The sequence below is a fragment of the Rutilus rutilus genome, assembly GCF_951802725.1.
Source record: "Rutilus rutilus genome assembly, chromosome: 1".
NCBI lineage: Eukaryota > Metazoa > Chordata > Actinopteri > Cypriniformes > Leuciscidae > Rutilus > Rutilus rutilus.
This window is the reverse complement of record NC_140209.1, coordinates 30,142,062-30,286,240: the sequence shown is the minus strand read 5'-3', so window position 1 is coordinate 30,286,240 and position 144,179 is coordinate 30,142,062. Positions and strand designations below refer to the sequence as shown.

General features: G+C 37.8%; 7 protein-coding genes across 18 annotated transcripts in view; 3 read left to right on the top strand and 4 right to left on the bottom strand.

Moving 5' to 3' along the window:
* Positions 1–11,359: 11,359 nt before the first annotated feature.
* Positions 11,360–17,446, top strand: LOC311285785 (butyrophilin subfamily 1 member A1-like). Of its 2 annotated transcripts, XM_084401575.1 has the most exons (10): positions 11,360–11,472; positions 11,760–11,805; positions 11,889–11,962; positions 12,086–12,439; positions 12,535–12,807; positions 13,055–13,162; positions 15,390–15,536; positions 15,919–15,963; positions 16,221–16,247; positions 16,850–17,446. In XM_084401575.1, the coding sequence occupies exons 3-10, from the start codon at positions 11,905–11,907 to the stop codon at positions 17,377–17,379; spliced, it is 1,542 nt and encodes a 513-aa protein (XP_084257701.1). In that variant the 5' UTR covers positions 11,360–11,472; positions 11,760–11,805; positions 11,889–11,904; the 3' UTR covers positions 17,380–17,446. The 2 variants fall into 2 exon arrangements, with proteins under 2 accessions (XP_084257701.1, XP_084257700.1); XM_084401574.1 differs by lacking the exon at positions 11,760–11,805.
* Positions 17,447–48,308: 30,862 nt separating this feature from the next.
* LOC311285812 (nucleoside diphosphate kinase A-like) lies at positions 48,309–76,305 on the bottom strand. Of its 9 annotated transcripts, none has more exons than XR_014626436.1 (9): positions 75,951–76,169; positions 73,924–74,054; positions 73,747–73,848; positions 73,337–73,449; positions 71,596–71,777; positions 70,876–70,917; positions 69,124–69,236; positions 49,606–49,865; positions 48,310–48,726 (listed from the first exon to the last, which is right to left on the bottom strand). XR_014626436.1 is itself a non-coding variant. In XM_084401613.1 (5 exons), exons 1-5 carry the CDS (start codon positions 76,063–76,065, stop codon positions 71,657–71,659), a joined length of 582 nt encoding a protein of 193 aa, XP_084257739.1. In that variant the 5' UTR covers positions 76,066–76,305; the 3' UTR covers positions 71,157–71,656. The 9 variants fall into 9 exon arrangements, 1 of the variants encoding a protein (XP_084257739.1); XR_014626437.1 differs by having other exon boundaries at positions 48,409–48,726; positions 49,606–49,920; XR_014626435.1 differs by lacking the exon at positions 49,606–49,865 and having other exon boundaries at positions 48,309–48,736.
* Positions 76,306–78,492: 2,187 nt separating this feature from the next.
* Positions 78,493–86,527, top strand: LOC311285799 (butyrophilin subfamily 1 member A1-like). 2 transcript variants are annotated; one of them, XM_084401593.1, is made up of 9 exons: positions 78,493–78,615; positions 79,341–79,414; positions 79,540–79,887; positions 79,986–80,255; positions 80,409–80,516; positions 83,473–83,523; positions 83,587–83,661; positions 84,041–84,085; positions 85,387–86,527. In XM_084401593.1, the coding sequence occupies exons 2-9, from the start codon at positions 79,357–79,359 to the stop codon at positions 85,914–85,916; spliced, it is 1,485 nt and encodes a 494-aa protein (XP_084257719.1). In that variant the 5' UTR covers positions 78,493–78,615; positions 79,341–79,356; the 3' UTR covers positions 85,917–86,527. The 2 variants fall into 2 exon arrangements, with proteins under 2 accessions (XP_084257719.1, XP_084257718.1); XM_084401592.1 differs by having other exon boundaries at positions 83,473–83,661.
* Positions 86,528–88,897: 2,370 nt separating this feature from the next.
* xpo6 (exportin 6) lies at positions 88,898–113,667 on the bottom strand. The gene is made up of 25 exons (XM_084401547.1): positions 113,207–113,667; positions 111,787–111,877; positions 108,228–108,340; positions 107,017–107,214; positions 106,773–106,932; positions 106,572–106,649; positions 102,336–102,816; positions 102,120–102,246; positions 99,600–99,709; positions 99,351–99,459; positions 99,158–99,250; positions 98,397–98,466; positions 97,144–97,303; positions 96,001–96,093; positions 95,753–95,900; positions 94,897–95,043; positions 94,646–94,817; positions 93,929–94,084; positions 93,687–93,801; positions 93,525–93,603; positions 92,698–92,790; positions 91,883–92,044; positions 91,106–91,204; positions 90,407–90,637; positions 88,898–89,619 (listed from the first exon to the last, which is right to left on the bottom strand). Exons 1-25 carry the CDS (start codon positions 113,207–113,209, stop codon positions 89,518–89,520), a joined length of 3,390 nt encoding a protein of 1,129 aa, XP_084257673.1. The 5' UTR covers positions 113,210–113,667; the 3' UTR covers positions 88,898–89,517.
* Positions 113,668–115,572: 1,905 nt separating this feature from the next.
* On the bottom strand, positions 115,573–120,634 carry antkmt (adenine nucleotide translocase lysine methyltransferase). Of its 2 annotated transcripts, none has more exons than XM_084402408.1 (7): positions 120,509–120,634; positions 119,468–119,524; positions 119,219–119,382; positions 119,027–119,131; positions 118,321–118,461; positions 116,203–116,253; positions 115,573–116,098 (listed from the first exon to the last, which is right to left on the bottom strand). In XM_084402408.1, exons 3-7 carry the CDS (start codon positions 119,378–119,380, stop codon positions 115,910–115,912), a joined length of 648 nt encoding a protein of 215 aa, XP_084258534.1. In that variant the 5' UTR covers positions 119,381–119,382; positions 119,468–119,524; positions 120,509–120,634; the 3' UTR covers positions 115,573–115,909. The 2 variants fall into 2 exon arrangements, with proteins under 2 accessions (XP_084258534.1, XP_084258535.1); XM_084402409.1 differs by having other exon boundaries at positions 119,468–119,550; positions 120,509–120,569.
* Positions 120,635–121,029: 395 nt separating this feature from the next.
* Positions 121,030–126,619, bottom strand: LOC311286287 (uncharacterized protein). Its single transcript, XM_084402419.1, has 4 exons — positions 126,516–126,619; positions 126,090–126,187; positions 124,799–124,925; positions 121,030–122,331 (listed from the first exon to the last, which is right to left on the bottom strand). The coding sequence occupies exons 2-4, from the start codon at positions 126,184–126,186 to the stop codon at positions 122,061–122,063; spliced, it is 495 nt and encodes a 164-aa protein (XP_084258545.1). The 5' UTR covers position 126,187; positions 126,516–126,619; the 3' UTR covers positions 121,030–122,060.
* Positions 126,620–141,925: 15,306 nt separating this feature from the next.
* Positions 141,926–144,179, top strand: part of tspan10 (tetraspanin 10) — a 4,157-nt gene continuing 1,903 nt past the window's right edge. The window contains exons 1-2 of the mRNA XM_084384636.1: positions 141,926–142,041; positions 142,996–143,612. Coding sequence (XP_084240762.1) covers positions 141,949–142,041; positions 142,996–143,612 — 710 coding nt within the window. The 5' untranslated portion in view covers positions 141,926–141,948. The remainder of the gene's footprint in view (positions 142,042–142,995; positions 143,613–144,179) is intronic.

The following is a 144,179-nucleotide window of genomic DNA, read 5'->3' as shown; positions in this document are numbered from 1 at the left end:
GCTCTCTCAAGCCAACTTAACTAGATGCGAAAGTTCGTCGAGACAAACTTTAAGTTGGCTTGAGAAAGTTTGGACCGGAAAGTTTTTTGCTAGGCGGTTGTTAGGATGTTATGGGTGGTCGCTATGGTGTTGCTAGGCGGTTGCTAAGGTATTCTGGGTGGTTGCTAGGCGGTTGCTAGGGTGTTTTGGGTGGTTGCTAGGGTGTTTTGGGTGGTTGCTAGGCGGTTGCCAGGGTCTTTTGTGTGGTTGCTAGGCGGTTGCTAGGGTGTTCTGGGTGGTTGCTAGGATATTTTGGGTGGTTGCTAGGGTCTTTTGGGTGGTTGCTAGGGTATTTTGGGTGGTTGCTAGGCGGTTGCTAGGGTGTTTTGGGTGGTTGCTAGGCGGTTTTGGGTGGTTGCTAGGCGGTTGCTAGGGTATTTTGGGTGGTTGCTAGGGTGTTCTGGGTGGTTGCTAGGCAGTTGCTAGGGTGTTATGGGTGGTTGCTATGGTGTTGCTAGGCGTTGCTAAGGTATTCTGGGTGGTTGCTAGGTGGTGGCCAGGGTGTTCTGGGTGGTTGCTAGGGTCTTTTGGGTGGTTGCTAGGGTCTTTTGGGTGGTTGCTAGGCGGTTGCTAGGGTCTTTTGGGTGGTTGCTAGGGTCTTTTGGGTGGTTGCTAGGCGGTTGCTAGGGTCTTTTGGGTGGTTGCTAGGGTCTTTTGGGTGGTTGCTACGGTGTTCTGGGTGGTTGCTAGGGTCTTTTGGGTGGTTGCTAGGCGGTTGCTAGGGTGTTCTGGGGGGTTGCTATGGTATTCAGGGCGGTTGATATGGTGTTACTAGGTGGTTGGTAGTTATCATAGATGGTTACTATGGAGTTTTTATAGAGTTCTTAGCATGATCTTGGCATGATTTAACACTTAACTAATCGCTATTAGCATGTAGCTATTCACTGCTAGCATATGTAGCATGTTGGAAGTGCTGTTTGCTAGCATGAGTCAAAAGAGCCAAACCTCATCTCTATACGATGTTCTGATACAGAGATATAGGTCTTGCAAAACGGTTGCTAGGGTACTCAAGTTTGGTTGCTATGGAGTTGCTTGGGAGCTGGGAGCTTTAAACTTAAGAAGTTTAAATTGGTTTGAAGTTTAAAGTAGTTTAAAGTAGTTTGAAGTTTATGATAGATATATAAATAAGTTAGATAGATACAAACAAACACACACACACACACACACACACACACTCACACAGACTACCTCGCTCACACACTCACTCAGACACACACACACACACACACACACTCAGAGTTTATGAGTTTAGAGTTTATAAGTGTACAAGTTTTTGAGTTTAGAGTTTATAAGTTTAAATGAGTTTAGAGTTCAGAATTTATTAATTTATGAGTTTAAGAGTTCATAAGTCTATGAATTCATGAGTTTATTAGTTAATTAGTTATTAAATTTAAGTTAATTAGTTTATAAGTGTATGAGATTAGAGTTTATTAGTTTAAATGAGTTTCATTGGCTAATATATATAGAATGGCAGTTTGAATTAGTTTTCAAGGGATTTAGATTTAAATTTTTGTCGGTTGGTGAGTTTGAATTTTTTTAGAATGCCCAATGTTAAGTCAATGGGAGTTTTTCCGAGTTTTGATCGTCATTTTTAGGAAAACCGTAAGTCCGATCAGTCTGAAAATAGATAGCACACTTAGTCAGAAAAGTTTGAGTGTCTGAGCCGAGTTTGGAGTATGTAGAGTTAAAGCTCTAGGACGAGTTTCATATAGAAATTTTAGTCTCAGAATAATAATAATAACTAGATTAAAAAGTTCGTCGAGACAAACTTTAAGTTGGCTTGAGAAAGTTTGGACCGGAAAGTTTGAAGTTTAAAGTAATTAGAAGTTTAATTTAGTTTAAAGTTTAAAGAAGTTTGAAGTTTAATTTAGTTTAAAGTTTAAAGAAGTTTGAAGTTTAAAGTAGTTTAAATTTTAAATTAGTCTAAAGTTTAAATCAGTTTGAAGTTTAAAGTAGTTTAAAGTTTAAAGAAGTTTGAAGTTTAAAGTAGTTTAAATTTTAAATTAGTCTAAAGTTTAAATCAGTTTGAAGTTTAAAGTAGTTTAAAGTTTAAAGTAGTTTACAGTTAAAAAGTTGTTGGGGGTTTTCTAGTGGGTTGCTAGGGTGTTCTGGGTGGTTGCTATGGTGTTCCTAGGCGGTTGCTAGGGTATTCTGGGTGGTTGCTAAGCGGTTGCTAGGGTCTTCTGGGTGGTTGCTATGGTGTTGCTAGGTGGTTGCTAGGGTATTCTGGGTGGTTGCTAGGGTGTTCTCGGTGGTTGCTAGGCGGTTGTTAGGGTGTTCTGGGTGGTTGCTATGGTGTTGCTAGGTGGTTGCTAGGGTATTCTGGGTGGTTGCTAGGCGGTTGCTAGGGTGTTTTGGGTGGTTGCTAGGCGGTTGCTAGGGTGTTCTGGGTGGTTGCTATGATGTTGCTAGGCGGTTGCTAGGGTGTTTTGGTGGTTGCTATGGTGTTGCTAGGGTGTTCTGGGTGGTTGCTATGATGTTGCTAGGTGGTTGCTAGGGTGTTTTGGTGGTTGCTATGGTGTTGCTAGGGTATTCTGGGTGGTCGCTATGATGTTGCTAGGTGGTTGCTAGGGTGTTTTGGTGGTTGCTATGGTGTTGCTAGGGTATTCTGGGTGGTCGCTATGATGTTGCTAGGTGGTTGCTAGGGTGTTTTGGTGGTTGCTATGGTGTTGCTAGGGTATTCTGGGTGGTTACTAGGTGGTTGCTAGGGTGTTCTGGGTGGTTGCTATGGTGTTACTAGGTGGTTGGTAGTTATCACAGATGGTTACTATGGAGTTTTTATAGAGTTCTTAGCATGATCTTGGCATGATTTAACACTTAACTAATCGCTATTAGCATGTAGCTATTTACTGTCGAGACAAACTTTACGTTGGCTTGAGAAAGTTTGGACCGGAAAGTTTTTTGGGTGTTCTGGGTGGTTGCTAGGATATTTTTGGTGGTTGCTAGGGTCTTTTGGGTGGTTGCTAGGCGGTTGCTAGGGTCTTTTGGGTGGTTGCTAGGGTCTTTTGGGTAATTGCTAGGCGGTTGCTAGGGTGTTTTGGGTGGTTGCTAGGGTCTTTTGGGTGGTTGCTAGGGTATTTTGGGTGGTTACTAGGGTGTTCTGGGTGGTTGCTAGGGTATTTTGGGTGGTTGCTAGAGTGTTCTGGGTGGTTGTTAGGCAGTTGCTACGGTGTTCTGAGTGGTTGCTATGGTGTTGCTAGGGTGTCCTAAGGTATGTTGGGTGGTTGCTAGGGTGTTCTGGGTGGTTGCTATGGTGTTGCTAGGGTGTTCTAAGGTATTTTGGGTGGTTGCTAGTGTGTTCTGGGTGGTTGCTATGGTGTAGCTAGGGTGTTCTAAGGTATTTTGGGTGGTTGCTAGGGTGTTCTGAGTGGTTGCTATGGTGTTGCTAGGGTGTTCTAAGGTATTTTGGGTGGTTGCTAGGGTGTTCTGGGTGGTTGTTAGGCAGTTGCTACGGTGTTCTGAGTGGTTGCTATGGTGTTGCTAGGGTGTTCTAAGGTATTTTGGGTGGTTGCTAGGGTGTTCTGGGTGGTTGTTAGGCAGTTGCTAGGGTGTTCTGAGTGGTTGCTATGGTGTTGCTAGGGTGTCCTAAGGTATTTTGGGTGGTTGCTAGGGTGTTCTGAGTGGTTGCTATGGTGTTGCTATGGTGTTCTAAGGTATTTTGGGTGGTTGCTAGGGTGTTCTGGGTGGTTGCTATGGTGTTGCTAGGGTGTTCTAAGGTATTTTGGGTGGTTGCTAGGGTGTTCTGGGTGGTTGTTAGGCAGTTGCTAGGGTGTTCTGAGTGGTTGCTATGGTGTTGCTAGGGTGTTCTAAGGTATTTTGGGTGGTTGCTAGGGTGTTCTGAGTGGTTGCTATGGTGTTGCTAGGGTGTTCTAAGGTATTTTGGGTGGTTGCTAGGGTGTTCTGGGTGGTTGCTAGGCGGTTGCTAGGGTGTTCTGGGTGGTTGCTATGGTATTCAGGGCGGTTGATATGGTGTTACTAGGTGGTTGGTAGTTATCACAGATGGTTACTATGGAGTTTTTATAGAGTTCTTAGCATGATCTTGGCATGATTTAACACTTAACTAATCGCTATTAGCATGTAGCTATTCACTGCTAGCATATGTAGCATGTTGGAAGTGCTGTTTGCTAGCATGAGTCAAAAGAGCCAAACCTCATCTCTATACGATGTTCTGATACAGAGATATAGGTCTTGCAAAACGGTTGCTAGGGTACTCAAGTTTGGTTGCTATGGAGTTGCTTGGGAGCTGGGAGCTTTAAACTTAAGAAGTTTAAATTGGTTTGAAGTTTAAAGTAGTTTAAAGTAGTTTGAAGTTTATGATAGATATATAAATAAGTTAGATAGATACAAACAAACACACACACACACACACACACACACACTCACAGAGACTACCTCGCTCACACACTCACTCAGACACACACACACACACACACACACACACACACACACACTCAGAGTTTATGAGTTTAGAGTTTATAAGTGTACAAGTTTTTGAGTTTAGAGTTTATAAGTTTAAATGAGTTTAGAGTTCAGAATTTATTAATTTATGAGTTTAAGAGTTCATAAGTCTATGAATTCATGAGTTTATTAGTTAATTAGTTATTAAATTTAAGTTAATTAGTTTATAAGTGTATGAGATTAGAGTTTATTAGTTTAAATGAGTTTCATTGGCTAATATATATAGAATGGCAGTTTGAATTAGTTTTCAAGGGATTTAGATTTAAATTTTTGTCGGTTGGTGAGTTTGAATTTTTTTAGAATGCCCAATGTTAAGTCAATGGGAGTTTTTCCGAGTTTTGATCGTCATTTTTAGGAAAACCGTAAGTCCGATCAGTCTGAAAATAGATAGCACACTTAGTCAGAAAAGTTTGAGTGTCTGAGCCGAGTTTGGAGTATGTAGAGTTAAAGCTCTAGGACGAGTTTCATATAGAAATTTTAGTCTCAGAATAATAATAATAACTAGATGCGAAAGTTCGTCGAGACAAACTTTAAGTTGGCTTGAGAAAGTTTGGACCGGAAAGTTTTTTGCTAGGCGGTTGTTAGGATGTTATGGGTGGTCGCTATGGTGTTCCTAGGCGGTTGCTAAGGTATTCTGGGTGGTTGCTAGGCGGTTGCTAGGGTATTTTGGGTGGTTGCTAGGGTGTTTTGGGTGGTTGCTAGGGTGTTTTGTGTGGTTGCTAGGCGGTTGCCAGGGTCTTTTGTGTGGTTGCTAGGCGGTTGCTAGGGTGTTCTGGGTGGTTGCTAGGATATTTTGGGTGGTTGCTAGGGTCTTTTGGGTGGTTGCTAGGGTATTTTGGGTGGTTGCTAGGCGGTTGCTAGGGTGTTTTGGGTGGTTGCTAGGCGGTTTTGGGTGGTTGCTAGGCGGTTGCTAGGGTATTTTGGGTGGTTGCTAGGGTGTTCTGGGTGGTTGCTAGGCAGTTGCTAGGGTGTTATGGGTGGTTGCTATGGTGTTGCTAGGCGTTGCTAAGGTATTCTGGGTGGTTGCTAGGTGGTGGCCAGGGTGTTCTGGGTGGTTGCTAGGCTGTTTTGGGTGGTTGCTAGGGTATTCTGGGTGGTTGCTAGGGTCTTTTGGGTGGTTGCTAGGGTCTTTTGGGTGGTTGCTAGGCGGTTGCTAGGGTCTTTTGGGTGGTTGCTACGGTGTTCTGGGTGGTTGCTAGGGTCTTTTGGGTGGTTGCTAGGCGGTTGCTAGGGTGTTCTGGGGGGTTGCTATGGTATTCAGGGCGGTTGATATGGTGTTACTAGGTGGTTGGTAGTTATCACAGATGGTTACTATGGAGTTTTTATAGAGTTCTTAGCATGATCTTGGCATGATTTAACACTTAACTAATCGCTATTAGCATGTAGCTATTCACTGCTAGCATATGTAGCATGTTGGAAGTGCTGTTTGCTAGCATGAGTCAAAAGAGCCAAACCTCATCTCTATACGATGTTCTGATACAGAGATATAGGTCTTGCAAAACGGTTGCTAGGGTACTCAAGTTTGGTTGCTATGGAGTTGCTTGGGAGCTGGGAGCTTTAAACTTAAGAAGTTTAAATTGGTTTGAAGTTTAAAGTAGTTTAAAGTAGTTTGAAGTTTATGATAGATATATAAATAAGTTAGATAGATACAAACAAACAAACACACACACACACACACACACACACACACACACTCACAGAGACTACCTCGCTCACACACTCACTCAGACACACACACACACACACACACACACACACACTCAGAGTTTATGAGTTTAGAGTTTATAAGTGTACAAGTTTTTGAGTTTAGAGTTTATAAGTTTAAATGAGTTTAGAGTTCAGAATTTATTAATTTATGAGTTTAAGAGTTCATAAGTCTATGAATTCATGAGTTTATTAGTTAATTAGTTATTAAATTTAAGTTAATTAGTTTATAAGTGTATGAGATTAGAGTTTATTAGTTTAAATGAGTTTCATTGGCTAATATATATAGAATGGCAGTTTGAATTAGTTTTCAAGGGATTTAGATTTAAATTTTTGTCGGTTGGTGAGTTTGAATTTTTTTAGAATGCCCAATGTTAAGTCAATGGGAGTTTTTCCGAGTTTTGATCGTCATTTTTAGGAAAACCGTAAGTCCGATCAGTCTGAAAATAGATAGCACACTTAGTCAGAAAAGTTTGAGTGTCTGAGCCGAGTTTGGAGTATGTAGAGTTAAAGCTCTAGGACGAGTTTCATATAGAAATTTTAGTCTCAGAATAATAATAATAATAATAATAATAATAAGTTTAAATAGGATTTCAATATGTTGGCTCTCTCAAGCCAACTTAATAATAATAAGTTTAAATAGGATTTCAATATGTTGGCTCTCTCAAGCCAACTTAACTAGATGCGAAAGTTCGTCGAGACAAACTTTAAGTTGGCTTGATAAAGTCGGACCAGAAAGTTTGAAGAAGTTTGAAGTTTAAATTAGTTTGAAGTTTAAATTAGTTTGAAGTAGTTTGAAGTTTAAAGTAGTTTGAAGTTTAAAGTAGTTTGAAGTTTAAAGTATTTAAAAGTAGTTTAAAGTATTTTGAGTGGTTGGTTAGTTGTCACAGATGGTTACTATGGAGTTTTTATAGAGTTCTTAGCATGATCTTGGCATTATTTAACACAAAGAAAGAAAGAAAGATAGGTTAGAAAGATAAAAAGGTTAGAAAGAAAGATTAGTTCGAAAGAAAGAAAGAAAGAAAGAAAGAAAGAAAGAAAGAAAAAGAGTAGTTAGAAAGAAAGAAAGAAAGAAAGAAAGAAAGAAAGAAAGAAAGAAAGAAAGAAAGAAAGAAAGAAAAAGATTAGTTAGAAAGAATGAAGGAAAGATTAGTTAGTTAGAAAGAAAGAAAGATAGGTTAGAAAGATAAAAAGGTTAGAAAGAAAGATTAGTTAGAAAGAAAGAAAGAAAGAAAGAAAGAAAGAAAGAAAAAGAGTAGTTAGAAAGAAAGAAAGAGATAAAGATTAGTTAGAAAGAATGAAGGAAAGATTAGTTAGTTAGAAAGAAAGTTAGAAAGAAAGAAAGAAAGAAAGAAAGAAAGAAAGAAAGAGAAAGAAAGAAAGAAAAAGAGTAGTTAGAAAGAAAGAAAGAAAGAAAGAAAGAAAGAAAGAAAGAAAGAAAGAAAGAAAGAAAGAAAGAAAGAAAGAAAGAAAGAAAAAGAAAGAAAGAAAGAGAAAGATTAGTTAGAAAGAATGAAGGAAAGATTAGTAAGAAAGATAGGTTAGAAAGATAAAAAGGTTAGAAAGAAAGAAAGAAAGAAAGAAAGAAAGAAAGAACAAAAGAAAGAAAGATGGATTAGTTAGAAAGAAAGATAGATTAATTAGAAAGAAAGAAAGATGGATAAGTTAGAAAGAAAGAAAGAAAGAAAGAAAGAAAGAAAGAAAGAAAGAAAGAAAGAGAAAGAAAAAGAGTAGTAAGAAAGAAAGAAAGAAAGAAAGATCAGTTAGAAAAGAATGAAGGAAAGATTAGTTAGAAAGAAAGAAAGAAAGATAGGTTAGAAAGATAAAAAGGTTAGAAAGAAAGATTAGTTAGAAAGAAAGAAAGAGAGTAGTTAGAAAGAAAGAAAGAAAGAAAGAAAGAAAGAAAGAAAGAAAGATAGATTAGTTAGAAAGAATGAAGGAAATATTAGTTAGTTAGAAAGAAAGAAAGAAAGAAAGAAAGAAAGAAAGAAAGAAAGAAAGAAAGAAAGAAAGAAAGATGGATTAGTTAGAGAGAAAGATAGATTAATTAGAGAGAAAGAAAGATGAATAAGTTAGAAAGAAAGATAGATAGATTAGAAAGAAAGAAAGAAAGAAAGAAAGAAAGATGGATTAGTTAGAAAGAAAGATAGATTAATTAGAAAGAAAGATGGATAAGTTAGAAAGAAAGATGGATTAGTTAAAAAGAGATAGATAGATAGTTTAAAGTTTAAAGTAGTTTGAAGTAGATAGATGGATGAGTTTATTTGTTTAAATGAGTCTCAATGGCTCATATAGTATATAGAACGGCAGTTTGGTTTAGTCTTCAAGGTGTTTAGATTTAAATTTTTGTCGGTTTGAATTTTTTAGAACTCCCCAATGTAAGTCAATGGGAGTTTTTGAATGAGTTTTTTCGAGTTTTGATCGTCATTTTTAGGAAAACCGTAAGTCCGACCAGTCTGAAAATAGATAGCACACTTAGTCAGAAAAGTTTGAGTGTCTGAGCCGAGTTTGGAGTATGTAGAGTTAAAGCTCTAGGAGGAGTTACATATAGAATTTTTTAGTCTCAGAAGAATAATAATAATAATAATAAGTTTAAGTACAATATCAGTAAGTTGGCTTTCTCAAGCCAACTTAATAATAAGTTTAAATAGGATTTCAATATGTTGGCTCTCTCAAGCCAACTTAATAAGTTTAAATAGGATTTCAATATGTTGGCTCTCTCAAGCCAACTTAATAATAATAAGTTTAAGTACAATATCAGTAAGTTGGCTTTCTCAAGCCAACTTAATAATAATAAGTTTAAGTACAATATCAGTAAGTTGGCTTTCTCAAGCCAACTTAATAAGTTTAAATAGGATTTCAATATGTTGGCTCTCTCAAGCCAACTTAATAATAATAATAAGTTTAAATAGGATTTCAATATGTTGGCTCTCTCAAGCCAACTTAATAAGTTTAAATAGGATTTCAATATGTTGGCTTTCTCAAGCCAACTTAATAAGTTTAAATAGGATTTCAATATGTTGGCTCTCTCAAGCCAACTTAATAAGTTTAAATAGGATTTCAGTAAGTTGGCTTTCTCAAGCCAACTTAATTAAATGAATGACTACTAGAAAAAATCTTTAGTCTATGGCAACTCTTATCAATAGCCTACATTTAATAGTTGACATTATTTAATTACTAATTAGTATCCAGCTCTTTACATTGCATTAGTTGAGTTGGCATAGTTAATGAACTAATAAAATAAAGTTTAAAATGCTAACCATATATTTCAACATAGCCTATCATTGCATATTCCACCACACAAAGGACTGTTTATAAGGTGACAATCCGTTATACATTTGAAGATTGTAGGCTATCTTGAAGATTTTTGTATTGTATCTTCTGTTATAAAGACGAAAATTGACATTTCGTTAATTAAAAAAAATAAGAACACAATGTAAAATATAAACATTGTTCTGTTAGATGTGTTTTGACTAGGCTACTTGTTTAATTTAACTTGTTTAATACTTTGTTTAATTATATCTCTGGGTAATGAAGATAGCCTATTAACAAAAAATAAATCTTATATATATATATATATAAAACTTAGTAGGCTACTGCCAGTAGCGGCAGTATAATTAGCATCGGCTAACAAACGTGCGCTTCTAGCGATCTTAAACGTCGGGACTTCTACGTGTCAAATAGCATGCATCCACTTCTTTGTCAGACAGTCATCGCTTGGAAAAGCATTAAAACTCAAATATGGTTGTCACTGATTATTATTTAACCAATGAGGGATGCTACAGTGACACCTCGATGTTGCTTCAGCCATTGCTGTTTCGACCGGAAGTCGCTTTACACAACAAACGCTGAACCGGATGTGCGTTCTAACTTCCGTGAAAAAGGCCTATGGGGAAGCAAACAATTTTTGACCGTGAGGATCATGAATCATGTAAGGACATGCTAACTGTTGATTACAATGTGTTTGAGCATCAGAACTGAACCAAAATAAAGAAGATAAATGCAGTATTGGACTGGAAGTGTATATGTTTGGAACCACGCGTCAGATAACCCTACAAACACCTCTAAGGGACAAGATGGTAAATTGTCGCTACACCAGCGTAATGTCAAAACAATGAAAAATGTGTGAATTTTTTTTTTTTTTTTTTAAACATTCAAGCATGAACACCTATTCTAATTGGCCAACTTTGGAAAAGATGATACTAGGTCTCCTTTAAACATGAATTTGTTAAGATTATGCTTTAAATAAGAAAATAAAACTGTATGTTTTGCCATCATCACATACAACTCACCCATGATATTCCACTGGTTTTTGAAGTATTTGAGGCCAAAAGTTATGATGTGAGAAAGACCAACGAGAAACAGCAAATACCATAATGCTAGTTCTAATAATAATTTTGGAAACTATTGTGCATAAGCCGAGATATTAAAGATGCACACAGTCATTTTTATGTTGTGTTGTAAATGACGCCTAACGGCATGAATCATCGTCAGTGACATCATGCAACAACATTGTAGAAATGCTCTGTTCTAGTCAGTCATGATTTGTTGAAAATATAAACAATTAGTCCACTGATTTGAGTCAATGTGGGAGTGCAAGATTTTAAACCAAATTTTTTCAATGAGAATTAAATGACTTGAGTTTAAGTTTCTTTAATGTGATGAGAAAGAAAGACTGGCTCCAGCGAACTAGTGCAATAAATACACTAAACATGTGACGATTCGCGAACTAATGACTTTAGATCGATTCATTTTGATGAATGTCTAAAACTTTGTGATACTTTGTCTCCTTTTTTTTCTATTATCTAAACTTATTTTATTTTAAATTTACATAACATTTTAGATGAGATTTATATTATAATGATGTTTTTGATGTTTCTATTTTATTTCCAGAATAAATTTTATGTGATAAACTGTCTTTTGACATTTATTTCTGGTATATTGTCAGTAGTGGGGTCACAGTTTCCCCTATATTTGTGGATGCATATATTGTGTCATCATCCACATCTGTGTTCACTTGATTGTGTTTTCTTTTGATTAACATGTCTGCCATATTTCAAATCAGATTAAAGTGAGGAGTGTCAGTGTGTGTGCCAGAAGAAACTACAGCAGGTTTATCAGCCTGAATGATGGGAGGGACTGTGTCTGTTCCGGTGTTACAAGAGAAAGTGGAAATAAACCAGGAAGGATCTCCTTACGATCGTACTAAACTTTCATATGGACACAATGTATTAAGACACTCTTGAGAACACAGTGAATGTTGAGTTGAAGGTAAGTCATGGAAGAATCAGAAACACATTTACCTGAAGTCTGGCATGAGTGTGACTTGAGGACCATGTTTGAGTTCAACAGGTTTAATGCATGTAATAGTTAATCTTTCAAATAAATGAAAGATTTTTGAATCAAGATTATAGATATATTTGCATTTTTGATAATGAAATCATGATTCAACAACCTTCAACGTGTTTATATGTATTTATAAGTGCTACATGTAGATTCACATTGTATATTTATATCCTGGTTTGTCTTGACCCGTTTAACCGGTTTTCTTCCAACAGAAAGTGATTGTAAATGTGTATCTCGCTTTTGGACTGAAGGTTTAGTGTAAGTATTATTCTCAGGCATAAAGCATGTATGCTGACACACTTTTCTGTAATGTTTTCTCTTTTTTCATATTTTATTTTTAGCATCTGTGTCTCAGAGATGAAGTTCATTTGTTTGACTCTCCTGCTTGTTAGTGGAATTACAGATTCAAGATCAGGTAATTTATTCATCATTGTGAATAATACTTTATATTTATTGCACATTACTGTTCGTCTGGAACAACATTAGAGTAAAAACCTTTAGGATGTGTAGCTCAGATCTGCTCTTTCTCTTGTAACAGAGCAGTATATAGTAGTGGGACCTGCAGATCCTGTATTTGCTGTATCTGGTGAAGAAGTGATTCTGCCCTGTTCAGTCAAACCCAGCATCAGTGTTGTGGACATGAGAGTGGAGTGGTTTAGACTTGATCTGAAAGACTCACCACTAGTGCATCTCTATGATGATCATGAAGACAGAAACACAGAGCAGATTCAGTCCTACAGAGGAAGAACAAAACTGAGTCATCAAGAACTACAGAGAGGAAACGCATCACTCAAACTCTCAACAGTCCGAGTCTCTGATGAAGGACTTTATAAGTGTTTTATTCAGTCTAAATCCTGGTCTGATGACGCCACTATTGATGTCAGAGTTGACGGTGAGGAAACCAGTGAGAACTAGCATGCTCTTTTCACTGAACAAACTAACTAAAAAACGCCAGAATAACAACAGAATGTTCTTGTTGATCTGTAGCTGTAGGACGTCCTCCAGTGATCACTGTAGATGGGTTTGATCGTTCAGGAGGGCTTCATCTACAGTGTGAATCTGAAGGTTGGTATCCTGAACCTGATCTTGAGTGGCTGGACAGTGAAGGAGTCAGTTTGAGTTCAGAAACTAATGAGACACACAGAAACTCAGACGGATTCAGTGTCAAACACACCATTACTGTATATGACAGTAACAACAAGATTCACTGCAGAGTCAAACTGAGACATCACATGCTGGAGACACTGATTAACACCACAAGTGAGTAATGATACTTCTGTTACTCTGTCATGTTCTCATGATATTTTTGATGCAGTAAAAATAATTCATGATTATCAGCTTATTATGTGAAGCTATAGGCAATAGCAGAATTATGTTTATAATACAGTTTTGTATCAACATTATTGAAACAAATGTGTATGTGTCATTCAGAACTGAACATTATATAAACACCTGTAAAAATATGTTTGATTTACACAATGTGCTTATTTACTGATTTGTTTTGCAGATAATATGTTTATTTCTTGGAGGACGTCAATCATCCTGACTGCAGTTGCTGTTGTGCTCGTTGTGATTTCTGGAATACTGATAGCTGTGTTCGCTCATAAAAACAGAGGTAAAGTTCTTGTTTTCTTGCTGTTTAATGTAAATAAATGGGGATAATAGACTGGGGATCATTTCTTACATATTTTACTAATTTCTATTTATGAACATCTGCATATCTTAAACACACACACAGACATCAACAATCAGCACATGAATCTCAACAATGGTGACAATCAATAGTTTCATGTCGCAGTGCATGCTGGGTGCCAGCATAGTACAAAACTCCCAGTATGCATTGCAGCATGAATAAATTATACAGCTGAATGGTCTTACCATTTTATGTGTTTGCTTGTTTTTTGGCAATGTTTTTATTTACTTTTTTTGTAGCCTGTTTTGTGATGTTCAGAGTATTATTATTTTTTTGATTGTCACCATTGTTGAGATTCATGGTCTGATGTTTGATGTCTAAGTGATGTTATAACTCTGTATTTGTGCATGATGTGTTTTTAATATCTTCATTATAACTGATTGCTGTTGGAACTCTTGCTGTAGTTTAACACTGGTGGTAATGTAAAGTTTAAGTGTGTCAAAAATCTAACACTTAAAGGATTGAACACTGGATGAGATCAAGAGACTCATCCAACACTCTAATTGTTTTCTTGTTATTTTATATATTTCTATGTAAATAAATATGGCAGCCTGGGGATAGTTTTTTACACATTTTACTCATTTCTATTTATGAACATCTGCATCATAGAGACAGACATCAACAATAAATCAAGAGACCACAAGATGATTATGTCATTATCATTACATAACAATCAGCATTCACTGATCACATTTTCTCTCTTTTCTGCCATAAATGTCCCTCATAAACACACAGTTAAAGCAGCCAGAGAAAAACACGTTAACAGCACTTAATTATCTCATTAACTATTTAAAAGGTTTCTGTTGTCTGAGTTTTGTGTCACTGTGTTTAAGAGTAGAGTGTGTGCTTCAGTCCAGCAGAAGATCATGAAACACTGATGTTATTCTGCCTATTGCTTTATTTAAAACAGTAACTGTGTAGTTGCTGACGCAGTGATAAGCTGTTCGCTAATTATATTAGTTCATGCATGTGTGCTGTTGTTATCTAGCAGTTATCTGAAGAGATTAGAGTTAAATTGATGTTTCTTGTTTTAATGTTATTGTTTAATTTGGTTCACTTTACTGTAAGAATTTTTTTGTGGATAAACGATTTTTTCACGGCATTAATATGTTCACATAACTAGCACACTACAAATTAGTTAAATGGCAATTGGCCAGTTTAAGGCAGTCAGTTTCTGCAAATGATATGAGTTAAATCATGTTTTAATTTTGTGCAATTGTGCTGGCAATATTTTACGCGACAATTTCTTACAGTAAAAACTGCTTTACTTTGCAGGAGAAGCTGCTGCCAGTTAATTACTGCACATTTACAGTGAAAGGTTTTACAGTAATGATGATTTTTTGTTTTGTTTATTGAAAATGTTTCATTTGAAGTCATGATTATGGTGATTATTGTTTGCTGTAGTTGAGCACTTGACCCTTGACTTTTTTATTATTTTTCACCAATTGCAATAGTGTTGAATTGAGAACACATTGATAAAGTACAGTAGATCAGCTCAAGTTTGTCTGCTTTTATACTGGTTAGTAATAAGTGAAGCTTAATCCTAAAATAGTGAGTTTAATCCTCCTCTGCTGAGATCTTCAGATTTCTTTGATTTGATTTGATTTGTAGTTTATATGTTTCATTGGCTGACATCAAATCGCTTATTTGCCATTGAAATGAATTTAAATGGTAATAAGAAAGTTGTCAACTGAAACATTTGAAATAAAAAAATCATTTACAATTTAAATAAAAAACAACTGAAATAAAATAATTATTTATTTGGTTGAACTAAGAAAAGCCAAATAAGGTGAAATGAACATGAACTTTGGTATAGAAAACTTAAAAATTAAGTTCACTTTACTTAGTTATTTACAAATACTTTCATAGTTATTTATAAACAAAAGTTCAAATAACAAAAATTTTCAAGTTGAAAATACTAAGTAAATACAGCTTAACTGAGTCCATGTAAAAAGATAAAAAGTGTTGACAGTAGTGCATGTAAGACAGATATTAGCTCAGGCATCATGTTCACTGATGATGTGAAGAACTGAGGAAAATGTCTTTGTCTCAAACACTATGAAAGTATGTATAATAATACTATAAAATGTATGCATGTATGTCAGCTTTAATGCTGTTTTCTCTTCTTTATATCCTGAATTTTCTTCAGCAATCGATCAACTACAGAATGAGAAGAGGACACTACAGGATAAGAAGAGGACACTACAGGATGAGAAGAGGACACTACAGGCTGGGCACAGGACACTACAGGATGAGCACAGGACACTACAGAATGAGCACAGGAAAATACAACATGGTGAATCTGTCTTTATTAAGTTATTAATTAATTGCTCATTCAAAGTCTGTTTACAGCCATAACATATCTACTTAACAGACTGTGTATTCATTTAGTTTTGTGTAAATCTTGGGTCCTGTAAAAGGTTATCAGTTGTTTATAATGTATAATTATTCAGTCACTGATGTACTTGTGTGATGTTAACAGCCTATAAACACAACTAATGATTGTAACTTGTTTGTAATTTCAATGTCAAGTCATCTTTATTTATATAGTGCTTTATGCATTACAGATTGTTTCACTGCAGCTTTACAGAGATAACAGGAAAATAATGCAGTAAAGTTTGATTCTGCTGTACAGATCTATAATGTTATTTTCTCCTCTATTTCTGAATTTTCTCTAGAACGTGATCAACTTTTACAAATTCAGAAGATTATTCTACCAAAAGGTGAATTTGTTTATATGCCTTTATTAAAATATGAATTACTTTTGAATTATTTTGCAAAACACTATTAATACACTGTGCATTCATATGTCTCTACTATTCATTATATTTTATTATAAGATATACAGTATAAACTGTGTAAAGTCTTCTTGAAGTCTTCCTGCTCTTCAAGCAGTGATTAAAATTGATCTCATTATTGATCTAAAGATGAATTCTGTTATGAACCCTTTATAACTTCATACTTTCTGTTTCATACTTAGCTGTCCCACATTTAAGAACACACAGAGGTGAGTAAAATATTTAAAGTATTAAAAAGTATTTATTTTAAATTCATCATGTCAAACATTTATTCATTTATTATTATTATTGTTAATGTTTTTGGTATAATGCACTGCATAAATGCTATCAAATGATTCATATAAATGATCAAGGATGATATCCCTACTATTCTTGCATAAGAGTTTTGGGTAACACGTTATTTTACAGCGTCCTTGTTATATATGTACTTTCCATAGTAGCAACAACCTAACAACCACCCAGAATGCCCTAGCAACTGCATAGCAACACCCAGGCAAATGCCTAGCAACCATCAGCCAAAATACCCAAATACCCTAGCAACCACCCAGAATACTCTAGCAACTTCATAGCAAAACCCCAGAATACCCTAGCAACTTAAAGCTTTTTAAACTACTTCAGACTTTCTGTTCAGGTTTTCTCAAGCCAACTTCAACGTTTGCTTACAAACTTTTTAATCTAGTTTACAATTAATGCAATATTTTTATTTTTTATTATCTTGTTCTAAAGTTACTATGATTCCTAATTATAAAATATAATTCTTTATTTTATTATATGCTCATCTGTAAAGCAGAATTTTCAATATTTTCTGCAGTGAATGTGATTCTGGATGCTGATACGGCTCATCCACATCTTATCGTGTCTCATGATGGGAAACAAGTGAAATGTGGAAACAAAGAACTGAAAGCAGTGGATGGAGGAAAAGACAGGTTTGATTATTATCTTGGTGTTCTCGGGAAGGACGGATTCTCCTCAGGGAGTTTTTACTATGAGGTGCAGGTGAAGGATCAAACTGAGTGGGATTTAGGAGTGGCCAGAGAATCCAGTAAGAGGAGCGGGTTCAGTCTGAGTCCTGATGAAGGATACTGGACTGTGGGACGGTTTAATGAGAGTTATTGGGCTCATGACTCTTCAACTGTCCCTCTTTCTCTGAGAGTGAAGCCTCAGAGGGTCGGGGTGTTTGTGGATTATGAGGAGGGTCTCGTCTCCTTTTATGATGTGAAGTCCATGTCTCATATCTACACTTACACTGCTCAGTCTTTTAACGAGAAACTCTATCCATTTGTTTGTTTGGGGTATCGGTGGAATCATAACTCCACACCACTGATTATCTGTGATGATTAATAATGACTTCAGTGAATGAATTTACATAATCAAGTGAAATAAAAGGAAATACAATACAATAAGTGTAATAGCCCCAAATATGAACTATTATTCAGAAATGTGGACACAGAAGTGTGTGTGAGGGCTTCATCTGATCACTGTTCTCCATCAGCACCTCCTCATCTCCACTAGATAGTGAATGAAAGTCATCATGAAGTGCTGATCGCACAGTGAACTGTTTCTCCCTCAATAGTGTTTGGTGTTTGTTGATGAATGTCCAGATTGAGTAAAGCTGGAATCAAAGAACAAGCTCAAATATAAGACATTTTCATGTGTGTAACGTTTTGCTCACTACATCATTCCCACAATGCCATTTGTGTTATTCAGTTTTCATGACTTATATGTGGATAGCGTAAAGAATAAGTAGAGAACAAACTTCTGATCCGACAGATGAATAGATGAGTTTAAAGGTCCCATGACATGAAATTTTCACTTTCTGAGGTTTTTTAACATTAATATGAGTTCCCCTAGCCTGTATATGGTCCCCAAGTTTCTAGAAATTTGAATCGGTGTAAATCGAGCTTTTGCTATCTTTCTCTGCCTTTAAGAAAATGGAGGCTCAATCAGGCTGATCTTGAATCTCCTCCTTATGAGGTCATAAGTAGAAATGTTACCTCCCCTTTCTCTGCTTTGCCCGCCCAGAGAATATTTCCCGACCATGAGAAAATGAGCTAGGAAGTAGGAACGCGCGCGCGCGATTTTAGTTTGTCCACGAGAGATATCGTTAGCTGTGTCCCAATGTTGAAGGCTGCATCCTTCGAAGGACGCAGACTTCAAGGATGCAGCCTATGCGTCCTCTGAAGGACGCACCATGTAGCCTTCCTAGGATTTCCTGATTGTGCAACCAGGTGTTCCCGATCACCGCTCCTGGCGCCAAGCAACGGTGCGAGAGGACAGCTGCTATCCTGATCATTCATTTTGATAACTGAGTAAACAGCTATGGAGCCAGAATTGACTATTGTCATTTTTATGTTTTATATTTTACTAGAGGTCATGGTGTGCCCCGGCGCTGCCGGATCATGTATTTTCGGTTTAGCCCTGTTTGAATACAAAACCCAATTGAATATAAAAAGTCCAGTATTTCTCGCGCTCGTCATCTGCAGCTGTATGGAACGCCGTTGGGGACAATACCTATAATATGCAACGCGTGAAATTTGGACGCATTAACACGCACAGTTTGTACGCGTCTTTTTGGTCCGTGTAAACGCGAACGTTTTGTACGTCTAAACGCGAAGTTTTTTGTCATGTTATTTGTTGTGTTTATGTACTTGTCAGGAGATGGCGCTGTAGTTCACATGTTGATACCTATAAAAGGTGTAGAGTAAGAATGGAGGGGTGCACCTGCTGCCTAATCATGTACATGGCTGGCACTGTTATATTGCTTGTGGGTTTGAATAAACCTTGAAGAAATGAGAACTTTCTTGTCTTCCTGATTACTTGGACCTAGACATAACAAATTGGCGACGAGGATTTTGCTGTTCTATATGAAAGATGTCTGCTGTTGCTTCTTTTCCTACGCCATTCTTACCATGTCCGGGTGAGCCGTCTATTCCATTTGGCGTCTGGTTGAAGATGTTTGAGAATTACTTACTTGTCGTAAATGCATCAGGAGATGACTGGCCAGTTGCAAGAAAGCGAGCGTTGTTTCTTCATTGCCTGGGAACAGAAGGGCAGAGACTATTCTATACTTTACCAAACCCAGGAGAAACAATGGAGGATGCTATTGAGACTTTGAAACTACACTTTATTCCTCGACGTAATGTTGTGGCTGAGCGTCATGCATTCAGAAAACGAATTCAAGCACCAGGTGAAACAATCCTGCAGTATGTTGCTTCTCTTCGGGACTTAGCCACCACATGTGAGTTTGCATCTAATAATGATGAAATGTTGCGAGATCAATTAGTGGAGAATGTAAACAGTCATCGTATTAGAGAACGTCTGTTGTTAGAGACTGATTTGACGCTTAACAAGGCTATTACTATTGCTACACAAATGGAGGCTGCTGGTGAACAAGCTAAACTTTTTTCAAATCAGACTTCAGTACCTGTGCAAGCAATACAAGCAACAAGTGTGCCTGCTGTTGATCGTTACAAAAGACAATCACTTTTGAAACCTCTGCCTGTGCCTTCAAAGTCTTTTGCTACTTCCTTGGCTCGTGCATGTTATCGGTGTGGATCTACAAAACATCTTGCAAATGATTCCAGATGTCCTGCAGTTTCTGTAAAGTGCAATAATTGTCAAAAGTTGGGACATTTTTCAAGAGTGTGTCGTTCACAGCAAACACATTCTGTACATGAGATTGAACTTCCTGAGCTTCAGATTCTTTACATGCATGATTCAGTATCTAATAAGATAAAGTGTACTACTACTATCATGACTGCATCAGTCTCTGTACCTGTGGAGTTGATTGTGGATTCTGGATCTTCCGTTTCCATTCTGCCTAAATCTGTGTATGAAAAACACTTTAAACAAGACTCTTTGCTGCCTCCTGCTGTTAAATTGGTGACGTATTCACGAAATCCAATACCAGTGCTTGGTTGTCTACCTGTTACTGTTACCAGAGATAATATGACCTGTAATACTTCAATCTTTATAGTCGAATGTGGCACTGCTCTTCTTGGAATGGATTTAATAAATGGATTGCATCTCAAGTTTGAAGGTTCTTCCATACTTCCAGGACCGACTCCGTCTTCAGCCTCTGTAATGCGACTTTCTGCTTCTGTGCCTGTTACTAAGCTAGGATGTGCAAAAGGATTTGAGCATAAGGTAAAAACTTCTTCAGTGGAGAAACCTGTACGTCAGAAACTCAGACGGTTGCCATTATCTGTTCGAAATGCTGTCAGTGATGAACTTCAACGCCTTCTTGACTTGGGTGTTATTGAACGAGTGGATGCATCACCGTGGATTTCTCCAATTGTAGTTGTTCAGAAGAAGACCGGTGGTATTCGCATGTGTGTAGACCTGCGAGAACCAAATAAAGCTGTTGTTGCGGACAGTTATCCTTTGCCCCATATTGATGAGATGATGTCTATGCTGCGTGGAGCAACTGTCTTTTCTACAATTGATTTAGAGAATGCTTATTTCCAGCTCTTGTTACATGAAGAAAGTCGTGATCTGACTGCATTCATCACCCATGAAGGACTATTTAGATTCTGTCGAGTACCTTATGGCCTTGCTTCAGCTCCATCTGCATTTCAGAAAATGCTAGCAACTGTATTACAAGGATTGCCAAACGTAGCCAATTATTTGGATGATGTCATTGTCTGGGGACGCACAAAAAGTGACCATGACCACATGCTTAAAGTGGTTCTTCAGCGTATACATGATGCAGGCTTACAGTTGAATGATTCAAAATGTCACTTTAATAAAAGCAGTTTGCGCTTCCTTGGTCATACTGTGTCTGCACAGGGTATTCACCCAGATGAGGATCATCTTAGTGCAATGCTTCATGCTCCTGTTCCTAAAGATGTACATCAGCTCCGTTCCCTTCTTGGATTGTTGTCATGGTACAACAAATTCATTCCAAATTTCGCTACAGTTGTAGAACCATTGCGTGCTTGCATCAGACAAGGTTCTGAGTTCAGCTGGTCAGATGAGGCTCAGAAGAGTTTCAGTACTGTAAAGGAGTTGTTACTCCAAAGCCCTGCTTTAGCATTGTTTGACCCTAACTTGCCTATTGTCGTTTCAACGGATGCGTCAGATTATGGACTAGGTGCTGTATTCTCTCAAATTCATGAAAACAACACAGAGCACATTGTTGCATTTGCTTCAAGAACATTGTCTACTGCAGAACGCAAATATTCAACAATTGAAAAGGAAGCTCTAGCATGTGTCTGGGCTGTTGAAAAATGGAGAACTTACCTCTGGGGTCGAAAATTTCTTCTACGTACGGATCATCAGGCCTTGACAGTGCTCCTCTCCTCTAAAGGCACAGATCGCGCTGGAATGAGGATCGCACGTTGGGCAGAGCGACTTTTGTGTTTTAACTATGAGGTGAATTATTATCCTGGCTCTCAAAACCAAGTTGCTGATTATCTTTCACGCCTACCCTTGCCTGCTTCTGATGAGGATCTCTCTGATACTGAGCCGGAGTTTGTTGCATTTTTGTCTTCTGAAATGTCTGCTGTGTCTCCAACTGAATTTGCTCTTGCCTCTGCATCATGCTCAGAAATGACTGCATTACGTGCTCAGATTGTTCGTGGATGGCCCTCTTCATCAGCTGCTGTGGGGGTTGTTCTACGTCCCTATTTTCAAATACGTCATGAACTTGCTGTGCAAAAGGACTATGTGTTTAGAGGGTCACGTCTTGTTGTTCCTGTTGCATTGCGACGTGTTTTGGTGAATCTTGCCCATGAAGGTCATCAAGGAATAGTGCGTACGAAACAGCGCATTCGTGAACTTTACTGGTGGCCTGGTATTGACTGCTTGGTTAAGGAACAGATCAAGAATTGTGAAGTTTGCTTGTCTTCTGATAAGGTTACAACTGTTCGTGCTGCACCTTTACAACCTGTACCTTTTCCAACTATGCCATGGGAAAAAGTGGCTGTTGACATTGTTGGCCCATTTGAAACCGCTACCTGGGATTGTCGGTACATTATGACATTGATTGACTATCATAGTAAGTGGCCAGAAGTGGCATTCACTTCTTCAATCACAAGTAAAAATGTGATCAACTTCTTGACGTCAGTTTTCAGCAGATTTGGAAATCCTCATTACATTGTATCTGACAATGGATGTCAGTTCAAGTCAGTGGAGTTTGCTGCATTTCTGAAAGATCGAGACATTCAACATATATATACGTCAGTGTATCATCCAGCTGCAAATGGAGCTATTGAGCGATTTCATAGAGTACTGAAGAGTTCTATTCAATCTGCTATTCTGTCTGGAAAGCCATGGAAATCAACAGTGACAGACTTTCTTCAAACTTACCGTGCTACTCCCCATGCTGTTACTGGACGGTCTCCTTCTGAGTTACTCTGTGGCAGAAAGTTGCGTACTCGTCTAAATGTTCTCCCTCTTCCTTTAACTTGTAAGGATCCTGCTGTGAGTCAGAAAGTGGCATTGTCTCAAAAGAAGATGAAAACATACACAGACCTCAAACGAAGAGCCTGTACTCCTGAGTTCAAACCTGGAGACTGTGTGCGTATAAAAATTCCAGTTCATGTTCCAAAGGGACATCCTAGATTCTCAAAGCCTTTGAGAATTGTACATCAACTTGGTCCATGCACTTACCAGTTATCAGATGGAAAAAACTGGCATGCATCTCATCTGTCTCCAGCTTGTGCACCTGTGGAAAATGCCATTGATAGTGAACTGGTGTCCTTGCCCCTCCAGTCTGTTCCTTCCTCTACGGTGTTGCCTAAAAATGAACTTGTGAACTTGCCTAATCAAATTGCGTCTCCATCTGTTCCTGTAAGGTCTTCTTCAAGAGTGAAACGCCCTCCGCGTTGGTTGCATGATTATGTTACGTAGTACAAAAGATGGATTATTTTGTGCTAAATGAGAAATTAATTCTAGTTCTAATATGTCTGGTTACAGAATGTAGAATATACTGTTAAACTAATTGAATTGGATGTACATTTTGTATAGATTTTGCCTATTGCACCAACTATGTAATTTGGGTGGAATTTACAGTTTTGAGTAAAGGGGGAATGTTGTGTTTATGTACTTGTCAGGAGATGGCGCTGTAGTTCACATGTTGATACCTATAAAAGGTGTAGAGTAAGAATGGAGGGGTGCACCTGCTGCCTAATCATGTACATGGCTGGCACTGTTATATTGCTTGTGGGTTTGAATAAACCTTGAAGAAATGAGAACTTTCTTGTCTTCCTGATTACTTGGACCTAGACATAACATTATTTAAAGACACGATCGTTTGTATCGCCTTAAAGCAACATTTATGGCCGTGTATTTTTTGTTACGTGTTTCTAGACGAACGTTTTCGTCGTGTAAACATGACATGTTTGAACGTGTAATATTTCTGAGTCTTATTTGATGTGCGACATACACATTTTTCTGTTTTAGTTAAACTGGTGATAATTTATAGTCAATGAATAAATGCATTCAATGACTGCATGAATTGACATTATATTCTTTTGTAACATTAAAGGAATTTGTCCATAGGCGTCGATTTCGGGGGGGACTTTCGTCATGAGTCATTTTGTACCCACCACTTTTAACTTCCGTCCATATTAATTTGACTTTTGGTTCGATTTTTTTTGACCGTTTTCAGTGGTTGTGAGGAGCAATATGAGAGAGAAATTTGGTAATCATTGTCTGACCCAACAAAATTTTTTTAGGATTTAATATAGCTATAAAAAGTAAATATAGCAGAATCATATGGTGACGCATTGCTGCCACATACATATTATTTTTTCACCTCAATTATGTCTCATAACGAGATCTTATGTCGTTTTAAAATAACGATGCATTTTAATTGTTTATTAATGAACTAGTCTTTTTTAAATCAGTGTAGGCTGCCTGCATACATATCTCCACATCTCCGCTGTAATGTAACCTAGATGCGCCTTTCATTCGGACAGGATTACATAATCAGATGGTAGCTACCGTATTTGCTTTCGATTGGATTTTTTTTCGTTGGTGGACATTTTTTTTAGTAACTTTATAGTTATATTTCTCATGTCTGTGAGGCTTGTCTATACACTGTTTGTCAGTTCATTTTTGAGGCGCGCTCCAATTCACAGAGATCATGAAAGCGCGCCCTGTTCGTTTTTTTTTATTTTACAAAGGCACACCGTTTTCTTGTTGTTGTGAGTTTACACAAATAAAAGTAGTTGCGACTGATGTATTATTATATTCTGTATGACCAGAAATTGAGTATTTTAAGTTGTTTCCACTGTTGATAGGAAAATGCGAGTGATGGCACCGGCGCCTCCATGTCATAGTGCGCGCTCCACACTCCGCACAAACACTCGGATATGCGCTTCATATAATAGCAAACATTTATCTAGGTTAACGTTAGAGCGAGCGGCCATGCCAGACGGATAATCCTCTTCACATGTTTAACTAATCAAATTCTGTTGCATTTTATTGCGCCAGTTTGAAAAGGGCGGCTGAAACACTTAGCCTATACAGATAAACGCCCAACGCTGGTGTTTTTCTTTAAACAAATTCGTTTAGGCTTTAAAATAAATATTGTTTATGGGCTAATTAATGCCACAATAATTTATTTATTTTATTTGTTTTGCATTGAATATTTATCATTGAATGCATTGAATATTTGCAATGCACCGCTATGCCATCCTCCCATAGAAAGACACGTTAAGAGCCACCTATTTTCCTTATAATAAAGGGTTTCTATGAAAGGAAAACGCTTAATGTATAATTAAATGCATTGCGTTCATATTCTTTATCACTGAAGCTTTTTCTTTATTATAAGGGTGTATTATTCCATTAAAAAGGGACTGTTTATAAGGTGACAATCCGTTATACATCTTGAAGATTTTTGTATTGTATTGTATCTTCTGTTATAAACACGAAGATTGACATTTCGTTAATTAAACAAAATAAGAACACAAGGTGTAAAAAATAAACAACTTAGGCTATGTTCTGTTAGATGTGTTTTGACTACTTGTTGTTTAATTATATCTCTAGTTAATGAAGATATATAGCCTATTAACAATCATTCATATCATTACTTTTACGAAGTGGACGAGCGGAGCGGAATATTCAGAAATGCGCTCTACACTCACGAGCTCTGATCGGAACAAACCCGAACCTCACTGTCTGCTGAACTTGCACAGAAACATCAAAATATAACCAGCTTTTTAAAATGGTTTTTAAAAACTAAACACTATTTTAGCACAAATTATGAGCTTATTGGCGATTTTTTTTTATAACTATTGACAAAATTAGAATATAGTAAAAGTTTTTTTTTTTTTTTTTTTTACTTTTGGGTGGGCCTGTTGAAAAGTGGGGCCGTGCCTGAGCTACAGGACATCGTCTTCCAAAACATAACCTGCGCGAAAGAGAGAAAAAAAATGAATGCGTCATTGTACCCAGCACTTCTGAAAATGCACTTCCGAATGCGTCTCTGTCCCCAGCACATTTCAAACCAAACTGACGCCCATGAATTTGTCCTGTAGGTAAAGTAAACGACCATATTTCCCCTCTGGTTAATACATTCGAGGTGTCTATTTGGACCACTGCAAATAGCCTACTTGTTGGCAGAACTAATTACACTAGGCCAGTCTACCCTATATGTGGAAAAAGTCACTGTCAGCGGTTTCTGTGGCGTGTAAAGGGAGACCGGGTTTCTATTCCCACTGACAGCGCTTTTTTTATATAACTTTACAGTTATTAAACGCATTTGTTTTCAATAAAAATGATTTGAATTAAAATTCATTTTAATTCATAAAAGTTACATTTAGGTAGGTTCGGGGTAGCTCTAGGTCTTTAATATCTCAATAAGTTGCCATGATTTTAATATTGTTTTATAAATCTAATGATCTACTGTCAGTTATATTGCAGGATGTTTAATGCACAACAATACTGATGAGCAAATAGTAACGTTATCTGTCACTATTTATAAGTAAATAGCATCTAAATGTCTACTGAATCCACAACTGTTGCTATTTACACTTGGACTTGGACTGGCTGCCCCACAGTTTACGTGGTCCGCCTGCTGTAGTGATTCTATAATGTTTATGTGTCGTATGATTGTGTCTGTGTTTAAATGTTGAATAAAGATTTGTAAATTGTCATAGGCTACTGGTGCTTTGTTTTCTGCTTTTGTATTTGCCTTATTGTTATAATATAATTGTTAAATTTGTGATTGTTACAATATATTGTTGTTATTAGATTTTTATCTGACATATACAGTATACATACAGTAGCCTATATGTGTATTAATTATTTCCAGTCAACCTTACATCCCGACTTCAAGGAGCATTCCAGAGTCTCTCATACCAGATTGATGCTGGCCCACTCGGAGATTACTCCAGTCATTTTGAAAAAACAATAGCCACAGTATTTAGTATTTAGCCTTTGCTAACTTTATTATTCATTGTATTTATTAAAGTTGAATGATTTATGGCATTTATTGGCACTATTATGTATAATTATTGACACCCCACCGTGGACCTCACTAATTATTAAACCCTGGCTATGGCCATATCCAGTGTTGTATGTTGTATACATATGTTAACATATGTTATACATGTGTATATATATGGGATTAATATCCTGCCATGATTCAAAACTGAAAATAAAGTTCTGAAAGGTTGAAACTAAGTGTTCGAAAACTCAAAATCTTACAAAAAAAGTTTTGCAAGATCGAAAAATAAGATTTGCAAGTTTGCAAAATGTAAAAAAATAAAAATATCTCTGCAAACATTATGTTGTTTTTGAGATTTCCTTCTTCAGAACTGCAAAAAAAAAAAATTTACGTCTTTGACAAATTTGAAACTCTGAAAAATTGTTTGCGCAGTGTTCTCCCAGTTTGTTTTCCAGGTTTGAAACCTTGTAAATGGTGATCTGAAAACTGGTGTGCGAATGTGTGAAAAAAAGTTTTGAAACTCTGAAAACAGAGTTTTGCAGGCTTCAGAGTGGTAAAAAAAAAAAAAAATCTCTGCAAACATAATTTTGTTTTTGAGTTTTCCTTCTTCAGAAGTGCAACCCTCTTTTTTACGGTGTTGTGCAATCATTTTTTCAGATTTTCGAATTTGTCAGTGTTCTCCCAGTGTATAGTTTGTTTTCCAGATTTGAAACCTTGTAAATGGTGCTCTGAAACCTGGTGTGCGAATAGGTGAAAAAAAGTTTTGAAACTCTGAAAACTGAGGTTCGAAAGGGCGAAACTACGGAGCCCCCCTAGTCCCACTTTGGCAAAAAAAATTTATTATAACTATCTTGTGGCCTCAAGATAGTAACTCGTGGCCTCAAGATAGTAACTCGTGGCCTCAAGATACTAACTCGTGGCCTCAAGATAGTAACTCGTGGCCTCAAGATAGTAACTCGTGGCCTCAAGATACTAACTCGTGGCCTCAAGATAGTAACTCGTGGCCTCAAGATAGTAACTCGTGGCCTCAAGATAGTATATCTCGTGGCCTCAAGATAGTAACTCGTGGCCTCAAGATACTAACTCGTGGCCTCAAGATAGTAACTCGTGGCCTCAAGATACTAACTCGTGGCCACGAGAAAGTGAGTTTTTTCAAGGCGAACGTTTCCATGTTAATGTTTCCATGGCGACGCGTCACGCGATACACTGCAGCCACAATAATACTGTATGACAGATGTGTCGCTTTTATTTCGCTTTTCCTTTTTTATTCAAAATATTCACAAACTTGCTTACCATGTCATCAACTAGCCTATCTGATATTCCGATTCTCACATACGTGTAAGTGAGTGTGTTGTTTAAAAACCTTTATAAATAATCTTGACCTATAATAACGTTATGGGCGCTGCAATGTTGTCCGTCGGATTTACAGCACGTGAATTCATCAGTTTCTCCCGAAATAAATGCAAGAAAGTGGCCGGTGAACTGAGAAGAATAGAGTAAACTTTATAGTTCCTTGTCTTGACTCTTGCACTATGTTTGTCTAATATGAATAACACATGTCGGGAAATTATATTTGAATAGATTGTTATTGCTGCTTCCACAGACATCAGTGTGTTTTACAAACTCCAAATGTATTGTTTTACTCGTGCTTATGTATTTAAATATCTGAAACCAAAAATAAACATTATGAAGTTGAAAAACTGCTTAGTTGTGATGACAGCGCTGAACGCGTCCGACTCTGGGCTCGTTTAAAAACCTTTATAAATAATCTTGATCTATAATAACATGAGATGGGCGCTGCAATGTTGTCCTGTCAGTCGGATTTACAGCACGTAAATTCATCAGTTTCTCCCGAAATAAATGCAAAAAGTGGCCCGTGAACTGAGAAGAATAGAGTAAACTTTATAGTTCCTTGTCTTGCACTATGTTTGTCTAATATGAATAACACATGTCGGCAAATTATATTTGAATAGATTGTTATTGCTGCTTCACAGACATCAGTGTGTTTTACAAACTCCAAATGTATTGTTTTACTCGTGCTTATGTGTATTTAAATATCTGAAACCAAAAATAAACATTATGAAGTTGAAAAAACTGCTTAGTTGTGATGACAGCGCTGAACGCGTCTGACTCTGGCTCAGCGCCAGCCAATGCGCGAAAGCACAGTTTGAATCTGGCAGCACTGAACATTCTAAATGTGGCGCCGTACTCTCAGGGGCTAGTTGATGACATGGTAAGCAAGTTTGTGAATATTTTGAATAAAAAAGGAAAAGCGAAATAAAAGCGACACATCTAATACAGTATTATTGTGGCTGCAGTGTATCGCGTGACGCGTCGCCATGGAAACATTAAAGGGAACGTTCGCCTTGAAAAAACTTACTTTCTCGTGGCCACGAGTTAGTATCTTGAGGCCACGAGTTACTATCTTGAGGCCACGAGTTACTATCTTGAGGCCACGAGATATACTATCTTGAGGCCACGAGTTACTATCTTGAGGCCACGAGTTAGTATCTTGAGGCCACGAGTTACTATCTTGAGGCCACGAGTTAGTATCTTGAGGCCACGAGTTACTATCTTGAGGCCACGAGTTACTATCTTGAGGCCACAAGATAGTTATAATAATTTTTTTTTGCCAAAGTGGGACTAGGGGGGCTCCGTACGAAACTTACTACATTACATTACATTTGCACTCCTATTGCAGACTATTTTTTCAGAGCTGAGTTTACAACACCCACTTTGCGGAGATACGCACACACAGTTGCGAGTTTGCGACTCACGTGATTTGTGGCAGCGTTGTCACCTATTTTTTTACAGTCTATGGTTGTCACGCAGCTCTGCTCTGAAACTCTGAAACTCAGACTGAGCGAAAATGAAGCTTCGCAACTTCGCAACTTAAAAAAAGCCTGGAGGGAGGGCCTTCTGCTCTTGGCCAATGCTTTGCTGTCTGCTGACGTACAGTCCAATCACAAGTCGTATTTACTGGAAAGGTGGGATTGACCGACTGCTCCGCCAATGACGAAAGAGCACAGGATACACAAACAGGATGCACAGCTTTTTTTAAAGTTTATTTTATAAATTATCTTTAAAATAGAATATTCTGAAAATGTGACATTTTTGCTGATTCACATTGGTATCAAAATAGGTAAAACACATTTCAAAGTTACATACACCATTATGTTTTTGTAAAGATCACATTAGTTACCTGTAGGCCTATTTTCAGATTATAACAGATTATTATTTGATAACACCATTCAAAAGAATATTCGACATGAATGCCCCATTATGTTTTATGATTATTTTTTGTTTTTTAACTCCAATTGTATTCATACAACTCCAATTTTATTGGCTTTTTTATTGGCCAGCAGCAGTCATTAAACAAACATAAGATATACATAATATACACAAAATATTTTTTTTAATTTTTGCCTCATGCATTCATGTTGAATATTTGATACCAAAGCAAGGTTTTTTTTAATGCTTGTTTTGCATATTAAACTTTTTATAAATGCCACCTCTGATGCAGTTTTCTCTGCAGTGGGAAAAAACGTTTTTGTTGATACTAGTCAATTTGATTGGTAAAAGCAATATAGTGACTTAAAATGTATAGAATTTGACTTGAAAGATGACAGTTAGGGGGAAATTGCCTTTATAAATAAAAAAAAATAAAAAAATGCAATGCGAATCAATTTAAGATTATTGGTTCAGAATAAATTATTTTTACAACACAAAATTGAACAGTTTACTGAAGTTAGTTATTGCACCAATACAGTACTTGAGATTTTATTATAATATTAGGCCAATGTACATGACTGAGTCGCTCGCTGCCTGAGGAGAATGAGTCGCTCGCTGAGGAAAGTGAGTCGCTCGCTGTGTGAGGAGAGTGAGTCGCCATCTGAGGAGAGTGAGTCGCCAGCTGATGAAAGTGAGTCGCTCGCTATGTGAGAAGAGTGAGTCGCCAGCTGATGAAAGTGAGTTGCTCGCTGTGTGAGGTGAGTGAGAGTGAGTCGCCAGCTTAGGAAAGTGAGTCGCTCGCTGTGTGAGGAGAGCGAGTATGAGAATTTCGAGAGTGAGAATTTCGTCATTGGCGGAGCTGGCGGTCAATCCCACCTTTCCAGTAAATACGACTTGTGATTGGACTGTACGTCAGCAGACAGCAAAGCATTGGCCAAGAGCAGAAGGCCCTCCCTCCAGGCTTTTTTTAAGTTGCGAAGTTGCGAAGCTTCATTTTCGCTCAGTCAGAGTTTCAGAGCAGTTTTCATTCGTGTACGCTGCCACAAATCACGTGAGTCGCAAGCTCGCAACTGTGTGTGCGTATCTCCGCAAAGTGGGTGTTGTAAACTCAGCTCTGAAAAAATAGTCTGCAATAGGAGTGCAAATGCAATGTAATGTAGTAAGTTTCGCCCTTTCGAACCTCAGTTTTCAGAGTTTCAAAACTTTTTTTCACCTATTCGCACACCAGTTTTCAGATCACCATTTACAAGGTTTCAAATCTGGAAAGTAAACTAATACACTGGGAGAACACTGACAAAATCGAAACTCTGAAAAAATGATTGCACAACACCGTAAAAAAGAGGGTTGCACCTCTGAAGAAGGAAAACTCAAAAACAAAATTATGTTTGCAGAGATTTTTTTTTTTTTTACCACTCTGAAGCCTGCAAAACTCTGTTTTCAGAGTTTCAAAACTTTTTTTCACACATTCGCACACCAGTTTTCAGATCACCATTTACAAGGTTTCAAACCTGGAAAACAAACTAATACAGTGGGAGAACACTGACAAATTTGAAACTCTGGAAAATTGTTTCCGCAACATCGTAAAAAAAAGTTGCAGTTCTGAAGAAGGAAATCTCAAAAATAACATAATGTTTGCAGAGATATTTTTATCTTTTTTACATTTTGCAAACTTGCAAATCTTATTTTTCGATCTTGCAAAACTTTTTTTTGTAAGATTTTGAGTTTTCGAACACTTAGTTTCAACCTTTCAGAACTTTATTTTCAGTTTTGAATCATGGCAGGATATTAATCCCATATATATAGCCTGTTATAAGAGGATGCCAACTGAACGCAGTCTGTAAAAGTTCTTTGACAGTTTAATAAAAAATTCTATGAGCCATCGTAGAGAGTCAAGTCAAGTCAAGAATATTTATATACCGCTTTTCACAATACAGATTGCATCAAAGCAGCTTCACAGCATAAACCAAAATAACAAGGTTTGTTTCTAGTGTAAATTTATTGATTGATAAAATTAAATTAAATATTCCCAAAATATCCCCAATTGAGCAAGCCAAAGGCAACAGTGGCAAGAAACCGAAAACTCCATCAGCAATCCACTTTTCCACGTTACTGGAGACAAAAAACCTGCATGAGTACAAACGGGATGAGATGCCACAGCATGACACAGCACTGACATCACAACCAACGTATAAATGCATCATTGACTCTAAAGTTTTACGCTTGCCTATGTACATGCCAACGTAAAATTACGATCTCATTCACGAACAAATGTTACGTGTGACGTTTGCATAGGTATTTGCTTACCTAACAGCACATCATCCCTCACGGAAAGAAATGTCGTCTGATGTTTATATATGTATACAGCAACGTGCCATCGCATCACAAATGCAAATGAAATCCTAAATAGGGCAACGCTATTGGCTGTTGTGCGGTCTGACGCGACACCCGAACATATACTTCGTATTTACGCGTACAAACTGTGCGTGTTAATGCGTCCAAATTTCACGCGTTGCATATAATAAGTATTGTCCCCAACGGCGTTCCATACAGCTGTCACGGTTGCCAGGCGACAAGAACAATCCTTCGTACGCTAGACGGGTCCGAGCGCGTCAGATGCGCCCTTTGATATGGGACGCTGCTGTAGTTAGCAACAATTTCTTAATATTGTGACAATACGCCTACATTTTGTTACTTTAATTTTCGGAACTGCATATTTCGTTAAGTATTCACTTACAAATGTGAAGTTACCTGAAGTACTTTTTTCCCTCACATAACAATATGATTACATTACACTACACAAAAGTATATAATTTAACCACCAGATATTACTGTATGTATATTGAAAATATTTAGAAGTAAAATGCAACATAGCCTACGCAGTAATGCAGTAGTAGCCTAATATAAATGCAGTAGTCATTAAAAGTACTTTTTTCAGAAAGCCGTCGATTGAATCAGCCCTGCAAACCTGTTGGTAGACAACTTAGTGGATTGTGGAAATATGCACTCAAACACTCTGGAGACCATCCCAGATGATGTCCCACCAGCAGGAGGCATTACCAGGGGCAGCCCATCCCGGTCCAGCAGCTCAGCGCAATAGAGTCTACATCATTTTTTTCTTATTTTATGTATTGTAAAATTAAATGTTTATGTTGATTTTGATATGTTTAACGTATTTTGTAAATAGTTGGAAAAAGTACTTTAATGTAGCCTAAAGAACAAATGATTTTCATTTACCAATTTTATTTGAAAAAATAAAAAGGTATAGAATTTGTTTCATGCAGAAAGTATTACTGTCATTACAAAAATAAACAATGTCCAGAACAATTCATTCTCTTTTATTTACACAATTAAAGTTGCATAAAAATAAATGTACATAATTTTTCTTTTAAAAAATAAAAGTGAAAAAAGTTAAACAAGAATATGTAGAAAATATATATATATATTTTTCAATCATTCTCTCAAGAAGAGAAAACAGCCTGTCCATCCTCTCCCTTCTTTCCTGTGCACTCCTCGCCTCTGCCTCCCTCTGTAGTTGCATTTCTTCTCTGATCAAGTCCAAAAACCCGTCCTGTCTCGCCGCCTTCGTGCTGGTGCTGCTGCCCATGGCTCCTCCTCACCGTGGGCACCCACTACTGAACTCGGCCCTGGTGTGTCCTCAGGGATTGAGGCGATGAGGACAGGGGGGTTGGTGCAATGCCTCTGTCCCAACATCTCATCCATGAGGACAAACCAGGGCCAAGTTGCAGCAGTGGGTTTCCCACTCACACCCTCTCCTGTCCCAGGACACTTGCAATCCTAAAGGCAGAGCAAATGAACCATGGCTTGTTAACAACAACAGGACAATACATTTCAGCAAAGATGTGTGTATTACTTTTCTTTATATATATATATAGACCCATTTTTTCCTGAATTGTTCTAAAAAAGCAGAAAAGGGTACTTAACACAGAGAAGCAATCTTAAGTGCATTGTTAACACTGCAAAATATGACACATCAAGACATGCATACAAAATACTTAAGAAATCATATTTATGTATACTAAAATTTGGTTAAAACCACATAGCTTGCATGACAGCACTACAAAAACATATAAAAGTGAAACCCTATTGCCTTATCGACTGCTTTTCTTATTGTTTTGGGCTTTATTGGGTGAGTGATATTTCTTATAATACACAAGTGCAAATATTACAAATAGGTCGTTAAACTAATAACGTTATTACCACAAGTTTTGCCTAAAACTACCTGATAAATGTAGCCACGCAATGGTGACGAAGGAGTTAAGAAGAAGTTTATAAGAAAATTTAACTCTGGTTTCGCTAGCTATTTGAGTAAATGAAAACATAATACTTACATTTAAATGTGAATTTGCTGTCCACCACCGATCTCTAGTCTCGGCCGCCTTTAAAAATAAATAAATAAATGCTGTCGTCAACGGCGCGCAATGACTTATGGGGTAGAATAGGCCGCTAAGTAGGGCTGGGCGATTTAAATCGCGATGTTGTTATGCGCATCTCATCAGTAAAGCCGGTTCCTTGATTAGTAGTAAATCGCCATCACCTGCTTTCAGATGGAGCGGCATTTACTACAAAGAGCCGTAGTTAACTGACAAGCTGAGCCATATCGCATTAATATCGCGGACGTATCGCCAGCAATAATTAATGCGATATGGCTCAGCTTGTCAGTTAACTACGGCTCTTTGTACAGCAAAAACTCCAGTGTTAAATTAACACTCCTGGGAGTGTATGAGTCCACACTCAAGAGTGTTTAAGTTAATGAGATAATTAAGTGATTAATTTAGTGATGATTGAGCATTATTGAAGACACCTGATGTTAACAAGCGGAATCACTGAAGGAGAAAATCACAAATTGTAAGTTACCGTTATGACGATCAATGGTTGCTTTAGTTGGACTCTTGACCCTTATATTATTAACTTTAGATTTTGTTTGTCTGTTGTTTCTGAATTATAATCACCAGTTGAACAAAGAAAAAAGTGATCTGATGGTGTTGGTTATATTATGACAATCATCATATGAACTTGATCACTGAACTCATTAAAATCCTTCTTTCTGACTTTGATTTATGTTGTTGGTTAATGAATCTGCATAAATGCCCAGAATTTTTGATATAATATAAAGGATTTCTTAAAAATTGTTTAAAAGAAAAAGCATTATTTTAGGCACACACAGATGTCAAGATTCAGTCTATGCATCTCAACAATGGTGAGGAGCAGAATATTCAATTAGGAAAAGTAAATTACATAGACAATTCAGATCATAATTTATTCATACCGCAATGCATGATGGGAGTCATTAATGAGTTGTGATTGGTGGCAGGCACTGCAACATGCTTTATTATTGTCACCATTGTTGAGATTCACAGGCTGATTATTGATGTCTGTGTTTTAAATGAACTTATCTGAATGTGTTTTTATCAGAACAATGTTTATTAAATATTTTGAATTATAAGTAAAGTACTGATAATCATAGGCTGAAGAATCACTAAACTGCTGCTAACAAGTTAAACCAAACTATCTCAATATGTTTCATTTTTCAGATCACAGCGTGATTACGTTAAAACATAACCAACACTATAACACTACTTGGCTCATTTAACTGTTTTAAATCAATAAAAGCAGACAAACAACAGTAAATATTAAAGTAAACATATGGTCTAGAGCCCAACTAAAGCAAACACCCATCACCTTAATGGTAACTTACAATTTGTGATTTTCTCCTTCCGTGATTCTGCTTGTTAACATCAGGTGTCCTCAATAATGCTCAATCATCACTAAATTAATCACTTAATTATCTCCTCAGCCCTAAATGCCGCTTCATCTGAAAGCAGGTGATGGTGATGTACTACTAATCAAGGAACCGGCTTTACTGACGAGATGCGCATAACAATATCGCGATTTAAATCGCCCAGCCCTACCGCTAAGTGTCCATTTATGTATCCTTCTTTTCACGGGGAAACGAAGGGTGCATTTGGCGTCGCTTTTGAATCAGGGAAGCCTTCGTCGCGGCGCGATGACGCAACCGGCCTTCGAATACGGCCTTCCAAGGATGCAGCCTTTGAATTGGGACGTCCTTCGTCGCGCCGCGGTGACGCAATCGGCCTTCAAATACGGCCATCCGGCCTTCAAATACGGCCTTCGAAGGATGCAGCCTTCACTTTGGGACACAGCTCATGGCTTTTGAGCGAGCGAATAATTGCTCAATAACTGGACGTACAAATGAACACCGAAGCCTTCATCCAAGCCCCAGAAGAACCAGTGGATTAATTTCATTTTCTCTGGAAATGCACCGACACAACTTCCCAAAGTTTTGCATGTCTGCGGCAAACATTTCACCGACGACTGTTCCCTCAACTTGGGTCAATACAGAGCTGGGCTTGCTGAACGTCTGAAACTAAAGTCTGGATCAGTACCAACTCTCTTTGGCTCAGCTACACACCTCGGACAAGCAAGTCAACTAATGATATATAAGTGTGTTGCTTGTTTACTGTTTATGGTTACCTAGCTTGTTACACGTAGAATGTGGACACACACACTGTAAAGCGAGTGTTGTACACTTCTTTGTTATTTGGATAGCCTAACCGTTTTCCTGTTGGTTATATGGCGCGCGCGATATCCGCATTTCAAGATCGCAGAGCTTGATGTAATTGTAATAAGATAAATTACAGACGTTACAGATCTCTGTACTAGAACATTTAGGCACAATAAACAGTTTTCCCCCCATGCTATATATATATATATATATATATATATATATATATATATATATACTTTTATATATATTACTTTTAATATATATGAAATATAAATTATGTAATATCATTTTGTCGTTTCATAGATCTAATTTTAAGTATTATTGTTATTCACTAAAGTACCGTATCCAGACATAATATTTTAAACTAACCATTCGGAAACGTCCTGCTGGTGCCGCTGAGTTGCAACTTCTTCATCCGTTGCTTCTCCATCTGGATCCGATTCTGGGTCGAACTGAAATGCTTGAACGACTGCGTGTCTTCATGCCATTGCAATACATCCAACGTAAACATGCATGGTACCGTTGCTCAATAGTATGTTCCTGCAAGATGGTCAAGGCCACACCCAGCCTCCACCTTGCGCCGCCTTTCTACTCCTCATTAACATTTAAAGCTACAGACACCGAAACGGCCCGTCTAAAGGAAGCTCATTCTGGGACTGGTGGCTATAATTCTGCACCAAGGATGAATTTTTGGAAAAAGATTTCAGATACAGTACTAGGGACCACTAATGCCTATATTAAAGCCTACAAAAAGTAGCATGTCATTCATGTATTCATATATTCTTAAGTAATCGCTTGTATTCTTCATCTTCATTCTTTTATTATTAGGATGGATATCGTTCACCCAAAAAGAACATTTTCATGTCTTTCCAACCCTGTTTTTATTGTTCTATTAAACAAAATATTGAGATGTTGTCAGTCTGAGCCATTGTATTTACAGTTGATTTTTACTGTCAAGCTCTTAAAGGACTTAAATGAGTCTCATATTAATATGTGTTCTGAGTTAATAATGTCTGTAGTGGACGGATATCGCGGGATTCACACTCATGTACGGTGTTGATGATGCAGTTTAAGTTCTGTTGCTTTTATATGACAATAAATATAATGAACAAGACCCCCAAATAGTCTAGATGGGATGTACCCAAAAAGTGAAAGTGAGGAGCATTTATGGGTACAAGTCGGGAACCGGCCTACCTTACATATTTCAAGGGTGCTGAGTCCAAAAAAACTGGTTCCCAAGCAAAATTTTGAGTTTTTGACCTTCTAATTTGCATATCAAAATGGCCGCCAAATTGCCTTTCTTGCTCAGTTGTTGGACCATTTTCCCCTAGTTTTTTTGTAAGTAGGCAATCAAGATGAGGAAATTAAGTTTCTAGATCGATAGTCAAGGGTCAGAGCAAAGATATAATGGAGGCTCACTGCCTTTTTTATGTATATATTTATGCAAAATACCAACTTTTAAGGTGAAATTAAGCATTGTGTCATTTTTTAAGGCCGACATACATATTCAAACAATATCACTCTTAAATGTTCCCAGTGTATATATGATATGTGATGTATTCCATATTACATAATAACTAAGAAAAACACCATTGCAAGTTGTCTGAGATTTCATTTTTTATGCAAATGAAGGCGAGACACTACAGGTGAATAGGGTAACATTTTTAACTAGCAGATATCACCATGAAAGTTTCACAGTTGATTACCTACATTAAGATGAGAAAAAAAATGTATTACAAGTTTTCTGTAATTTAATGTTTAAATATGCAAATTAGGCAATATCTAATCAAATGTGCACTAATTTGCATATATTTAAAACAATGAAATCTGAGTATTGGATAAAGCCAGGTTAAAAATGATTTTTTCATTGTGTTCACATATTAGATGGGAAAAAAATTGCAGAGGGATTTATGGATCTACTTTTGTTATCCTGTAAATCAGAAAATACTGTCAATAGCCTTAAAAAAATGATTTTCGCCATGTTTTTTGGAATAAAATGTTATATAAATCAGGCTAGGAATAATATATTTACAAATCCCTCTGTAAATGTCTTCATAATATAACTAGGTACAAGACTGGAAAGTTTGGTGTATAGGTGCTACTGAAGTGGAGCGTCATCCATGTGGTTTCCTTAGTCTGCTTCCGAAGCCTTCACCGGCCCCAAGCAGGAGGACGGCACCGCCCGTCTCCGCCCCTTAGCCGGCCAAAACGCCAGGCTAAGCAGCACTCCTGAGATGGGCAGCTTGGAGTTAGGGCTCAGTTCTTCTCAGGAGCTGGTAGCAGGACCACTCCTTCCCCCGGTGGAGGGCCGGGGGAGAATCTTTTTTCTAAGAACTGATGCCCCTTCCTCCGAGTCCCAAGAGGCCATGGATGGCAGTGTGCGACGCTCTGCCTCACCACTCTTGTCCCCCTCTGTCGCCAGACCTCTGTCAGAGCAGGCCCCCCGTGGAACACTGGTCCTTCCCTGGCCTCCTCTGTCAGGATGCAGCAATGACCATGCCCCCACACCGGGTCGCTACGCCCCCCACGTCCGGACCGTTCATTCCACTTCGCTGCCCTACCGAGGGTACGTCTGTGGTTCCCATGAACCCGCTGGTTCAGTTCTTGGGAGCCTGGCTAGAGCTTCCCAACCTGTCCCGCTGGGTTGAGAGAACCACCAGGCTCGGCTATGCGATTCAGTTCGCACGATCTTCTCCCCGCCTCCGGGGAGTCCGTTACACTATGGTGGGTGGACACCCTGTCATGCGTACGGAGGTCGCTACCTTACTGGCGAAAGGTGCAGTCGAGATTGTCCCTCCAGCCGAAATGAAGTCCGGGTTCTACAGCCCTTACTTCATTGTACCGAAGAAAACCGGTGGGTTACGGCCAATCCTGGACCTGCACGTCTTGAACCGATCCCTTCACAGGCTTCCGTTCAAGATGCTCACGTGCTTTCATGGCTTCAGCCTCTCCCTGGAGAATGGAGACTCCATCCAAAGACAGTTCAGCTGATTTGGGATCAGTTCGGGGACGCACAGGTAGACCTGTTTGCCTCCCACGACTCGTCCCATTGCGACCTGTTTTACTCCCTGACCGAGGGCACGCTCGGCACGGACACACTGGTGCACAGCTGGCCGCGGGGCCTTTGCAAGTATGCATTTCCCCCAGTGAGCCTTCTTGCACAGACCCTGTGCAAGCTCAGGGAGGACAGGAAGAAGGTAATTTTGGTTGCCACCCTGAAAGTGTACGTTGCCGCTCCTCGGCGAAGAAACATATCTGCATGGTGCCAGCATACTTCCTTATATACCCATGAGGTAAGGCGGAGTTACGCAATGCAAATTCCGCAGACCCATGGCATTTCTTTGCCATTGGCTCGTTTTATTTCTCGAAGATGAGAGGCTTTCTAAGCGAAACCCCATTCGTCGTCATGATGTAACGTCTCCATTCCCTACTCAGGGAACGAGGGTTACATATGTAACCGAGACGTTTTACACCCCCCTCTCAGAAGCCTTGGACATTTGGGACAATGTGTCAAAAAATATTTTCTCTAACCTCAAACCCTTTCTCCCACATTGTATGTAGTAGCAGCAACCATGTGTGGCCCACTATAGTCTTCTATCAAATAGCAGTATTCATTGGTTCCATGAGAGTGGGGCCAGCCCATAAAAATATCTTACATTTTAACATCTAGTCGGTCCACAGTCTAATTCTGCTCTTTTTGGTTTTCAGCTATTGTTTTTGTCTGACTTTTATTATGAAGTTTTGTCTGTGGGTCATAATTTGCCATTTACTTTGCAGTTTCGTCTGAGATGCATCTGAAATCGGTCACAAGTTCACTTGTTCATTATAGTGAATGGCACATGTACTTTATAGAGAAAAGAGAAATTAAATTGAGTGATCAGCTTAAGATGACGGAATTTGTGTGTGCCAGAGAGTAGAAATAACTATTTTACACCTTAAAAAATAATGACGATAATAACTTTATATGGTAAGTGAGCCTTTGCAAGTATGCATTTCCCCCAGTGAGCCTTCTTGCACAGACCCTGTGCAAGCTCAGGGAGGACAGGAAGAAGGTCATTTTGGTTGCCCCTCATTGACACAACCGGACCTGGTTCTCCAAACTAGTCCTCCTCGCGACAGCACCTCCCTGGCCAATCCCTCTGAGGAACGACCTGCTTTCTCAGGGACGGTGCACCCTATGGTACCCTCATCCCGATCTTTGGAACCTCCACGTGTGGCTCCTGGACGGGATGAGGCAGGTTTGAGTACCCAACCACCAGCGGTAGTGGCTACCATCACTTCCGCTAGAGCATCGTCCACGAGACATGCCTACGCGTTGAAGTGGAACCTCTTCGTCACCTGGTGCTCTTCTCGCAGAGAAGACCCCAGAAAATGCCCGATCAATGTCGTGCTTTCCTTCCTGCAAGAAGGGTTGGACCGAAGGCAGTCTCCCTCCACCCTGAAAGTGTACGTTGCCGCTCCTCTGCGAAGAAACATATTTGCATGGTGCCAGCATTCTTCCTTATATACCCATGAGGTAAGGCGAAGTTACGCAATGCAAATTCCGCAGACCCATGGCATTTCTTTGCAATTGGCTCGTTTTATTTCTCGAAGATGAGAGGCTTTCTAAGCGAAACCCCATTCGTCGTCATGATGTAACGTCTCCGTTCCCTACTCAGGGAACGAGGGTTACATATGTAACCGAGACGTTTTACGCCCCCCTCTCAGAAGCCTTGGACATTTGGGACAATGTGTCTGTAATGGCAATTTTCTAAAGTTAATATCAAACAGCATCAGAGGTGTAAGAAAACTTTCAAGAGACAAAACTGTAATAAAGAGAAAAGGTTTATTTCAATGAGGATTCTTTTCACAAAAGCCGCAGCCACCCAGCTTTCAAATAGAATACCTAATAGACACAATAAAACATACAGATTTTATACAGTTTCTTGGCAAAAACTCCTCCTTCCAGCTTTCTTGTAAATTTCCAGAAAGATACCCCCTATCTCCTGCTGGTTCGGACTGGTTTCTACCCCCCTGGTACAGGTCACACTGTTCTTTGTCCCTGAGACACCCAAAGGCCTTCATCTACGACCTAAATTGCCTCTCGCTTCCCTGTCCCTCCTCAGCTGCTAGAAAACCTTACAGAAACATATGATTAAACAGTTTGGAAACGAATGATTCTAAGAAATGCTGAATTTTCCAAAACAATTCCTCCTCTTTATCATTCTCTGATAAACGTATTAAAGGAAAATTTACCCTTGTCTTCTAATTTCTTGATCAAACATCATTATATCATTACATCATTACATTTCAAAAACAGAATTGATTCAAGTCTTTACATCACAGTTATACTCTTCATGTCTGACTTTTATATACCTGATCATTTTACTTGAACCTTCATTAAAATTTAGAATGAAAAAGCTTAGGCTGTTTTTGTCAGGATAGATGTTATAGCAAGCAAGTAAAGGTTTATTCTGAAACCGGGCTAGATGAATAAGCACTGTTATTGCATCCCCAACACTATAGATCGGACCCTCAGTCACCTCAGTATAAACAAGAAATAGTATAGATCACATTATTATGGAAAAAACATATCAATTCATAAAACACTGGTTGATTTGACTCTTAAAAAGATGCAAAGAAATAGTATACATAAAAATCCCTCATTTCAAACCCTTCCACTTGTACGTCACCTCGTAACACGGATGACCGCTGTTTTTAACCTTCTAAACATATCATCATTCTTACAATGGAAAAAGAAATAAAAATAATGAAAACAATAATAATAATAAAAACAGTGAATAGAACAGTCAATCATTGACATCAAACCCTAAACAATCAAAGTTTAGAAAATCCCTTTCCTGGTCCCAGGAAGGCAAAAAAAAAGAAAAAAAAAGAAAACACATTTAACTCATGTCTGCATACATGTCATCGCTGTCATAACCATCACATTGCTCTCCATCAGTTATTGGGTACAGAGTCAGTTTCACTGCTTGGACTGACGTGCTAACCGTCCCTGCCCTGATCAATCTCTGCACTAAGCTGGAAAGGCACTTCATAATGCATGGTAAACAAAACAGAATCAGTAATCCCATACCCACAATTGGCAAGACAGTTTGAATTATTCTATAAAACCACCCTGACCATGCAGACATCAGCCACCCCACCCACTCACTATCAGTAGCTTTAGGCGGCTCTTTTACAGCTTTTCTCATGTGCTCGATGATATTGGTTATGTTGTCACTGTAATCAGGAATATTAAAACAACATGATACCCCCAACATTTTACAAACTCCACATTTCTTTGAAGTCAAAGCTTCAGAGCACAGCTGCTTACAGCGTTTGCTCTCCTCTTTTCACTGTTTGTTTCAGGACTCTTCACAAAAGTATAAGAATTTGTACTACATGCCAGCAATTTCATTAAAACTGTGTTGAAACAGTATTCCTCTATCAAGTGGTTAGTCTGCAGATTCAACTTAATGTTATCAATATTTTCTCAGTCCCACTTATCTCTGCTGTTTCACAAAAAAACTAAACATCATATTACTCATCTCTCAATCCCTAAATCGCACAGGCTCAGTTAACAGCTTTTAGCTGACATTGAATGAGAGAGACTCTTAGGCATTTAGGACTGGCACACTGTACTCTCATAAACTTCTCAAATCAAACTTTATCTACCACTTAAACTTTTAACTCTAGCCCAGCAGTAAGGCATCTTTGCCAGAATTTACATCTATTTTCAAATAAACATAATTTTTAGATTTGTCTTTTGCCCACATCAGGGAAGTTAGACATTACATTACCACTAAAATACAATTCAATCCCCATTCTGCTTAATAAAACCTTTGTTCATTCCTCATCTTTATGTCAATTAACTTGACATAAATAGTTATATAAATTCTATCAGAAATTTTATTTTCATAAATATATATTTATATTTATAAATATTTATTCTCATCTTTCCCTACATGCTAGTTCCTTCTGCATCCTCCAATCTTCTTACGACTTCCATCTATTAACTTTCCTTTAAACTTTCTTTTCTCCCTTATTTACTTGCACATTCTTTTCACTTTCTTTTCCGAGTGTCCATTTACAATTACAGGCTAAATGGCCCTGCTGACCATAATTAAAACACTCTCTTTGCCTATAGTTTGATCATTGAGCTTGCAAACGGCTCCAACTTACTGCACACCCTTGAAGCAGTGTGTCCCCATCAGGAATGTAAACACAGCCACTGATAAGCAGTTCTCTGTATTCTTTTACAGTCCACCAGTGTGGATTCAATCACAATAGCCAAATCATAATCTTCATCATTATTATTGGCAGCACATTAATTTTCATAAACTACACAGAAAATCATTCAACATATTCTAAGGGGTTTTCACTAAACATTTTCTTTTTTAACTCCAACCACCTTGTTTGGCAGATACACAGAAGTTCCCACATTCATTAAAGCTGGATAACAGCACCCTGACCAGTCCTTTTTGCAAACGGTGATATGATATTACCACAAACCCAAACTGCCGCCGGTGAACTTTGATACGGTTTATCGAATGGACACTTAAAGTTGATTTCTTCGTGGTTGGTTTTAATTCTGCAGTCTGACCACCCAGTTTTAAATGGTCTCGGTCTGACCTTTGCTTGTCCCCTCGTCTCTCATCCAGGCCAGCTCCTCTCCAGAGGCCCGTTCGATCTCGGGTGGCCCTGGCAGCACGAGAGGTTTCGCCGTTGTTGTTTGTCGTCGGGGTTCCTCCTCCTGTTGCTCTCCTGATATGGGTTGAACTCTCCTGCAGTGATTGGCATTCACCCACATGGCTCGTTCTCCGACCTTCACCGCCATATGCGTGATCAGCAAGACTTGGAACGGTCCTAGCCACCGTTTCGCCCTCCAGCTCTTCCTCCTGAGGTCTCGAATCACCACGTAATCACCCGGTCTGATTTTGTGCAGGAACGTCTCTGCTACTTTGCCCCTGGTATTTCTTTCACCTGCACAGAACTGTTAGATCACAAACACGACATCTCTTTGCAGTAATTCAACATTTCATTCTCACACACATCTGTTGATGGAAGCCTCCTTCTTTCCCCCGTTATACCCATGAATGGTGGTCTACCAAAGAGAATTTCAAATGGGCTCAAATTTGTTTTGACTCTCTTTCTCATTCTCATGTACATTAACACAATGGGGAGTGCTTTCACCCACGAGAGCCCTGTTTCTTCACAGCATTTTGCCAATTTGTTCTTTACCGTCTGGTTTTCACGCTCAACAGCGCCCCCGCTGGCAGCGTGTTAGGCACAGTGTGTTCCATCGTGACCACATATCCACGACTACCAAACAATATTTCTGTTTTCCACACGGGGTTAGTTCAATGAAATCAATCATTAAATATTCAAATGGCCCGTCTGGGGCTGGCTGACTTGCCAGTGGTGTTTTAAAGCCCTGTGCAATGTTATATGCGGTGCAAATCACATCTTTTGCAAAAATTCTCAGTATATATTGTGAAACCTTTGGTAAACCACAATTCCCTCATTTGCTTACATACATGTTTGGCACATGCGCAACAACCCTGTGGTTTGTCACCGTGTCCCTCAATTGCTTAATCATCCCCTCTTTTAATGCATGGTCCCACCCATGCATTAATTTAGCGTAATGCAAGAAAAAATGGCTGGGCAGACATGGCTTCCCATCAACAGATGTCCATACATCATCAACAAGGCTGCAGCCTGCCGTCTTCCATTTGTTTTTCTCAGCTCCTGTGGAAAAAGACTGCATGCTCTGTAAACAAGGAGAAATGTCATTGTTAAGGTTATTGTCAACTTGTACGCAAGTGGCGCCACTGCTATCAGCTTCAGTCTGCTTTGTTGCCGCTGCCTTCGCAGCCATATCAGCTCTGGCGTTGCCTGTTGATACGAAACTTTTATCATTAATATGCGCTGCGCATTTACAAATTGCAATCTTGTCTGGCAGCATAATGGCCTCCAAAAGGTCAGATACTAACCTAGCGTTCAGTATTGGTCGTCCGTCTGACTTAAAAAATTTTCTGTGCTTCCACAGAGCACCAAAGTCATGCGTGACCCCAAAAGCATAACGCGAGTCTGTGTAAATCGTTACACACTTGTCAGTCATCAGTTTACATGCTTCAGTCAAAGCGACTAATTCAGCTGCCTGTGCAGAGTAATGACATGGTAATTTGCCAGATTTTACAGTTTCAAATTCAGTCGTCACGGCATAGCCCACGTTATTTTGTCCTGTTTGTGGATCTTTCGACGCAGATCCATCCACAAACAGGATGTTGTCACAATTATCAAGCGGAACGTCCATCAAATCTGGACGTGGTGTGCATACCTGCTCTAACACTGACAGACAACAGTGATGTTCTTCACCATCCTGCTCTGTGGGTAAAAGGGTCGCTGCGTTCAACTTTGTACACCTTTTGACAGTTATATTTGGCATATCTAAAAGAATCGTATGATATCTCAACCAACGAGCTGTAGACAAATGTGACGTTCTCTGCTCCTGCAAAATCATGGACACCGAATGTGGGACTTCTAAAGTCAGATCCGCATAGCCTACAAACTCTCTTGAGGCCATGACAGCCAATTCAGCCGCTGCCACTGCCCTTAGACAATGTGGCAGTCCTGCGGCTACAGGGTCGAGTTTTGTTGAAAAATAGGCTACAGGTCTTTTCCTATCACCGTGTGTTTGCAGAAGGACAGAAGTCATATAACCGTTCTTTTCATCGACCATCTGCGTGAACTGACGGTCGAGAACCGGAAGGCCCAACGATGGAGCCATACACAATTGTACTTTCATGTTATCAAATGCTGCTTCAGCTTCACTTGTCCAAACAAGTTTGTCACATGACCTCAGCCCTTTCCCTGTTGTAAGGGCTCGTAAAGGCTGTTCTAAAATGGCATAATTGGGAATGAATGTACGACAGTAAGCACACATCCCCAAAAATGACAACAACTGTTTTTTGTTACTGGCTTTGGCACGTCTTTTATGCCCTGCACCCTCTTTTGTGACAATGTTTTGCTGTTTTGTTTGATAACATGGCCCAGGAAGGTCACTTCCTGTTTCACAAACTGCAGCTTTGAAAGGCTGACCTTGTGTCCCTCCCTTTCAAGATGCTTCAGGAGAGTCACAGTGTCAGCCCTGCAAATAGACTCACTTTCTGAACAGATCAAAAGGTCATCAACATAAGAAAGCAATGCGGTTCCCTCTGTTAAAGTCAGATTCTCAATGCTCCTTCTCAGTGCCTCGTTAAATAAAGTCGGACTCTCAGAAAAACCCTGACATAATCTCGTAAAAGTATAACCCCTACCATCGAAATCAAACGCAAACCAAAACTGGCTTTTTCCATCGACCGGAACGCTGAAAAAAGCATTAGCCAAATCAACCACAGAAAAATACTTTGCATTTTCTGGAATTTGAGTTAGGAGCGTGTATGGATTTGGCACGCGTGGGGCACGCGTAACGACAGATGAGTTCACCGTTTGGAGGTCCTGGACAAAACGCCATTTAACCGGTTGGTTACGATCTCGTATCTTTTTCACAGGAAAAATTGGAGTTCTGACAGGTGAATCATCACAAGGCCTAATTACACCCTCTTTCAATAAAGCATCAAACACCGGTTTTATACCCTCTATTGCTTCACGTTTCAGTGGATATTGTGCCTTACATGGTCTGAAATCAGATTTTGGTGTGATTACAACTGGCTCACAACCTTTTATCAGCCCCACATCATATTTGTTTTTTGCCCACAAGTTTGGTGATATTTGTGCCAAAGAAATATCAATTTCTGAGGCAGAAATATCCCCCTCTCCCTGTCCTGTCACATTTTTCCCAATAGCAGTTACATTTCTCTGAACCCCCACCTCAAAGTCACATTTTGATTTAAATGCCCCCATACTCTGACTCTCTGCTGTGTGTGTGTCAACTCTCACCCAGTCTGTGGCTGATAAACATTCTTTCACAAAAAGGCCCACATCTCTCCACTGCTGGCTTATGGCCTTGGAGACAGATAAGTGGCAGGCGGTGTTCTCTGACATAAGATAACAAGCTTTCTGACTTTCTGTCAACACTGCAGCCAATGCGCACACACTCTCTGTCCAGAAAATCTGGTCAAACTTCACACTTTCATTCTCCACAGAATTAAACCACATCTGTTCAAAATCTGAATCTCGCTCTGTTACGACATGCGATGTACAATGCATTTTATCATTTGTCATAAACTCTGTGTCGACTGGGTTTGTTCGAGCCTTTGCCAATTCCAAAATTTTCTCTGCCCAATCAACATCTGTCACCTGCCATTCATAAGCCCACTTCGGCTCGAATTTGGAACAAGTAATTTGTGGTGTCTCCTCAATGCTAATTCCATAGGAATCAGCACAGAGGGACAAATTTAATTTACACATTAAATCACGAGCCATCAGAGGTGCGGGACAACCGGGAGACCACACAAATTCATGTTCAAAAAGGCATCCCCCCTCTGTTTCGCACTCTAACGGCTCGGTTAACCGGTCAGAAATCAAATGGCCAGAGGCCGAAGTGCTCTCATACACTTTCCCGGTTAAATTTGGAACACATGGTAAATCACATGGTCGTAATGTGGACAGGCTTGCACCAGAATCGACTAAGAAGTCAATAACTACCCCTTTAACTCGTAAAGGATAAATAGGCATTTCAGAAAACCCTGTGCTTTTGTATAGTTTCACACGCTCATCACACACAACACTGCTCAAATCATCAGTCACAGCTTTGCTCAAAGTTTCATCAGACACACAAAAAGATTTGCAAGCAGTTTTTTCATTGCAGACAGCAGAAAGAAGATCAGTGTATGTGTTTGTGTGTGCGTCATGTGTGTGTGTGTGTTAGTAAAAATATTTTCACTTCCCTTTGCTGCAGCTTGAGATTGGCTCCCCAAAGCCGGACTCTTTCCGTCCCGCTCTCTCACCCCGTCGGTTCAGTCAGACTTTGTGTTCGGGCACGCGTCGCTCCAATGACCGTCCTGTTTGCACAGTCTGCATTTCGTGCAGTCTCGGGTCGCGTGTGCATTCGTTGAACAAACAAAACAGTTCCATTTTCCAGCTCCAGCAGCTCTTCCTCTTTGTCCTTTTCGATTAGCAGGTTTTGACTGGGGAAACGCAGGCTTGTTATGTTGTTTCTGTTGTTGCACGACCACCATCGTGAGGGTTTTTTTCTTTTCTTTCTTTTCTTCCGCGTCCTCTTCAACGTGAATGGCGTGTTGCAGTGTTGTACTCAAACGCCCGTGTAACTGTGCATGAAACTGCGCTGTTAGTCTGTGTGCCACTCGCTCTGCGGCCTCTGCCCCCCCTCGCGCTGCTCTTGCATCTGTCTCTGCCTGCGCTGCTCTTTGGGCTGCCTCTGCCAGTTCAATTTGTGCTCGTGCTTCTGCAAGTCGTGCTTCTTGGGCTGTTCTCGGGGCTGGTGGAAAGCGGTCCAGATCGAGGTCCAGCCTGAGGGCCGGTATCTCTGCTACTGGGTAGTGAGCTGTATTGTAGGCAGGCGGCGGAGCTGTTGCCACCTCAGTCACATGTGGAAAAGCACATACATTCGGTTCATTAGCATTCTGTTCCAGTGGAACTGTTTTTACGCACACAACATTCTCAACATTACATGCCAATTCTTTTTGTATTTGCTCTCGTTCTCGCCTGTCAGCCTCTTCTACCCAACACATTATAGTCGGTTCACAGTTCTTACACCCATGTTTAACACACACACAGCAGCTACTCTGTTTTCCCTCGTTCTTTTCTACTGACTCTTTTACTACATTTAGTCTTATTTTACTCAAGGTCCCCGCTTCGGGAAAATCGTGATATTTGATCAGTTTCTGTATGTCAACCATACATTTACCACCATAATTATTTCTCATTTGACAGAAAATTGGTGTATAAAAATGATCTAATTTACTGTTGGATGACCCCATTTTTGGCTGAATTTCCCTTCTGGATTTTACTCTTTCGACACGTGTCTTAGTATCTGTCAAACGTCTTCAACAGACCCGATTTTATCTCACCCAAAACCGGTCGGGTTTCGGCAAATATGCCGTGCTTTTGTAATTATGTTCTACTCAAAATCTTCCATTCACCCAATCAATCTGGCGTGGCTCTTCCGTCCACCTTTGCAAGATTTCTTCGGGTCACAGAGACCTTGAGCAAAACTAATTAACTAGCACCTGTGATTCCCTGAATCACCAGTGGTACCCCTGTCCACTAACGAGCTAAGTGTGGCAGAAACCGGTCTGACCGTCAGACCAATTTCTCCCTCAAAACCTGTGATTCCCTGAATCACCTCTCGCTCGTACCCAAAGCAAACTCAGCCAACATGGTTCATGTTCACTCACAATTATCAAATCACTCTTAACATCAATAAAACAATTCTGCCGTTTCTTACCCAGAGATGCTTTCTCTTTTCTGTAATTGCCGCGGATTCTTTCTTGATCCTGGTGGGAGTTCCTCCACTGGTCCTGAATGCGGGAATTGGCTCTCTCTCCCTTAACCTGTTGAGTTACTATCTCAAACCGTCGGGGTATGAGACGGCTGCCTGATGCCGCCGGGATTGTACACTTCCGTCAAAATCCGTTCTTCAGGACCAGGAGAAGAAGATCCGCACAGGACCCCACGTTTCTGACACCAAGTTGTAATGGCAATTTTCTAAAGTTAATATCAAACAGCATCAGAGGTGTAAGAAAACTTTCAAGAGACAAAACTGTAATAAAGAGAAAAGGTTTATTTCAATGAGGATTCTTTTCACAAAAGCCGCAGCCACCCAGCTTTCAAATAGAATACCTAATAGACACAATAAAACATACAGATTTTATACAGTTTCTTGGCAAAAACTCCTCCTTCCAGCTTTCTTGTAAATTTCCAGAAAGATACCCCCTATCTCCTGCTGGTTCGGACTGGTTTCTACCCCCCTGGTACAGGTCACACTGTTCTTTGTCCCTGAGACACCCAAAGGCCTTCATCTACGACCTAAATTGTCTCTCGCTTCCCTGTCCCTCCTCAGCTGCTAGAAAACCTCACAGAAACATATGATTAAACAGTTTGGAAACGAATGATTATAAGAAATGCTGAATTTTCCAAAACATGTCAAAAAATATTTTCTCTAACCTCAAACCCTTTCTCCCACATTGTATGTAGTAGCAGCAACCATGTGTGGCCCACTATAGTCTTCTATCAAATAGCAGTATTCATTGGTTCCATGAGAGTGGGGCCAGCCCATAAAAATATCTTACATTTTAACGTCTAGTCGGTCCACAGTCTAATTCTGCTCTTTTTGGTTTTCAGCTATTGTTTTTGTCTGACTTTTATTATGAAGTTTTGTCTGTGGGTCATAATTTGCCATTTACTTTGCAGTTTCGTCTGAGATGCATCTGAAATCGGTCACAAGTTCACTTGTTCATTATAGTGAATGGCACATGTACTTTATGGAGAAAAGAGAAATGAAATTGAGTGAGCGGCTTAAGATGACGGAATTTGTGTGTGCCAGAGAGTAGAAATAACTATTTTACACCTTAAAAAATAATGACGATAATAACTTTGTATGGTATAATGAAAATAAATAACTTGTTCACTTGTTCTCATATTCATGTCATATTTAATAGATAGTTCATTCATTTTAATAGAATAATAATACAAAAACTACAAAAAAGAATTAACACAATGATATAATTTTATTATTTTTACTTATAAATTTGCCATAAAAAGCAATAAATAGAGCACATAATACATGAAAGCTGTATTCCTTTCAAGGTTATCTGGTTTTGTTTATTTTTAGTTTTCTCCACATGGACTCTGTTTGTGTTTTCACCTTGGTTAGCTTGTCTTCATGGTTGTTAATTTGATTCATTACTCAGTTCAGGTGTGTGTTGTGTTCAGGTGTTCATGTCTCATTATCCTCTAACTACTTAAGTTCAGATCAGTTTGTGTTTCGTGTTGAGTCTCGTCTATGTGTAGTTGTGTTTGGATGTACCTCTTTGGAGTACTCTGTTGGAGCATTAAAGCCTAACTTTCGTCGTCGATTCTTTGGTGTTTTTGTTTTCCGTCTTGTTTGTGTTTTGCTTGGGGCCGGTGAATGCTTCGGAAGCAGACTAAGGAAACCACATGGATGACGCTCCACTTCAGTAGCACCTATACACCAAATTTTTGTACTTGTACCTAGTTATAGTTATATTATGTTATATTATGAAGACATTCACAGAGGGATTTGTAAATATATTATTCCTAGCCTGATTTATATAACATTTTATTCCAAAAAACATGGCGAAAATACATTTTTTTTAAGGCTATTGACAGTATTTTCTGATTTACAGGATAACAAAAGTAGATATCCATAAATCCCTCTGTATTTTTTTTCCCATCTAATATGTGAACACAATGAACAATTTTTTTTTAACCTGGCTTTATCCAATACTCAGATTTCGTTGTTTTAAATCTATGCAAATTAGTGCATATTTGATTAGATATGGCCTAATTTGCATATTTAAACATTAAATTACAGAAAACTTGTAATACATTTTGTTTCTCATCTTAATGTAGGTAATCAATTGTGAAAGTTTCATGGTGATATCTGCTAGTTAAAAATGTTACCCTATTCACCTGTAGTGTCTCGCCTTAATTTGCATAAAAAAACTTGCAATGGTGTTTTTCTTAGTTATTATGTAATATGGAATACATCACATATCATATATACACTGGGAACATTTAAGAGTGATATTGATTGAATATGTATGTCGGCCTTAAAAAAATTACACAAATAATGCTTAATTTCACCTTAAAAGTTGGTATTTTGCATATATATACATAAAAAAGGCAGTGAGCCTCCATTATATCTTTGCTCTGACCCTTGACTATCGATCTAGAAACTTAATTTCCTCATCTTGATTGCCTACTTACAAAAAAACTAGGGGAAAATGGTCCAATGACTGAGCAAGATAGGCAATTAGGCGGCCATTTTTATATGCAAATTAGAAGGTAAAAAACTCAATTTCGCTTGGGAACCATTTTTTTTGGACTCAGCACCCTTGAAATATGTAAGGTTGGCCGGTTCCCGACTTGTACCCATAAATGCTCCTCACTTCTTATAGAAGGCCATTTTTCTAAAATCCGTCTAGTCTAAAAGTACTGTTAATTATTTCCATTCGAAAGACGTGTTTATAAATCCTTTTTACTTTAATTACAGACATGTTTTTATATTAATATAGTGTCCTGTTTCACTGATATCATCTGAAGTGTAGATGTCCAGATGTAGAGACCAATCAGTCTCTCAGGATCATTGTGAAGCTATCAAGCCACGCCCTAGCAACCATTTAGAGCTCCTTAGCAACAAGTCCCATAGACTTCCATTGAAAGAGATCAAAGGGATATCTCCGGACTGAATTGTGATAGAAACACGAGGGTGGTCTTGTTTCACTCAGGGCAGCAAACGGCCAATCATGAATCACCTCAACACTTCCTAGCCCCTCCCTAGCAACCATTGTCGAGCACCTTAGCAACCAAAATCCAAAGAGGGATATCTTCCATTCTGAATGTCACAGAGGCATGGGAGTTGGATTATATCATTCATACTGACAAGAAGCTTTTGGAATTTCATCATTGGCAGCTGCCAAGCAACTCCATAGCAACCAAATAGAGTACCCTAGCAACCAAAATCCAAAGAGGGATATCTTCCATTCTGAATGTCACAGAGGCATGGGAGTTGGTTAATATCATTCATACTGACAAGCAGCCTTTGGAGTTTCATGATTGGCAGCTGACAAGCCACTCCCTAGCAACCAAACAGAGTACCAAAATCTAAAGAGGGATATCTTCCAATCTGAATGTCACAGAGGCATGGGAGTTGGTTTACATAACTCATACATTTCTGGAATACTCTGCTCTCTTGTTATTGTCAGCGTTGCTTTGTAGTCAAGGTAAGCCCATCTTCGATTCTCAGCTTCCCTTATATTTTTAACTTCACATAATTGTGTATTTTAGTTTGACGCGTTGCCACATTAAACAAGCAGCCGCGAGTGAAAATTATTATTGTTAAAGTCTAATTTGCACTTTAAGCCTCTGCTCCTAGCACTTTCAAAGCGAAAGTTGGCCCATTATCGCGTTATCCACTTAATTGCAAGACCGAAACAGCATCTGTTAGAATACCTTTAAATAGACGAGATTCAGTTCACTCCCGTAGGACAAGCGAGCAACAAGAGGCTCGACTGGAACGCGCAACTGTGTGTTTTCTGGAATACTCTGCTCTCTTGTTATTGTCAGCGTTGCTTTGTAGTCAAGGTAAGCCCATCTTCGATTCTCAGCTTCCCTTATATTTTTAACTTCACATAATTGTGTATTTTAGTTTGACGCGTTGCCACATTAAACAAGCAGCCGCGAGTGAAAATTATTATTGTTAAAGTCTAATTTGCACTTTAAGCCTCTGCTCCTAGCACTTTCAAAGCGAAAGTTGGCCCATTATCGCGTTATCCACTTAATTGCAAGACCGAAACAGCTGTACTCACTCAAGCGGTGAAAGCATTTTTCTGTATATCTGTATTTTGCGCGCTGTCGCGGAAGCGTTAGCGGAAGCGTTCAGCTCTCGTGTTCAGCCTCCTCGTGTGAAGACCGACTCGGGTAAAGACCATCGACTCTACCTGCGCAACTCCACCGAGCAGGGACACCAGAAAGGCACTTAAAATTCGCCTTTTCCCTTTCCACTTCTTATCTTATCTTTCTCCCGAATCAGCATGTGTTTTCAACACATTCCTGTTATCGTTCGACAACGCCCTTTCATCACGCGCACAAGGCAGCGCGATACTGCTAATCTGCGTCCCATTCTCTCATCCTCACACACTCCTCTCTCTCTTTCCGTGGGTCTATGGAATTGTCAGTCAGCAGTCAACAAAGCTGACTTCATTCCAGCCTTTGCATCTCATTCTACTCTCAGTATCCTGGGCTTGACTGAGACCTGGATTCGTCCTGAAGACTCAGCAACCCCCGCTGCTCTCTCTAGCAATTTCTCCTTTTCTCACTCCCCTCGCCAGTCTGGGAGGGGTGGCGGGACAGGGCTTCTCGTTTCCAACAATTGGAAATACTCAGCGCTCTCTTCTCTATGCAACAACAATTCATTTGAATATCATGCTATCACACTTACAACTCCCAGTAAGATCCATATTGTAGTAATTTATCGCCCCCCAGGTCAGCTGGGTAACTTCGTAGAGGAAATGGATGTGCTGCTGTCCTCTTTCCCTGAGGACGGCACCCCACTTCTAGTCTTCGGTGACTTCAACATTCATCTCGAAAAACCACATGCAACAGACTTCACCTCTCTACTAGCCTCCTTCGATCTCAAACGACACATCACCACAGGTACTCACAAATCAGGCAACCAACTGGACCTGGTTTACACACGCAACTGCATCACAGACAACATTTTGGTGAGGCCTCTCCATGTTTCAGATCATTTCCTCATCACCTTCAGTCTACAACTCGCTACCCCTGCGCCACCAACCCCACCACCAGTCACCCTCAGGCGAAACCTACGCTCACTTTCCCCCTCCCATCTCTCCTCTGCCGTGTCATCTTCTCTTCCCCCACCCTCACAATTCTCATCTCTGGATGTGAATACTGCAACGGATACCCTATGCTCCACACTAACCTCTACTCTAGACAAAATCTGCCCTCTCTCCTCCAGGCCAGCACGCGCTACTCCTTCTAACCCCTGGCTATCTGAGGTTCTTCGTGAACACCGGACCGAACTCAGGGCAGCGGAGAGGAAATGGCGCAAATCAAAAGACTCATCTGACCTGAGTATGTATAAATCTCTCCTCTCGTCCTTTTCTGCTGATGTTCATGCTGCAAAATCTTCATATTTCCACAACAAGATCAACAGCTCCTCCAACGCACGACTACTCTTCAAGACATTCAACTCACTCCTCTGTCCACCTCCACCACCACCCTCCTCCTCCTTAACTGCCGATGATTTTGCAAACTTCTTCACCAACAAAACAACAACTATCAGCAGTCAATTCTCAGCTCCACACACACAGGAACCCAGACCGACCCCTTCCACAGCCAATACCCCTCTGTCCTCCTTTTCGCCGCTAACAGAGGAAGAAGTATCTACACTTCTCCTCTCCAGTCACCCTACCACCTGCCCTCTAGACCCCATCCCCTCACACCTTCTACAAGCCATCTCTCCCACACTTCTACCAGCACTCACACACATCATCAACTCATCCCTCCATACTGGCACCTTCCCTACAGCATTCAAGCAGGCTCGGGTTACTCCACTGCTTAAAAAAACAACACTAAACACATCTTTTGTAGAGAATTACAGATCCATCTCTCTCCTACCATTCATTGCAAAAACACTTGAAAGAGCTGTTTTCAACCAAGTAACATCCTTCTTGTCTCTAAACAACCAGCTGGATGTCAACCAATCTGGCTTCAAGAAAGGGCATTCAACTGAGACTGCATTACTGTCGGTCACAGAAGCCCTACGGATTGCAAAAGCTGCTTCCAAATCTTCACTCCTCATTCTCCTTGATCTGTCTGCTGCCTTCGACACCGTGAACCATCTGATCCTTATGTCCAGCCTCTCATCACTGGGCATCACAGGAACTTCACTCGACTGGTTTGAATCCTATCTCACAGGTAGGTCCTTCAAAGTCGCATGGAGAGGCGAGGTATCCAGAGCACATCAACTGACCACAGGGGTTCCCCAGGGTTCAGTTCTTGGTCCCCTCCTCTTCTCCATCTACACTACATCACTGGGACACATCATACAGGCACACGGTTTTTCCTACCACTGCTATGCTGATGACACACAACTCTTCCTCTCATTTCGACCAGATGATCCCACAGTAGCTGCACGGGTCTCGAGCTGTCTGGCAGACATCTCCACATGGATGAAGGAACATCACCTGCAGCTCAACCTGGCAAAGACTGAGCTGCTCGTCCTCCCTGCCAATCCGTCTCTACAGCACGACTTCACCATCCAGCTTGATTCATCATCAATCACCCCATCAAGGTCGGTCAGAAATCTGGGAGTAACGTTTGATGACCAGCTGACCTTCACAGATCACATTTCAAAGACAGCTCGATCATGCAGGTTTGCGCTGCACAACATCAGGAAGATCAGGCCTTTCCTAACTGAGCACGCAACACAACTCCTCGTCCAGGCCCTGGTCATCTCTAGGCTTGACTACTGCAATGCTCTTCTGGCCGGACTTCCAGCATGTGCTACCAAACCTCTTCAGATGATCCAGAATGCTGCAGCTCGTCTTGTCTTCAACGAGCCCAAGAGGGCCCACGTCACCCCTCTGTTAATCTCTCTGCACTGGCTACCTCTCGCTGCTCGCATCAAGTTCAAGGCATTGACGCTTGCTTACAGATCTATCACACGCTCAGCTCCCTCCTACCTTCACTCACTCCTACGAGCCTACATCCCCACCAGACGCCTACGATCAATCAACGAGCGACGTCTCGTGGTTCCATCACAGAAAGCCACAAAATCACTTTCCAGATCATTCTCATTCACAGTTCCATGCTGGTGGAACACTCTCCCCACCCTCATCCGGAATGCTGAATCCCTGACAACATTCAAAAAACAGCTGAAAACCCATCTCTTCCATGAGCACCTAAACTCATTAAAAAAAAAAAAAAAAAAAAAAAAAAACCTTTCCCATAAAATCCCACTTATCATGCTTATGCTACTCTGAATAATGCCTGAACTTCGTATTCTGAACACTTCTTGCGTTGTTGTTGTCTTTTGCCTCTTCATGATGACTCGCTTAATTTAGTCCTGATTTGTAAGTCGCTTTGGATAAAAGCGTCTGCTAAATGACTAAATGTAAATGTAAATGTAAATGTCATACTGACAAACAGCCTTTGGAGTTTTATGATTGGCAGCTGTCAAGCCACTACCTAGCAACCAAACAAAGTACCCTAGCAACCATTTTGCAAGACATATCTCTGCATCAGAACATCATAAAGAGATGGGGTTAACACAAGTTTGACTCAGGGCAGCAAACGGCCAATCATGAATCACCTCAACACTTCCTAGCCCCACCCTAGCAACCATTGTCGAGCACCTTAGCAACCAAAATCCATAGAGGGATATCTTCCATTCTGAATGTCACAGAGGAATGGGAGTTGGTTTATATAATTCATACTGACAAGCAGCCTTTGGAGTTTCATGATTGCAGCTGCCAAGCCACTCCCTAGCAACAAAACAGAGTACCCTAGCAACCATTTTGCAAGACCTATTTCTCTGCATCAGAACATCGTACAGAGATTGGGGTTGGCTCTTTTGACTCATGTTAGCAAACAGGAATTCCAACATGCTACACATGCTAGTTGTGAATAGCTACATGCTAACAGTGATTAGGTAAGTGCTAAATCATGGCAAGAAAATGCTAAGAACTCCAATAGTAATCATCTGTGACAACTACCAACCACTAAGTAACACCATAGCAACCACCCATAATACCTTAGCAACCACCTGAACACCCTAGCAACTGCCTAGCAACGCCCTAGCAACCACCCAAAATGCCCTAGCAACCACCCAAAATACCCTAGCAACCGCCTAGCAACACCATAGCAACCACTCAGAACACCCTTGCAACTGCCTAGCAATGCCCTAGCAACTGCCTAGCAACACCATAGCAACCACTCAGAATACCCTAGCAACTGTCTAGCAACGCCCTAGCAACCACCCAGAATACCCTAGCAACTGCCTAGCAACCACCCAGAACACCCTAGCAACAGCCTAGCAACACCATAGCAACCCCCTTAGAATACCCTAGCAACACCCTAGCAACCACCCAAAATACCCTAGCAACCGCCCATAATACCCAAGCAACACCATAGCAACTGCCTAGCAATGCCCTAGCAACCACCCAGAATACCCTAGCAACTGCCTAGCAACGCCCTAGCAACCACCCAGAATACCCTAGCAACCACCTAGCAACACCATAGCAACCACCCAGAACACACTAGCAACTGTTTAGAGCCACCTAGCAACCATATTCCAACATACAGAAGCCATATTTCAGCCCCACAATATTGTATAGACATGTCTGTTGGCTTGTATGCAATCGTACAGAACACCCTAGCAACCGAGTGGTGAGTTTTGCCACTGCAAGCACCACTTCACATTTTCTTCAGGAAATGTACATTCTCTAATATCATGTCTAGTACATTCTAATATCTGATTAACTCATAAAATATCAGTTGTTAATTTTGCATGACAATACTGCTGTAAAAGATTCTGCAGTGCTGTGATATTCAGATCATTATACAGAAAATATTTTGACAGGATCATATAGACTCACTCGGACATCAAGCATCAGCGTATGAATCGCAACAATGGTGACAATGAAAAAAAATCTGAATTACTATAAAGTCACAAAAAGGCTTTGTTGGTTGTCACCATTGTTGAGATTCATATGTCTCTATTCTACTAAAAAAATTATTCAGCTCAAAAAATGTTCTGTATAATATTTTTTTTCAATATCACATAATACTGATGCCACAATATATCAAGGGTCATGTGAAAATTATGACATTAATCATAGACTTTGTATAATTCTTAATTCCATCTACATATTATGTAATCTCATCTTATATTGAGAGATCTGACTGATATATCAGTGAATCAGATCACAATATGATGACTACAACATCATCAATAAATGATCAAGATCATCTGATATATTCTCCTGCATTTATTACTACAAATGTGTATCAAATACACAGTTAAAACAGCCAGAGAAAAACTAAAGGCTCAAGGGTAATGAGCCCAACTAAAGCAGACACTGATCTCAATCATGGTTAATTTCTGTTAAAGTTTTTTGCCGTAGCTGCCAGTCATTTGACCCTTTTTTTAAGATTTTTTTTACAATGAAGGTATATGATCGTGGTAATTCAGGAAATACCTGTAAAATAACAGTGTTTTTCAGTTTATTTAATTTAGGATGTTTTACTTTAATGTTACAGTTTTTTGGGGGGCTGACAGTCATTTGACCATTTTATCATTTAACTGTTTTTTTACTGTTTAATTACAGATTATATTTGTACTTTTACATACATTTTTATGTAATTTAAGAAAACAGAAAAAATACTGTATGAAAAATACAATCAATTTTCTGTATAAAAAATGTGAATTACTGGAATTTGTCATTAATGTCACAATACCTAAAATAACAGCTGAATTTTTATTTTACAGATATTTTTTGTAATTTTACAGTGCTTTGAGTACAATTTAAAATGAAAGAAAATGATCGTCAAACACAGATCAGTTATTTTCTGTAAAATTATGATTTTTTTTTTTTTTACAGTGTATAGGAGCAGGGAACTTTATCGTGATTAATGTATGTTCCTACACCTGAAGGAGCGAGTGAGACATACGAGGGGCAGCTTCACAGGGGACAGAGGTGATCCGATTTGGGATCTAGGAGCTTGAAAGCACTGATTCAGATTACTAGCCGGGAGCCTTTCCGTCTATGGAGTGAAAAGGCCTTGAGGCAGAGACCTTGAAAACAGTATAAAACTGCCCTGCTCCCTCCTCTGCACGTCTCACTTGCTCCACAGTGTAACTCTGTCACTTCTGTGTGGGAAACTGGGCCTATTCTTGCAAGAATAAATACTTTTAAAAGACAATTGGATTCAGAGTGTCTCTTACGCAGTGATGATGATGTTCAAGAAATTTTTGCCACAACATTTGTCTAGATTTATAATTGACAACATTGACCCCACTTTTACTAATATCCCCTCAAATAAAAGTAAAGAATCCTATACCATAAATTTAATTTTTGCTAAAATCAATGTACATAAATGTAAGTACAGTAAAACCCAACCTTTGTTTTTGGATATATATATTCTGACTATTTTTCATTCACACAATACACTGTAAAAAATAATTCCGTAAAAAAAACGGATAATGTACTTACCAGGACATTTTCCGTTAAATTACGGACAGTTCCTTCACCTCTAAAACGGAAAATTCTGTATATTAACAGTACATTTTCTGTACTTTTAACGGATAATCCTTATACAGAAATTTCTATAGTTATATAAATTTTATAGCATATATTTTGGTGGCAAATAATTCAAGAACGATATATACAAATTGAACATGGTTTATTTTTGTAAAAATTTTCTTGTAAACATTCTTAAATACATTCAATGGGTAAATATATATATATATATATATATATATATATGACATAAATGAAACAATGTACAAAGCACCATTAAAAAGTGCTTGTATTGTGTAATACATTGAGACATTAAACAAACAAGAGACAGAATTAAAAAAAGAAAACATGAGAAGGTACTTGCACAATATTGGTGTTGCACCAAATAGCTCACAAAATTCTTTGAAAAAAACAAACTGTGAAAGTCAAGATTCAAAACATTTTCAAATGCAATACAATACAATACAGAAAGAAAGAAACAAACAAAACAAATGGAATACGAATACAGGTCTGCTGCTTTTATCATTAAAAATAGCTTTAGACAGTCAATAGTAGAGTGGAATGTTAGTGTTGATGCCATTTTTCTGTAAGAGAACACCATATTCCTTAAAGGGTTAGTTCACCCAAAAAATTGTAATTGTCATTAATTACTCACGCTCATGTTGTTCCACACCCCACAAGACTTCCATTCGTCTTCAGAACAAAAATTAAGATCTTTTTGAGGAAATCTGAGAGATTTCTGTCCCTCCATTGACATCTTACGCAACTACCAATTTCAAGGTTCAGAAAGGTATACAGACATAAATGTAATCCATGTGACTCCAGTGGTTTAACCTCAAATTTAGGAAGTGGCACAAATGTTTTGTGTGAAGAAGTTGAAGTTTTTCTCACACAATATAGATCGCTGCTGACCCAGCAGGGTGAGAACACAAGCCTGAGATGCTCATGTGAATGTATAAAAAATTGTGACAAAAGACAATTAGTTTTTTTTTCCCACACACAAAGCATTTGCATCGCTTTTTTGGGGCGTTAAACCAATGAAAAGACATAGATTACACCGTGTTCTAACTACACGCAACACACGATAAAAGGTATATTTTCATGTCAATCAGAGTTTTTGTCCTAACCAGTGACACGTGACGATTCTATTTTAGAAACGGTTTCTATTTTTCTGCGACATTGCAGCTGAAACACTACAAGAAAAAACTGTCAACTCATTGTGAACAAACAGGTGTACTCTTTGACAAAGATTGTTTCAGTCACTCAGTTGTTTAAATGGTGTAATATTTATGAATTTGATTATATACTTATCAATTTCATTGTGACTGCTGTGCACTTGCCAAGAGAACCTGCCCACACACTGTTCCGATTGGCTTTTTGGTTTTTAATTGATTTTGTCGCTTTACAAGGTCACGATGCATTTGGTGTGGTCAGAAAAACAGCTTGTTGCTAGAATCTTATCGCATTGCATTTGGTTAGGACACCGTGTTACTTTGATGATGTCTTTACTACCTTTCTGGAGCTTGAAAGTGGTAGTTGCGTAAGCTGTCAACAGAGGAAGAGAAAGCTCTCAGATTTCATTTAAAAGATCTTCATTTTTGTTCAGAAGATGAACTAAAGTCTTGCAGGTTTGGAACATCAGGAGGGCGAGTAATTAATGACATTATTTTCATTTTGGAGTGAACAACTTGCGTGAAAAACTTTCCTTCTTCTGTATGTTCAGTTAAAGGTCCATTAAGAGATTTGACCAAAGCTTAAACTTTACATGGGTTTTCAGTTGTTCATACAGGAACTTCAGCAGTCTTGGAGGAATGTGTAGACGTTTGGTTTCCTTCATCTCAGCCTTTTCGACCTTCGTTCAGGATTTCTGCACAGGAAAGTTGGATATGAAAAAATATATATATATATTTTTAGCTACACAAGAAATTAAATAAAGGAAATTGAACTACAAAGTATCATACAGACCAAGTTGAGGTTGAAAAACAATCGTACAGTATTTTACGTTCGTTAAATTATCAACTGCCATCCCTAATTCTTTCAAATTCAAACACTGTATAAAATGCTAAGACTTCTGTTTCCAGTGGACTCCAAGTGCATCTCATGTTAGCTTGTCAGCTCAACTATACCTTATAATATGTTTCATTACTTTCAATTATATAAACAGTAACACAACAACTTGCTCTATAAAAAGTTTTCATAAAAAATGTGTTGCTTACTTTTATATGAACTCCAGGATAAGTGCCATTTTCTTTGGGTATTTTGTAGCTCACGGCCTCAATGGGGTAGGAGATGTGGTCAATAATAACTTCTTGAATGACTGCAATCCTGAATGCCCATCACCTTAAACAAATAAGATATTACAAAATGAAAAACATTACACGATCACTTCAGAAAACCGCTCCAAAAATAGTTGTTTAAATCTTCCCTATACAATGTTTTTCTACTGACCATATAAGCATAAAATCTTTGAAGGGGGTGTTCAGCAACCAACTTTTTCTATAAACATTTTTCCTCAGAATTTAAATTTAAATGTGTTTTGCCAATATTGAATACTCATAATGCTAAAAAATATATATATACTAATAAAACAAAATACAAACCTATAAGGAGCATGCAGGGTGGTGCTTGGGATGCACAGTACATCAGCAAAATCCTGTCAATAGATAAGAAAACAACAGAAACACTATGAAACAAACTAATGAGGAGGGAGCTGGTAAAGAATGACTAACGTTAACGTTACAGGCAGAAGTATAACACATGTTAAATGTAAATTAATCGTTCAAGGTCATTATTTGGGGTTTAAAGTCAAATAATATAGTGTGTGTATAAAGACAAGACAATAAAAAGTCTAACGTAAACATAACATTAACGTTAACATTAACGTTACATTAACGTACATAAACATTAACGTAACGTTACCTCATTTGGCAGAAAATCTGGTGTTATCCTTGATCCAGCTGTACTGCATCTTCACACACAGTCTCTTCACGTTGTATCTTCATGACTTTTAAATCAAGCAAGTCTTAAATGGCCTTCCCTTTTCTTGACGATTCGTCTGGTAGCTTTTGTTTGAAGGCATTAAACTGCTCCCAAAACGGTGCGGTAAAGTAGGTTTTATGTTGGACATTCGTTAGACATTCGATCTTTTCTGCAGCATTAATTGATATGTAATGGCTTAATAGTCGTGGATGATGCTGTATCTCGTCTAGGTCACATTGTAAAGCATAATGTCAAAAGTGAATTTTAATATTATTCAATGATGTAATTGTTTTAAAGGACAAGTTCGGTATTTTACACTTAAAGCCCTGTTTACAGATCGTTTCTGATTAAATAGAACGGTTAAGATTAAAATTTGGACAGATGCTGCTGTCCCGAGAATTTTAGGTTTCTTTCGCTTTCCCCAAAACCTCCAGAATGGGTGTATAGGTGCACTGGAACAGTCCTTCCTAAAACGCATTAAACTTTCGTTTACAAAGACGTAAAACTCACAGAGTGGTCAGGGTTGTTCACTGATATGCTCACACAAAAATCGCTGCAAAATATGCTTTCCAACAGGTTTTATCGTAGTTTTTGTCCAACTCCATTGACTTGTATTGGATGTGATGTGAGGTACGGTATTACTCTGCACGGAAACTGAAATGGGGTTTTCTTCTTCTTCTTGTGTTTTTTTTTTTTTTACGGCGGATCGCCATAGATATATACACTAGATGTCGCCTAGGGTTCTAAACATGCGTCAAAACCGCCGCCATCTTGGAACAGGGGTCTTGTCATAGGAAGTAGCTAGGTAACGCTGCTATCTCCGCCTGTACTACGAATTCATGGATGATGCCGGACTTTTGTTCTGCATATGGATGTTCACACAAACGAAATCTAAACCAGACAGCATGGGATTACATTTACTCTGTGGATGGTAGTAGTCAAATTGTTTTTTTAGAAGTTAAGTGTACATTTCTCTGCTTGGAGGAAGAAAATGAACTGTGATTCTCGCACAGAAAATGATCTGTGAATGTGCTGTACTCTTTAGATATTATTTGAAATAACCCTTGTGTTTAAAATGTACAATATGCAGGAGTTGATCCTCAATACCCACTTTTGGCTGTGTTGTGCTGTGTTGTTCCTAACTTTAGATTTTTTTACCGATTGTAGGCTACTTTTAATGGAAAAAACAGTGTGACGCTTGTAACCTGTAAGTACAGTCCTAATAGTATGCTTGTCCTCTTCCTGTCAATCTTCAAACAGTACATCCATGATTATTATACATAGAATTCCTCAAATCTTATGTGTGAGTTTTGCACAAGGATACAGTGGGCTCAAGGGCTTGTTTCTTCCTTACAAACTGGGGATAGAGGTGTGGAAGGACACTGGAATTTGTGAAAATGTCAACTGTTTAAAGCCTTTCTTTAAAGTGAATTTCGTTTTGTATAAATTGTATCTTAATTTTAATACATTTTATTCATCAACAAATTGCCTGTTAATATAATCACGGAGGCGCCCGCGTGGTCACTTGCATTGCACGTTAACTGGAGCGCATCTCATCCCAACTTAACGAAACTCATTGTATGCCTCACACAGACATGAGAAATACATAAAATACACAAAGCTTGAATAGTCTTTAAACTAAATAATTCAAAAAGAAAGAAAAAGGCTACTCTCTGATTACGTAATCCATTATGTAGCCTACATTTCTCTCTATAGGCGCGTTCACTACGGAGATGGCGATTGTCAACTTCATCTCTGCAGACGAGTCAACACTGTCAGAAGTTTATTAATAAAAATCAATGCACGCATATATATATATATATATATATATATATATATATATATATATATATATATATATATATATATAGTGATAGTTTATTCTAAGTTTACTCAAGTGGAAGAATGTGACTAATAAACTTAGGCCTACTAGCAAATGCATTATATTTTGAAAAATAAGTAATTATCTTAATATCAAAACCTTAAATTTCCTCTGGACTCAGTGATAAATACATGTCTGACCGTTGGAACGAAACATAAAAACTAGAAAATCGCATTCATGACGATTTATGGTGATTTTATTTCCGTTAGACCTTTGCCTACATTTACGCTGATGCATTAAGAGAAGGGGCTCCCTGTTCCAAGATGGCGGCTCTATTGATGCATTCGTTCCAATGAACTGCCGTATACCAGGCGACATCTAGTGTATATATCTATGGCGGATCGCAAACAAATGCCAGTGGTTTGCTTGCAAAGGTGCATTATCGCCACCAACTGGGCTGGAGTGTCTATTATCAGAGCCCGTCTACATTCTCTGCTATTATTCAAGCTCTCAACGGAAGAACGTACGGGTGTGACGCGTTTGGAAAAATAGGTCCACAGTTTTACAACGAATGGTAAAACACCTGTTGGAAAGCATCTTTTGCAGCGATTTTTGTGTGAACATAACAGTGAACACCCCTGACCACTCGGTGAGTTTCACGTCTTTGTAAACGAAAGTTTAATGCGTTTTAGGAAGGACTGTTCCAGTGCACCTATGCACCCATTCTGGAGGTTTTGGGGAAAGCGAAAGAAACCTAAAATTCTCGGGACAGCAGCATTTGTCCAAATTTTTATCTTAACCGTTCTATTTAATCAGAAACGATCTGTAACCAGGGCTTTAAGTGTAAAATACCGAACTTGTCCTTTAACTGAGTTTTAGATGTTAATGTTTCATTGAATGTTTTATTTGAAGTCACCAGAATCGTGATTAATGGCTCCTTTATTTGAGCTCTTGACCCTGTACTTTTCTTTTAGTTTTTCTCTGGCTGTTTTAACTGTATTTTAATAAAATACATTTGTTATGGCGAGAGAAAATATGATCAGATGTCAAACACAGACATCAAGAATCAGCGTATGAATCTCAACAATGGTGACAAACGAAAAGCTTCATGCCGCAATGCATGCTGGGAGTCATGGATGAGATTTGTACTATGGTGGCACCCAGCATGTAGCCTGACTTCGTCATACCAGAGCCCGTCTACGGAGAGCCTGCCCACTCCCTATTAAGTCCTATTGTACCGAATTTTGGTTGTAGTTCCTAAATTTAGTTTCCTAAAATTAAGCTAAATTTATCTCTTTCACCCGATTGCCGTTGAGAAATCTCAGATTTGATTGTAGGTTTTGCAAGTTCAACATGGGTTATAGGTCGAAAGTTGAATGAACGAGTACTTATGTCCTTTCGATTTCTTACAGGTTGAGTTGTTGTTGCCCATAACACGCTAGCATTCTGCTAATGAACGCTGATTGGTCAGTGAAGGACTGATTACGACCAGAGATGCCACTTGATGGCATCGTGGCATCCGAAGCGGGACCAGAAACAAACAAAACAAAAACTCTTCTAGCACGTGTATTTACCTGTGTCAGTTGTGTTGTCGATGCCTCGAGTGAAAAGAAAGTGCAGAGCATACCAGAGATACTGCTTTCGCAAGCACCAAAGTGACTGAAGGATTGCCGTAAAGCAGTATCTCTGGTCGTACGATGTGTATGACGTCACTGACACTTTAAAAGAGTTTTTAAAGCAAATAAGTGACTCTAAAAAAATCTAACACCCCGCAATGTGTAATTCCTTTGCATCTCCTTTTGAATACAACATTCAAATTACTAGACAAAAAATTATATCCTGAGAAAAGTGGATTTTGATGTGTATAGCGCCATAGACCTCCATTCATTCTGCACTCGTCCTGTGAGCGCCCTCATATGGAGCCAGAGTGGAACTGCAACCAGTTCAGAAGCCGGAAGTGTACTGAGAGTGGAAGTTCTCCCCTTATTAGACATTCTCTGGTCATACTCAGATTCTAGTCAGAATGTGAGTCTGATACTGCTCCATTGGGCTGTGATTATGGGGCGTGTTTCAACCGAACCAGGAAGGAAAATGCCTCTGCACTCAATTGGATAGACCTTCAACCAATCAGAGCAACGGAGTAAGTGACGTATGTTCTTCAATCATGTTTCCGATCGACAAATGCCTCGATCGCGGTTCTCTGTTCCTCTTTTAAAATGAATGCGCTGTCGATGTCTTCTACAACAGACGCGATGGCGGAATCTACACAATGTTTTATAAACAAAGTTCGGGAGGAGCACGTTACCATGTCTATACCCTATCACCATGAGAGGAACCATATATTTATTCACTCTGTCAACTCACCTAACATTCCTTGACAGTTTTCAGCATCCCTCCACTCACTCTCGGCTTGTTCTTCCACAGCCAGGAATATGGGGGGAGTAACGTTACTTTGGGTTCGGGCCGAATACCGAGCCCGGAGCCTCTCCTCGGACAGCACGCCAAATATGCATTTATTCTATCTGACTTATTTATTATTAAGTGTGAACTCATGAAATCTCAATTCTCCAGCGGCAGTCATCTTTGTTGTAAACGAATTCAACCCAAGCGCTCTTTGATGACGTGGATGATTACGTTACCGTTGCTCATCTGTCCATCATCGTATAAAGCCCGCCCTGACAATTTGATTGGTCCGAACAATTTTTGTTCGAGCATAATAGCTCCTCAACGGATCGAGTCCAGACCGAACTTCCCGACCTAAAAATTTTGTAGGCTGGGCTAAGTTCGGCTGGCATCCAGGCTACCCAGCATGCATTGCGGCATGAAGCTTTTTGTTTGTCACCATTGTTGAGATTCATGTGCTGATTCTTGATGTCTGTTTGATACCATAGACTGTAAGGCTCTGTACGAACTGTGTATTTAAAAATGTATTAAGTTAATTGCAATATGCTAATCTTTTTAAAAATCATCTTTTATATAATACACTCATCTTTCAAATATTAAACTCTTGCTGAGCTTAACAATCTTACATATCCATGATGATAATATTATAATCTGAGCATATCTTTCTCATGACTATTTCTGCTGTTTCAAATGTGTTAAAATAATTACACATTTACAGCAATCAGAGAAAACTAATGTTAAAAAGTCAAGGGTCAAGAGCCCAAATAAAGCTGACACTAATCACGATTCTGGTGACTTTAAATGAAACATTCAATGAATCGTCAACACCAAAACCTGTTAATTCTCAATAAGAGCTTCTGTAGAGTCTGACAGAAATAAAGTTAATCTGGTTATTAATAACAAGTGAAAGCAGCATTTGAAAAAGACATTGAAAGAGTCATGATGTGATTGGCTGCAAAAAAACACCCGTTAATCTTTAAGTTTTCATGAATTAAGATTTAATTTATTTATTTGAATGTATTGTTTAATTTATTTTAGAGCATTTTATGGGATACCATATAAAATAGGCCTATACTTTTTTCATAAACGCAAACTCTCCTCCACCCAGTGCTATTCTATCCAGAGTTACATTTTAACACACATTGAGTGTTAAAAATCTACACAACATGTGTCAAAATACCATCAACACATGCTGTGTGTTGTTTTTTAACACATCTCTTTTTAGAGTGTAAGGACACATTAAATTAAAAGTGACAGGGATGACATTCATAATGTTCATTAAGTTCATAATGTTCAATTCATAAAGATTCTATTCTATTTCAAATAAATGCTTTTGAACCCTCTATAAATATTAAATAAATATTACACACAACTGTTTACAACATTTATAAAAAATAATTGTTTCTTGAGCAGGAAAACAGCATATAATAATAATTTATTTGAATAATTATAAATAATTTTACTGAAACTAAATTCTACTTTCACCACAAGAATAAATTACATTTTAAAATATATTCAAATAGATGACAATTATTTAAAATTGTAATCATATTTCACAATATTACTGTTTTTCTCTGTATTTTTGATCAAATAATGCAGCCTTGGTCAGCAGAAGAGAGGAAATAAACCTCCAAAAAACCTCCAAAATTGACTCCAAACTTTTGAACATTAGTTCAAAACTTGAACATGGACTTGTCAATTTTCGTGAAGTTAATCTACATAAGATAATGACCTGAAGGGTTAATTTTACCTCGAACACAGTAAGGCTGTACATCATGACATATTCATTTCTGCTGTTGGAGAGGAAGTAGAGGCAGTGCCTCCACGAGCCGGGCTGCCCCGCGAAACTGTTCAGCAGCTCTTCTGCAATAAACACCACCACAACACACTCATCACAAAACACATTATTATCTAATTGAAACAAAGCACGCAGTGAAAGATATTAATGTTTAGTCAGGTTAGTTGCAATTAACACCAAACAAACACTCAGCAGAAACTTCTTTCAATGACGAACAAGGGCTTATACAAGCGGTCTTCTGTAAAGCATAAATGAAGGCTGTTCCCACAACTTCAAAGTTATTGTACACAGAGTTTTCCATATTTGCATGAAAAAGAAAACATAGCTTTGTTGCACACCTACACATATGCGCATTTCAAAAACCAGTCGAGTTCAAATTACAGTGTGTTTGTTAGTTAGAGCTACATCACAATATCTTCATTAGTTACATACATTCATTTGATAGATGTTTTATCTAAAGGCTTGAATCAATACGCTTGTTGTGTTCCCTTGGAAGTGAACACTTAACACTGACAATTACCAGCACTACCTTTTTGCCTCCATTAAATATGGCAGATTTTTATAATGACAACATTTTGAAAAACACCTCTCGTGACAATTAGGAACTGAGAAACTGGGCCGCATCTGATAGTTAACATCTGGGGCCGTATTCAGAAAGCATTTTATCTTACCACAAGGAGTACTCCTAAATCGCACTAAAAGATTTTAGCTAGGAGTTTTCTCTTAGAAGTTATTCACAACGCCTTTCAGACCTACTCTTAGTAAAGAAAAATGACAACTCCCAAACTAAGAGTGAGTCTTTGTTGCTATGGATGACTTCATTACTCATGCACGAGCTTGACTGAAGTGACCACCTTGATTGTCTGATGATTGTAACGCGGGAATAATTCCAAACAGCTCCACTATGATGATGAGTGACAGGTGACAGGTCTGAGAATGCGTGCGCTACACAAGTAGTGCGAAGGACGGAAGATGATGAATAACTGAATAAACAGCCTAAATGAATAAAGAGTAGGCCTAAGGCAAAACAAATAGCCTAGTAGCCTAATGAAACATATGGATTGATGCAATATCTTTGCAACATTATTGAATTCTGTCACTATATGCCTCTGCCTACGTTTGCAAAGAGAAGAACATTTTAATTTGATTCACAATGAAACGTTACAAATAGTTTACATGCAATGAGTAGCCTAGTTTTGGTTGTTGTTGGTGGCGTTATTGCATCCCTAGTTATGCCTACAAGGCTAAATTGTTCCCTCGCGATTGGAAGCTCCTGTAGCCGCCGCATACGCATTTAAAAACATCGCAACGTGAAATGCCACAAAAAACGTTTTGTGAATATGTCTTAGTGAGTTAGGAGTCCTCTCGACTTCTTTTAAGCTGTCCCAGGCTTAGGTGCTACTTTTAGGGCTAAAATGCTTCGTGAATTACTCTTAGTCAAAAAAATTAGGAGTCCTAAAGTTACGAGTGACACGCCCATTATTTTTAGGAGTTGCTCCTAAATTCGCCAGTTAGGAGCTACTTTTAGCCTTAAAATTCTTGTGAATACGGCCCCTGGTTTTGTCTGAAAACATGGTGTGAAACAGGGCGAAAGATCATATAGATGTAGGCTCTACAAAGACAAGATACTTTTTAGCCATGCAAAGCTCTCAAATGTTTTATTGAACAGAAATTGAAGGGGTAAAAAAAATCTTTAATCCTTACTTAGAAAATCACAAACAACTGGAAAAGTCAAGCGGTCTTCGTCTGTTGTTGGACAATGTGAGGCCAAAAGATGGGAAAGTCAAAAAGTTTGAGAATCGTAGAAATGTATACAGTACACAGAAGCCACATTCGACCGCTTCAGACATGTGAAACTGTTCATTACAAATCAATGCACAAAATGTCACAGCATTGTTCGGCCTACGGCTGTTAAACCACCACTGGTTTGGTAACATATTGATCATGCACTGATGTAATATGTAAATATATTCACAAACAAACCATTTTTAAGTTACAGCAAGTATTTATTTCATGATAAATTAACAGTCTATAAATAATTATTTAATGAATTTCCCCCAAGGGATTGTGTTCGGATCACAAACATCTAAAAGGCAAGTAGTCATTTATTAGATTTTCTTTTTCTTTTTTTAAAGCATTAAATTATATTGTTTACAGAAGTTAGTTAAAGCATTGCTTTTTAGAAACAACTATGAACTATTAAAACTTTTGTTTTGACTAGTACTTGTGCAGCAAAGCAAAAATAAGTCATTTTTAAAATATTCAAGGCCACCATTTGTCAACATTTTCTCCAAAAGGTTTTTTTTTTTTTACTATTTTTAAAAATATTAATAATATATAACATTTCAATTTATTTACATTCAACAATTTTACATCATTTGTGCACTTCAGCATCAGAATTTATGTGCTATTGAGGAAATTGACCTGAAATCGTTCCAGCTGAGGGTGATCAGACAAGTTGCACACATACAGTCGTCGGCCCCTCTTAAATGTGGTAAATGCTTTTCTGATCGCATCCCTCCCAGTCGATGAGCTCTGAGGAATGAAACCACAGCGAGATCTCCCGCTCCGCTCCTTCCACAGAATCAGAGGCATGCACCACATTTCTGAAGGAATTCAACAGTCATGAAAGTCATTGCATCCATGCCACTCATTTAGGGTTTGAACACATAATTACAGCTGAGATTCTTGGTAACGCTTTATAATAAGGTCCCATTAGTTAATGCATTAAGTAGCTTTAACTAACACAATTGTTATAGAATTATTTATTCATCTTTGTTAAAGTAAAACTACTGTTCATTGTTAGTTCATGTCCGTTCATGCCGCATGTCCATTAGTTTATATTAACAGATACAACTTTTGTTTGTGCCCCTATTATGCTTTTTTGAATATTACTTTTCATGTAGTGAATAATATTGCTGTTTGTCAGTTTTAAAGGTCAAAGTGCACGACAAATAAAGTTAATGTTTCCTAAAAATAAAATAAATTCTGAACTGCCAAAATGAGTCGTCAGTAATTCCACAGAAAGGCTCACTTACTGTTACATATCTACGTAACAAATTTGCATAATGTCAGCCGATGATCTTCATTGGTTGCTCGTGAACAACATTTACTTTGACCCTCAAACACTGAAGATGAAGCTGAGGCTGGAAGAGTTTGGTTCATGTTGTCGACAAGACGCTGTTTTCTGCTCTGTGGAAGCAAATCCACTTTACATTTCCAAAGGATGAGGACTCGAACTGATACGGTAAAACAAACGCCATCGTTACTGTACCCCTCACTGTGTATCCTGTGCTGAGGAAGATCTAGAGCTGACCAATCACAGACTCTGCTTGATAAGAGGCAGTTGTGCTGTATCAGCTTCACCTCCATTCATAAATCCTCTCCTGTGGCCTCATGGGACAGTAAAGTGTCCATCGTATGCGAACTTCAGAATCACGCCAGAAGTAGTTGGTCATCCGGGGCACTTTTCACTTACTCTTTTATATTATGAATACCATGAATTTGGACACTCGTCGGCTCATATACTGTTTTTCGAGTACTAAATAGAATGGAAGTGGCGTTTTCATACGCAGCATGAATCTTTGAACGAACCATTTTAAGACTCTTTGAATAATGAGGTGGTGTGCAATGTATATTATGAGAAAATGAAAGTGTTTTTGACCTTTGATGTGTGTAAACCTATTGTAGGAGACTTACAAAACTAAATTAGGAAACTTTAAAATAGCATTATAGGGGCACTTTAATAATGTGTTTGCAGATGTTTAAATAAACATTAATAGATGCTTTAGAAGTAACTTTAAATGTTAGTTCATGTTAACTAATCATAATGTTAACAAATGGAACCTTATTGTAAAGTGTTACAAGATCTTTTTTTTTTATTTTTTTATTTTTTTTATGTTACTACCAAGAGTTTTTGCAAAAAAAAAAAAAACGAGTGGCAACAATATAGTACACTACTGTTTGAATATCTATTTTTTTTTTTTTTTTTTTATATTTCATTTTGTTTATTTTTTCTTTAAACAAATGTAAAAAACTGTTTATTATTGAACGTAACATTTAAACATTTAAAAAATATATAAATCACTATAAATATATAGTGTGCAGTACACTAGTACTCATAATGAGTGTGTGTGTGTGTGTGTGTGTGTGTGTGTGTGAGCACCTGCTGATGTGAACGCTGAAATCTCCTCTAATAGTTCCAGGTGAGGCTTCAGAAGGGTCAGTGTCTCCCACCAGCATACGGGATGACCTCACCACATTATGCCCCTCCCACACCTGAAAACAAGCCAATGAGAACTCCTCAATCTTTATGACAGTATGTGACGTGTAACGGTTTGAAGAACACAGTTAAAACCTGTAGTATGCTATACCTTTTTCTTCTTCATTGCATATTTAATTAGGCGAGTGGCATCTACTTTTCATTTAAAATGTAATTTTGCATTTTGAATAAATTTTGTAAAACTTACTTTTGGATGTTCATTAATCACATTGGAAATCAAAGTGCTCTTATTTGCATACTGTAGTATAATAGTATTACAGCTGTATGATATTCATAACTGGTGGTTACTGTACCATGGCGACTACAGGGCCAGAGGTCATGTAATACAGCAGGCTGGAGTAGAAGGGTTTCTTCCGCAGCGAGATGTAATGCTGAGCTAAAAGCTTGTCAGAAGCCTGAAACACACACAGACTCATGATGTACAAACATGTCACACACTCTCATGAACGTCTTGTGTGTGAATCACGCACCTGCAGCATCTTCAGACCAACCAATCGGAATCCTCGCTGCTCGAAGCGCTTGATGACATCACCGATCAGACGCCTCTGAACGCCATCAGGTTTCACAGCGACCAAAGTGCGTTCTCTAATGCCCGACAGATCTAAAGCCGTTCAGAAACATGTCAATACATGTCAGTTTTCATGGCGACTGCACACATTATTATTTTTCAGATTAATGATACATTTGTTAAGCAAACAGCGCCATCTACTGACCAAGGGTGAGACAATAGTGTGAGTGTATATATATATACTCTCTGCACGTCCCTGCTAAAAGCTTCCTGCCATTAACATTGTCATTGTCTCTCAATATTGGTTATTTATCAGCATTTTGAATATTCATTGCAGGAACAGAGAGATATTTCATCTGTTATCATCAGGAAAATGACGTGCATCCCCTGACCATCTCTTACAGGAATACTAACAGTCTTTATAAAGAAAAGTTCCTGCAAACGTGACAGACACGCGACCACTTACAGTCGTTCCTTGAAGCTTGATCAAATTAAGGTGGTTCCCCACACACACACACACACACACACACACTGACTCACATTGGCCTTCTGATGGACCAATCACACACACTGTGAAGAGGGAGTTGGAGGTCACCACAGTTAGTCAGGTCTAACCAGTACCAGTCTGTAGCAGTACCACAGTACAGTGATGTATACAGTGGTAATACTGTGGTACCTTTAGGCCTATATGCATTAATTAAATATAATATTATTTATAATATAATGTAATATTTTATTTTTATTTTAGTTTCATCATTTTGAATTAGCTTTTATTTGTACAGTTTCCATGTTAATTTTAGTTTAATTGTTAGTAATTCCCCTATGTGCCTTTGTCATTTTATTAGGTTTTTTAAATATCGCTATTTAGGTTTAAGATTAATATTTCAGTTTTAGTTGAGATTTAGATGTATTTACAGTAGTCAATGTTTGAAGTGGATCAAAAAAGTTCATCAAAGTTGTCCTGAGACAAGAACGGGTATATTGTTCAAAATTCATGTATAACTTTGATGAAAGGTTTTGATCCACTTCAAATGTTGACTATTGTATTTCTATTTAATAATTTTAGTTTTTTACCAAGACAACATTTCTTGTTTTCATTTAGTTTTAGTTTTTTCCCCCAGCTTTATTTAATTTAACTGAAATGTAGTAATATGTGCAAACATTTTGGTGGATTACATAGGAGTTTGAAGTTTGAGATGTGAGTATTTTTATGCTCATGTGTAGTTTTTGTCTTTAGTTTCAGTTTCAGTATGTGATACAGAAAGCCAGTGCAATATTGACCTGTGCAACTAAATCTATTAAGTGTGAGACGACACCACTTGCACGAGCTCCTAATGTAGTCAGCACTCACCCACGTGAGGACGCAATAACACAATTAACCAATCATGATCGCCTGAGGACAGAGCACGTACACTTATATCCTATAGATAAAACTGGATTTAAAAAATATAGCCTAGCCTAATTCGATATATTTTTGTAATGGCTGTAACACAATACTTGTATCATATGGTTCTATACCATGGTACATTCGTTTAGGCCTAAAGGCTTATACAGCGTGGCATAATATTAAAATCAAATTCATTCATATCATGGTCAGTTAAGTTACGTCGAGGTATTTCAATGGATAAGTTAGGCCTACCATGAAATGTTTCCAAAATCAGCCTTACAAAAAGTACCATGGAAGCAATATTATCAAATCTAATACAACCGTTACCGTACTAAACATTTTTTTACCATGGTATTACTCTGAAGTACTAACGTGGTGTGTACAAAACTCATCGTAGTCCAGTCTTTTTTACTCGTTGTTTAGTGAAGCATTACTGGTAACGTTACACATCCTTGAATATGTTATTTCCACGCTAAAAGGTCAATAAAATGCTACTGTCATGGAACTTTTAATTTTCCCTGTCCTAAAACTTCTCCATAAAGAGCACTTTTATCACTAAACCTGTTTGTTCTCCACACAGAGAGAGATGGATGTAAACAGACCTGTGTCGCTGCTGAGGCTGCGCGCGTGCCCGTGTCCCAAAGCGCGCGTGGAGCTCAGTGTGGCCGCTCGCGCTCCGTGGACGCCGATGGCAAATCTCACAAACATCATCTTCATTTCCAGGTCAAGCCCTTCTCAAAACTTCACCGAGCAGCGCTTTTGCAACTCCGAAACTTAAGAGCGGTCCGATACTTTTAACCCCCGGACCGTTACACACATACGCGCGCGCGGTCATTCACCTGACAGGTCAAAGTCAAGCGACCACGCCGACCAGTCACAGTATGTGCAGATGAGGAGCGCGTGCGTGTGCTTGTCATGGGAAGAAGAGACCCGCAAACTACAGTGTAATTACTGCTCATCACGTGCACAAACAGGACCTCTTAATTAACACCATTTCCTGTTTGGAGAGGCATGAAAGATAGACGCACAAAAATGCATAAACCATATGAAAAAGACAGCTAAACAAACAACGGAACTGAATTAACAGTTTGTTATTTAAATTATTTTTATTCTCTAGAAAGAATATTTTGTCAGATTTTATGTTAACTTCAGGGGACATTTTGTTTCAGCTGTTCTGTCCCAAAAGTGAAGTGAGGTCGAAAGACAAGCACACATTAATCGATTGCTGGCAGGGAGACAACACAATAAATGTTAGCCTTTGGAGAACACACACAAATAGAGCTGACTACTTTTGATCATTTCAAACAGAGGATTCAGTCCCATTAACTGATCACTGATAGTAGAAATGTAGGCTACGAGTGAATAATTCTACTAGCCTTGATCACTGATAATGTGAGACAGACAGCAGAGAAAGGGTATTACAAATGATTCAGTTAGTGTTATTAAGAGACTTTAACGTTCAGCTAAACTTAGCATTTTTACTCCAGTAATCTTAAATCTTTATGAATGACGTGAGGGAATGTAAATACATCAACATTGACCACTAGAGGTCGCGGTTTACATACTTTACTAGTAGTAACAATGCACTTCATTTAATCTCATTCGTCATAAGTGATATTCAGGGTGCATGTGTAATTAACATGGAAATATGACTGGCTTTAGATGTGTCATTTTAAACGAGGTCAAGATCTATTGCAATAAGAATTGCAGACACACACACACACAATAAAATAAAAAAGTTTTTCCTTCCAAGAACTGGCCTCAACTTGCCTCACATGAAGGTGATGTAAACTGTGACATCACACTGGAATGAGAAGTTTAATAGGATTCCTGGTAACACTATACTACAGGATCTCGTTACTTAACGTTAGTTAAAGGCAGGGTAGGCGATCTGGTCCAGATTTTTTATTTTTTTATGCTGGTTGAAAGTCTCTTCACATCCTGATAGCAATCACTAGGTGTTCTAAATGTATTTAGATGTATATTTATATCGTCTTTGTAGGAAGGGGTAGGACCATAAAATGTTCAGTCCGAATGCAATGATACGATGTCCTACCTGCCAGTCAACATATGTATTTCTCTTGGCGCACCTGTTCGCGCAGACATCACCCGTCATCAGTGCATTTCATGAAGAGTTAGACAGACGTCAGTCACAGGGCGCCGCAACCGAAACAGCAGCCGCCTTTTACAGTTCCTCCTGAACTAAAACAACAAGCTTATGCTGCGTTCACGCCATAACTAGTGTGATTTGTAAGAGATGGAAACCTGTGACGTTATACTCTGAGCGGTTCCTGACTCAAATGTATGCGTTTTTAATATCAACAATCAACACTGAAATTAATCTACAGCAGTCAGATGGTACAGGTCAGAGCTCTTTAAGATGGTTTTAGCATCAGGCCTATTGACAACACAATCCAATCTTAAGTTAATTAATAGATCGTTCAACAGGACATAACTGTTTTATATATATATAAATATAGGTTGTTTGCGCACATGATATCAGGAAGCAACTTAATACACACATGCTGACAGGAGGGTGAAGGCGATGCACAAATTGAATTACCCCTCCCACTTCTCTTATCTCTCTAACGGGATCTCTTATCCCGTGCGAATTGGCCATTACTATTACAGACGTCTTGTGGTAAAATTACATTACTCCATCCACCCTTGTAAAACTAATCCCGCCCGAATAGGGCCAAAGCCATTGTAGAAATGCTCTGTTCTATTCAGTCATGTTTTTTTTGCAAATATAAACAATTAGTCAATTAGTACTAATAGTTAACTAGTACCAATACAATGATTTGAGTCAATGTGAGAGTAGGCCTACATGATGTTAAACAAAACTTTTCAATGAGGAATAAATGACATAAGCTCACCTTTAAGTTTTTTTATTTTATTTTTATTTTTTTATGTAATGAGAAAGGAAGACTGGCCCCAGCAAACTAGTAAAATAAATACATTAAACTTTTGTGACGATTTGTAAACGAATGACTTTAGATCGATTCATTTGGATGAATGTCTAAAACTTTGTGATACTTTGTATCTATCTAAACTTATAGATTTTATTTTTAATTTACATTAAATATAGTTATATGATGGTTTATCAGCCTGAATGATGGGAGGGACTGTGTCTGTTCCGGTGTTCGGTTATAAGAGAAAGTGAAACTAAACCAGCCCAGGAAGGATCTCCTTACGATCGTACTAAACTTTCATATGGACACAATTTATTAAGACACTCTTGAGAACACAGTGAATGTTGAGTTGAAGGTAAGTCATGGAAGAATCAGAAACACATTTACCTGAAGTCTGGCATGAGTGTGACTTGAGGACCATGTTTGAGTTCAACAGGTTTAATGCATATAATACTTAATCTTGTAAATAAATGAAAGGTTTTTGAATCACAATTATAGATATATTTGCATTTTTGAAAAAGAAATCATGATTCAACAACCTTCAACGTGTGTTTATATATGTGTCATGATTCCTGTCTTTTGTTTCCCTTGTCTTGTGTGGACTTTTGTTATTTCCTGTTCTGTGCCATGTTTTGTAGTCCTTTGTAGTTTTTTGTTTATTAGTCTCCCCAGGTGTTTCTGATTAACCATGCCCCCTTGTTATCTTGTTTAGCTTGTGTGCCTGTGTATTTAAACCTCTGTGCTTCAGTTGGTGTTTGTTGGTCGTTGTAGTTGTTGCTGTTAACTGTACCATGTTCCTGTCCTGAGTTTCGTTGTTTGCCCTGGATTACCTGTTTGTTTTATTAAAGTAGTGCTTGCATGTGGATTCTCTCTCCGCTTCGTCTTTACCTCATTGTTACAATATGTATTTATAAGTGCTACATGTAGATATATGTTGTATATTTGTATACAGATTTCTTTGAACAAAGTGATTGTAAATGTTTATCTCGCTTTTGGACAGAAAGTTAAGTGTAAGGATTAAGGCAAAAATGCTGACCGTTTTCTGTAATGTTTTCTCTTTTTTCATATTTTATTTTTTAGCATCTGTGTCTCAGAGATGAAGTTCATTTGTTTGACTCTCCTGCTTGTTAGTGGAATTACAGATTCAAGATCAGGTAATTTATTCATCATTGTGAATCATACTTTATATTTATTGCACAGAACTGTTTGTCTGGAACAACATGAGAGTAAAAACCTTTAGGATGTGTAGTTCAGATCTGCTCTCTTTCTCTTGTAACAGACCAGTATACAGTAGTGGGACCTGCAGATCCTGTATTTGCTGTATATGGTGAAGATGTGACTCTGCCCTGTTCAGTCAAACCCAACATCAGTGTTGTGGACATGAGAGTGGAGTGGTTTAGACTTGATCTGAAAGACTCAGTGCATCTCTATGATGATCATGACGACAGAAACACAGATCAGATTCAGTCCTACAGAGGAAGAACAAAACTGATCCATCAAGAACTACAGAGAGGAAACGCATCACTCAAACTCTCAACAGTCCGAGACTCTGATGAAGGACGTTATAAGTGTTTTATTCAGTCCAAATCCTGGTCTGATGACGCCACTATTGATGTCAGAGTTGAAGGTGAGGAAACCAGTGAGAACTAGCATGCTCTTTTCACTGAACAAACTAACTAAAAAACGCCAGAATAACAACAGAATGTTCTTCCTGTTGATCTGCAGATGTAGGAAGTCCTCCAGTGATCACTGTAGATGGGTTTGATCATTCAGGAGGGCTTCATCTACAGTGTGAATCTGAGGGTTGGTATCCTGAACCTGATCTTGAGTGGCTGGACAGTGAAGGAGTCAGTTTGAGTTCAGAAACTACAGAGACACACAGAAACAAAGACAGATTCAGTGTCAAACACACCATCATTGTTTATCACAGTGGCAAGATTCACTGCAGAGTCAAACTGAAGCATCACATGCTGGAGACACTGATTAACACCACAAGTAAGTACTGACACTTCTGTTACTCTCTGTTATGTTCTCATGACATTTTTGATGCAGTAAAAAGAATGAATGATTATCAGCTTATTATGTGAAGCTATAGGTAATGGCAGCATTATGTTTATAATACAGTTTATTTACTGATTTGTTTTGCAGATAATAGGTTTATTTCTTGGAGGACGTCAATCATCCTGATTTCAGTTTTTGCTGTGCTCGTTGTGATTGCTGGAATACTGATAGCTGCGTTCGCTCATAAAAACAGAGGTAAAGTTCTTGTTTTCTTGCTATTTTATGTTTTATGTAAATAAATAAGGCAGACTGGGGATAGTTTACTATTTATGAAAATCTGCATATCTTAAACACACACAGACATCAACAATCAGCACATGAATCTCAACAATGGTGACAATCAATAGTTTCATGTTGCAGTGCATGCTGGGTGCCAGCATAGTACAAAACTCCCAGCATGCATTGCAGCATGAATAAATTATACAGCTGAATGGTCTAACCATTTTCTGTTTTCTTGTTTGTTTTTTGCTAGCCTGTTTTGTGATGTTCAGGGTATTATTATTTGTTTGATTGTCACCATTGTTGAGATTCATGGGCTGATTTTTGATGTCAGTTATATCTCTAAGTGATCTTACTGTAGTCTTACTGTAGTTTCACAGTGATGGTAATGTAAAGTTTAAGTGTGTTAATAATGTAACACTTTGATTGGATTGAACACTGGGTGAGATCAAGAGACTCATCCAAAGTTCTTGTTTTCTTGTTATTTAATATGTTTTATGTAAATAAATAAGGTAGCCTAGGGATAGTTTTTTACATGTTTTACTCACTTCTATTTATGAACATCATCACTTAGAGACCGACATCAACAATTAATCAAAAGACCACAAGAGGAATATGTAATTATCAATTCATAACAATCAGCATTCACTGATCACATTTTCTCTCTTTTCTGCCATAAAGTCCCTTATAAACACACAGTTAAAGCAGCAAAACATGATGCTAAAAAGTCAAGGGTCAGAATCAGAATCAGAATCAGAATCAGAATCAGAATCAGAAAGAGCTTTATTGCCAAGTGTGCTTGCACCCACAAGGAATTTTTCTTGGTACTGAAGCTTCCAGTGCACATATACAAATACAAATACAACAAGAACATAGTAATACAAATTCTAAGAATGAAAATATATAAAAAATAAATAAAAATAGTATAAAAGTAAAAAAGTAGGGTCACAGTTGGGTTTAGTCTGAATAAACATTTACAGATTATGAACATATTTACAGTATTTTGAGTAGTATGAATAATATAAATATCACCTGAATTAGAGAATATTACACTAGACAGTGGGAGTCTAGCGCATGTTACAGATTATAAACATATTTACAGTATTTTGAGTAGTATGAATAATATAGATATAAATATCACCTGAGTTTATTGCACTAGACAGTGGGAGTATTGCACTTACAGGCATATGCTTTGGGGGGCATGTTAAGTGTTCAGAAGGGAAATGGCCTGTGGAAAGGTCATGAGCTGAACTAAACATTTTCAATTAAAAGTCAATATTTAAACCTCAGCTTTTTCTCAATGAGAGCTGATGTAAAACAGAAATAAAGTCAAACTGGTTAGTAATAAATGTAATGATGTGTAATGGCTGGAAGTCAGTTGCAGTTCTTGTTTCTGCTCATCTCATCTCTTTTTCTGTTCTTGTTTCTCTTTCCTTCAGTGATTCTGCTTGTTAACAGCACTTAATTATCTCATTTACTCATTAATGTTCTGTTGGGATTGAAAGGGTTTCTGTTGTCTGAGTTTTGTGGGTCATTGTGTTTAAGAGTAGAGTCTGTGCTTCAGTCCAGCAGAAGATCATGAAACACTGATGTAATTCTGCCTGTTGCTTTATTTAAACCAGTAACTGTGTAGTTGCTGACAGTGATAAGCTGTTTGCTAATTATATTAGTTCATGCATGTGTGCTGTTGTTAGCAATTATCTGAAAGAGATTTGAGTTAAATTGTTTCTTGTTTGAATGTTTTTGTTTAATTTGGTTCACTTCACGGCATTAATATGCTCACATAACTAGCACACTATAAATATTAGTTTAAAACTTAAATGGCAATTTGCCAATTTAAGGCTGTCAGTTTCTACAAATGAAATGAGTTAAATCGTGTTTTAGTGCAATTGTGCTGGCAATATTTTACGCAACAATTGTCTTACAGTAAAAACTGATTTACTTTGCAGGAGAAGCTGCAGCCAGTTAATTACTGCAAATTTACAGGGAAAAGTTTTTACAGTAATGTTTTTTTTTTGTGAAAATGTTTCGTTGGAAGTCACGATTATTGTTTACTGTAGTTGAGCACTTGACCCTTGACTTTTTTTAATTAACTCTTTTTCACCAATTGCAATAGTGTTGAACTGAGAACACATTGATAAAGTACAGTAGATCAGCTGAATGTGTCTGCTTTACATTCAATTGCTTATTTAAATTACGGTTTAAATCACTGTTTCAAAGCAAATGCAGTAGTAGTGAGGTCGAGACACTGTACTGGAAAAATGTTTTTTTTTTGGTTTTTTTAGCTAAACCAGTTCAGCTGTGATAGAACAATAACTAATGCATTTACACTCACACAAAACCGAGATTATCTGATACAATGTCTTTTGTTCAATACATTTAAACTGGTCATTTAGACACACTTAGACATCAACACTCTTATTATTTGCCGTAGAAATTAATTTAAATGGTAATAAAAAGAGTTGTCAACTGAAACATTTGAAATAAAATAATAATTTACGGTTTAAAAAAAAAAAAAAAACTGAAATAAAATAATTTATTTGGTTGAACTAAGAAAATAAGCCAAATAAGGTGAAATGAACATGAACTTTGGTATAGAAAACTTAAAAGTAAGTTCACTTTACTTAGTTATTTACAAATACTTTCATATTTATGTATAAACAAAAGTTCAAACAACAAAAAAATTTGGGTTGAAAATACTAAGTAAACACAGCTTAACTGAGTCCATGTAAAAAGAATTTAAGTAAAGTGTTGACAGTGTAAGACAGATATTAGCTCTCACGCATCATGTTCATTGATGATGTGAAGTATTGAGGAAAATGTCTTTGTCTCAAACACTATGAAAGTTTGTATAATAATACTATAAAATGTATGTATATAAGCTATATATTTAATGTTGTTTTCTCTTCTTTATATCCTGAATTTTCTTCAGCACTCGATCAACTACCGAATGAGCACAGGACACTACAGGATAAGCACAGGAAAATACAGGATAAGCACAGGACACTACAGGATAAGCACAGGAAAATACAGGATAAGCACAGGACACTACAGAATGAGCACGGGACACTACAGAATGAGAAGAGGACACTTCAGGATAAGCACAGGAAAATACAACATGGTGAATCTGTCTTTATTAAGTTATTAATTAATTGTTCATTTAAAGTCTGTTTACAGCCATAACATATCTACTAAACAGACTGTGTATTAATTTAGTTTGTGTATATCTTGGGTCCTGTAAATGGTTATCAGTTGTTTATAATGTATATTTATTCAGTCACTGATGTACTTGTGTGATGTTAACAGCCTATAAACACAACTAATGATTGTAACTTGTTTGTAATTTCAATGTCAAGTCATCTTTATTTATATAGTGCTTTATACATTACAGATTTTTTCACTGCAGCTTTACAGAGATAACAGGAAAATAATGCAGTAAAGTTTGATTCTGCTGTACAGATCTAATGTTATTTTCTCCTCTGTTTCTGAATTTTCTCCAGAACAAGATCAACTTTTACAAATTCAGAAGATTATTTTCCCAAAAGGTGAATTTGTTTATATGCCTTTATTAAAATATTAATTACTTTTGAATTATTTTTGCAAAACAATGAATTAATACACTGCACTCAGAAAATAAAGTACATAATTGTACCTTTAGGGGTACAATGGCAAACAGCTTTTGTACCCTTGGCTTAGGGTACATATTTGTACCCTTGTGACAAACTTTTATTTCCTTTAATTCAAGGCTACTTATTTCAAGGCTACTCAAATATAGTGATAAGTTAAAACCTACCTTAAATAATTAAGGTATCATTAAAACCTTTAAACAACTTTTACAAAAAAAAAAAAAAAAATGGCTTAACACATATATGTACCTTGAGGTCCAATAATAAGCCCTATGGGGTACGTTAGTGTAGATTGTACCTTGGGGAACAGAAATGGACTACTGTACCCCTATTTCTGACAGTGTGTGCATTCATATATGTCTATACTATTCATTATATTTTATTATAGGATATACAGTATAAACTCTGTAAAGTCTTCTAGGATTTTGTTGCTCTTCAAGCAGTGATTAAAATTATTGATCTCACTATTGATCTAAAGATGAATTCTGTTATGAAGCCGTTAATAGCTTCATACTTTGTTTCATACTTAGCTGTTGTTCCACATTTAAGAACACACACATGAGAGTAAAATATTTAAAGTATTAAAAAGTATTTATTTTAAATTCATCATGTCAAACATTTATTCATTTATTATTATTATTGTTAATGTTTTTGAGTTTTTGGTATAATGCACTGCAAAAATGCTATCAAATGATTCATATACTAAATGATCAAGGATGTTTTCCCTACTATTCTTGCATAAGAGTTTTGGGTAACACGTTATTTTACAGCGTCCTTGTTATATATGTTACATGTACTTACCATAGTAGCAACAACCTAACAACCACCCAGAATGCCCTAGCACCTGCATAGCAACACCCAGGCAAATGCCTAGCAACCATCAGCCAATATGCCAAAATACCCTAGCAACCACCCAGAACACTCTAGCAACGGCCTAGCAACATACTAGCAACCCAAAATACCCTAGCAACCTCATAGCAAAACCCCAGAACACCCTAACTACTCAAAGCTTTTTAAACCACTTCAGACTTTCTGTTCAGGTTTTCTCAATCCAACTTCAACGTTTGCTTACAAACCTTTTAATCTAGTTTACAATTAATGTAATATTTTTATTTTTTATTATCTTGTTCTAAAGTTACCATGATTCGTAATTATAAAATATAATTCTTTATTTTATTATATGCTCATCTGTAAAGCAGACTTTTCAATATTTTCTGCAGTGAATGTGACTCTGGATGCTGATACGGCTCATCCACATCTCATCGTGTCTCATGATGGGAAACAAGTGAAATGTGGAAACAGACTGAATGGAGTGGATGGGGGAAAAGACAGGTTTGATTGTTATCTTGGTGTTCTCGGGAAGGACGGATTCTCCTCAGGGTGTTTTTACTTTGAGGTGCAGGTGAAGGAACAAACTCAGTGGGATTTAGGAGTGGCCAGAGAATCCAGTAACAGGAAGGGCTTGTTCAGACTGAGTCCTGATGTCGGATACTGGACTGTGAGACGGTTTAATGAGAGTTATTGGGCTCGTGACTCTTCACCTGTCTCTCTTTCTCTGAGAGTGAAGCCTCAGAGGGTCGGGGTGTTTGTGGATTATGATGAGGGTCTCGTCTTCTTTTATGATGTGAAATCCATGTCTCATATCTACACTTACACCAGTCAGTCTTTTAATGAGAAACTCTATCCATGTGTTTGTTTGGGGTATCAGTGGAATGAAAACTCCACACCACTGATTATCTGTGATAATTAATAATGACTTCAGTGAATGAATTTACATGATCAAATGAAATAAAAGGAAATACAATGAGTGTAATAGCCACAAATATGAACTATTATTCACAAATGTGGACACAGAAGTGTGTGTGAGGGGTTCATCTGATCACTGATCACCTGTTCTCCATCAGCACCTCCTCATCTCCACTAGATAGTGAATGAAAGTCATCATGAAGTGCTGATCGCACAGTTAACTGTTCCTCCCTCAATAGTGTTTGGTGTTTGTTGATGAATGTCCAGATTGAGTAAAGCTGGAATCAAAGAACAAGCTCAAATATAAGACATTTTCATGTGTAACGTTTTGCTCACTACATCATTCCCACAATGCCATTTGTGTTATTCAGTTTTCATGACTTACTGTATATGTGGATAGCGTAAAGAATTAATAATGTCCAAACTTCTGATCCGACACAGATGAATAGATGAGTTTAAGTTTATTCATGTATTCATATATTCTTAAGTAATCGCTTGTATTCTTCATTTTCATTCTTTTATTATTAGGATGAATATCGTTCACCCAAAAAGAACATTTTCATGTCTTTCCAATCCTGTTTTTATTGTTCTATTAAACAAAATATTGAGATGTTATCAGTCATTGTATACACAGTTGATTTTTACTGTCAAGCTCTTGAAGGACTAAATGAGTCTCAGAATAATGTGTTCTGAGTTAATAATGTCTGTAGTGGACGGATATCGCAGGATTCACACTCATGTACGGTGTTGATGATGCAATTTAAGTTCTGTTGCTTTTATATTAAAATAAATATAATGAACAAGACCCCCAAAGTACTGTTATTTATTTCCCTTTGAAAGACGTGTTTATCCTTTTTACTTTAATTACAGACATGCTTTTATATTTATTTATTTATTTATATGACAATCAAATAGCCGATATGGAGAATATTTGGGAATATTCACACATGATTTATACACATTAAACATGATATCAGAGTTTTAAAATCAAACATTTTAAAAGAGAACAATACATCATGGCTGTTTAAACCAATGATCATTAGGCTTTGTCGTCAGCAAGTCGTTTCCCATAATGCTTTAGATCAGCGCAGTCGGTGGAGAGCAACTGTTTCCGACTGCAGAATCCGACACGTCCGCCTCGCCGTCGCCAGAGTTTGTTGACTTACGTCAGCATGATATCAGAGCAAGGCGGACCGCACTCGGACACATTTCTAACCGGCTGTTGCTTGCTTGGTCCCTGTTATATCATCATTTTTCACCCCATAGATATTTCATTTGGAACAGTTGCAATATATAATATATTTTTTTAAATCCTTATTTTTTGAAAGATGGTTTTCTGCAGGTATAATACGAGTAGATCAATTACTAAATCAAGAAGTGATGTTTTATTATGAGTTTCTAGCAAGTGACACCAGGAGAGTTTTCTATTGTGGGATGTGATTCCCACTGGAGTCTTGCCGTTATTCAGAACCAAACCAGTATTGCGCCTCTATCTTCCTTTGATTATTTGATACTGCAGTTGCAACTTTGTTTTGCCCCCGGAGTCTTAAATGTTAATAAAACTATTTGTTCATTATTTCAAAAAGACATTGTCACCAGGCCAAACTGTATTGTTATGGAAGACCATCTGGACTTTACCAAACAAATATTTATTGGTAAATAAAATTATGGAAATAACTTTCAACATCGTACACAGGAACTACCCAGTATTTTGTTAAATTTAAAAAGGATATTGATCTGAACTATTCTTTTTGAAATACATTTGCTGAAACCTTGTTTCATTTATTTTGGCATTGCGCTCATGTAAGAAGATTTTGGAAAGATTCGTCTAGATTTATAATTGTCAACATTGACCCCACTTTTACTAATATCCCCTCAAATAAAAGGAAAGAATACTATATCATAAATTACATTTTTTGCTAAATTCAATGTACATAAATGTAAGTAGGCTACAGTAAAACCCAACCTTTGTTTTTGGTTCTTGAAAAAAAAAGAAAGAAATTCAGATCATAATATATATATAAAAACTACTTTTTTCATTCACACAATAAGAAAACACTTAGAACTGTTTCTGTTTGTGAAACCTTTGATATATTTATATGTTTAGCCTCCCCCTGGCTGTCTGTTTTTCTATGTGTATATATGTATTATAGTTCTGACTGTACATTAGGGATGGGAAAATGAAGCCTCAGGCTTTCCCCTGAATGTTTCGGGAAAAGATTCGAAGCTTCAAGATTGTGAAAAACATCATGTGTGGCGGTCAAAGTTATTGCAGCCATGTTTATGAGCAGCTGAGTGCTCAGAGTCGTTGTTTTATCCATTAAGCACAAATAAAAGCCTGACAATGCTAAATGTACAGTTTTCTGATAATATAATTCACATATTAAAGTGTAGCAATAAAATAAATGTAAGAGTTATATTAATAGGCTGCTAATTATAAAATCTACCAACAGAGTTGCTTGATGCAAGTTGGTCTAATTATTTTATGGTTTCTACGCTGTTTATCTGTCAGAATATATCATCAGATAACAGCTTAATTATATATATATAAAAAAAATAAAAAAAGATAGTAGATGGACTTAAATTTCCAAAAACCTGTAGAGTGGTCTGGGTTCAAACATTCCGACACGCAAGTGAAGCATTTCACGTGACTGGAAAGAAAGTGAGGCTTCATTTTTCGCTGATCACGTGTTTCTCTGAAAACAAGACGAGCTCCAGCACGAGCTTCATGAGAAATTGCGCTGCGTCCTCGATATGTGCTTTGAAGCTTCAGTGTCAAATGTAACATCGCTACTGTACATTGACTTTGTTTGTTTGAAGATTTCTTTTAAACTCTGATTAATTTGGACTCACACAGACATCAATAATGTGCATATGAATGCATGCTGGGAGCCAGCATATTTTAAAACCCATTGCTCCCAGCATGCATTGCTTGCTGCTGTGTGTAAAACAAGATAACACATACAATAACAGAAAGACAAAGAATGCATTTTATTATAAAACTTTATTGAAGGTTTGTTTCTCCTGGATCAGGATGGAATGATATGAAAAAGATGTGAGCCAGAGGCTGATAAAACCAGACAATTAAGAGAAAGAAAAATCCAGTGCTCTGCGTTGCACCCGTTCACTTTAAAACCATTCAGAGCTCAACAACAGCCCGTATGAACATCCACATGAAGCCGTCTTGAGACGTGTTCGTTTAACTCTACACCACTGCATTTCAAACGCCGGCTGTTCATTTCAACAAAATAAGTGTGCTTTCAGTGACACCAGTCCTTTAAAACAACAGGTCATTGGGAAAGCACTGCTCGTATTTAAATAACACAACAGTGAAACCCGAACCGCATCGGCTGATTCTGGACGAGTTTCTCGACAGCATCTGTTGAACATCCACTTTGGCCTCTTGATCATTGGCAACGTGTAAAATCTATCTGAAATAAACATAAAACAAGCTGACGCTAGAAGCCCTGCAGCTCTCAGAACACACCGGCACTGAGAGCACAGGCTGGCCCGTGTGAAAGGCGACACATGACCACTGAAGCAGTGATGCGCGTCCTCAAGAAGAAGTCGGGCCGTGGATTGGCTGTGACAGGGGTGATGCGCTGCTATAGTTTCAATGTTCCCGGTGGAAGACTTCCATTGCACAGTCTGTAGAAGCGCAGATCGTTCACGATACGATACACTCCCTGAGAAAACGACGGCAGGTCCTGTGAGGGGCGGAAAAGAAAAAAAGAGACGTGACTTGCATGTCAAAACATGAAGATGGTTCACGCTGCATGACTGTACACCTATGACATCATCCAAGACAGGTTTTGTGAACCTTAATTTCCTGGTCTTATTAATAAATAAAATAAAAATATTATATTAAAAAGAAAAGAAAAGAAAGAAAATGAAGCCTATTTTTAGGACTATTAGGATTTATATGCACTGCCATTCACAAGATTTATAATGTTACAAAAGACTTCTATTTCAAATAAATGCTGTTCTGTTGAACTTTCTACTTATCAAAGAATTCTGCAAAAATATGAAGCAGCACAACAGTTTTCAACATTAATAATAATAATAATAATAATAATAATAATACTAAGAAGAAATTATTCTTGAGCATCAAATCATCAAATTAGAAGGATTTCTGAAGGATCATGTGACACTGAAGACTGGAGTAATGATGCTGAAAATTCAGCTTTGATCACAGGAATAAATTACATATTACAATATATTCACATAGAAAACAGTTATTTGACATTTTAATATTTCACAGTAGTGCTGCTTTTTTTGGATCACTGACATAAATGCAGTCTTGGTGAGCAAGAGACTTCAAAAAATATATATAAAATATATATATAAAATAATTATGGTCATGTGAACAATTAGATTATTTAGTTTGCCAGGCAAAGCTTGACTAAGAGTGAAAATGTTCCAGTCCTTCACATTAGTAAAACACTCCAGTAATTAGAGCTTCAGGAATGAATCCCATCAGACACGTTCACTCACTCTCTCTGGCGTGAAGTTTCGGGCAAGCGTTGTGCGCTGGTGAGGGTCGAGGCCTTGGCAGCCGTTGAGAAACTCTGGCAAGAAGGAAGAGTAAAATGCTTGGAAATCCACAGCCGCCATGTTGTAGAGCGCCAGCGTAATGTCGTCCTGGAGGAGGTCGTGACTCTTGTGCAGCAGGACTTGCAGAAGAACATTTATGAAGTGGAACAGCATGGAGTTCCTGAACAGCTTCTGAAATACACACACACACATCACTGACCAAACCACTGCACACAATCTGCCATTTGATCACACCGCCCTGGCCTTTTATTGTGGCCAGCCTAAGGCACACCTGTGCAATAATCACGCTGTCTAATCAGCATCTTGATATGCCACACCTGTGAGGTGGATGGATTATCTTGGCAAAGGAGTAGTGCTCACTAACAGATTTAGACAGATTTGTGAACAATATTTGAGAGAAATAGGCCTTTTGTGTACATAGAAAAAGTCTTAGATCTTTGAGTTCAGCTCATGAAAAATGGGGGCAAAAACAAAAGTTTTGCGTTTATAATTTTATTCAGTGTATATATAAATATATATATATGTGTGTGTGTGATGGATCGTTCTATGGAAATAGTCAATATTAAAAAAGCTGCAGGATCTTCACTACATTCAATCATCAGATTTGAGCAAATGTAAGCATGTGTCAGCGTGTCCTACCCTGTGGTACAACTTGTGTTTGGTGTTCAGGACCTCCAGGTAACTCAAGTTTTGTTTGAAGATGTGAATATCCGGCTGTAGGAAAGACTGACCAAATGCCTGCAAATCAAAGACACGACGCTCAGACACAAGAATCACACATAACAGCGTTTCCAGCTCCGCCATTTAATCTCAATTATATGTAACGAGATTCTAAGAACTGCAAATAATATACAGACATTCAAAAGCCCCAAAACATTAATATACAGCTATGTGGAACGGGACTTTTGGACCAATGAGATTTCAGTACCAAACATCAGGGTTATTATTGTCAAATAAAACTAAAATTAAAAACTGAAAATTAAATTAAAACTGAAATTAAAACTATTAAAAACTCTTCTGTTAATTGTAATAAATGAAATAAAATAAAATATAAATATTAGTTGAAAAACATACTAAACAAAATTTAACTGGCAATAAATATAAACTAACACTGAAATAAAAATGATTTAAACAGCAATATTTTTTTTTTTTTTTATAAAATTACAAAAGATTTAACTATAATTAACATTAAAGCTAATTAATTAAATATTAAAAATATAATACAACTAAAATAATACTGCCAAACATGAAAAACAAAACAAAAAAATAGGAACATAGCAACTAACAAAATGTCTTGTTAGGTTGTACACTTTGATCCACATGGACGAGAGTTTATTTCTTGATGCTTGGTTAAGCCATGCTGTAACTCAGGCTTTGAGGAGTGTTATGTGTGTGTTACACACGTGTGGTCGATACCTGCATGGCAGCCGTGAACTGTGCTTGGTTCTCCATGAGTTCTTCCGCTCCGGTTCTCTGTACGCTGCTCAACACTGAGCTCTTGAAGAAGAACCTCCAGTTCTGATGAAGAATCTGGAAGAGCAGCTCAAACATCTCAGCTTTCACATCCGGACAGGAACGCTGCAGAACACAGAGGTGAAGATCAGCGAATTAAAAGAGCTTCCAGAAAGAAGAACGTTAGAGGACTTTTAAAGTCGGCATGAAACAGAAGTTGCAATCTTTTCTTCTCTATTGTGATGTATAATGAAATGGCTTCTAAAAAAAAAAAAAAAGGCTGGGACTTAATTTTATCCATTAGTAATTGATTGGATCAATTGAAAAATGATGTGCACGAATAAATCATTTATAATAAATACTACAATGTTCCATACAAAGAAAGTCAAATAGCTAAACTTTAAATAGCTAAACTCTTTGTTCTGCTAAACAATGTGTTTGTCTTGTAAATGCTAATGTATTAAATGTTCTGCATTGTGGTTTCTACACTATAAAAATGTTTGTCATGTCATTGTCAATGTATTTTTTACAGAAAAAAAAATGACAAAATACTATAACAACTAATTAGTTTACTGGTTAACTAAGTTAAAAATGAAAAATTTGATCATATATACTGTAACGAGTAGTAAAATGTATATATATTCTACACATTTCTGGAAACCACAGGTGCCTTTTTTTTTGTGGTTCTTTTTTGTTTTTACGTAAATCAAATTATGCTGGGAAATGGATTTTAACCTTAAGCACTCTGAGGTGGGGTGTCTTTAACTCATGTCTCTTACCTCTGCCACTATTGGGTAAACCTGGTCCAAACACAGGCTGAGGATGCTGGGTAACAGAGGTTTGAAGGTCTGGCCAGGCTCTTGAACCACAACCTGAGACAATAAAGCAAAGATTAACAGGATGTTCAATCCTGTAATGATAACTGAACCTTTAGAGAGAGAATAAAAGTTTGCACGTGTGCTTTTTGAGTATCATATTTGATACATCAGGCTTTCATGGCTCATATTGCCTGATAAAGTGAGAATATGAAGCTCATTCTCAAGGAAGAAAAACACTTCAATTTTAATCAGAGGCCCAAACTGAGCAGAAATATGCTATATGATGCAGATGTTATTTATATTTTATAACAGACTACTTACATAAAATGCATATAAATATCAGTTGTCATATATATTCTAATAATGTCTTCGTAAAATGATATTTAAATGCTTAGTTTTATGATCAAATCTCTGTAGTTTTAAAACACATAATGCAAAGCAATACAATGATGACAGAGATGAACAAATAAATATTCCTCAAAAGCCTGATGTGTCATATTTGATTACTCACACTTTAACATTTTTCCCAAAAAATAAATAAATAAATAAATAAATAAATAAATAATCAAGTTTTAGTCCAGTAAAAGTTCAAATAATACTAACAATATAAGTTATTACTTTTCCTTAAAGGCCTTTTACTTACAAGAAAAATCTAAACTATCAATCAAACAGAGGGCATGTACTAGATAGTGTACAACAGTTTTATCTTGTTGATAATTTAGAGGCCTTAGACATATGTGAATCAAATATGACACAGTAGGCTTTATAGGGTTAATAACCACTGAAACCTGCAGAATCTTGAGAAACTTCTGAACCACTCTGGATCCCGAGCTGCCCTCCTGTAAGATGCTGACGGCCAGCTGATCCCTGAGGAACATGAGGATCAGTGAGCATCAGTATACACAGTGACACATGATGATGATGAGTGAACGTGAGGAAGCCGAGGTCACCTGGTGAACATGCTGAGGAACGTCTGAATGATCTGCTCTGTGAAAGCTACACCCATCTGAACACGCAGAGCTTGAAACAGCGTGAGAAAGAAACTCAGCATCTCGTCTGTCACATCTGAGAGAGAGAGAGAGAGAAATACAAGACATCAGTCCAATGAATCCTCAGTAAAGATCATTCCAGCAACAGAAGGCAGTGGAGGAGTCGTGGTCATGAACGCTGATGTTGATGATGATTTGTTCACCTGGCTGCTGGATGAAGTGAGGGAACAGCGCGAGCGTGACCTGGACTGACTCCTGCAGGCTGTGGTAACAGATCTGACGTGATTTAGTGGCCTCTCCTGATATACTGTCCACCAGATCCTTCAACACACACAGAGTCTGCTGGATCACCGCTTTACCTGAGGGACACATCATTACTTACATTTCTGAAAATACTTCAAAAAATAATAAATAAATAAAATTAAAAGGACAATCCATATATAAATAACCTTTATATAAATAAAAAAATACCATTCAAAAAGTTTAGGGTCAGTAACAAATCAGAATTGGGCATCAAGACCTGCAGTGTAAATGCTCACCAAGGTGCATTTATTATAAAGGATATAGTAAAAACAGTAATATTGTGAAATATTAAAATTTTAATTTAAAGTTTTCTTTTTTTTTTATATTTTAAATATTATTCTAATATGATGATTTCAAGAAACATATCTTAACATATCATCAATGTTGAAAACAGTTGTGCAGAATAATATTTGTGCAAATGTGATTTTTTTTTATTCTTTGATGAATAGAAAGTTCAAAAGAACAGCATTGATATGAAACAAATCTATTTCAATCGATTTAGAAACTGTAACATTATAAATGTCTTTACAGTCACTTTTAGTCAATTTAAAGTATCACTGCTATATATTTATATATTATATTATTTGACATTGCAATCAATCATCTGTTGCTCTCACTGTTGGGGTGATGGTTGGGTGGGCGGGGCAGGAGGCGGTACTGCTGCGTCAGACTGCTGAGAAGCCGCGCGTGATTGGACGAACGGCTCGGCCACTGCTGCTCTGCTTCTGGTAGACTGGGCCACGGCAACAGCAACATGTTGGACAGAGCTCGACACACCAGGACGTGAGCCTTGAGGATAAAACAACAAACAACATTACAAACAACAACAGTGGGATTCAAGTACATAAACACACGCACACACACACACCTCCTGAGGTAATCTGTGGTTATGATTCTCTGTGATCAGGTTGAAGATATTCTGCACCGCCGGCAGCGACACCAGGAACACCGGTCGTACTGTGGTGGACATGGAGACCAGGAGATGGCACGCAGATAACAGCAACTTCTCTGGAACCTGTGACACACAGAGATCAGGCGGATTAGAGTTTATCCAAGAGAAAGAATGAAGAAGAACTGGTTGAACAGAAGTCGGTCTAATCTAAAGATCTACTGTAGATCTCACAGCCAAGAGACACGCTTCAGTTTTAAGACAACCACACAATAAATATATAGCTTTGTACATTTCTACAACAAACCTTATTATGAAGACATGGCTGAATAAATTATGACAATGTTTACTTTAGGGTGTTTATATTGCAGTATTATGTAGATGGTTGTAAGAGTGCATATTTTATCTCCCTCATCTGTTTGAATGAGAAGCTGGAAATAGTAAAGCATATACATTTCAAAATAAGAGTCCCTGTGTATTCCAGGCTTGATTATAATTAACTTTCTCGGCATTGATGGAATTATACAGTGATTATTTTCACTGTTATACGGTAGAGGGCGCTATTAAAAAACTTTTGAATGAGTACAGAAACTCCTGATCAAAACACAGGCATATATATATATACATTCAACTAAATATTCTAGGTCCAAATAATCAAAAATGCTGATGGGGAAAGAGTTACAAGTCCAGCATTTTGCATAAAATCTTTTTTTCTGAGAGAGAGAGAGAGAGAGAGAGAGAGAGAGAGACATGTCTTCAGTTCTTTAAACTTGAAATGACTGTGTTCTGCTTTAAATGAGCATTAAAGTATTATCATTTATAAAAATCAAGTGACCTTGGCATTGATGAGAGGGGTCGTGGCGTCCATGCTGGACCTGATGAGATCCACAAATTGCGTTTGATCTTGTTGGCGCTGCACTTCCCCGCAGAACTGAGCCAGCCAATGAGAATACGCCTGCAGAGCGGCCAATGACTGCGCGTGGCTGCAAAACAGAAACGTTTATTAGGTTTTATTTTAAAACTATTCTCATTTAGGTTAACCTGCATCAACTAGCACATTGAACAGTGTTTATGACTACTTACACATCTATAAGATCTGGTTTGAGCACTGTAGGAACAGCCATCTCTACATCATACAGGCTGATCTGAGAACCGTAACACGACACTTCCACCAATCTGAGAGGAGAAACAAAATGGCCAAGAATTAAACATCACATATTTCAGTCAGTTATTTACATCTGACCATCTATCAATCTGTATTAATAATTCAAGCTACTAATTCCTAAATGAATAATATGATATTTGTTTGCATTTATTTGCATATTACTTTGACACAGTGTTGGCGTCAACAGGAAAATACATTGCACTTGTGAAAGTAAAACCAAAACCATAACCTTTACTTTTTGAAAAAAGGCTTGGTTTAGTTTATATTTGGACAGTCTGCACAAGTTCACAGTTAAATTAGTAATCATTTGTTTAGTGAGATAAGTGTTTTTTTGAGCCAGGGTTTAAACAGTATATCAAAGGGGTCCTTTTTTTTTACATGTTCATCTTTCTTCAGTGTGTAATGTTGCTGTTTGAGCATGAAAAATGTCTGTTCTGGGAACAAACACGTCACAATATTCCTTATTTAAATTATTTCCGCCCAAGACATACACAAAATAAAGGACGAGACCTGGTTGAGTTAGTTAGTAGTGTGTTGAAAATCACGGTTATGGTAAAGGGTGGGACATTTCCAAAACACGATGAAGCAGTTGATCACAACACATTGATCCAGCCCACCAATCAGAGCAATCTAAGTTTCTCAGAAGGAGGGGCTTCATAGAGAGACAGGAACTAAACAGAGCGTTACTGGCAGACTGAGAAGAGAGGTGCTGCAACAATGTCAAATATGAGAAAAATGTGTTTTTGAACATTCAAGCATGACAACCTATTCTAGTAGATCCCAAAAACAAAATCAAGACTTTGTAAAAGGGCATAATAACAAAGTTATTTATGACAAGTGTAAAAAAAAAAAAAACGAAATTCGGTGTAACGCAAAAAGAAGTCATCAAATAGCCATGTGAAGCACAGCACACTACACAACACAGCAAAACCAGTAATAAGACCACTAATAATATGCATAAAAACATGGCATAAAACATAAGCAAATACAGAGGACATTAAAGTGCACACATAAGGAGGTAGTGTTGTTGTCAAATGAGGAATTGGGAATCAGGAACTGACCTCTGCACGATGGCGAGAGCGTCATTAAAGCGGGCGGTGAAAACGTCCCCTGTGAAGAACTCGGCCAGGCGTCCCACGGCCTGCAAGAGAGAGCTCAGGTCTCTGAGAGCGCAGTGAAGTCTTCTGCAGTCGGCCTCCGCTGTGATGTTCAGCCTGCGATCTGTTCTCACACACACACACAATGAGAGAGAGAGAGAGAGAGAGAGAGAGAGAGGTGTAAAACCACTCAACAACAACTCACAAGCCACATGAGAACAGACCCGCCACAAAGCACCATCAGACTGAACATCACAAGACCAGAAACTACTAAAATACTAGGTTGACTGAGTAAGTGCTCAAGCAATCAAAATAAGGTAACCTACTGTTCAAAGGTTTGGGGTCAGTAAGTTTAAAAAAGAAGAAATTAATACTTTTTCCAGCAAGAATGCATTAAATTGACCAAAAGTGTCAGTAAAGACATGCATGTATCATAGTTTCCACAAAAATATGAAGCAGCACAACTGTTTTCAACATTGATAATAATAATGAATGTTTCTTTAGCAGCAAATCATCATATTATAATGATTTCTGAAGGATCATGTGACACTGAAGACTGGAGTAATGATGCTGAAAAATCAGCTTTGATCACAGGAATAAATTACAATTTAATACACATTTAAATACATTACTTAACGTTGTTATTTTTAATTGTAATATTTATCAATATTACTGTTTTTATTTAGCCTTGGTGAGCATAAGAGACTTCTTTCAAAAACATTTATAAAGAAATCTTACTGCCCCAAACACAGTTCATGCAGAACTTCCTCTATATTTCATCTTGTCTGTAGTTGTGCAGCCTGCTTACTTGGGTTGATTATTATACACTTAGGTCAAAAAAATGGCAGCAACATATTTATACAAGATATTTGACAGAAGGAAGTCAGATAGCAGATAGAAAAAAAAACAGTGCAGCCTGAAGAACAAGGAAATGTGTCAAAGATATCATATTTCCAACAAATTCCCCTTAATCCTCCAGTGGATAAACATACAAACAGTCACATTTGTATACTGAGTGAAAACGACACATTAGCATTGTTGCAATGCATTCTCCATGACAAATAGTTCACCCAAATCAATGCATCTAATAATTCTGTCAAAAACTGCATTTGCATTTAGAAGTGTAATCTGGGTGTGCAGATGTACGGGGTTGAAAACAAAGCTACTATCTAGAAAACTGCTGAACATTCAGACTGTGACCATGAAGAGAAACTCACTTGATCCTGATCTCACGATATACTGCTGCAGCCCAAGATAAACGTCCAGATCCTCCTGGAGCACCGGAAACTAAACACACACACATAATCATGCTCTGCTCATCAGATACTTATCATCAATGCCATTTAACATACAAATTGAATGGAATTAATAATAACAGGAAAAACGTGATAGATTGACAGATAGACAGATAAGAAATATAAATAGATAGAAAAAAATACAATTAGATGGATAAAAAAATACAGACAGACAGACAGACAGACAGACAGATAGATAGATAGATAGACAGATAGACAGATAGATAGACAGATAGAGGGCATTTGATGAAACATTTATATTGATTGACAGCTCTAATACTCTTCCTCATGTGGATTACAGCAGAATTTGATTTAAAATCGTAAATCCTCCATGAATGCTTTGGGCTTCACTGAGACTCACTTAAATCAGTTTTGCTTCCATATTAAACAGTTATTAGAATTGCCAATGGAGAGTCCATTGTTTTCAGTTCAAAGAGAAAGAGAGCGAACATGTTCACCCACTCATCTACACCTGAGAGAGAGAGAGAGAGAGAGAGAGAGAGAGAGAGAGAGAGAGAGAGAGAGAGAGAGAGAGAGAGAGAGAGAGAGAGAGAGAGAGAGAGAGAGAGAGAGAGAGAGAGAGAGAGAGAGAGAGAGAGAGAGAGAGAGAGAGAGAGAGAGAGAGAGAGAGAGAGAGAGAGAGAGATGAGAGAGAGAGAGAGAGACCACTCATCTACACCCACCAGAACAGAGAAGGTTTGGGACGGCAGCAGCTCCATCACCCTGGCAACCACTTCCAAACTCTGACGCAGGTACCGTTGCCATTCCGTCTGTTGCTATAGAAACCAGAGGGGAAAGAGTCCAAAAAATTCAGCCCAAAAAAAAAAAAAGATGTTTTAGCAACTATAACCATGTGCATGTTTGATTGAACCTTACATCATCGTCAAGGGTCTCATCATCGAGTTCTTCTAGTTGACTCTGGTTTAACCTGAACTGGATCCGGTTGAGAACTTCACGCAGCAGCAGAACTAGAGCATCTTTATACCTGGTCACACACACACACACACACACACACACACACACACACACACACACACACACACACACACAGAGATTACGACAGCGTTCAATGCTTGAGCAACCTATATAACACAAACTCCATTCACACAGTCCACAGACATGTACCTGTTAATGACACTGTCTCTGTCAGCCAATCGGCTTCTGATCTTGGTGGTCAGATAGTCCAGGAATATACTCCAGATGTCAAGACAGGCCAGGTAACCCTCGTGACTCGGCTACAACAAAATAAACAGACCATTAAATGAAGAGATGCACAAAAATGTCAAGTTTAAGAACTTCAGCGCTGATTCAGTGGTCATGAATTTCATTTTTTATTTTGTTTCCTTAAGTGCATTTATAATGTTAGTAGGATTTATACACCAAAACCTGCAATAACTTTAATACAAATGTAAAATTCTTGTTTTTTTTATAGAATATTGCAGTATTTATTATAAATGATTTATCAGTGCACATTAGAGGTGTAACGGTACATGTATTCGCCTTGAACCGTCACAGTTCAGTGCATACAGTCAGACGACGAATACAGTCAGTCACAGGCGATCCACACTACAATCCAGAAGGGGGCGCATGCGGTAATGCAACACTGTTTGCTAACCATCACAACAGGAAAAAGAGCAGAAGAAGAGACGATCTACGCACTACCCCAAAACAAGAGTTCAGATGACACGCAAGAGCTTGCTAGTAACCTATACGCTGTTTCAATACATTTTAGTGACACGCTCCACAAACTTCACGGAAAGGAAACTGGGATGGCAGAAAGCGGCACCTTGTTTGTATTTTTTATTTTATCTAGCAGCGGTTGCATTTTACCACACAGCATTGGTCAATCTATCAATTAGAGCAACAAATCAACAATTCTGAAATCAACAATTCCGTTGGACTGAACTGGCTTCGAACCGTGACCCCAAAACCGTTTGATGTCATGTGCAATCTTTACATCAAAATAACTTCCCCTCCCTCTGACATCTCTTCTCTTCTCTGATGATGTGTTTACTGGTGTGAGGGCAGGGCAACCTGTCACTCACATGAGATCCACCAATAGCAAACCACAACCATCCAATCAATTCCACATGGACAAAATCAAGTCCCGCCCTACATTTTATCTAGTTTGAGAAGCCGTTTCACTCAGATGTGTGTCACAATAGGGAAGAAAAGACTTGAATTAAACACTGTTTAAAGGGGCATGTGCCCTTGAAGACTCGAATGTAAACAGCGACTGCTATGATTTGTTAATATCTTTGCATATGAAATGAGCATTACATATGGAACTCTATTGAAAACCTTCACCGCGTTTTTACTAATCACATCTGCTGAGATTAACTAATCGTGAAGTGTTAATTACAGCATTATAATTACTTCTACTCCCACTGTATAAACGGTTGAAGACCGGATTGTAGCCAATCACAGTCATGTCTGTTTCTGCACTATCACAGATGCTTTCATAATGACCAACACAGTGCAAACATGATGGAAATGAGAGACTCATTGAGCAGTGTAGACAGAGTCTTTGATTATAATGAAAGTTTTGGCAAGAATGCAGAGCTCAGTTACTCATGTTGAACTGAAGTGATTAGCAGCTCCAGTGATTAGCGTTCTTTGCTTTCCGTATATAATTTAATCACAATTTAAATAAGAAATTATTTTCATGGTACTAAAAGGTACAGTGTGAAGTTGACTGTTTAAGTCACTGGCTTGATTAATTGATGTATAAACAGCAATAAAGGATTTTGTGAAAGAACATCTGAGAATGAACCCTCACATATCAAAAATCACTGATCACAGATCAGGCATTAAAATGAACACTGTTATTAACATGTTGTCGCATTACTGTTGGGTCCGTATCTTTCTGTAACAGTCTGTTTCCAAAGCCTGCGTCAAATTGCGACTGATTTACCAAAGAATCCACATTGTAATGTACCAAATAAAGTAATAATGCTCCACTGAGACATTCACATAGTTGAAAATAAATAATCACTTTCCTAGCATTAGGATCCTTTAGAAACTAACGATATCTTTCCAGTGATCCTGCATCTCTCTTCTCTCCATCTATTCACTTCATCTCACTTAACGCACCAGTGGGCGGGGCCTAAAGACGCAATGATCTGATTCTACAGAGGCGGCATTTCGTCAAACTATTACATCATACTTTGACAATCCGAAACAAGTCGTTTTCTGAGCTTGGATTCAATGAAAGCTGTTTTGGACTAATGAGGAAGTTGAGTTGTGAAACTTACAGGATGTTTTAATAGTACAATAACCTCTTGCATGTCAAAAGAGATGACTCCTTTAAATGTTAGTCATGATAACGCACATCTTGTGGTTTAATACTGAACATGACATTACCGATGAATCCATTGGGAAGAGTAAAAAAGCATCTTCCAGTCTAGACTTTTTCAACAGAAATTCAACTATTACCAGGAAACCATTATTGAAAATACCTCCAAAACCAGGTATGTGCATTAAAATATGTTAAAAACAATAAAAAAAGGGTGGTGATGGTGTCAAAAATTAAGAGGAACAAGGAAAGTTTGGGTAATCAAAGTACAGGAAAAGGAAATATCATTAGACATGAATATGGTGTGTTAGAGTTGGTGCTTCCAGGAACATTAAATGAAAGAGTTTTACCTGGTTAAAGGTGTATTTGAAGAGCAAAGCTAGAAATTCCACTAGAGGAAACTGGGCGTTAGATTCGATCCTCCGCAGATGAACACTAACAAAAAGCCTGAGGAAATCGGTGAACTTTTCCACATAGCTGATAGAGACAGACAGACAGATGGAAGGGGTTAAAAAGCAGCAGCATCAATGAGTTGAATGTTTGAATCAAGTGCATCTATCTCTTACCTTTCATCTAATTCTTGCAATCTGCTTTTGATAGTGTGTGTGTTGCTGTGTGAGTGTGTATTTGTGAGTCTTTGAAGTAGGTAGAACGTCTGTTGAAACATGCGTAGCAGAAACTCCTCAAAGTCCACGGGGACGCAGTTTTTGCACATTAACTCGTTGATACAGTTCATGGCCATGACGCCCAGCCTGGCGCGATCGGATTGGCCCACCATCTGACCAGTCCTGCCGTGTCCACTGCCGCCATTGGCTGGGAGATTTCCAGGGGCGGAGTCTCCGTTCGAAGTGGGCAGAGGTTTTGTTTTGATTGGCTGCTGGCATCCAAAGCGAGCGAAATGAAAAATAGAAGCGAGGAGGGATGGAGTGATTGAAGTGGAGAGAGGAATCCAGCTAAAGAGATGAGCCAAACATTCCAGCGCTAGCAGACACAGAGCGGCACTTTCAGCTTCCAGGATCATCTGTGTGCTGTTGCCCCCCAAAACACCTACAGAACATGACAAACGACAACAATTAATACAACAATCATTCATTGGCAAGTTTCAACTAGTGACAGACCATTTTGTGGTTATCATATCAGTATTGGTTGAAGACTAGTGCCCAGTTGCATAAAGCACCTTAAAGGGATACTCCACTTTTTTCGGAAATAAGCTCATTTTACATCTCCCCCAGAGTTAAACAGTTGAGTTTTACCGTTTTAGAATCCATTCAGCCGAACTCCGGGTCTGACGGTACCACTTTTAGCATAGCTTAGCACAGATCATTGATTCTGATGAGTCCAGTAGCATTTCTTTCAAAATGACCAAAGAGTTTCAATATTTTTCCTATTTAAAACTTGACTCTTCTGTAGTTAAACCGTGTACTAAGATCGACGGAAAATGAAAAGTTGCGATTTTCTAAGCCTATATGGCTAGGAACTACTCTCATTCCGGCGTAATAATCAAGGAACTGTGCGGCTGTACCATGGGTGCAGCAGGCGTAATGATATGACGCAGCGCCTGAAAATAGTCCCCAGCCCGGTAACTTCTTCCAACGTGACCGGGACTAAGTTTGTCTAACCTATTAGACCTATTTTCAGGCGCTGCGTCATATCATTACGCCTGCTGCACTCATGGTACAGCCGCACAGTTCCTTGATTATTACGCCGGAATGAGAGTAGTTCCTAGTCATATAGGCTTAGAAAATCGCAACTTTTCATTTTCCGTCGATCTTAGTACACGGTTTAACTACAGAAGAGTCAAGTTTTAAATAGGAAAAATATTGAAACTCTTTGGTCATTTTGAAAGAAATGCTACTGGACTCATCAGAATCAATGATCTGTGCTAAGCTATGCTAAAAGTGGTACCGTCAGACCCGGAGTTCGGCTGAATGGATTCTAAAACGGTAAAACTCAACTGTTTAACTCTGGGGGAGATGTAAAATGAGCATATTTCCGAAAAAAGTGGAGTATCCCTTTAAGTTTTTCCCTTAAGTATGATACTTAAGGGGCGATTTCCCCTTACCTAAGAGAATAACTTAAGGGTGTTGCATTTAATCTCTTAAACGGTTCTCTTAGGTAAGGGAAACATTTAAGTGTTTCACGACAGCGATCCTGGATTCATGTTATAAAAGTCTGTTGTTGCCATAGATACGCAAAACACTAACACTAGCAATTTCGCAGTTTCATCAAATAAAGTAGGCTAAGATATCGGAATGGATAAAGAAAACAAAAAAAGAAAGCCTAATTGGACAGAGGAGGAGAAATGCATTCTTCTTGACGAATATGGTAAAAGGTTGCAAAAACTGACTGTTGCGTTTAAATGATGGGAAAGAGCCCCCGCAACCCGCAGTGAACCACTCTGCTGACAGACGATTTATGCATGTGGAAAACATCTCCCACTACCGTCTGAAATCGGTAGTCGTCAAATCGGTATTCTTGCAACAATTTTTCATCGCTAAGATGGTCCAAAGGGTTCTCCCTATCCCTAAAAATGATTCTTGCTACATCTTGATGATCTTCAGCTGGTTCCATAAATTCAGCCATGTCGTCTTATTTTTATCCGCGTTACTCTTAAGGTTACGATTTCCAAACCTTAAGTTATACTTAGGGAAATGACCGTTAAGGGGGTTTATGCAACACTTAATGCTTTTTAAGGGATTACTTAAGTGAAAAAAACGCATTTAAGGGAAATTCTAAGTGTTTATGACGTTTCACTTAAAAAAACAAGAAAGTAACGCTTAAGGGTTTTTTCCTGCAACAGCCTTAGATTTAAGGGAAACATAAGGGCGAACTTGAGGGAAAATTACACTTAAGGTGCTTTATGCAACCGGGCAAGGGGCTGCTCTATTATGACAAAAATCATAATCACGATTATTTTTGGTCAACGCTGAAATCACGATATGTATGTATATTTGAATGTATTTTGGAGGGCGATATGATCGCCTTATTTCACGATATGAGTAATTTTAAATATCAGTGTAAATTTCACAATTATCAATACTTCAGCAAAAACTAATACTAGGTTAACTAATGTAAGAAAAAGGTCCTCAAAACAATTACGTAAGACAAGTAAACAGTCAGCAACACACTCTTAAAGTGACAGCAGCCTAATAAACCTGCTGCTGTCTGTGTCATTAATGTTAATCAAACGACAAATGACAAAAGAATATCACTCACTGATCTTGAATGAATAAATGAAGTAGCTTTAATAAGGATAAACTATACATGTGTACAGTAAGACTATGAAATATTATTTTACATTTGATGATACATTTTTTGTTGTTGTAGGGCAGGCCATTACTTGTATACCACTGTTAGTACATCTTCCTGAAAAACTTTCCGTTCTGTTGTATTAATTTGTCTGTTTTGTTTGTAATTATTTTCTTTGTTCTTAGCGTATCCGAAGCTCATTTTCTTATCCGCGTCCGACTCGGAGCATACACACAGAAAGCTGCCTGAGGAACAGTGTCTCTTTTGCGGCTTAATGCGCTTTTAATAACACTTTAATATCAAACACGTTCGGCAGTTTAGCAACAGCAGACTGCATTTTACAGCACTTACTTATTTGGCTGATATGGATATTAAGTTTGGGCTTTTAGGGAGGAACTAAAGTGCACAACTGAGTATAGGAAAGGAAGGTGCGCTGGACGGGATGCAGCAGCCACACAATGCTCATTTTACCTTAATTATCTTGTTTTTATAATCGCTGGAAGCCAAAATCAAAAATCAATTACGAAAATTGATTGAAAACTTTGAGTAATGCTGCGTTCACATGCTATCGGAATAATCGTAAATACAAGATTCCAAGTAAGAAACTGGACATGAACGCCCTGTCAAGCCATATTTACTACTAGGAAACTGAGATATAAATTGAGTTTCCGAGTTATCCATGCCATAATGGCTGAGGGGAGAACAATTGCTGCTGTGACTGGTATTCATAGTTTTTTTCCACAACAGCTACATTGCCTTGTCTTTCAAGTAGTGCATATTTATAATTTACATACATGAATAAACATCTGAAGCATATTGTATGTTTTATACACAGCGAAAATAGCATGTATTGGACCGAAATTCGAAAAATAGAAAGCACAGTGAATATTTATACGGTTGTTAACAAATGGGAAGCTACATTTTATTCAAAATTAAATATCTTCTATACATTTGGGCTTTACTACATATTTTTTAATAAGATTCCCTCATGAAACAGGCATCCTCCATGATTCCTATTCTTTCGGACAACTAAATACTTGAATGCGACAAGCTCGTAATCACGAATTCAGAAGTGAGAAATAGGAAATTTCAAACAGCAAGTGAAGGCAGCATAACGGTCTATAAATAAATAAATAAATAGGTTTATTTATTAATTAATACATGTACTCAAAGTTCACTAATACAATTTTCAGTTAATTAATTTTGTTATGTATCAGAACTGTTTTAACTAAGGTTTACTAATTAAATTAGTTTAATTAAATTTAGATTAAATGTTTTATTAATTGATTACTTGATGAAAAAAAGACTGAAAAATGACATTTGACTATTAAATTACTCAGGCTACAGGATTATAGAACAAGCAAAAGCTGCAGACAAGCAATTTTTCAAATGCTTTTTCCCAACCAAATCTCACAAGAAAACAAGTATTTGACTAGGTGGCAATTTTGCATGAATTCGTATGAAAATGTGAGATTGAGCACTAACTGGTACCACTGATGTAGACCTCACTTTTCAAAGTGGCCCAATGGCAAAAGAGGAAAGCAGAAGCTCACCTGACTCTCTTGACGTGGGGGATGGAGGGGGAGTGGTGACTGTAACACTGTGTTTGTCCCACACCGTCTCCAGAATACCTGCGAGCAAAAGAGTTGTTAAAAATGAAACTGCATCAGCCTAATCACATGATACAGGTTCCAGTGCTTAAAGAATAGTTACACCCACATATACTTTCAATGAAACAGTTATGAGTGTCTCACCAGTCAGAAGGTTCAGTACGGTGGGGATCTGATCCAGCAGGAGTTTCTTCAGCTCCTCTTTCCGAGCGACGCTCAAGTCTTCTCTGGGACAGACCAGCTCTTCTGAGGTCATCTTGAGCAGAACCAAACCCAGCGGCGCGAGAGACGGCGACTGCACTAACTGCAACACACACCACAAAGATGAAGCCAGTTCAGTTTGTTTGAAAATGATTTAATAGTAACAGCAGTAAAGAAGAACAGGTACCTGTAAGGTGTTGCTGAAGAAGTCATGGTAGAACATAGGCCAGTCCTGGCGTCCAATGTCAACGATGACTTTGCAGAGTTTGTTTCGGATGAAGAAAGGCAGCAGTGCATGCTGGGATAGCAGAAGCTTGGGCAAGCAGCTCCGAAGTTCTGCTTTGTCCTCACTGGCTACACCGACCCACATCTTGTTCACAAGATTCTGCAGACGACGATCGACAAATTTACTGTCATCATATCTCATATCATAAACACAGCAGAGGATACCGGTGCTTGCATATTGTATTTTAGGATATTTACACAAATATATCCAGGTCATATTTCAAGAAAATGAAGCATATTTGTTTTTTTTTACCAGTAAGGTGTGTTTATTTGCCTTGTGATATTATCATCATGCCAATTCCCCTTAAAAATTAAAAACTAAAAGACTGGCATTATTGTACTAATGAAATTTTTTTTACTATTTTTTTAAATAAATGCAGTACAAATAAATACTACTATGCAGTTCACATGGTACGATTTAAATATATCATTATAATGATAATTTCTTCTTTAAAAAAAAAGAAGAAAAAAAATGATGATAATTAGGGGGTGAATACGAATTTTTTACAAAAAGCTAAAAATCCTAAAGGCTAAATAAATTTCTTACATTTTTTCTCTTCCGATTTTGTGATGAAATACACTACCGCTTAAAATGTTGTGGTCAGGAAGATGGAAATAAATAAAATACATGTAAAATAAATTAATACTTTTTTATTTAATAAGGGCACATTAAATTAAAAGTGACAGGAATGACATTCATAATGTTCATTAAGTTCATAATGTTCAATTCATAAAGATTTCCATTTCAAATAAATGGTTTTGAACACTATAAATATTAAATAAATATATTACACACACAACTGTTTACAACATTTATAAAAAAAACTATAAATAATTTTACTGAAAATTCTACTTTCACCACAAGAATAAATTACATTTTAAAATATATTCAAATAGAAGACAATTATTTAAAATTGTAATCATATTTCACAATATTACTGTTTTTCTCTGTATTTTTGATCAAATAATGCAGCCTTGGCCAGCAGAAGAGAGGAAATAAACATCCAAAATTGACTCCAAACTTTTGAACATTAGTGTATGACTCGAACACGGACTTGTCAATTTTCGTGAAGTTAATCTACATAAGATAATGACCTGAAGGGCTAATTTTACCTCGAACACAGTAAGGCTGTACATCATGACATATTCATTTCTGCTGTTGGAGAGGAAGTAGAGGCAGTGCCTCCACGAGCCGGGCTGCCCCGCGAAACTGTTCAGCAGCTCTTCTGCAATAAACAACACCACAACACACTCATTACAAAACACATTCTTATCTAATTGAAACAAAGCACGCAGTGAAAGATATTAATTTTTAGTTAGGTTTGTTGCAATTAACACCAAACAAACACTCAGCAGAAACTTCTTTCAATGACGAACAAGGGCTTATACAAGTTATCTTCTGTGAAGCATAAATGAAGGCTGTTCCCACAACTTGAACTCAATTCTAGTTCAAAGTTAACAAATGCTTATTGTACACAGAGTTTTGCATATTTGCATGAAAAAGAAAACATAGCTTTGTTGCACACCTACACATATGCGCATTTCAAAAACCAGTCGAGTTCAAATTACAGTGTGTTTGTTAGTTAGAGCTACATCACAATAACTTCATTAGTTACATACATTACTTTGACAGATGTTTTATCTAAAGGCTTGAATCAATACGCTTGTTGTGTCCCCTTGGAAGTGAACACTTAACACTGCACATTACCAGCACTACCTTTTTGCCTACATTAAATATGGCAGATATTTGTAATAACAACATTTTGAAAAACACCTCTCGTGACAATTAGGAACTGAGAAACTGGGCCGCATCTGATAGTTAACATCTGGTTTAGTCTGAAAACATGGTGTGAAACAGGGTGAAAGATCATATAGATGTAGGCTCTACAAAGTACACTCGACTTCCACATCGGCTAATGTGACAAAATGCTTCAGTAAATATCTTATTCACACATCATAAATTAAACTTCCTAAATCTAGCCTACATTTTTCTTTTGCGTTATGGACTGGATTATGTACTCTAACGTAGAGATTAACATAAATCAAGCCATTTCAAAGGGATACATTTCTCATCATATTTGGGTTGAGAAAATCAATAATACATTTACAACAAAAGTAAAACAATATAACACGAGCCATCATGTGTTGGGATCTTAGACACCATCAACCCTGGACTTTGAAACTGAACATTTCCGGTGCAATGCGTGACTTATTTTGGGTCTGATTCACAGACAGTCTATTTACTTTGACCAGTTTCACAAAGGGTTATTTTCTACAAAATTGTCACAGCTGAGAAATGTACAATGACCATACATTGCACTACATGTCCTGAGTTTCAAAGCACCATTTCTGGCCACAGGATTTGGACTAAATCTTTGGCCAAATGCACCCAAACAAACCCAAATACCAAGCATTTTACAAAACTAAATGTCATGAATGTGGTCTCCAACCCACGAAATATCACCTTAAAGGGGTCGCATGATCATTTATTTTTATTTGAGTTTCACTTATGAGTTTTACAGGCTTTGTTGCATCAAAACAGTCAATATTTCGTTTTTCATGAGCATTTTCCATTGCATTTAGCAGACGCTTTTACCCAAAGCGACATGTTTGGATTGAAACGAACCCTTGTGCGATTGCTGTGTTAGTTCGATTAATTTGAATAAGTGTGAACGCTGCCATCTGAACCCCGGTGCCAGCAAACAAGCAGACTGAGACCCCTGAAAAGAAGAGTCTCGGTCCGCTCCCAAACAAACTCTGGTGCGGTTCGACTGAAATATGAACGACACGAACCAAAGACAGGAAGACTAGACGCTAAAAAGGACAGAATGCTCACGCATATCGTTTTTTCTCGTCATTCCTGCAGCTGTTTTGATTCCTTTACACATTTATAAGCTCTTCACGAATTCTCAGCTGGTCAAAATACCATCATATTTCGCTACGCACATGCAGCGAGTGCATTAAGCCCAGCACAGCATCGTTTTGGAAGTTCGGGAAGTTCTCTTTCAAAATAGGCAATACGTCATAAAAGACGAACGATCAGGATGTGAACATATCACTATGTTATGTTATGTCACTATGCGATAAAAATGGCAATCTGAACACTAATCGGACCAGGAGGACTAAATGTTTTTAGAACCGAACTACAAGTATAAACACATTTACAATAAAGGAACACAAGCAATTTGTCACAGAACCAACAATAGTCATATTTTACAGTCTTTCCGTTTTTGTGCAGCCGTGCCTTCAAAGTGGACTTATTATGCCCTGTTTTAAAGTCTGGATTTTGTTTTGGGGGTCTGGAATAGAAAAGGTATCCAAGCTTGAATTTTAACAAAAAAATAGTTGTAACATTACCAGTAAATTACCGGTATGATGCTTTGTGTAAACAAATAATGAAGTTTACCGGTATGAACATGAACGAGGTCTGAACGCGCTGACGTAAAAAGTGTATTTGCCGGAAAAGTCGTTATGATAATTTTAAGGTAATTTACCAAGATTGCTGTGTGAAAGGGGACATTGTTGCAGCACCTCTCTTCTCAGTCTGTCAGTAAGGCTAATTTAGTTCCTGTCTCTATGAAGCCCCTCCTTCTGAAAAGCTCAATGTGCTCTGATTGGTTGGTTGGATCAGTGTGTTGTGATTGGTCAACTGCTTCATTGTGTTTCAGGAATGTCCCGCTTACCATAACCGTGAGTTTCAACACACTACTAACTAACTCAACCAGGCCTCGCCCCCCTTTATTCTTGCGTATGCCTTGGGCGGGAATTATTTAAGTGAGGTATATTGTGATGTGTTCGTTCCTGGAAGAAACTCAAGACTACAATAGAGGCGTTTCTGGGAGTTCAGAAACAGTGTTACTGATATAGAGAATAACTCCCTCTGGAGGAAATGTGTGCTTTCTAAGGGACCATTCACACAGAATGAGTTTTTCTATTCCACTGCACTACTTTTTCATTGTTTTTCGATGTAAACTTGCGCTAGACTGATGTCTTTAACCGTTGCGCTTGTGTCTAGCAACTTTCGCAGCATCTCAAGCATAACACGGCTGAGTCTGTGTGAACCGGCCCTAACTTTGCAGACCTTTTTCATGCTTAAACAGCAACATTTCACATTAAAGAAAGTTGAGCATGTAAAAAAACCATAATAGGTCCTTTTAAAAACTTTCATGTAAAGGCCATAATTTCATATGAAATGAGTAATATAAAATAAATGGCGCTGAAATGAGCCGCTCAAACTGTTCAGATCAGACTGAAATGATCAAGTATCCAGTTCAAAATAAACTTCAGCCGCTGGTTTCTAACACTGGTTCTTCAGACGGACCTGCAGAGCGGTAGGTGCTACACACAGACAGAAACAGTGGCAAGTTTGACAGACTTCACCATATTTAACACTTGTCGTTACTTGTCTTGCCGTTTAGATTTAACAGCAACTGTCCTCCTCCTAGCGCACCACACTAGACAGTTTTTCAAATACTGAATAGGCATCAATAAAGTGAATGTAGGCGATCACATGTTAGCATTTCAGTTTGTTTGTGTTTCAGAAGAGAAAATAGGATGTCTATTGATACGAGAGAGACATAACAAGCCTATTCAGCTAATAACAGCACAAAGGATGACTCTGCAAATCAGGAAATGATGAGGGTGTGAAGGCCGGTGTCAGGCGTATGCTCACCGATCTCTCTCTTGCGGTCATTAGTGGTGCAGCTGTGAAAAAACTCTGTCATAAGACTCTCCAGGGCCCGTAAGGAGGACTCATCTGACGCCTGCAGACGAGAGAGAGAGAGAGAGAGAGAGAGAGAGAGAGAGAGAGAGAGAGAGAGAGAGAGAGAGAGAGAGAGAGATGAGATATGACAAGATAAGGCATTTCAGTCTGAACTTTTAATGCAACCATGCAGTGCATCAAACACTCTAATCGCATATAATTGAATTACTGTTAATATACATAAAGTCCCATTTTGGACTCCCCAATATATTTCTCAAATGTTTTCACAACTAATTTGCAAGCTCCCAGATTTTTTGACTCCTGCTTTGGACTGGTTTCTGCTTTCCTGGCTGTATTTACGCTGTTGTTGTCGTCGTAACTATTAATTATGTTTTGTGAAATTGTTAACAGCTCATAAAGGGACTGTTCACTCAAAAATAAAAAGTTTGGCATTATTTACCCTCACGTCATGTATGACTGACTTCTGTGGGACACAAAAGAAGATTTTGGGGAAAAATATTTCTGTGTTGTTTTGTTCTTCAAAACATATTTTAAAGAAAGGCATACAGGTTTGGACCATCAAGAGGATGAGAAAATTATGGAAATACTTATTTGGGGGGTTTAATTTATTTTATTGGGTTATTTGTTCTATTTCTAGTTCTGCATTAACCCTTAAAGACTAAGCGAAATGAATCATGTTATTTTTTTTTATTTACAGTCCCCTTTTTCAGTGCACTCTCAGCCTCAAAATACTTAATAAAAAAGTGAGAATGCACTGAAAAGTAAAAGAATGGCATGAAAGACGAATGCAGGAAGTGGGCTGATGATGATGAAGATGACGATGATGATGCTCAGGGTTTTGAATTCTTCGTATGAGTCACAACATGTTGCATTGCTCCAGTGTGTGACGTCACAGGACGGTAGAAGAATGCCTCTGATTTCCTCATACTCATCAGACTGTCAATAACTCGAGGACACCGTTACATTCACACGCAGAAGAAATAGTGCTCGCTTTCATTTATGTGACTATCATCTGGTTTCATCCCTTAAACACAGAATAGCCCATGCATTTGATTTACCTTCTTATCTGACAGATCTAACGTTATGTCTGCTATAGGTCTCACAATCTATTATAAGAAATCATATTACGGAAATACGCACATAAAATTAAGTGTTTCTGACAGGTGCTTAAATCAAATCAGTGCTTCTTACACAATGTCGTATGATAAATTATAGATGAACTAAGAAGCACAAACGCTTCAAAAGCAATGCAACCTCCAGGCATTGGTGCACATATAGAAAGTTCACGATTACATAAGAGAAATTTTGGATCAAATATACAAGGTAGTGTCTTATACATGTAAATATTTTTGCTTTAATTTTGACTCACCATGCCCGGGCTCTTGAGCTTTTATGCGGCTATGATATGAGATGAATCTGGATCTGCTCGCTCATGCTTCCTATGGGGCCTTTGTGTTTCACCTTCTAGAAGCACCGACACCCCGCATCACTGTCCCGCACACGCCCGGTGGACCCCGGCTTCGGGCTCCGGGACACTTGTTATTATTGTTGATCTTGCGCGAGACTGGAACTGACGCTGCCCGGATACACGGAGACAACGCGCATAAAACTACTGCGAAACAGAGAGAAAATCAACCAAACAGCGGTCTTGAAAATGTGCCGGGACTCTATTCTTCACGCCTCGGGGGGTGTTAGCACTGTGTGGGACTCGGAGATTTAATTTGAGCCCTCAGAAAGTCTGACAGTGCCACTCCTTGGGTTAGTGGGATCTCTCTTTCCGTGCAGGCCTCTCGTAGCTTCCTCTCCTCTGCCCATTAACCTACCGGAAGTGACATCTTCTTCACAGAATTAGAAATGAAAGGGTAGAACGGAAAATTGTGTGGAAGAGTGAATAATTAGATGGGCGGGGCTTAAAGAGTCGAAGTTGTCTCTAATTGGTCAGGAGCGATGGGTCTTTAGTTAGGTTTTTATTTTTTTCGAACAATACATTCTGCAATTATTTATTTTATTGGGAAATATCATATATATATATATATATATATATATATATATATATATATATATATGAGAAGAAGTGGACTCTTTGCAAACCAAAATTTCTTCGATTTTATAAATGGCAAAACACTTAAAATTATACATAAAGGTTTTTTGGACAAACAACAAACAAAAAAGCTCCGAAAAAATGTAACAAATTGTATGCAACTTTTTTTAGTTTGGCAGCTAATGTTGTACCCTATCCGGTAATTATAATACTACTACTAATAATAACAACAATAATACTTTATAAATACTTTGAACCGAAACTCCAAGTTCATTTTTGTATTTATGTGTACGATTTGCATTTATTTATTTATTTTGTTCTTCTGTTTATTTATTTATTTTACGATCATACCAAAATCTACTTAAACGTTGTAAAATGTTTTGCAGGACATTGGATGACTTTTTTAAAAGTAGATGAAAACATTTAAAAAGGAGTTTCATTTTCAACACCGTTTTCTTTCGCTTTAGACGTCACGTGGTACGTGTTACTTTTCTCAGCGCTGGTCAGAATGCCCCAGTCACAGTCGTTTGCGTTTGCTAATCCGGCTTGTACTTTAAATACTTTCATAGTTGATTCAGATGAAAATTTCCATTCGCATGTCAAGCATGTATATTTATAATCATTTAAATTAAATTATTATACTTTAAATGATGAAAATACCTCCAATAAGACATGAAACGTTCTGAGATTTGAAGTGTCTCGATAGGGGACTCGGCGTCGTGAGCCGTCAAGCGCCCCTGGAGGAAGACACTAATGCGCTCGACAGATAACTGTAATTAGGAACTAGATATTAGGTGCTTTCACTCAAACCATTAAACTACCGGAAGTGAAATCTTAATCTCGGGCCGGATGAAACCTGCCGCAACAAGACACATGTTGAGTACTATCGTTGAGTACAGTATGCACTATGTGTGCAGGGATTGCCTCATTATTGCACAAATGCATCCTCTAATAGCAGAGCTTCTCAATCTAGATGAACAAACTCGTCCTATGTAGTTTCTTGTATAAAGACCCCATTTATACGATACATTTATTTTCTTTCCAGTTACTTTTTTTTATTTTTAATTATAGAACTGTACTGTTAGATGTTTATTTCAATTTATTTTTTATTTTTTTGTATCGCTTATTTGTTTCATTTTATTAATCGTCTGGTATTCCGCTATTGTTATTTCCAATGGTCAATACGAAGTGATTTCGTTTGACATCAGCTCCAACACATACAAATCGCTTTCTCAATGGATAGCAGTTTATATATATATATATATATATATATATATATATATATATATATATATATATATATATATATATATGTGTGTGTGATTTTGAATAAATGTAGTTTGAGTACTTCTAATCATTAAAATGCATTGTATATATGTGAGTGCATTGTATCATTCACTGGCTTTTGTAAATATCAGCATAGACCAAATGGCCAAAAGCTTTAAGTACCTTACCATAAATCTTTGGTACCTTTTGTTTCTGCAGTTAGATGTACTTTTGAACTGTGAGAATCAGTCTGTGTCAGCCTGTCATTTCAGAACTTGAAAGGGAAGAGCTTGCTGTTCTCTTGCTCATCGTTTCATGTGGTTTGCTCAACGACTTCACATTATGCAACCCATCAACTCAAGTGCATGTTGAGTAAGACTTGCAGACTGCATAGTAAACATTCAGAAACATACACTTCTCACACAATATATTATTTAAAGATGACTCACAATAAATGTGGTTTATTTCCTTTTTTCTGAAAAAGAGAAACACTTAAAGAGACTGTACACATGACATTATCTAGGTCACATGAAGAAACAGGAAGTCATCCATGGGTTTGAACCCTTTAAGGAACTCCCACAGACACCGACTTTGTTTTTCGACATCTTATGTGTTGTTTCGCTTAACAGTGAGAGCACAATACAAATGATATAATTCATATTTAAAAGATTTTTAAAACTTTCTGTGCATAAAACAATTCTGTAAAACATGATAAAACAAAAACCAAGCTTAAATAAGAAAGCAGATTTAAAAAAAAAAAGTTTGTCATCTGGTGACATTTGTATCTTGTGACTGGTAGCGTCGTCTCAGTTCTTGTATGCGATAGGCCCACGCTCTGTCCGCACCTTCACCCTCTAGTTTGCACGCCGTCCAATCAGGAAACGGGAAACGTCCCGCCACAATCAAAGCGTCTTCAGGGAGCTCAGCCAGTAGCTTCTTTTGTAAAAGACTTAACTGATAAACACACAATACATGGTATATGAGGCCTTTAGGCTCAATAATATGATGCAAATGTATGAACTGATTGAATAAAGTCTATTGAATAAAGTTGGACTTACCACACTAGGGGCTAGAAATACAGTGACATTTTTATATGCTGAGAGATCAACCTGGAAATACACATGCAAAAACACAAATGCACATATATTACACACAATATTGTTTAGAAATCATATCTGTCTTCTGTATGAGAAATGTGTACGTGTATGAGAATTTAGGACAGTGTATTTATATGAGAGAATCTGAGTATAATATAGTATTTTAGGTGTTTAGATGTTCAAAATACCTTCCACAGGTATTTTGTTTGGGGTATAATATGGGTGTTTAATAACTGGGTAAAATATTTGTATATATATATATATTATGCATAACAACATATTTATAATATGGCTGTATAATGTCTGGGTAAATTATTTGTGTATATATATTTTTTTCTTTCAGTATTAGTGCTGTCAAAATGAATGCTTTTTTTCAGTTGAATGCTTTAAAAATATGGCTGCGTTACATTACATGATCACGCTCTCATTCATCCAAGTGCTTTTGAATCATTCAAGCACGAAAAGACACAACAGAGAACTGTACTGGTGCGCTTTGTGTGAAGCGGCTCTCTGTGAACAAAAACCCGACTGACCCAGAGCACAACTGTCAAAACGCCCGTTTTTGTCGAGTATCCTCGTAAGTACAGTCTTAAATGGTTTTAAAAAGTCTTAAATGAGTGTAATGTGCTGTGAGAAAATTGGATGCATTTCAGATCCGTGCCGTGTGCATCAGGTCTTCTTAAAGTGACAGCAGCCCAATAAACCTGCTGCAGTCTGTCATTAATGTTAATCAAAGAACAAAAGACAAAATCACTAACTGCTAAAATTTTTATTCTGTCAGTAATTACTCGCCCTCATGTTGTTCCAACCCCGTAAGACTTTCGTTCATCTTCGGAACACAAATGAAGATATTTTTGATGAAATCTGAGAGCTGTCTCCCTCCTCCATAGGCTTCTATGTTATTGAAACTTGCTGGCCCAGAAAAGTTAGTAAAGACATCGTTACAATAGTCCAAGCAACTACAGTGGCTCAACCTTAAGTTTATCAAGCGACGAGAATACTTTTTGTGCGCAAAAAACCCCAAAAATAACGACTTTATTCCACTATTCATTTCCTTCTCTCTGGGCCTCTGAGTGAGTTCACGTAGTGTTTTAGCGCAGCGCGTCTGTGTTGTACGTCAGAACGTAGGCTCACTATTGGCCGACGCTGGTCATGTGTGTGATGCGTGTGACGTACAACCCAGAAGTTCTGTGTTGTTACACTACGTGAACTCACTCAGAGGCCCACACAGAAGAAAATGAAGAGTTGAATAAAGTCGTTATTTTAGTTTTTTTTTTTTTACTTTTCTGGGCCGGCAAGTTTCAATAACATAGAAGCCTATGGAGGAGTGATCCAGCTCTCAGATTTCATCATAAATATCTTAATTTGTGTTTCGAAGATGAACGAAAGTCTTACGGGGTTGGAACAACATGAGGGCGAGTGATTACTCACAGAATTTTCATTTTTGGGTGAACTAACCCTTTAAGGTCAATTAAAAGTTGTTATATTTTTAAAGCCTATTAAATGTTAAAAATAATACCTTTTTAGTTCTACTGTAATTTTGAATGACTACAATTAATGGCTAAAATTGAGGAAAACAATTAGATTAATAGAGACAGCAGTATCAGTACTGGTATCAGTGATGCTATCTTTCATTTATAGCACTTAGGGAAAAGTATTTAAAATATATTTAAAATAAAGATATTTATAATAATATCTTTATGTTGTTCCTACATCAATTTGGAGATTCAATGTGAAATTATTACAACATAAAAATATTATGTTAATATGGAATTTATCATGATTAATTACAAAAAATGTGTGATTAATGAGTTTTTAATAGATTGACAGCACTCTCTCTTTCGGCTTGCTCACGTTTTTTTTGGGGTCGCCACAGCACAGCCGATTTGACACATGTTTTACAGATGATTGACAGCACACACATAAATATGTGTTATATATTTATACACACACACACACACACACACACATATATATACTGTATATATATATATATATATATATATATAATGCATTAAAAAATTGGTATAATCTGTTTGGATATAATAAAGTATTTTGATTGTTCAATGTTTACAATACCTTCCACAGGTCCTCTCGCTGATATGAAACACTTCTGTGGTGTCCAGCTCTCCACGCATGAAAGCGTGCAAGACGAACAAGCCAAGGATTGAGCTCAAAACCAACTGCTGGAGAGAAACCCTGACGACACGCTTCTAACACCTGCACACATATACGACAAACATATTATACTAACATTCAAAAGTGTGAAAAAAGACACTTTTTTTTTAAAAGAAATTCATTCATTCAGCAAGTATACATTAATTTAATCAAAAGTGACAGTAAAGACAATTATAATGTTACAAAAGATTTCTATTTCAAATAAATGCTTTGAAATTTCTTTTGAACTTCATCAAAGAATCCTGAGAAAATGTATCACAGTTTCCACACAAAATATGAAGCAGCACAACTGTTTTTAACATTTGCAATAATCAGAAATGTTTCTTGATCATCATATTAGAATGATTTCTGAAGGATCATGTGACACTGAAGACTGGAGTAATGATGCTGAAAATTCAGTTTTGATCACAGGAATTAATTACATTTTACAATATATTATAACAGAAAACAACTATTTTGAATAGTAATAACATTTCACAATATTACTTCGTTCACTGTATGTCTGATCAAATAAATGCAGTCTTGGTGAGCATAAGAGACTCTTTTCAAAAACATAAAAAAATCTTACCAACCCCAAACTAAATGAAATAGTATGAGGATCACTTACAATCCTGCCGTCCCCTGATCCCAGGTCAGCGATGCCTCCAGATCTGCCCTTCAGAAGAGTCATGACGTTACACACTTGAGCTCTGCTCGCTGGCATGTAAGGCACCTGGAACACAAACACAGCAGCAGTTATTGGGCTGATAAATCCCTCATCATGTGCAGCATTAATACCGACACGCTCCTCAAACCTCACCTGTAATTTGAGTGGCACACGGCGAAACCCCGGCATCAGAATTCCAGCCCAGACGGCATACAGCGCCAGACCCGTGCCGGCCGTCAGCTGCAGGATCTGCCATCCGCCCAGACGCCTCTCTCTGAACTCGGACAGCATCTCCTCCTGTATGTCGTCTTCCATGGCTATAGAGATGAACACTGTATGACTATATCAGATTTTACACATCATATTTTACATCGTTTTTACATTTTCAGATTGCACACATACCTGGGCAATGGGTTGATGCCTAAAAGTTGCTTAGTGGTTTGAGGTCCAGGCTTGGACCTGAAGGTGCAGGGTGAAGAAATTCACTGAAATTTAGTTTATTTTTGAGTGATGAGGGTAAATTGCAGATTTTAATTGCACCATCTATCCCTTATATTAGAGGAACTGAACAATTCGGCTGCTCAGTTCTTCTTGGAATGTGTGTTGTTACCAAGTGTCAGTGTTGTAACATTGTTAGTTCATGAAGACGAGTCTTAACAGATGGTTGATAACTGAACTGAGCTGGACGATGACATCACGGTTTTCTTCAGAGCGGTTGGTTGTATAGATAAATAAACTAAATTTATACGTTTTTACAACAAAAATGAACCATCACTGAACGTACTTAAGCTGGACTATGACGCTATTTTCTTCTAGATCTGCTGTACAGCTGAAATAAACTTTGTTGCATTATTTTCCTGTTATCACTGTAAAGCTACTGTGAAACAATCTGTATTGTAAAAAGTGCTATATAAATAAAGATGACTTGACTTGACAAGATCACAAAAATCATTATATACTTACTTATAATAAACACTTATAGACTGTATATGATATATTGGCATAGGATATAGACAATGTGGGCATAATTCACTTTTAATAATTTAAACCTCTTTTACCACAACAAGATACCCCCAATGTCCAATAAAAACATTTTATTGACATGTAAGTTATTTTATTGACACGTCGTCTGAGTTGTACAGTAAACCTACTGTGTGAATTGTATTAATTTAGGTACCTTTTCCACACATATTATGTCTAAAAGGCTAATTATGACCAGAAACGGCTCTGTGCATAAAAACGCACGATTCCTAAATATGAAAATATTTGTAAAAAAGAGAAACATTCACATCTCTGGAGGTCAGTCAGTTTTGTTTTACTAAATATTTACAACACAGACACAACAAAGTCATGCACTGAACGTGTTAAACGCAGTATTTCATAAAGTGGAATACGAAAACAATATACAACCTTTGAACAAACATTCAAAAACAACCAACTAACCTTCACTGTACGCTGTCAGAACATATTTACACTACAGCAGTAGCCTACAACTTCCGGTTTTGGATGATTAAAAAAAAAGGTCCGGCGACTGAAGGCATAATTCAAAATTGAAGTAACCTAATGGGGTTAACCAAAAAAAAAAAAAAAAAAAAAGTATATGAGGTGAATATATTTTTATATTTATGAATTATAAAAAAAAAAAATTTAAAAGCATCAAAATAAATACATAAAATAAAAAATAAAAAAAACATGCATTAGTTGTCCCTCATTAAAACGTTCCTTCAAGCTAATTTGGAACTGTCTCTTTAACAAGAAGTCATAAAAAGGTGTTTATTTTACATAATCTGGCATAAAAATCGCCATATCATGACATATTTCTCGATGAAACCGAAATCATACAAAATATATAAAATAATAATACTGTTCTATGAATAATAGCCTCCTGACTGCATTGATTACGGCATCGGTTTTTACAGTGTTCAGATGATGGCGCTCTTATTAAGGGAGAGGAAGTCACAGCTGACCAAACTGACACTGACCATTTATTTTCATTTCAACAAACCATCATTACAAAGAATGCATCAGACATCAAGACATTTATTGCATGAATTTGCTAAGAAAATAACATTATTATATAAACATGATCCTGATTCAGACAAGTTTTAATGTCAACATATTCCTATAATGTCAACATATGAAATACTGTTAATCTTATGCAGCACCAAAATCATGTTTAGGTATTGTTTTGCTAGTTTGGTAAAATGCATCGTATATAAGAAACAGAGAATGATTGTCATGATGATGAAAGCCAAATTAATGTTCAGATTTAGGCAGAGATTCAACAAAATCATCACTTCAGATGTTCAGATCTCTTACAATGATCGTCCAGTAGAGGACAGACACTGTCCATCAGAAACATTTCATAATTTTACTATTTTCAGTTCTTCAGTATACTGGTGAATATTTTCCCATAATAATATGAGCCGTTGTTTCCTTTTTAAATTAGTTACTTGTAGCTTATTATTATAGCATGCAACAATGAGATGCTAAACAGCAGACTGATAAGCTTATTATTTGAGTAATGTGCCCTGATAAACATGCTAAAACATATGCATATATTTGTGAGTGTTTGGAATACAATATTTACATACACATTTTAAGCTCTAGTGAATCAGTAAAAGTAAAGTAAACATTTCAATATTTAATGCATCATACCTTTAAGATGTTGTGAACTTTTTTTTAACTCACAGTGACCTCATATTTTCCACTAGTATAGCTCTAATATTAAAAGATTAATGTATTTGTGATATGAACTAATATACATTTTAGTTAATATTTCTAAATGCATACATAAAAGTCAAACTCCATCACACTATACAAATAACCTTTCATATGCGGCGTATTCCACAGTCAGTTTATGACTTGACTAAGTCTGTATATTTTGTAATATAAAACACTTTAAATCCCAGAATTTTGCTCTGTATTGAATTCTGACAGGCTCGTCTCTGGAAAAGCATCATGATTATGTGTCCAGATCTTCTGCCGTCTCCTGCTAAGTGCCAGGACCTCTTCTGGCTCTCCTCTGAGCCCACATGGCTTTACCCGGGACTTTGACAGGACTTTTCGCTGGGATCTGTTGTGGGATTCTCCTGACAGAGAGTCTCGGGGACGTCCAGAGTTTTGGCTTGGGAAATTTTCCTGCTTGGATCTCGTCCACAAAGCTTTCCACTCTGTCAAACTTGTTGGTTAGCTTGGCCAGGTTGTCCTTCAGAGTGTCGAACTGCTTATAGAGATCTCCCACCGCATCTGACAGAGGCTGGATCCTGTGCACAACAAAAACAACATCAAATATATACATAAAAAACATGCAAAAGAAACCCAAACCCAAATATTAAATTTAAACACAACTAGTCCAGCAAAAATAATTCCTTAAATCATGTGGTTTGCATGCGATTCTTTTGATTTGGGAAAGTAAGTAATGACTGGAAACCACCTAGAACATTCTAGTAACACACTCATTTTTTCATCTTCAGAAACTGTACAATTCAAATCTTTTATTTATACTACATGCCGTTTTTGACATCATATTAATTTTACAATTAATTAGAATCTTAACAATTAATTAATCTATCCATCCATCCATCCATCCATCCGTCCATCCATCCATCCATCCATCCATCCATCCATCCATCCATCCATCCTTCCATCCATCCTTCCTTCCTTCCTTCCTTCCTTCCTTCCTTCCTTCCTTCCTTCCTTCCTTCCTTCCTTCCTTCCATCCATCCATCCATCCATCCTTCCTTCCTTCCTTCCTTCCTTCCTTCCATCCATCCATCCATCCATCCATCCATCCTTCCTTCCATCCTTCCTACCATCCATCCTTCCATCCATCCATCTTTCCTTCCATCCATCCATCCATCCATCCATCCATCCATCCATCCATCCTTCCATCCATCCTTCCTTCCTTCCTTCCTTCCTTCCTTCCTTCCTTCCTTCCTTCCTTCCTTCCTTCCTTCCTTCCTTCCTTCCTTCCTTCCTTCCTTCCATCCATCCATCCATCCATCCTTCCTTCCTTCCTTCCATCCATCCATCCATCCATCCATCCATCCTTCCTTCCATCCTTCCTACCATCCATCCTTCCATCCATCCATCTTTCCTTCCATCCATCCATCCATCCATCCATCCATCCATCCATCCATCCATCCATCCTTCCTTCCTTCCTTCCTTCCTTCCTTCCTTCCTACCATCCATCCTTCCATCCATCCATCCATCCATCCATCCTTCCTTCCATCCTTCCTACCATCCATCCTTCCATCCATCCTTCCTTCCTTCCATCCATCCATCCATTCCTTCCTTCCTTCCATCCATCCTTCCTACCATCCATCCATCCATCCATCCATCCGTCCATCCATCCATCCATCCATCCTTCCATCCATCCTTCCATCCATCCATCCATCCATCCATCCATCCTTCCTTCCTTCCTTCCTTCCTTCCTTCCTTCCTTCCTTCCTTCCTTCCTTCCTTCCTTCCTTCCTTCCTTCCTTCCATCCATCCTTCCTTCCTTCCTTCCTTCCATCCATCCATCCATCCATCCATCCATCCTTCCTTCCATCCTTCCTACCATCCATCCATCCTTCCATCCATCCATCTTTCCTTCCATCCATCCATCCATCCATCCATCCATCCATCCATCCATCCATCCATCCATCCATCCATACATCCTTCCTTCCTTCCTTCCTTCCTTCCTTCCTTCCTTCCTTCCTTCCTTCCTTCCTTCCTTCCTTCCTTCCTTCCTTCCTTCCTTCCTTCCTTCCTTCCTTCCTTCCTTCCTTCCTTCCTTCCTTCCTACCATCCATCCTTCCATCCATCCATCCATACATCCTTCCTTCCATCCTTCCTACCATCCATCCTTCCATCCATCCATCCATACATCCTTCCTTCCTTCCTTCCTTCCTTCCTTCCTTCCTTCCTTCCTTCCTTCCTACCATCCATCCTTCCATCCATCCATCCATCCATCCATCCTTCCTTCCATCCTTCCTACCATCCATCCTTCCATCCATCCTTCCTTCCATCCATCCATCCATTCCTTCCTTCCTTCCATCCATCCTTCCTACCATCCATCCATCCATCCATCCATCCATCCATCCATCCTTCCTTCCATCCATTCATCCATCCATCCATCCTTCCATCCATCCATCCATCCATCCTTCCATCCATCCATCCATCCATCCTTCCTTCCATCCATCCATCCATCCTTCCTTCCTTCCATCCATCCTTCCTTCCTTCCATCCATCCTTCCATCCATCCTTCCTTCCTTCCATCCTTCCAACCATATTTTATTCGCTCAGAGGTCAGGCTATAAAAGTAAATGATGATCTGTAGCAGAATTAGTTAGAAATGATGTAGTAATTATGCACATGTAGTTTTTCATGACTAACGGTGCATGAAGCTGCTGCACAGATTTTAGGCTTGGGATCAAAGGTCCTGCACCTTGAGAAGGCGGCATATTGAGCAGATTAAGTAGTTTGTTTCAGTTAAAGCATTTTTGGATTAATAATCATTTCCTTTTATGGCATGTGATCCTAATTTTCTCCAGTTGCAGTGAAAAAAAGAAACAGAAAGGAAAATGTCTCAGAGAAAATGGCCAGATGGCCTCAGACTGGAGTGGACTGCAGTATGTGTGCCATGGACAGACTAGCTTTGGTTTCCATTAGGTATCACAGAAAATACCTCATTTCATGAAACCAAACACCTACAAAAGTTACAACAACAACAGATTTCACATCCTACCTGGTATATTCGGGTAAGATGGACGCATGATCGTTGACCAGCATGTCTTTGACCTGGTACATGATGGCGTATTTCCAGTTGTCCAGGACCTGCGTCAGGTTTGAACAGCTTTTGCCATTCGGTTTGTCTGTGACAAGTGAACACAACTTCATATTGAGCTTCTGGTTAGATGAAAACTCATTCAAAGATGCTTAAATGTCACAGTGATCTATCATTTGTGCTGAAGGACGTTTGTTTAAGAGGAGGCTAAACCTTTTTGAGAATGTTCTGTTGAATTTATTCTACATCTAATATCATTGAGATGCTAATACTAATTTTAGTACAAGTTTGATTAATTTTGTTGTGTGTTTCTGTTATTTTATATGGTTTTTATTTCAGTATTAGTTTTAGGTTTATTAGTACAGCAAGTGAAACTAATACAATCTTGATTTAACTAAATTAATTCTTGCCTTATAGCTGAAATAAAACTTCACGTTCATTTTTTTATTATTATTAACTATTACATTTAACTATTACATTTAAGATATTTTTTATATATTTATATTATTATTATTATTATTATTAGTATTATTATCATACTTTAACAATATATTTATTATTGTTAAAGTTTATTTCATTTCAAGTAACAAAGTTGAAAAAGTTTTTAGTTTTGGTTAACTATAATAACCACAATCTATTCTGTCTTTTTTCTTAATGTTTTTTTTTTTTTTTAAATCAGTAACTAAGTATTTTTTGTGTGTGTGTGTGTGTGTGTGTGTGTGTGTGTGTGTGCATGAAAACAACAGCAAAAATTACACAAATCAGTGTTTTAAACTGTCATGTCCAAAGTATAGGTGAAAAGGGTTATGACCCTCATGTGAAATAAATGTAAAACAGCACATATAATCTTTTATTTCAACAACATGCACTGTCAGAAAAAAAAAAAAAAGTCTATTTAAGAGTTCTGCCCCAGTGACATTTTTGTATATGGCATAAACAATCTTTTCTGAAAGTTTAGAATCTTTCACTGATACTTAAAAAAAAAAAACCCAGAATAGAATAGAATAGAATAGAATAGAATAGAATAGAATAGAATAGAATAGAATAGAATAGAACACATTAAGCTTTTTGAGATCTATTTTGAATGCTATACTGGTAAAAGAATATTTATCCTCTAAACTATTTTGGAGACATTCTACAAACATTTGCATTATATCAGCACAACTGCTCTTTAAGAGTGAGATTATTAAGATTGGTCAGGATTTTTCCTCACATCACCTGTTCTTACTGATAAAAAAAAAAAAGTTTTTACCTCGGTGGTCCCACTCAGACGTGTCCTGGGTCAGTTTCTTCTGGGCCGCACACAGACACAGCAGCGACAGCAGGTTCAGAGCGCTCTTCATCTTCATCCTCCTCAGAGAAACAACAATCACGTCATTCAGGACAGTGCAAAGCTACAGCATCTAGTGCTGAGAATCTGACATGATCTCAGGCTTTTATACGAGCTCATGATTTTCAGCATAATGCTTAACACATCACTATTGGAAAGAGTTAAATAAAATCTGATGAAGGGCTTCATTGACTGTCTGGTAAACAGATTGTTGAAAATACTGAGCAGATGCAGAAAACGCAGAGCATCTGTAAAGTCTAAAAATGCTCCAAACGAGATCTCACTGGAATAGTTAAAGGTCATATTGAGTGTTGGAATAATATCCGAGTTATAGTCCAGGGTAAATACCTCAGTTTGTGTGCTGGGAGTTTGTTCTAGTGGTCAGCGGAGTTGCTTGCATGAAATAATCCCTGTTACTGAGATTCAAGTGAAGGAACATAACTGCGTCTGCTGGTTTATAGCAATATCACGCTCCAAAATCCTTCCCTCAACCTGTTCCCTCCCCCTCAACAGAGACAAACAGATACATGACATCAGCGCTCTCATCATGAGTTTCATTGCAACAAATCAGAGATTTCTCTAATATCCTATTGTTTCCAGATGGCTCCTGCTTTTTAGATGTTTCTCCTAAAAAAAACCTAGAGAGTAAACTCCCATCAGTGTTATTTTAGTATCATTGAGATACTATTCGTTTTTTTAATATTTAAAATTATTTTTCTTTTTGCATTTTCTTTTTTAAACTATTTTAATTTTAGTTTAGTAATTTTGTTGGGGTTTTGTCATTTTTATTAGTTTTTTTTTTCTTTTTGTAATATGTTTATATTGTTTTTATTCATTTTGTATATCAGTTTTACTCTCTTTTAGTTTCTTTGGTAGCTAGCCGAATATTTTTTTAAATATTTATATTTAATATTTATATTAATATATTTAATTTCAGTTCATATATATATATATATATATATATAGATATAGGCTATATCTATATCTATATATATATATATATCATTATTATTATTATTATTATTATTTTAACTTATTATAACTATTAACTATTGACTAATTTGTGTGTATTTTATGTAGTCAGAATTATAGAAGAAACTTCTAAGTTCACTTAGCTGGTCTTAGGTTTTGATCACATTAGATTAATGAAATTCTCTCCTGTCTCTTAAAGACTAAAAAAAGTTTTTTTTGTAGATGATACTTCAACATACATGATAGTAATCAATTACCTTTATTACCAGTAAAGACATTTATGTTACAAAATGTTTTTAAATTCAAGTAAATGCTGTTCTTTTGAACTTTATATCCTTAAATTTTTTTCCTGAAAAATGTATTATGGTTTCCAATAATTTTTGACAAAAAAAAATGAACAATTATCATTGATAACAATGAGAAATGTTTCTTGAGCATCAAATCATCATATCAGAATGATTTCTGAAGGATCATGTGACACTGAAGACTGGATAATGATGCTGAAAATTCTGCTTTGATCACAGGAATAAATTATATTTTACAATACATAAAAAAAAAAAAAAGTTATTTTAAACTGTAATACTATAATATTACTGTTTAGCTGCATTTTTGACCAAATAAATGCAGCCTTGGTAAGACAAAAAAAAAAAAAAAAAAAAAATGAAGGGATCTTGGACATAGAATATTGCATGTGCAAAAACCACAATGACATTTTTCAACATATCTTCTGATGTCTTCCACAGAAGAAAAAGGGTTTGAACAACATAAGGACGAGAAAATGACCGAATTTTGGGGTGAACTGATGTCCGTTTAAGACTGATCACTTGATTTAGCAAACACCACTATTTAAAGCTCTGTTTAAACAGATGTCCTCTTTGCAAATGATTTCTTTCAACCACAAATTGCTTCTCTTTATGGCTAAGGAGCTCATATTTACTCTCTTCCAGACACTATAGCCAAACAGAATCGAGGATCTCCCTCGTCCAGACCTTTTCCAGTCACTGTGACTGAGAGGACGATAGTTATCAGCATAACTCTCGCCGCATCACTTCCAGATCTGGGATCAACGCCAGCGGAGAAGTGTTTGATATCACAGCATTCCTGCCCCTCCCTGTAAAGGTCTGCTCAACATCTGGACCTGACGGATCATGGAAGCGACACCAACACACAAGCTGAACCTGCATTTGCTGACATTCTGTAGTAAAATAACATCTTTAGCAGGCTGTAATCGGGAAGAATGAAATATTTCATCATAATCTGGCCTGGCGAAAAAGTATGCAGGGGAGGAAAAGGAAAAACATGCTTCAACAGCAGATGATCCCTTTGTAAGGATTACGGTGGCTTTGTTTCTTTGATATCAGTTATCCTTCTTGAGTGTGTTCAGTTAGCTTTCACGTAGGCTAGTTTTTATTTATTAAATTTGCACATTTCTGACTTAAGTTTTAATAATAGTATCAGGGCTGTAAACTTTTGAGTTTAGTTTGGAGAGAGAATTATGGAAGGGGAGGGAGGATTACATGGACATGATACATTTCAGTAAGCTGTACTGTATCTTTCAGTATACCTTCTGATGTTCATTCGTTTTTTATTTGGTGCTATAATAAAGAAGTCACGGCACATTAAGAGCGCCAAAGCGTTATGTAGCCTATTATTTGAATTTTTTAATAATAAAATTGACAGTCCCCGTTTACACCTGTATTTAGCATCGTCCACTTGTGATCCGATCGACAAAACGCACCTTAATACAAGGTGTACACAGAGCCTTTGTTTCATATAAAAAGTAACCTTCTCTTTCTTGTCTGTCGGTGCGTTGTAGGCTATGTGTCGCCTTTGCTCCGCAATGTTTTTTCACTCCGTGAGAAAATGGATGTGTAGCGTGAGAACAGTGTCAAATGCGCAAGTCACACTACAGATAGCCTAACAATAATGACACAGACTAACAATACCATTGGAATCATCTGAACCTGCCCGGGTTTAAAAAGTGCGCGCATGAGTAGACATCCCAGCGGGTTGATTGATATAATCAAAGCATTAGACACTGAATAAGATCAGGGATTCAGGCATTTACATGATGACATCACCATCATTATCAATAAACAGCCAACATCACCTGGGGCCTGTACCATGAAGGTAGCTGAACAAACTCGGGGTTACAGGATTGGTTTTGAGTTGACAAATCCAAACCGATGCGATCAGGCTTTATTGGTACCATGATGCAGCTCATCAACTTTCTCTGTCAACTCAGGCTTTGATCTTTAAGCTATGATTACTCCACGCGCGCGTGCACATAAAAGAGTGACGTCGAAACTGAACAGCCAATCGCGGGTAGTAGAGCGAGAGCGTTATATTTTTCCGCGGAGGAGCAAGAGATAATTATTCAGAATTACGATGAATTTAAATATGTATTTCAAGCTCGAAACAATACGGTCTCTGCCAAAGCAAGAGAAGACTGTTGGAGAAAGATTGCTGATTGTTAATGTGTAAGTTAAACAAATACGTTCTATATTTATGTAAAATTATGTATATGTATGTGTAGCCTATATGTTTACTATACCCTATAGCCTATTTGTATAATATATAAAAAATGTACATGTATGTACTAAGAAAGATTAATATTCCTTGATTTTTAGATGCAACCCCAACTCCAAATGTTCTTGGCAGCAGATAAAGACAAAATATAAAAATAATAATTCAAAGTGGTGAGTATTTACCACAACCTTTTATTACTTTTGTGAACATTTGATCACAAACACTTGTTTGCAGCAAACAGAAATAAAGAGTTAAATTCAGAAAACCAGAATACACTGTGACGGAGGAGTTGGCTCTTAGTAGGCAATAAGGGGCGGCCGATTATGGATGGGATTACAGGTGCTGTACAATCTGACCCTGGTGCTGAGTCCTCTAAGCAAGTAACACTGGGTACGTGTGCAATACATTACTACTTTTAAGTTGTAAATATGACTGACTGTATGTTCTGCAGTAGAGAGAAATGTGTCCCTGTTGAAGCCAGCACACACACACACACACACACAGTCTCCCACACAGAGGTCAGTATGCAGCAGACAGAACACCAGAAACATAACCTGCTTTACAACAGTTATGCTTTACATTGGCCTATAGGGTGGAGGAAATGAAGACACTCTGGTGGTGTGTTCTCAGACAGTTGCTGATGTGAATGCACTGGGCTTTTTACTATGGCAAACATTTGAATGTGTGGCATAAAAAAGGGACTGGCCCTTACACATCTCTTTTATTGTAGGATTTTTCACAACCTGCCCTAGACACTGAGGCCTCTACCTCAATGGCCTTCAGAAGAAATGTGTAAGGATTTAAAACCCTTGACATAAATTACAGTCAGTCCTGTGTTTGTAGGAAGTCAAGGAACTTTTTGTGATTTTGATGAGCCTCCAGAAAACTTGTAATGATCATGTTTGTGATGGAATTATGTTTCAGGTGGAAACAGACTCAGTCAGGGCCCTGTACAAAAGGAGTCTTGAACTAGACTGCACACTAAAGGAGACTTGAACTAGACTGCACACTAAAGGAGACTTGAACTAGACTGCACACTAAAGGAGACTTGAACTAGACTGCACACTAAAGGAGACTTGAACTAGACTGTTCACTAGGAGCTGACTGTGAGCTGAGAAAAAAATAAATTGGAGATCAAACAGCTGAATAAAACTGATCTCAGTATGTGAACTTATTTAACCAAGTAACACTTTAGTATTAATATTTATTAATGAAACTTTCTCTTGCTCTCTTTCTCCCTCTCATCCCACAAAACCAATAAAACAGTTTGAGACTTATCTGCAGTTTCATTGTGCTTTTATTAAGTGTAATATTGTATGGTGATTGCATCTACATCTGCACCAGCTGAGTGGTCAAGTGTGATCGGGTCAGTTTCATCAGGGAGAAGCTGGTTTTGTGGTGTTTCTCGCTCCTTTCTACTGGTGGCTATAATGTGCAGAATGGCACATGCATGCAGCCACTATCTCTGATGCCCGCTCTGGTGACTCTTAAGCGCCGAACACAGTTGAAACGTGCCTTTAGGATGCAAAAGGTCATCTCGATCTTCACTCTGGTTTTACTGAGGGCCACATTGAAGCGGTGCTGTGGCCCTATCTGAGGTCAGGGGGTTATTGTGTAGGTTTTTCTATCTCAGTTCAAATTAACTGTTTTGTACTGTACCAAATTTAACTTGCTTTCCTCAAAGCGCTGACACAACACAGACTCAAAATTTGTGAGTCAAGCACTGGAGCCAGGCCATTTAGCATCCAAACTTGTGATCATACGTTCATGACCACAAGTCATCAGCAGATGAAATGTTTAGTAGATCATTTTTATATCTGTTAATGTTACTAATTTAAAGATTCATCTCACAGAAAATAATCATCTCACAAATTCACATCTCTAACTGAAGTGATAGGATTTCCTATTAACATCTGCCTCATGTTCTCTTAGAGCAGTGGAGACTGGAGCAATTATAGGGAATCCTATCATAAGATTAACAGAATAATAATAAAGATTTAAAATAATTCTTAACATGTATTATATTGTATAGTACATTTGTGAAATGTGCTTTTTGAAAAAAAAGAAAAAAAAAGTGTCCCCTATCAATACCTATATCTTACCGGCAATTTTATAAAAGCCCTCTTTTATGGACATAGTCGATAAATGTCCGGGGAACACTATTAATGAAACTATTCATGTACTCCTGCAGAGCAAGGACCACCTTGCGAATGGTTCAACAAACCGTGTTTTCCCCCAGCTTCTGTGCATCACCCACCGTGCAGTATGTACCACTTGCAAAAAAACACAACGCAATACCATTTGCGGTACAGTAAGTGCATGAATTCGACGTGTTAAATTATTTATGTACGGCTCAAGAAGTTCGCAAAATAAGACATTCCTTCCGCGGAAAAGCTGTATCTTTCATACAAGTAACTATCAGGAAAGGCAAGGGGATTTTGTCAGGCTAAAAACTCTTTCTTTACAAAGTGCTCGTCTAACAATTTGCGCTGAGATGTCCACCGGATTTGGAAGAAAAGGTGAAGTCATTGCAACAAACACTTGGAATAAGTTACGTCACCTAAATGTTTCTTTGCTCTCAGCTGATTGGTCAAACTTCAGTCTGAGATCTCGAATCCAGAACATAACCTGCCCCGGAGCAGGTTAGCCGTGCAGCGTAAGATACCATGGCAACGAACACCGATTAAAGCCGAGCTACTTTCATAGTACCTAAAACCCAGGGTTGGCGGAAACTAAGCTGAAACATAGCCGGCTAGCCACCTAATCCGGCTTCATGGTACAGGCCCCTGATCTCATTTTCTCATGGTGTTTTTAGCGACAACAATTATGCTTTATAGACACACAATTATAGTAGTCAGGGAAAATTTTATATTTAAGAGTCAAGGGTCAAGAGCACAACTAAAGCAAACGCTAACCACCATCATGGTGACTTTAAAATGCAAAATATGATTTCATTAAACCGGAAATTAAATATAGTAAATCTGGTTAGTTTTAAGTGAAGCTGGTAATAAGTGTGCGGCCATGCATTTCACCTTTTTGTTTGGCAAAATTACATCAGCAGAGGTCAAAATCTTGACTTCAAATTGACATCGACACTTTGACGTCAATATGACTTTCATTTTTGACCTATTTCGTGACGTCATTTTGACATCAAGGTGCCCGCTGGGAACTGCGTGCGCACTTATAATAAAACACAACGTTATCGTCAGTTGGTGTGGACGATAGGCTAATATATCATTAGCCTATATGGTTAAAGGGATCGTCCATCCAAAAATTAAGGTTCTGTCATTATTTACTCACCTTCATATCATTCTAAACCTGTATGACTTTCTTTCTTCTGAGAAAAAATGAAAAATGCCGTTTTTTTTTTTTTTTTTTTTTTTGCATACAATGAAACTGAATGGGGGTTAATGTTGTTTTGGACACCATTGACTTTCATTATAAAAAAGAAACGTTGCAACTACCCTTTAAGAGCGTAACTGACCTGCACCTGTTGTTCAGAAAATACTTTTGGAAAAATGAAAACCGATCATAGTAAAGCAATTCCCATTAGATCCAAGGATTTCCAAACCAGTTCCGTATGTGCGTTGTGGGTGTTTTTGATGGGAGTGCTCTTTTTCCCAAAAGCCGTGATAACTTGACTTCATTGTGCACAGAAATCATGTGACATTACTTAACCGTTTTCAAACGAGAAGCGAAAATAGATGCTCTGGATCATATTTCGTGGACCCTTGTGAGAATGTGAATGTTCCTCATTGAACTTTTGAGCTTTCATTACATAAACTGCATGTTCTGAAAGTGTGCAGAAATGATCTGGCCAAGGCAATTCCCAAGAGTCATGGGAGCATTACGTAATTCAGCATTTGCAACAAATAACAGCTTGGCTTCGCCTCTTTCCGTATCAGTATTAACTCATTCATCAACATGACAATGACAGACCGAGTGCAGAAAAAAAAAAGAAAAACTACTGCATGTTCCCAGAATCAATCACATGCATCTCCAGTGTTTGTGAGAACTGTGAGGTGTGACAAACATCAAAGATCCAAACAGCTTTGAGTGATTTTGAAGGCCATAGGACTCAAAAACATGGACATTTTAAGTAGGCCTATGTTATTTCCATTAATATAAAACTTAGCTGAAAAAATGTGTGCTATAAGTGTTGCTTACCAATGCAAAATTTCTGCCGTGATGCCAGGGCATTGCTATTGTCACGTTTTGAGATTGTTCTTGATCTGTGTTGCACAAAGCCGGTTTCAGTTTCTACCCAGGTAAGTTCAAGATTAGTTTGAGCAAACTCTGGTTTTTCGAGCTCAATAAGGAGGATTGGTTTTTAGCCTGTTTCATGGCCATGGTAACTTCTGCTACATGGCTAATCTTGAGCAGGATTTATTCTGGGTTAGAGATCACAGACCAAAATTCGACAAATCAGCTTAGAGTAAAGATGCAATAAAGCCACTCCCCCTGTATCTCTCAAGCAGTTTATAATGAAAACATTTTAGAGACAAAATTGCTAATCTTTTGCTGCTTATTATTTATATTATATGAATTATAATTATGTTTAGCCATATAATATATTCAATTATTCTATTAATTGACAATAAATTTTGATTTTAAATTAAAATAAATATATCCTAATACATGCATCAATATTTAAAGCTTTAAAACAGATTATAAAACGGTTAGTTCCAATCCTTGATTCTGATTGGTCAATAGCTGTGCTTTATTCACGATAAAACACGGCTATGACCGCTTCACCCAACGGTTCTATTTATCACTGCGCCCTTAGCAACACCCTTAGCAACCACACGTATCAACATAAATGGGTGTGAACTACCTCGCAACAATGTTGCCGAGAATTTGTAAAGCAGCATGCAGGCACCTCCAAGGTTTACACAAATCACTGCCTTCGCAGCACCATGAGATTGAGATTGTCCGATGCTGGTCTCGAATCGAGGGAAATTATGTCTGTGAGTGGACATAAGTGTGAAAGTTCACTACAGAGCTACTGGAGGCCAAACTTAAAACAAAGAAAGCACTGGAGCGACATTCTTGCTGCAACAGAAAACACTGCTGACAGTGCTGAGCCCCAACTAAAGAGAACCGCGTTAAATATCACCACAGTGGAGCTGATTGAAATTAGACAAATATTTAATGTGTGCACAATAAATGGAGATGTTCAAATAAATTTAAATAAACAACAATAAAAAAAGTAGGCCTATCTCTTGTTAGGCAGCATTTTAGCAACTAATTTAATAACATTAATAAAATAGATTAAAGAACTAACTTATCTATCAAAATATGTGCCCTTGTGTTTTTATTTAGGCTATGTAAATATTTAGTTTAGTGCAGAGAGAAAATATTTTTGCATATTAGGCTACACATTGGAACGTTGTTGTTCACGGTCAGGGACTATTTTTTTTCTAGCGGAAAAAAGCGGAAGGAATGCTTTTATTCCAGAGGCCTGATATCCGAATATATCAATGCATGTGAAGCACGTAAGCTTAAGTAAGCAATAAGGTATTCAAGGCAAGTGCTATATCGTGAATAAGTAACGGCTGAAGGGGTTGCAGGCACTCCGCTTCGCGTCATGCCTAACAACGCCCTTCAGCCGTTACTTATTCACGATACAGCACAGCCTGTACCTTATTGCTTACTTAAGCTTACGTGCTTCACATGCATTGATATATTCGGATATCAGGCCTCTGTTCTGTACATGTCTGTGTTTCTAGGTTGGTTTATCAGTTTGTTAATTAGTTAAACTGACTGTTTAGTTTGAGATCCAATTTCCCATGATCCCGTTCCTTATTGGTTGTCTAGGTTACATATGGTTTGAGTAAGTTGTCACAGGTGTTTCACGTTTCTTTGATTGGATTGTTCTGTCTATTTAAGCCCTGTGTTTCAGTTCGTTGTCAGTTCTACTTTGCATTATGTTTGGTTGTTCAGTTATTGTTTTCTAGTGCCCTAAGTTCTTTGTTTTAATAAAAGTTAAACTGCTGCGTGGCGGCTATGCAGTTGCTAAGAGATTCTGGGTGAAGAGTCCACTATCAAGTCTCTTCGAAATCCATCTGCTATGTCTCAGGGACTCTATTCACTATTCACTATTGAATATCCAATACTCAAACACATGGAAATATCCTCAACCGCTTCAGAAAAGCTTTTATAAAGTGTTATTGACAGATAAAATGAACTTTGCTACATATGGACCAGAAAGAAGAATATGATTCATTATGCAGAACGTATAGCGGCATCCACAAATCCCACAGCTAGAACAAATTACATAGACTGGATAAGAGTGCAATGGAGCTTTCAGGTTTTCCCCTAAACAACAAAAAATTGTAATCTCATAAATTCTGCAGAATAGCTCTAAGGACTAGTCTTTGTGCATGCACTAGGCCTAATGCAATACTAAAAGCAATACTAAATACAAAACCCCCTCAGATTCATGCAAGGTCAGTCTTGAGAAATTTATAAAACAGAAAGCGAGAGGTAGAGTTGATTTTCCAACTGTTTTGAAAGAGATCCTCTATAAACAAACAGGCTCTGCTAATCCAATAGAATCCTGTCAAAGTGAGAATGCAGGAGAGATGAATGAGTTTAGGAAAATAATGGATGCACTCCAGGAACGCAGTATTTCTGCAACAGATGTAATGAGATTAGAGATTAGAAGATCTGATTGTTATAGAAAAACTCAATCTGCATTATAATGGTGAAAGAAAGAAAAAATCACCTTTCTCCTTTGAACGTTTTTTTAGCAAAACAACTTGCAAATATTTCAGCATATTACAGTAAATGTTTTGCCATGGATGGACGGATAGATGTATAGATGAACAATGGATGGATGATCGATAGATAGATAGATAGATAGATAGATAGATAGATAGATAGATAGATAGATAGATAGATAGATAGATAGATAGACTAATGGAAGGATGGATGGATAGATAGATATTTCATAGAAGTCCAGGCTTTATGCTTCATTTTCTATTTGGAAAACATATTTTCTTTAGTTTTTCTTTAAATTGCTGGGGTGAAATATAACCTGGACATGTTTTCATGAGATTGATTTTCAAATGTTATGGACTTATGCAACTTTGTGGACATTCTGGTTATAAATTCCTCCCGGAGGTCTCAACCTGTCTGGGCAAAAAGCATCAGTACAGCTCACGGATGTAATTTAACATGAAACAGTCTGACAACAAAGCCACAGAGGAAACACAAATGGGAATAGGAAGGAAGCTCTAGATTTATGTTTATTCAATTTTAAGGGAGACCACAATTTTGGCCATTAAAATACCTGATATCTGTAAACTCTTGAAAACAACCTGTCAAATCTGTTGTCCAGCAAATGCTACTAAAAAATGATTAGAGTTAAACCAGAACGCAGGATAAGGTTCCACCTCTGACCCAACTGAAGCTCTGGATCCTGAATCTGGGCTCAGGTCCTGGACTAATTAACAGCCATGAGCTTTGATCCAATGCACAGGCCTGGCCAGCAGCGCTCTGCAGAACAGGCCAGCGTGGACTTATGGAAATAATGACACCACACTGAGATCCGGGTGCCAGAATGAAAAATCTGGCCCACTCGCTTTGTTTTTCAACTACTTCTCGCTTTCTTTCTTGTGCCATTCTCCTATACTGAGACACAGCTGTGATGGTAACAGCAGTCATACACTCTAACGTTTAGTTCAACCAAAAGTGAAAGAATGACTCGCCCTCATGTTGTTCCAAAACCCGTAAGACTGTTGTTCATCTTTGAAACACAAATGAAGATATTTTAACGAAATCTGAACAATTTCTGTCCCTCTATTGACGGTCCACGCAACTACCACTTTGAAACTCTTTGAATCTCAAACGTGCTGTAACACGAGAATGAACCTCATTGGTTCTTGCAGAAGCTCAAACGTGCTGTGTTACACATGAGAATGAACCTCATTGGTTCTCACACATCAAGCGAAGGTGATTGAGCTTCTGTTTACCACTACTGATGTGTGAATTGATGAATGTTTATATGTGAATAAAAGCCTAAAATCAATCGGTTCAACATATAAAGCGGCCGTGTCTCTTAAAAAAAAAAAAAAAAAAAAACCCGCTAGTCTGACTACGTCAGACTTCGTACTTCCGCTCAATTTCAGTTCGCTTCTGTAGGCTACTCAGTCTGAGATATAGACCAGTCTTTCAGTTTTCCTCCGGCCTCAAAACAGCCGGCCAATCAACGAACAGAGGGCGGGCTGAGAGCCATGACGTAGACGCTGATTGTACCGTGGATGCCTAGTTTTACTTCACATAATCTGCAAATGTCGTTCACAGCCATGTTCAGTCCGAGAAAGAAAACGCTTTTCTATTACGCCCTTCCAGACTCTGTCTACGAAGCAAAGCGAAGTAAACCACTGGATTAGTTTTATGATCTCTTTATGAACATTTTGAAGCATCAAAGTGGTAGTTGAGTATTTCTGAATGTCTTGTTTTGGTCTTTGATCCTAACTTTTTGCTCAACCCTTTTATGTTGTATAATATTTCCCCTGTAAAGACATTTCTTGATCTTTTTTAGCATCATATTTAAGGTGGTGACATCATAAAAAATGACCACATGGTTCAAACAGAAGTAAGTCTTTAACAGCACTTCATTGTTTACAATTGCATTGGACTTGCAAAGCTCAACTTTTATGGGAAAAATCATAGTGATCATCTTTGTTAGAGAAAAATATTGTTCTTGGCACAATGTACAAAAATACTGACTGCATATTTTTGGAGTGGTAAAACATGTTTTGAAAAGAAATGTCATGGGCTATTAAGTTTTTTCTTCCCCATTTATAAAAGTGGTTTATTGCAAGGCACAAAGAGACTTAGTTATGCATTCAACTTAAATTCTAAATTTAATTTAGATTTAAATCAAACAATTTGGCTATCAATTTTTTATCGTTTATCAGCTGGGAAAAAAATCATTCTGAAAGTGATACCAACGATGTCATCATTATAGTTGTGGTGTGGACAGTGATATTCATTTATATTTACAACGATTTTCAGAACTATATCTTTATCGTTATAGTTATCATCTTTAGTGTGAACAGGCCTTAATAATCAGCCATCGAAAAACCCATAATTATTGCCTATTAAATGACAAAAGTATGCAAATAAATAAATGCACATGCCTGCCACATCTCTTAGGAGAAAAATGACAACAGAGAAAACAAAGATTGTGACCTGATTTCATCAGCTTTACAGTGTGAGTCATTGATTCCTATTGAAAAAAGTGTCAAGTAGCTCTAGATACTGTGTTTCACAGCAGTCATCACATCATTAGGAAACAGTATTTTCAATATATATATCTCCAATTAGAGAATATTTCTGGTGAAGGAGAATGTGGCAAGCCAGTGAAAAAGTGGAGGAGCAAACAATAATTTTTTGCGGAAATCTTTTTAATGCCAGAAAGTAAGCAGAAGGAAGACAAATACAGAACTTTAGAAACCTTTAGTGTCAGATATTGAATTTGCATGTTTAAATTTGTATTGTCTGGATCGTTGGAGACTGAAGAGTGTTTAATTTATTTTCAAAAAACTTTGCTAATTATATAGCCTACTTCTAAATAAGCATCAAAGCAACTGCAGAACTGAGGTGATGCATGCTTTTTTAAATTTACATTCTGCACCATAGAATCTCTGATGTGTTCAGATTGGCACACAGTTTTAAGCCACAGCCAGATTTAACAGGTGGATTTCATTTATCAACATAACAATGACGGAAAAATCATAGATTTACACAAAAATTCCAGACTAACAGTTATTCTGTCTGAGCGATTATCAATTTACTGAGAGGCAAAATGTCAAGAGAAAGAATACACTGAGGAGTGATACATATTATATAGACTATAGTTCAGATCCTCCATTATTTTTCACAGAAGGTTTGCAGTATAAAGTTTGCATAAGAACCCCTAAGTCTCTCATCCAGTTCAGATCTCTAACTAAAAGTACTTCAAGTGCTTCAAAACCTTCACAACATCAATTAGTTATCAGGGAATCTTTAAAGTGCTCCTATTATGCTATTTCGTTTGTGAATGTACTGTAAAAGGTTTACAAAGTTTTAAAGATCAAAGTGCACAATAAATGGAGTACCGAAACAAGTTGTCAGTCATTTCATCCTTACTTCCTGCACAAACCTATATAAGTTTGTAAAAAAAAAAAAAGAAGCATAATGTCTATGGACTTCAATTGGCTGCCAGTGAACAATGTCTACTTTGATCCTCAAACACTGTAGTTGTAACTGAGGACTTGAAGAGTTTGGTTCATGTTGTCGACATGTCAAGGAGACGCTGTTTTCTGCACTAATTTTTTTCAAGCAAATCTACATTTCATTTCCAACAGGCTGAACAATCTGACCAATCAGAGCAGAGTAGACCAATCACAACAGACTGAGCCATCTGACCAATCAGAGCAGAGAAGACCAATCACAACAGACTGAGCCATCTGACCAATCAGAGCAGAGAAGACCAATCACAACAGACTGAGCCATCTGACCAATCAGAGCAGAGTAGACCAATCACAACAGACTGGGCCATCTGACCAATCAGAGCAGAGTAAACTCTTGGAAATGAGGGGTTTAGAGCTGTGTCGCTCCCTAATCGCTCCCTATCCACTATATAGTGCACTATTAGGGTGTCGGCCATTTTGTAGTGGTGTCCGAATTCTGAGTGAACGACATCATTCCCTACATTCGTTCACTACTTTTACACACAATCCTCTCTGAATTCGAGTGTACATCCGATGTAATCCTGATATTAAAGATGGGTAGGTAATGTTTATGACGAAATTGTCCGAGCTCTCTGGCGCGTGATAATTATGTCAGCGTCCGAATTCGCTCACTCATTTTCGTTCACTCATTGCTGATGTAGTGCACTCAACTGCCATTCACTATGTAGGGATTAGTGAATGAGTGAACGAGTGAGCGGTTTCAGACACAGCTTAGATCTTTTATCGAACCATTTCAAGAAATGAAATTCTGAAAATCTGTGAGAAAAGAGGTGATACTGCAATGCATAATATGAGATTTTTTTTTTACATTGGTTACATGCACACCTAATGTAGGAGAACTCCAAAACAAAATTAGTAACTTTTAAAATAACAAAATAGGGGCATAAAATGAACTTAGATAATGCAAACGTAAGCATCAGTAAACCTCCAGACATGGCAAAGGGAGCACAGTTTTCTGGAGTTTGCACAGACAGCAGTGTCTGTATGAGTAATATTTTTGGAGTCAGGTGGTGTGAGATGATTTGGCTGTGGATGGAGCAGTGAGAAGGAAAAATCTGCTCTGTTCATTCCTGGAATACCTACTGTGCTGCGCTCTCCTCTTCAAATGAAGACCCGAAGCCAAGGTCAGGAAAAGATCCAGGAGCATGGGGAAATTCTCACAGCGAGCACATCTGCACAAGCAACCTCAGGAAAAGTTACGATGAGATGTATGCATGCATCACGATAATTTTATGTTTTGTTTAATTCCAGAGGACTGCAAATGTTTTCAGTAGCTGCAGGTTTCCCCTTTTCAGTGAAAAGCTAGTTTAGGCTATACTGCCTTTTTCCAAAAGTGATTTTCACTGAAAGTCAGTATTTTACATTCGTGATGTATTTAAACACTAATCTTAAACAAGACATCTGTAACAAATATTATAATAGTAAAAAAAAATAAAAAATGTAATGTTATATTTTCATGTCATTTCAAAACCATTTGATTGAACACAAACTTGTTATTTGTATTCGGTTTTATATTTAAATTTAGCTTTAATATCTTTTTTTATTTCAGTTTTAGTTTTAGTAATTTTAGTACTTCAATTTTATTTCCATTAGTTGCCAAGGCAATATTTCCAATTGTCATTCAAAGTTTTTTATTTTGTTTTAAAGTTTTAAATATTTAAAGTTTAAATATTTTATTTCAGCTTTACTTCAATTAACAAACACATTTTTTAACAGTTTTAGTTAATAACAACTGTCCATGTGACCATAAACTCATGCATAAACTTGATTGTGCTTTTGTAAGCTTTATTATGTCTGAGTGGTGGAGCAGTGAACCGTCTTGCTAGCGCATTCAGTGTTTGTGAGTTGCGCACTGTGGGTGAGCCTTCAGGGCCGGTTGAAACGCTGACCCTCTAATCCTCAGTACTGTGACTCTCACATGATGTTGGAATGCTGTGCCGTGGCCCACTCTCACTCGTTCCCTTCTGTCTCCTCTACCCCTCAGCCGACCAGCATCCCTCTCTGAGCGCTCTTTGGGTATTTGGTATTTGGGAGGAATGGGGCGGTTTCCGTCTTTTGGGAGATTTTTCTTTTTCTGGGAGCGGAGGAATCACTTCCAGAATGGAGAGAACAAACCTCTTATACCAAAGGTAGTGTGACTCCTTTCTGTTTATTTTCTTTACATTTTTGTATTGCTACATTTGTCAGTTGATTGTACTTTTGTGCCTGCTAAGCGGTGTTTTAGCAGCCAATTCACAAAAGGCATTATGTAAATCAAAGAGTGAAAACTTATTTCTGCTCATTTAAGTAACATAACTTCTGGTACAACTTATAATTTGAGTTTAAGGCAGGATTACCTCTAATACACTATTTAGCGGCAAACTGAGAGAGGAAAGAATGTTTGATTAAACTATTTGGATATAATAATTTATATTAATATTAATAACTTTAAATGATAAATAATAGGCTAATAATAATTATTTTTATCATTATTATTACTTTTATTTATAATTATAAAAACAAATGCAGCAATGTATTATACTTATTTATTACCATTAATAAATGAAAAAGAAGAAGAAGAAATCATAACACAAATAATAATAATAATAATAATAATTTAAATAATTGAACAACAACAATAACAAAAACAACAACAACAACAACAATTATTATTATTATTATTATTATTATTATTATTATTATTTCCAAATAGTTTAATGAAACACTCTTGGTCAGTTTGGGCCACAGTTTCAATGTATTAATAGTAATAATACAACTAATAGTAATAATAACAATAACAGTTAGCAATAATATAGATTATTATAATTTTCATAATGTACAGTCATTAGAGTAAAAATAATAATAATTCAGTTTCTATTGTTATTATAATAATAATTATTATTAATGCAATGAGACTGTAAATTTGGTCCAAACTGTCTAAGAACATTCAACTGAATAAGAGTGTTTGATTAAACTATTTGGAAATAATAGTTAATAATAATAATAACTTATTATTATTATTAATATGGTTATTATTATGAATGCACTGACACTGTTTCGTCTGACCAAATTCATGAACTTTCTAATTCTTATACCATCATCAGGGAGATGTTAAAAAATCAGAGGGTACCTCAGCGGCCACGTATCTGGGAACACACGAGAGTTCAGGAAGTCAGACCAGCTCGAGTTTATCCTGCCATGAAGAGTCAACCGGAGCATGGAACGTCTTCACGTCACGGGTTCTCAGTTCGTCCAGTTGGAGCGACTATATTCTGAAGCACCTCCTCATCACGAGCAACCTGCTCTTCACTGTCCTCGGTCTGGTCACGCTAGTATTAGGCCTGTGGGGGCTGATTAACAAAGAGTCCTTTGCTCAGGAGAAGATCAGCGGTATCGGCACAGACCCCATGCTGCTCTTCACGTTTCTCGGTTTGGTTCTCGCCCTGCTGAGCCTGACGGGATGCGTGGGGGTGTTGCGGGAGAACATGTGCCTTCTTCGGACCTTTTCGGCTGCTGTGCTGCTCCTTTTGGTGGCGCAGGTTCTGGCGGCGGTCCTGGTTTACAGCCTGCAGGGCCAGATCGTGGAGGTTTTGCGCTCGGGTATGCTGGCCGCCATGGTGCGGTACCAGGACGACCTGGACCTGAGGTTCATCACTGATGAGATCCAGACGGGCCTGCAGTGCTGCGGGGCGGATACCTACAGAGACTGGGAAATCAATGTGTGAGTGCATGAGCAAAATGAGTGGAAATCAAGAGAGGGGCTGACATCATTACAGTTTCCAACACTGCAGTAGTCCAAAGTTAAATACACAGATTATAAAACCTAATTTGCAATAAAGAGCGTCTCCAGCATTTAATGCATTCTGGACTCATAGTTTGGAGTTGGCTTTCTCATAATTGCTTCCAATATATTTCACTTGATCACACCACAATCCTTATTTAGCAATTCCAATTACGATTACCCATTATTAACAAAGTAAGGCTCTATTGAAGGGAGTTTAAAGTTAAAGTGTGTATTAGTTTCCATTTCTATTTATTATTTATTATCTAGCAACCATATGCAACGCCCTAAAAACCCTTCAGAATCCCGAACCCTTTTGACCTGGGCTGGAAAACAATAATCTAGAAACCACCCAAAAATGCACTAAAACATCCTAAAACCCCTTAGCAACCACATAACAACACCCTAGCATTATGGCATCAAGTTTTACATGAACCTTTTTTACCTAGTCTAGTAAGCAACCACCTAGAAATACACTGAGTTCTTTAGCAATAGCAACACCCGTTT

What these genes read in the sequence shown, in the direction of transcription:
- LOC311285785 (XM_084401574.1), top strand. Translation starts at nt 11,905, where the DNA reads ATGAAGTTCATTTGTTTGACTCTCCTGCTTGTTAGTGGAATTACAGAT. An exon ending in GACACTGATTAACACCACAA is followed by an intron (nt 12,808 to 13,054) that starts GTGAGTAATGAT and finishes TTTGTTTTGCAG; the next exon opens with ATAATATGTTTATTTCTTGG. An exon ending in GCACAGGAAAATACAACATG is followed by an intron (nt 15,537 to 15,918) that starts GTGAATCTGTCT and finishes AATTTTCTCTAG; the next exon opens with AACGTGATCAACTTTTACAA.
- LOC311285812 (XM_084401613.1), bottom strand. Translation starts at nt 76,065, where the DNA reads ATGAAGATGATGTTTGTGAGATTTGCCATCGGCGTCCACGGAGCGCGA. An exon ending in TTGGTCTGAAGATGCTGCAG is followed by an intron (nt 73,849 to 73,923) that starts GTGCGTGATTCA and finishes TGTGTGTTTCAG; the next exon opens with GCTTCTGACAAGCTTTTAGC. An exon ending in CTGGCCCTGTAGTCGCCATG is followed by an intron (nt 73,450 to 73,746) that starts GTACAGTAACCA and finishes GCTTGTTTTCAG; the next exon opens with GTGTGGGAGGGGCATAATGT.
- LOC311285799 (XM_084401592.1), top strand. Translation starts at nt 79,357, where the DNA reads ATGAAGTTCATTTGTTTGACTCTCCTGCTTGTTAGTGGAATTACAGAT. An exon ending in AATTACAGATTCAAGATCAG is followed by an intron (nt 79,415 to 79,539) that starts GTAATTTATTCA and finishes CTCTTGTAACAG; the next exon opens with ACCAGTATACAGTAGTGGGA. An exon ending in GTTCGCTCATAAAAACAGAG is followed by an intron (nt 80,517 to 83,472) that starts GTAAAGTTCTTG and finishes AATTTTCTTCAG; the next exon opens with CACTCGATCAACTACCGAAT.
- xpo6 (XM_084401547.1), bottom strand. An exon ending in AGAGACAGTGTCATTAACAG is followed by an intron (nt 99,460 to 99,599) that starts GTACATGTCTGT and finishes GTGTGTGACCAG; the next exon opens with GTATAAAGATGCTCTAGTTC. An exon ending in TTTACCCAATAGTGGCAGAG is followed by an intron (nt 92,045 to 92,697) that starts GTAAGAGACATG and finishes TGTGTTCTGCAG; the next exon opens with CGTTCCTGTCCGGATGTGAA.
- antkmt (XM_084402408.1), bottom strand. Translation starts at nt 119,380, where the DNA reads ATGGAAGACGACATACAGGAGGAGATGCTGTCCGAGTTCAGAGAGAGG. An exon ending in GTGTGCCACTCAAATTACAG is followed by an intron (nt 119,132 to 119,218) that starts GTGAGGTTTGAG and finishes TTTGTGTTCCAG; the next exon opens with GTGCCTTACATGCCAGCGAG. An exon ending in AGCGAGAGGACCTGTGGAAG is followed by an intron (nt 116,254 to 118,320) that starts GTATTGTAAACA and finishes GTGTATTTCCAG; the next exon opens with GTTGATCTCTCAGCATATAA.
- LOC311286287 (XM_084402419.1), bottom strand. Translation starts at nt 126,186, where the DNA reads ATGAAGATGAAGAGCGCTCTGAACCTGCTGTCGCTGCTGTGTCTGTGT. An exon ending in GTCTGAGTGGGACCACCGAG is followed by an intron (nt 124,926 to 126,089) that starts GTAAAAACTTTT and finishes CACTTGTCACAG; the next exon opens with ACAAACCGAATGGCAAAAGC. An exon ending in ATCTTACCCGAATATACCAG is followed by an intron (nt 122,332 to 124,798) that starts GTAGGATGTGAA and finishes TGTTGTGCACAG; the next exon opens with GATCCAGCCTCTGTCAGATG.